At 41.7% G+C, this 144,179-nt stretch overlaps 5 protein-coding genes and 1 long non-coding RNA gene across 12 annotated transcripts; 1 reads left to right on the top strand and 5 right to left on the bottom strand.

Annotated features, from left to right (window-relative positions):
• Positions 1 to 24,813: 24,813 nt before the first annotated feature.
• rpz4 (rapunzel 4) lies at positions 24,814 to 37,376 on the bottom strand. 2 transcript variants are annotated; one of them, XM_062064084.1, is made up of 2 exons: positions 37,255 to 37,376; positions 24,814 to 26,210 (listed from the first exon to the last, which is right to left on the bottom strand). In XM_062064084.1, the coding sequence occupies exon 2, from the start codon at positions 26,193 to 26,195 to the stop codon at positions 25,026 to 25,028; it is 1,170 nt and encodes a 389-aa protein (XP_061920068.1). In that variant the 5' UTR covers positions 26,196 to 26,210; positions 37,255 to 37,376; the 3' UTR covers positions 24,814 to 25,025. The 2 variants fall into 2 exon arrangements, with proteins under 2 accessions (XP_061920068.1, XP_061920067.1); XM_062064083.1 differs by having other exon boundaries at positions 24,814 to 26,213; positions 37,255 to 37,373.
• Positions 37,377 to 51,451: 14,075 nt separating this feature from the next.
• Positions 51,452 to 59,680, bottom strand: LOC133660542 (protein rapunzel-like). The gene is made up of 3 exons (XM_062064082.1): positions 59,597 to 59,680; positions 56,413 to 56,909; positions 51,452 to 54,304 (listed from the first exon to the last, which is right to left on the bottom strand). The coding sequence occupies exons 2-3, from the start codon at positions 56,904 to 56,906 to the stop codon at positions 53,614 to 53,616; spliced, it is 1,185 nt and encodes a 394-aa protein (XP_061920066.1). The 5' UTR covers positions 56,907 to 56,909; positions 59,597 to 59,680; the 3' UTR covers positions 51,452 to 53,613.
• A 103-nt stretch (positions 59,681 to 59,783) lies between these two features.
• On the top strand, positions 59,784 to 81,365 carry LOC133659720 (uncharacterized). The gene is made up of 4 exons (XR_009827706.1): positions 59,784 to 59,878; positions 77,215 to 77,266; positions 78,898 to 79,089; positions 79,903 to 81,365. It is a non-coding gene; the product is annotated as an uncharacterized LOC133659720 (long non-coding RNA).
• On the bottom strand, positions 63,810 to 79,076 carry LOC133659719 (protein rapunzel-like). Its single transcript, XM_062062356.1, has 4 exons — positions 78,967 to 79,076; positions 75,895 to 75,953; positions 67,715 to 68,399; positions 63,810 to 64,533 (listed from the first exon to the last, which is right to left on the bottom strand). Exons 1-4 carry the CDS (start codon positions 79,068 to 79,070, stop codon positions 64,503 to 64,505), a joined length of 879 nt encoding a protein of 292 aa, XP_061918340.1. The 5' UTR covers positions 79,071 to 79,076; the 3' UTR covers positions 63,810 to 64,502.
• Positions 81,161 to 96,451, bottom strand: LOC133659716 (uncharacterized). 2 transcript variants are annotated; one of them, XM_062062346.1, is made up of 5 exons: positions 95,849 to 96,451; positions 90,627 to 90,893; positions 88,163 to 88,244; positions 87,725 to 87,793; positions 81,161 to 81,790 (listed from the first exon to the last, which is right to left on the bottom strand). In XM_062062346.1, exons 1-5 carry the CDS (start codon positions 96,228 to 96,230, stop codon positions 81,352 to 81,354), a joined length of 1,239 nt encoding a protein of 412 aa, XP_061918330.1. In that variant the 5' UTR covers positions 96,231 to 96,451; the 3' UTR covers positions 81,161 to 81,351. The 2 variants fall into 2 exon arrangements, with proteins under 2 accessions (XP_061918330.1, XP_061918331.1); XM_062062347.1 differs by lacking the exon at positions 87,725 to 87,793 and having other exon boundaries at positions 95,849 to 96,450.
• Positions 96,452 to 97,072: 621 nt separating this feature from the next.
• il21r.1 (interleukin 21 receptor, tandem duplicate 1) lies at positions 97,073 to 132,227 on the bottom strand. Of its 5 annotated transcripts, none has more exons than XM_062062344.1 (10): positions 132,112 to 132,227; positions 129,041 to 129,186; positions 127,037 to 127,121; positions 112,862 to 113,015; positions 112,509 to 112,699; positions 107,411 to 107,550; positions 107,142 to 107,349; positions 106,968 to 107,046; positions 101,654 to 101,747; positions 97,073 to 99,091 (listed from the first exon to the last, which is right to left on the bottom strand). In XM_062062344.1, exons 3-10 carry the CDS (start codon positions 127,089 to 127,091, stop codon positions 98,468 to 98,470), a joined length of 1,545 nt encoding a protein of 514 aa, XP_061918328.1. In that variant the 5' UTR covers positions 127,092 to 127,121; positions 129,041 to 129,186; positions 132,112 to 132,227; the 3' UTR covers positions 97,073 to 98,467. The 5 variants fall into 5 exon arrangements, with proteins under 5 accessions (XP_061918328.1, XP_061918325.1, XP_061918329.1 ...); XM_062062341.1 differs by having other exon boundaries at positions 129,041 to 129,321; positions 131,947 to 132,164; XM_062062345.1 differs by having other exon boundaries at positions 112,509 to 112,672; positions 129,041 to 129,321; positions 131,947 to 132,164.
• Between the last annotated feature and the right edge of the window lie 11,952 nt (positions 132,228 to 144,179).

The following is a 144,179-nucleotide window of genomic DNA, read 5'->3' as shown; positions in this document are numbered from 1 at the left end:
TCCATGCGCAGCTCCTATAGAAGTCTTCCTTATCTTTCTTCAGTTTTAAAAGTCTCGGGAGATATTCCTTTAAGTATTACCTCCTGCTTCGATTGAAAGTCCCGTTTAGAAAACTGTTTTATTTTAGATATGTAATCCTCCATGGTAAAAGTGCTGCTCACTCTTGCTGCGTGTCGTCTTCTTCTGCAGCACCGGTCTTCTGCAGTACCAGCAGTCGCAAGAAGGATCACTAGCGCCCTCTACCACCAGGAGGCGGAAGTCATTTAATGACTCATATTTGACCCGGCGGAAGTGCCAAGCATGCGCTAATTATTTTGCGAAACAAGTTTGACCCGGCTGTAATTCTAGGCAGGCGAATACTATATTCCCGGCGGCAATTCAAGGAAAAACGGTATGTCTGTCAGTAGACTTGATATGGAAGCGCTAAAAACGACAGCAAAGATGTCCAAGTGGAGGCACGTCAATAAGACCATCCCGAAGATGAAGACGAAGATGATGAGTAAAACATCATCTATGCCAAGAACCACCATTACATGTTATGTAGACCACAAGGAAGTCTGTAGAGGCAATGCATCCATGGACATGTCTCTCCTAATGATGGTGAAAGACCGGCTAAAGAAGTGCACTACCCCTTTAAAGACTGTACACATGAACTTGGATTGATTGTTAGTTTTGGAGCCAAATTTCCTTATTTGTTTACATTACCGTTCAAAAGTTTGGGGTCACATTGAAATGTCCTTATTTTTCAATGAAGATAACTTTAAACTAGTCTTAACTTGAAAGAAATACACGCTATACATTGCTAATGTGCTAAATGACTATTCTAGCTGCAAATGTCTGCTTTTTGGTGCAATATCTACATAGGCCCATTTCCAGCAACTATCACTCCAGTGTTCTAATGGTACAATGTGTTTGCTCATTGGCTCAGAAGGCTAATTGATGATTAGAAAACCCTTGTGCAATCATGTTCACACATCTGAAAACACTTTAGCTCGTTACAGAAGCTACAAAACTGACCTTCCTTTGAGCAGATTGAGTTTCTGGAGCATCACATTTGTGGGGTCAATGAAACGCTCAAAATGGCCAGAAAAAGAGAACTTTCATCTGAAACTCGACGGTCTGTTCTTGTTCTTAGAAATGAAGGCTCGAACACAAAATTGTTTGGGTGACCCCAAACTTTTAAACGGTAGTATATGTTGTTTTTATTTTATTTTATAATTGATTATTGGCCTCAGCTCATGTTGAATTTCCTTTTCAGCAGATTGGTCCGCCCACTTCCTGTTAAGAACCAGGAAGTGTTGACAGGGATGGGACTGTTGCTATGGTGCGGTTACCATGGTAGCCTCCTTAATTTGGGTTCAGGTGTGAGCACAGGCAAGGCGATTGGAGGACAAACTGTTTTCAGCCGTGTCGTGTCATGTGGTGTGGTGTGGTGTGGTGTCATGTGGTGTGGTGTGGTGTGGTGTCATGTGGTGTGGTGTGGTGTGGTGTCATGTGGTGTGGTGTGGTGTCATGTGGTGTGGTGTGGTGTCATGTGGTGTGGTGTGGTGTCATGTGGTGTGGTGTGGTGTCATGTGGTGTGGTGTGGTGTCATGTGGTGTGGTGTGGTGTCATGTGGTGTGGTGTGGTGTGGTGTGGTGTGGTGTCATGTGGTGTGGTGTGGTGTGGTGTCATGTGGTGTGGTGTGGTGTGGTGTCATGTGGTGTGGTGTCATGTGGTGTGGTGTGGTGTCATGTGGTGTGGTGTGGTGTGGTGTCATGTGGTGTGGTGTGGTGTCATGTGGTGTGGTGTCATGTGGTGTGGTGTGGTGTGGTGTCATGTGGTGTGGTGTGGTGTCATGTGGTGTGGTGTGGTGTCATGTGGTGTGGTGTGGTGTGGTGTCATGTGGTGTGGTGTCATGTGGTGTGGTGTGGTGTCATGTGGTGTGGTGTGGTGTGGTGTCATGTGGTGTGGTGTGGTGTGGTGTGGTGTGGTGTCATGTGGTGTGGTGTGGTGTGGTGACAAACAACATGATGGGAACATCTTTATCTCTCTAAACAACATGATGGGAACATCTTTATCTCTCTAAACAACATGATGGGAACATCTTTATCTCTCTAAACAACATGATGGGAACATCTTTATCTCTCTAAACAACATGATGGGAACATCTTTATCTCTCTAAACAACATGATGGGAACATCTTTATCTCTCTAAACAACATGATGGGAACATCTTTATCTCTCTAAACAACATGATGGGAACATCTTTATCTCTCTAAACAACATGATGGGAACATCTTTATCTCTCTAAACAACATGATGGGAACATCTTTATCTCTCTAAACAACATGATGGGAACATCTTTATCTCTCTAAACAACATGATGGGAACATCTTTATCTCTCTAAACAACATGATGGGAACATCTTTATCTCTCTAAACAACATGATGGGAACATCTTTATCTCTCTAAACAACACGATGGGAACATCTTTATCTCTCTAAACAACATGATGGGAACATCTTTATCTCTCTAAACAACATGATGGGAACATCTTTATCTCTCTAAACAACACGATGGGAACATCTTTATCTCTCTAAACAACACGATGGGAACATCTTTATCTCTCTAAACAACACGATGGGAACATCTTTATCTCTCTAAACAACACGATGGGAACATCTTTATCTCTCTAAACAACACGATGGGAACATCTTTATCTCTCTAAACAACACGATGGGAACATCTTTATCTCTCTAAACAACATGATGGGAACATCTTTATCTCTCTAAACAACACGATGGGAACATCTTTATCTCTCTAAACAACATGATGGGAACATCTTTATCTCTCTAAACAACATGATGGGAACATCTTTATCTCTCTAAACAACATGATGGGAACATCTTTATCTCTCTAAACAACATGATGGGAACATCTTTATCTCTCTAAACAACATGATGGGAACATCTTTATCTCTCTAAACAACAGGATGGGAACATCTTTATCTTTCTAAACAACATGATGGGAACATCTTTATCTCTCTAAACAACATGATGGGAACATCTTTATCTCTCTAAACAACATGATGGGAACATCTTTATCTCTCTAAACAACATGATGGGAACATCTTTATCTCTCTAAACAACATGATGGGAACATCTTTATCTCTCTAAACAACATGATGGGAACATCTTTATCTCTCTAAACAACATGATGGGAACATCTTTATCTCTCTAAACAACATGATGGGAACATCTTTATCTCTCTAAACAACATGATGGGAACATCTTTATCTCTCTAAACAACATGATGGGAACATCTTTATCTCTCTAAACAACATGATGGGAACATCTTTATCTCTCTAAACAACATGATGGGAACATCTTTATCTCTCTAAACAACACGATGGGAACATCTTTATCTCTCTAAACAACACGATGGGAACATCTTTATCTCTCTAAACAACATGATGGGAACATCTTTATCTCTCTAAACAACATGATGGGAACATCTTTATCTCTCTAAACAACATGATGGGAACATCTTTATCTCTCTAAACAACATGATGGGAACATCTTTATCTCTCTAAACAACATGATGGGAACATCTTTATCTCTCTAAACAACACGATGGGAACATCTTTATCTCTCTAAACAACATGATGGGAACATCTTTATCTCTCTAAACAACACGATGGGAACATCTTTATCTCTCTAAACAACATGATGGGAACATCTTTATCTCTCTAAACAACACGATGGGAACATCTTTATCTCTCTAAACAACATGATGGGAACATCTTTATCTCTCTAAACAACATGATGGGAACATCTTTATCTCTCTATAAACAACATGATGGGAACATCTTTATCTCTCTAAACAACATGATGGGAACATCTTTATCTCTCTAAACAACATGATGGGAACATCTTTATCTCTCTAAACAACATGATGGGAACATATTTATCTCTCTAAACAACATGATGGGAACATATTTATCTCTCTAAACAACATGATGGGAACATCTTTATCTCTCTAAACAACAGAATATGTGTCAATGTTTTTGGAATGAGCTTTTCAAAAATAAAGTGTAAGGTTTGTGAAAAGTGGAAAGGAACCTCAAAACATTCGTATTCAACTTTAACTGATTAATATTGATATGCTCCTTGAAAATTGCCCCATCAGAATAGTGTATTTTTGACCCTGCTTCTAGAAGGAATTGGAATCAAACATCCTTAGGAATCAGAATAAAAAAAGGAAATTGGAGCGGGAGTGGTTGAAATTCAACACAAACTATTTTAATGAGGTTCATGTTGAAATCAACTTCATCTTTAGCTTTTTTGCTGGTGCAATTACAGCATTTGGCCACAAGGCAGAATTTTTTTGAAACATTCCTGGTCTCACAGTGATGTGAAATGTCTGCCATTTCCCTTTTTTTTTTTTTTTTACATCAATCCATCATTTGTGGTCAGAATGTTGTGTCAATGACACATTTACTCTGCAGATGTTTCCACACAGCAGACACTTCCTCTGCTGCGTGTTGGATGGCCAACATAACATCAACACCACACTCAGCCTCACCTCTGACTGCAGTCCATCCGTCACTCTGGCCGCTCGATACTCAGCGAGATGTGAGGAAAGAGATAAAGGCTCGGAGGAAGTCTTATTGATCTTTGGCATCAAACCACCTCCAAGCTCTACCGCAGTACAACATCCAATTCTTCGTATTGTTGCTTTATTCCATTGGCTTGTTGTGAAGAGATGAGGAAACATGGCAGGATGAGTAGGAATAGCTTTTATTTTGAAATGACAAAAGTATAATAGATGTACAAAATAATAGTGGCAGACTTACGAGACTCATGAGAAAGGTCGTCATTTGAATGAAATAAGTTATGAATGAAATAAGTTTATTTCGGTCATATAATCAACCATTAAGCATTTTGTGTGAGCAGTTTAAGAGTACAGATTATACATATATAACAATCATACACATTTACACACAAAAAGAAAAGAAAAGAAAAAGCATGACCGAAAAAGGAATAGGCTGAAGCCAAGGCTGATATTTGCCTATCCTAAACCCTTCCATCCATCCATTTTCTACCGCTTATGCACCTATCCTAAACCTTCACTGAAAATAAGATTACCTGGAACATCAACGTTAAAAAAAAAAAATCAATGGGATAAAAGTAATTGTTACTATATTTGATCATTTTCAATTATTTCACCTTTCCATGTTTTCTTAAAGGTCTACTGAAAGCCACTACTAGCGACCACGCAGTCTGATAGTTTATATATCAATGATGAAATCTTAACATTGCAACACATGCCAATACGGCCGGGTTAACTTATAAAGTGACATTTTAAAACTTCCCGGGAAATATCCGGCTGAAACGTCGCGGTATGATGACGTATGCGCGTGACGAAGTCAGAGTAACGGAAGTTATGGTACCCCGTAGAATCCTATACAAAAAGCTCTGTTTTCATTTCATAATTCCACAGTATTCTGGACATCTTTTGCAATTTGTTTAATGAACAATGAAGGCTGCAAAGAAGACAGTTGTAGGTGGGATCGGTGTATTAGCAGCGGACTACAGCAACACAACCAGGAGGACTTTGTTGGAGCGCTAGCCGCGCTAGCCGCCGACCTCACCTTGACTTCCTACGTCTCCGGGCCGCCAAACGCATCGGGTGAAGTCCTTCGTCCTTCTGCCGATCGCTGGAACGCAGGTGAGCATGGGTGTTGATGAGTAGATGAGGGCTGGCTGGTGTAGGTGGAGAGCTAATGTTTTTAGCATAGCTCTGTGCAGTCTGGTTGCTAAGTTAGCTTCAATGGCGTCGTTAGCACAGCATTGTTAACCTTCGCCAGCCTGGAAAGCATTACCCGTGTATTTACATGTCCACGGTTTAATAGTATTGTTGATTTTCTATCTATCCTTCCAGTCAGGGGTTTATTTTTTTGTTTCTATATGCAGTTAAAGCAAGATGCTATCACGTTAGCTCGTAGCTAAAGCATTTCGCCGATGTATTGTCGTGGAGATAAAAGGCACTGAATGTCCATGTTGCGTTCTCGACTCTCATTTTCAAGAGGATATAGTATCCCAGGTGGTTTAAAATACAAATCTGTGATCTACAATAGAAAAAGGAGAGTGTGGAATCCAATGAGCCAGCTTGTACCTAAGTTACGGTCAGAGCGAAAAAAGATACGTCCATCACTGCCTCTCAAGTCCTTCACTGTAACGTTCCTCATCCACGAATCTTTCATCCTCGCTCAAATTAATGGGGTAATCATCACTTTCTCGGTCCGAATCTCTCTCGCTCCATTGTAAACAACGGGGAATTGTGAGGAATACTAGCTCCTGTGACGTCACGCTACTTCCGCTACAGGCAAGGCTTTTTTTTATCAGCGAGCAAAAGTTGCGAACTTTATCGTCGATTTTCTCTACTAAATCCTTTCAGCAAAAATATGGCAATATCGCGAAATGATCAAGTATGACACATAGAATGGATCTGCTATTCCCGTTTAAATAAAAAAAATAATTTCAGTAGGCCTTTAAAGCTCAACAAAGAAGTACAAGTCTTCAAGTCATCACTGAGCTTCTTCCACCATTTAACTCCTAAAACTGAAATACGTTTCACTAAAACAAAGTAGAAAAAAAACTGCTATTTCACAATAAAGTCATAACAGTAAGAGAAAAGATTGTCCAAATACCGTATTTTTCAGACTATAAGTGGCAGTTTTTTTCATAGTTTGGCCGGGGGTGCGACTTATACTCAGGAGCGACTTATGTGTGAAATGATGAACACATTAGCGTAAAATATCAAATAATATTATTTAGCTCATTCACGTAAGAGACTAGACGTTAGGGATGATGTTTGATAAGAAATTATCGAGTTCGAGCCTATTATCGAATCCTCTTATCGAACCGATTCCTTATCGATTCTCTTATGGAGTCCAGATAGGTTGTTGTATATGGAAAAAAACACACAATATTTGGTTTAAAAAAAGCTCACTTTTATTATATAAGAAAACAATTTAATCTAATAAATAAATAAATATTGACTGTTACCCCCCTAAAAAAATAAAATAAAATAAATAAATATTGACTGTTGTTACCCAAAGTATATTAAGTGGGATTTTTTCAGAGAAACAAATATATACAGTAACACAAAAACAAGCTGTCTCTGTGATCACTATAGGTGTATAAATAATAATATAGTGTTAAATAAAATCAGTCCCCTGGGCACAAAACTGAAAATAATACAGCTTTCCAAAAAGTGCACTTCTGCTGCTATTGGAACATAACTGTTTGTTATGATGCTTTGACATTTTTGCACTTTATTTCTTTATTGAAGGAAAATTCTATGAAGAGAAAAGTTCTTTGCAAATGTGGATACAATGCTAAAAAAAATGAAAAGTTAAAGCAAAAAAAAAGAAATACACTTTGAGTTAACATTATTTCCTTATATGGGGAAAGATGTTATGAGCTAGGGAATGTAACAACTACACTACCCAGCATGCAACGGGAGTGACGAGCATGCGCGGTAGCCCCGAAAAGTGTTGCATGTTGCCACGCTGTGAAAGTAAACGTCAAGAACTCAGCCAACACGCCTCGTCTGCATTATTTATAATTAGACCGACAACACATATACAGTGTGATTTTGTTTTGTTTACAAGGAAAGAAAAACGAAAGTTAAAAAAGGGAGATGTGTTGTATATATATGTATGTGCTGCGGTTGTTTTAAGAACGTTGCGACAGCTGCCGTAAAGGAGGTGCGTTGCTAGCCTGGTTGCTATGTTTCCGGTTGGTCGTAAAAGTGTTCGTCATGTGTTTTACCCTGCTAAAATCTCTCAGTAAAGTTATTCATTTGGATTATACCTTTTGTTTTGAACTTTATTACACCTTGGAGCACTTTTTCCCGTCCATTTTGTTCCTGCTTTCGCTATCTGCGCCTAATGACTGAGCTACGTGACGTCATTTATTGTGATGTCCCACGGAGCATTTCTGGTCGGGACGGGATTCGTTCCCAGGGATTCGAATAAAGAACCAACTCTTTTTCTTTACTATAGTGGTCTCGATAACGGGTACCGGTTCTCAAAAAGGGTTCTTTTCTTATCGAACAACCGAGAAAACGGGTTTCGAGTATCATCCCTACTAGACGTATAAGATTTCATGCGATTAGGAGTGACAGATTGTTTGGTAAACGTATAGCATGTTCTATATGTTATAGTTATTTGAATGACTCTTACCATAATATGTTACGTTAACATACCCGTTGGTTATTTATGCCTCATATAACGTACACTTATTCAGCCTGTTGTTCACTATTCTTTAGACATTTTAAATTGCCTTTCAAATGTCTATTCTTGCTGTTGGCTTTTATCAAATACATTTCCACAAAAAATGCGACTTATACTCCAGTGCGACTTATATATGTTTTTTTCCTTCTTTATTATGCATTTTCGGCCGGTGCGACTTATACTCCGGAAAATACGGTAGTTGAAATTCTACAACAATAAAGTTGTACATATGTGGTAAGTCGTTGATATGTTGTAAGTCATCCATTTACCAGAATGAAATCATACTAGAACCAGAAAAAGACTTAAGTCAGAATATCCTGTAAAAAAAAAACGTTTACATTTTAAGAGAAAAAAAATTGCAGTTTCAAAAAAATTAAAGTCAGAATATCGTCAGAAAAAAGACGTAATGTTACAAGAACTAAGTCGGAAAATCGTGTGACAAAACTTGTAATTTTACGAGAAAAAAGTCGTAATTTCCCGGGAATAAAGTCAATATATCACAATAAGAACCTTTTTTTCTTTTTCTACTCAGACAAATCATATAGTAGATGTAGAGCAGGGGTCACCAACGTGGTGCCCGCGGGCACCAGGTAGCCCGTAAGGACCAGATGAGTAGCCCGCTGGCCTGTTCTAAAAATAGCTCAAATAGCAGCACTTACCAGCGAGCTGCCTCTATTTTTTAAATTGTATTTATTTACTAGCAAGCTGGTCTCGCTTTGCTCGACATTTTTAATTCTAAGAGAGACAAAACTCAAATAGAATTTGAAAATCCAAGAAAATATTTTAAAGACTTGGTCTTCACTTGTTTAAATAAATTCATTATTTGTTTTACTTTGCTTCTTATAACTTTCAGAAAGACAATTTTAGAGAAAAAATACAACCTTAAAAATGATTTTAGGATTTTTAAACACATATACCTTTTTTACCTTTTAAATTCCTTCCCCTTGTTTCCTGACACTGTAAATCAATGTTCAAGTAAATTAATTTTTTTATTGTAAAGAATAATAAATAAATTTTGATTTAATTCTTCATTTTAGCTTCTGTTTTTTTCGACGAAGAATATTTGTGAAATATTTCTTCAAACTTATTATGATTAAAATTCTAAAAAAATATTCTGGCAAATTAGAAAATCTGTAGAATCAAATTTAAATCTTATTTCAAAGACTTTTTAATTTCTTTTAAAAATTTTGTTCTGGAAAATCTAGAAGAAATAATGATTTGTCTTTGTTAGAAATATAGCTTGGTCCAATTTGTTATATATTCTAACAAAGTGCAGATTGGATTTTAACCTATTTAAAACATGTCATCCAAATTCTAAAATTAATCTTAATCAGGAAAAATTACTAATGATGTTCCATAAATAATTTTTTTAATTTTTTCAAAAAGATTCAAATTAGTTAGTTTTTCTCTTCTTTTTTTCGGTTGAATTTTGAATTTTATAGAGTCGAAATTGAAGATAAACTATGTTTCAAAATGTAATTGGCATTTTTTTCGTGTTTTCTCCTCTTTTAAACCGTTCAATTAAGTGTAAATATCATTAATTATTAATAATAACATAGAGTTAAAGGTAAAATGAGCAAATTGGCTATTTCTGGCAATTTATTGAAGTGTGTATCAAACTGGTAGCCCTTCACATTAATCACTACCCAAGAAGTAGCTCTTGCTTTCAAAAAGGTTGGTGACCCCTGATCTAGATGATCATATAGTAGATGTAGATGATCATATAGTAGATGTAGATGATCATATAGTAGATATCATCATCTACTATATGATCATCTACTATATGATCATCTACATCTACTATATGATCATCTACATCTAATATATGATTTGACTGAGTAGAAAAAGAAAAAAAGGTTCTTATTGTGATATATTGACTTTATTCCCGGGAAATTACGACTTTTTTCTCGTAAAATTACAAGTTTTCTCACACGATTTTCCGACTTAGTTCTTGTAACATTACGTCTTTTTTCTGACGATATTCTGACTTTCATTTTTTTGAAATTGCAATTTTTTTTCTCTTAAAATGTAAACGTTTTTTTTACAGGATATTCTGACTTAAGTCTTTTTCTGGTTCTAGTATGATTTCATTCTGGTAAATGGATGACTTACAACATATCAACGACTTACCACATATGTACAACTTTATTGTTGTAGAATTTCAACTACCGTATTTTCCGGAGTATAAGTCGCACCGGCCGAAAATGCATAATAAAGAAGGAAAAAAAACATATATAAGTCGCACTGGAGTATAAGTCGCATTTTTTGTGGAAATGTATTTGATAAAAGCCAACAGCAAGAATAGACATTTGAAAGGCAATTTAAAATGTCTAAAGAATAGTGAACAACAGGCTGAATAAGTGTACGTTATATGAGGCATAAATAACCAACTGGTATGTTAACGTAACATATTATGGTAAGAGTCATTCAAATAACTATAACATATAGAACATGCTATACATTTACCAAACAATCTGTCACTCCCGATCGCTAAATCTTATACGTCTAGTAGGGATGATACCCGAAACCGGTTTTCTCGGTTGTTCGATAAGAAAAGAACCGAGTCCTCGGACTCCAATCCCTTTTTGAGAACCGGTACCCGTTATCGAGACCACTATAGTAAAGAAAAAGAGTTGGTTCTTTATTCGAATCCCTGGGAACGAATCCCGTCCCGACCAGAAATGCTCCGTGGGACATCACAATAAATGGCGTCACGTAGCTCAGTCATTAGGCGCAGATAGCCAAAGCAGGAACAAAATGGACGCTTGAAAATTTGTCCCACGGACCGGGGGGGTTGTATTATTTGTATTTTATTTATTTTTTTGTCATAAAAAAATACAATCATGTGTGCTTACGGACTGTATCCCTTGCAGACTGTATTGATATATATTGATATATAATGTAGGAAGCAGAATATTAATAACAGAAAGAAACAAGGGAGGTTTTTTGGGGTTGGTGCACTAATTGTAAGTCTATCTTGTGTTTTGTTTGTTGATTTAATTATTTTTATTTATTTATTTATTTTTTCATTTCTTGTGCGGCCCGGTACTAATCGATCCACGGACCGGTACCGTGATGTGGAGCAGCAGCCGGTGAACAAATGTTTCGAGGCTTTTTATCTGATTAGAAGACTGAAAGAGCTCGATGAGGTCTAATAACATCAGCCAGAGCTCAGGGACGCGCCTAGACGGGCTGCCAGAGCCATCGATCTGCTCCCGTCTTTCATTTATTCATCAAATATTGATACTGGACGCCATCTGAGCTGATTCTGTCACATCCAGGAGATGAGTTGTCATGTGGAGCCTTCATGTTGTCTGAAGAAGTTGACATTGTGGCTGCTGACCTCAAAATATCATGCAATAATAGTTTCAACATGGCGGCGCAAAGCAGAGTGGAGAGAGCAACTTCAAAATGTACGTACAGTAGTGATTGACAATATGGGGTGACAGTAGTGATTGACAATATGGGGTGACAGTAGTGATTGACAATATGGGGTGACAGTAGTGATTGACAATGTGGGGTGACAGTAGTGATTGACAACGTGGGGTGACAGTAGTGATTGACAATATGGGGTGACAGTAGTGATTGACAATATGGGGTGACAGTAGTGATTGACAATATGGGGTGACAGTAGTGATTGACAATATGGGGTGACAGTAGTGATTGACAATATGGGGTGACAGTAGTGATTGACAATGTGGGGTGACAGTAGTGATTGACAATGTGGGGTGACAGTAGTGATTGACAATATGGGGTGACAGCAGTGATTGACAATATGGGGTGACAGTAGTGATTGACAATGTGGGGTGACAGTAGTGATTGACAATATGGGGTGACAGTAGTGATTGACAATATGGGGTGACAGTAGTGATTGACAATATGGGGTGACAGTAGTGATTGACAATATGGGCTGACAGTAGTGATTGACAATATGGGGTGACAGTAGTGATTGACAATATGGGGTGACAGTAGTGATTGACAATGTGGGGTGACTAGTGATTGACAATATGGGGTGACAGTAGTGATTGACAATATGGGGTGACAGTAGTGATTGACAATATGGGGTGACAGTAGTGATTGACAATATGGGGTGACAGTAGTGATTGACAATATGGGGTGACAGTAGTGATTGACAATGTGGGGTGACAGTAGTGATTGACAATATGGGGTGACAGTAGTGATTGACAATGTGGGGTGACAGTAGTGATTGACAATATGGGGTGACAGTAGTGATTGACAATATGGGGTGACAGTAGTGATTGACAATATGGGGTGACAGTAGTGATTGACAATGTGGGGTGACAGTAGTGATTGACAATGTGGGGTGACAGTAGTAATTGACAATATGGGGTGACAGTAGTGATTGACAATATGGGGTGACAGTAGTGATTGACAATATGGGGTGACAGTAGTGATTGACAATATGGGGTGACAGTAGTGATTGACAATATGGGGTGACAGTAGTGATTGACAATGTGGGGTGACAGTAGTGATTGACAATATGGGGTGACAGTAGTGATTGACAATGTGGGGTGACAGTAGTGATTGACAATGTGGGGTGACAGTAGTGATTGACAATGTGGGGTGACAGCAGTGATTGACAATATGGGGTGACAGTAGTGATTGACAATGTGGGGTGACTAGTGATTGACAATATGGGGTGACAGTAGTGATTGACAATGTGGGGTGACAGTAGTGATTGACAATATGGGGTGACAGTAGTAATTGACAATATGGGGTGACAGTAGTGATTGACAATGTGGGGTGACAGTAGTGATTGACAATATGGGGTGACAGTAGTGATTGACAATATGGGGTGACAGTAGTGATTGACAATATGGGGTGACAGTAGTGATTGACAATATGGGGTGACAGTAGTGATTGACAATATGGGGTGACAGTAGTGATTGACAATGTGGGGTGACAGTAGTGATTGACAATATGGGGTGACAGTAGTGATTGACAATATGGGGTGACAGTAGTGATTGACAATGTGGGGTGACAGTAGTGATTGACAATGTGGGGTGACAGTAGTGATTGACAATATGGGGTGACAGTAGTGATTGACAATATGGGGTGACAGTAGTAATTGACAATATGGGGTGACAGTAGTGATTGACAATATGGGGTGACAGTAGTGATTGACAATATGGGGTGACAGTAGTGATTGACAATATGGGGTGACAGTAGTGATTGACAATATGGGGTGACAGTAGTGATTGACAATATGGGGTGACAGTAGTGATTGACAACGTGGGGTGACAGTAGTGATTGACAATATGGGGTGACAATAGTGATTGACAATGTGGGGTGACAGTAGTGATTGACAATGTGGGGTGACAGTAGTGATTGACAATATGGGGTGACAGTAGTGATTGACAATGTGGGGTGACAGTAGTGATTGACAATATGGGGTGACAGTAGTGATTGACAATATGGGGTGACAGTAGTGATTGACAATATGGGGTGACAGTAGTGATTGACAATATGGGGTGACAGTAGTGATTGACAATATGGGGTGACAGTAGTGATTGACAATATGGGGTGACGGTAGTGATTGACAATATGGGGTGACGGTAGTGATTGACAATATGGGGTGACAGTAGTGATTGACAATATGGGGTGACAGTAGTGATTGACAATGTGGGGTGACGGTAGTGATTGACAATGTGGGGTGACGGTAGTGATTGACAATATGGGGTGACAGTAGTGATTGACAATATGGGGTGACAGTAGTGATTGACAATATGGGGTGACAGTAGTGATTGACAATATGGGGTGACAGCAGTGATTGACAATATGGGGTGACAGTAGTGATTGACAATGTGGGGTGACAGTAGTGATTGACAATATGGGGTGACAGTAGTGATTGACAATATGGGGTGACAGTAGTGATTGACAATATGGGGTGACAGTAGTGATTGACAATATGGGGTGACAGTAGTGATTGACAATATGGGGTGACAGTAGTGATTGACAATGTGGGGTGACAGTAGTGATTGACAATATGGGGTGACAGTAGTGATTGACAATATGGGGTGACAGTAGTGATTGACAATATGGGGTGACAGTAGTGATTGACAATGTGGGGTGACAGTAGTGATTGACAATATGGGGTGACAGTAGTGATTGACAATGTGGGGTGACAGTAGTGATTGACAATATGGGGTGACAGTAGTGATTGACAATATGGGGTGACAGTAGTGATTGACAATATGGGGTGACAGTAGTGATTGACAATGTGGGGTGACAGTAGTGATTGACAATATGGGGTGACAGTAGTGATTGACAATGTGGGGTGACAGTAGTGATTGACAATATGGGGTGACAGTAGTGATTGACAATATGGGGTGACAGTAGTGATTGACAATGTGGGGTGACAGTAGTGATTGACAACGTGGGGTGACAGTAGTGATTGACAATATGGGGTGACAGTAGTGATTGACAATATGGGGTGACAGTAGTGATTGACAATATGGGGTGACAGTAGTGATTGACAATATGGGGTGACAGTAGTGATTGACAATATGGGCTGACAGTAGTGATTGACAATATGGGGTGACAGTAGTGATTGACAACGTGGGGTGACAGTAGTGATTGACAATATGGGGTGACAGTAGTGATTGACAATATGGGGTGACGGTAGTGATTGACAATATGGGGTGACAGTAGTGATTGACAATGTGGGGTGACAGTAGTGATTGACAATTTGGGGTGACGGTAGTGATTGACAATATGGGGTGACAGTAGTGATTGACAATATGGGGTGACAGTAGTGATTGACAATATGGGGTGACAGTAGTGATTGACAATGTGAGAGCTGGACTCTCCTGACCTCTGTGCTCTTCACCCTGAGAGATCTTCATTATCGGCCATTGCTGACACTTTCATGCATGACACAGTTTTCAAGTTTGGAAGTTTGGCCTTCCATCAAGGCTATTCAACTACATAACAAAGAGGAGAGGGCCGCAGTTTCAAAAGTCCAAGGGATCAAGGACCGGATATTGAAATGTGGAGGTCTGGTCAGGAAGTGTCCCCGCAGGTTATATTCCTTTGAGAGCCTCTTGACTTAATGACAAAGTAAACACTGCACTGTCAATAAATTCATTATTCTGCCTGGACTTCTCAATTCCAGCGTGTGCAGCTCCTTAACAGCATGAAGAAACAGAAGCTCCAGAAGTTTTGTTGTGGATTGAGGTTCCTTCTTTTGAATTATTTTCCTTCCTCAGTTTTATTTATTTACACTTTTTTACTTCATTTAGGATTGTGAGAATGAAACTATAAACACAAAATAAACATTACATAAGAATAGCGTCCATTGTGTATTTTATATCAATAACGTTCATTGTGTGAATAAAATAGAAGTTTTAGTGTTAATACATTCACACAACTGCATATAGAAATCCCACAACATTTCCAGTGCATCAAGCATTGCACACAATGCTGTGACTCATCACAATTAAACCTAAGATGTAGCATTATCGCCCTCTAATGGTCAAATTTAGCGCTACATGTATAAAACGAACTCTGATCGTCCAGACTTACTCTTAGACCAAAAAAACCCAACATGAGCACAAATACAAAAGACCTCACAAAACAAAGTAAATGTTTATGCACAATGTCTACGTACAAATGTTGGACCAAGTCTTGCAATAAAGTAGATTTCTATCGTGGTTGCTTCTTGTCCAGAACTCTGTGTCCGTCGCTACCAGCACCCATCAGGAGCAAGGGTGAAGTGTCTTGCCCAAGGACACAACGGACGTGACTTGGATGGTAGAAGGTGGGGATTGAACCCCAGTAACCAGCAACACTCCGATTGCTGGCACGGCCACTCTACCAACTTTGCCACGCCGCCCCTAAACATAATACCGTATTTCCTTGAATTAGCGCCGGGGCGGTAATTAATTTAAAACCCTCTTCTCACTCCGGCGCTTACCAAAGGCATGCGGTAAATTTAAGCATGCGCTTATAAATTTGAGTGTGATGTAAGGATACCATCGTGACATCGCTTAAAGGCCTACTGAAATGAATTTTTTTTATTTAAACGGGGATAGCAGATCTATTCTATGTGTCATACTTGATCATTTCGCGATATTGCCATATTTTTGCTGAAAGGATTTAGTATAGAACAACGATGATAAAGATTGCAACTTTTGGTATCTGATAAAAAAAAGGCCTGCCCCTACCGGAAGTAGCGTGACGTAGTCAGTTGAACATATACGCAAAGTTCCCTATTGTTTACAATGATGGCCGCATGAAGTGAGAGAGATTCGGACCGAGAAAGCGACAATTTCCCCATTAATTTGAGCGAGGAGGAAAGATTTGTGGATGAGGAAAGTGAGAGTGAAGGACTAGTGGGGAGTTGAAGCTATTCAGATAGGGAAGATGCTGTGAGAGGCGGGGGTGACCTGATATTCAGCTGGGAATGACTACAACAGTAAATAAACACAAGACATATATATACTCTATTAGCCACAACACAACCAGGCTTATATTTAATATGCCACAAATTAATCCTGCATAAAAACACCTGCGTGTTTGTTATGCTAGCTCCTAGCTCCTCTGCTAGCTCCTAGCTCCATAGAACACGCCAATACAATTCAAACACCTGATCAACACACACAATCACTCAGCCCAAAAGACCGTTCACCTAACCCAAGGTTCATAAAGCTTATATATTTTTAAAAAGTTACGTACATACGCAAAAAAAAGTTGCGCACATACGGTCAAGCGATCAAATGTTTAGAAGCCAAAGCTGCATACTCACAGTAGCACGTCTGCGTCTTTGTCATCCAAATCAAAGTAATCCTGGTAAGAGTCTGTGTTGTCCCAGTTCTCTACAGGCGTCTGTGTATCGAAGTCAAAAGTCCTCCTGGTTAGAGTCTCTGTTATCCGAGTTCTTCCATCTTGACTGCATCTTTCGGGAATGTAAACAAAGAAGCGCCGGCTGTGTACTGTTGTTGCTGACTACATTCGAAAAATACGTCCATTTCGCACCGACAACTTTCTTCTTTGCTTGCTCAGCTTCCTTCTCCATAATGCAATGAACATGATTGCAACAGATTCACGAACACAGATGTCCAGAATACTGTGGAATTATGAAATGAAAACAGAGCTTTTTCGTATTGGCTTCAATGTGGAAGGCATACCCGTGTTCGCCGGGCTACGTCACGCGCATACGTCATCCTCAGAGGCGTTTCGAACCGGAAGTTTAGCGGCAAATTTAAAATGTCACTTTATAAGTTAACCCGGCCGTATTGGCATGTTATAATGTTAAGATTTCATCGATATATAAACTATCAGACTGCGTGGTCGGTAGTAGTGGCTTTCAGTAGGCCTTTAATGCCGCAATAAAATTTAAAGCACAATGAATCATCCCGGTGTTGTGCCGGATAATGCACCCCCGCCGTAGAATGCACCCCCTGACGGGAGTGTTATATCAACTAAAGCCCACACTTAAAAGTTTCCATGTGCAAGATTGAATCTATTTAAAAAAGTTATTTAATAAGAAGCCAAAAAGTGTAAAAACTATAATGTTCGTGTTGGAGGAGTTGCAGACTGTAGACTCCATTTTGGAAATGATGACAGGTGAAGTGTCACTCGTGACGTGACGAGTTTGACCCGGCGGAAATTATAGGCATATGCTAATTATTTTGCGAAACGAGTTTGACCCGGCGGTAATTATAGACATGCGCTAATAAAAATAGTATTTTGCGAAACGAGTTTGACCCGGCGGTAATTCTGACCCGGCGGTAATTCCAAGCATGCGCTAATTGATTTGCGAAACGAGTTTGACCCGGCGGTAATTCTAGGCAGGCGCATACTATATACCCGGCGGCAATTCAAGGAAATACGGTATACATTTAAAAAAAGGAAAACATTTCAAGATGCTAAAAAATATTGATGTAATCATAGACTAGATACGCTCTTGTACTTGGTATCATTACAGTGGATGTCAGGTGTAGATCCACCCATGGCATTTGTTTACATTCAGGTGCGTTGAGTCATTCTGCTTAATATCTATAATGTTCAGCTCCTATTCAAGAAGAAAGCGGCTGCAGTCGATCAGGATGTCATCAAATATGTCAACGCTCTCTGAGTCAAGAGACAAGAATATGAAGTGGACAGCGCCCTCTGTCGGTAAAACTCTTGTGGCACATCTTCACATGAGGAGAATCCTGGAGTTGACCGCAGAAGAGGCAAAGTGTGTCTGCAGGCTGTGATGTGATGTCATGTCAGCATGTGGATGCTTCAAGTCTCCTGGTCATGGTGGTCTGCACCAGCCTTTTATGAGGGGGAGAGCTGGTGGTCTGCACCAGCCTTTTATGAGGGGGAGAGCTGGTGGTCTGCACCAGCCTTTTATGAGGGGGAGAGCTGGTGGTCTGCACCAGCCTTTAATGAGGGGGAGAGCTGGTGGTCTGCACCAGCCTTTTATGAGGGGGAGAGCTGGTGGTCTGCACCAGCCTTTTATGAGGGGGAGAGCTGGTGGTCTGCACCAGCCTTTAATGAGGGGGAGAGCTGGTGGTCTGCACCAGCCTTTAATGAGGGGGAGAGCTGGTGGTCTGCACCAGCCTTTTATGAGGGGGAGAGCTGGTGGTCTGCACCAGCCTTTTATGAGGGGGAGAGCTGGTGGTCTGCACCAGCCTTTTATGAGGGGGAGAGCTGGTGGTCTGCACCAGCCTTTTATGAGCTTCTGGGATCCACATTTGGTGAAGGCACAGCGATCTGTCCAGCTTCTATTGCTTGGGGAAGTTTTTGTCAGGGACTTGTGTCAGTCTTGAACGCCAAGATGCAGAGATGGCGGGCGTAGCGCAGGAAAACATGACTTTAATGTACAAAAAAACAACAAATAGTGCAACTGGTAAGCAGTGTTTTCCTAGCAGTGTTTCCTAGCTGTGTTTCCTATCACTGTTTCCTAGCACTGTTTCCTATCACTGTTTCCTAGCACTGTTTCCTATCACTGTTTCCTATCACTGTTTCTTAGCAGTGTTTCCTATCACTGTTTCCTATCACTGTTTCCTAGCAGTGTTTCCTATCACTGTTTCCTAGCAGTGTTTCTTAGCAGTGTTTCCTAGCAGTGTTTCCTATCACTGTTTCCTATCACTGTTTCTTAGCACTGTTTCCTAGCAGTGTTTCCTATCACTGTTTCTTAGCAGTGTTTCCTAGCAGTGTTTCCTATCACTGTTTCCTATCACTGTTTCTTAGCACTGTTTCCTAGCAGTGTTTCCTATCACTGTTTCTTAGCACTGTTTCCTATCACTGTTTCCTAGCAGTGTTTCCTATCAGCCCTCATTCTAGGAAGTCACTCTAGCTTATCGTCTGATTTTTGTCAACTTTTCCCCGCAAGGACCTTAATGACGCCACAGTCTCTTGAAATGTACAGCTTCTTCTGACACAGCGTGAAATGAGTCCGGGCAAGACTCAGTGAAGACTGACACCATTAAAGAACCTCATCTTTGACATCATCAGCTCCTCATGATGTTGGTGGATGTTGAACGTGAGCGATGAAGAAGGACAACGTGGGACATGCTGAACTAAAGTTGCGTGCGACCAGTCTTCCTCTCAGGGAATAAAACACACTGGTCAATCCCAAGTTCTTTTGGATGACACACTGTATATGTTGGGTAAAAAGGACCACCTAGACCAGTGGTTCTTAACCTTGTTGGAGGTACCGAACCCCACCAGTTTCATATGCGCATTCACCGAACCTGAACCGTAACCATAAAACGATGTTATTATATTAAATACATACTAATAAAGATATGTTTTACAAACAGAAAGTTACAGGAATGTACACATGATCCCATGTTTACATCTCATTGTGCAACATGTAGGGAGAAGTTTTTATTTACACGATGAGTCGGGTGTGTCTTGCCGAACCCCTGAGGCTGACACACCGAACCCCTAGGGTTCGATCGAAGAACCACTGACCTAGACAGAATAGTATTTGGCCAAGTTTTACTAAAGCTTTAGGAGACCAGCCCTTACAACACAACCATAGCCGAGAGAGGTCTAAAAGTAAGACAAAAAGAGTTAACTCTTCTAGTGAGAAGGCAGCCCACAGAGAGGGATGCACCTGCCGATAAGAAGAGGGACCGTGTCCTTCACGGAACGGAACTGAATCAAAGCTCCCTTTTGAGGAGTGATTCATCATGTTTGTGCAGACACTGGACGCTCTCGGACCAAATATGGAAATCAACAACAGACAATAAGGCAACGGAAGTATACCGGCCGCACAAACATCTCCAGAGTGGAAAAGTACCAGTAGCATGATCACACAATACAATGTTATACATCAAAGTATATCAAACATATATCCATTCTCCACACTAACAACACAGAATACTAACAACAGCTAACGGGCGTAGTAGTTACTGTCAGGATGACCAACTTTTGGCAGAACAACTTACAAGGGGCGGTATAGCTCGGTTGGTAGAGCGGCCGTGCCAGCAACTTGAGAGTTGCAGGTTCAATCCCCGCTTCCGCCATCCTAGTCACTGCCGTTGTGTCCTTGGGCAAGACACTTTACCCACCTGCTCCCAGTGCCACCCACACTGGTTTAAATGTAACTTAGATATTGGGTGTCACTATGTAAAGCGCTTTGAGTCACTAGAGAAAAGCGCTATATAAATATAATTCACTTCACTTCACTTCACACCCGTGGTTCTAGCACATGGAAGCCCAGTTGTAACTTAGCGGTATTCTCCAGGATGTGGCAAAGTATTTCCACGTAGTGACCAAGTTTTCCCCTTGTTAGCATTGAGGTATTGCATGGAAAGACCACTATCAGTGTTAGAATAATTGTTTCTAAGTTATCACAAAAACTTTGTGTTAACATTAAGTGCCCGGCAAGAAGACAAAAGCTGTCTTTGAAACCTACCAAGAGTAAGGCTCGTAAAACTCCACTGTGCAGGGGGGGGGGGGGGGGGGGGGTGGGGGGGGGGGGGGGAGCAAGATGAAGGTGTTCCTGTGTCTTTCATGTATTACAATCAAACAGAAATATATTGTCTTTCCCAAGGATTGTGGAACCGAGGTGGAGGCAGGACTGGAGTCCCCTCCAGGCGACCCCTTTTTCAACTGTTTTACGAACCTCTTTTTCAACTCGTTTACGACCTTTTCTTTTGAACTGTTCTGTAGGCAAAGGCAACGCTGTTTACGACCCACTTCCCTTCTGGAAGCATCTGTGGTCAGAGAAAGTTTAATAAAGGAGGAGTTGTACAATCTTTCGCCAGAGCATGCTGGAGATTGTACAAGAGTACAGTGTCCCGGCGTCTCTCCTCAATGTTGAGTCCAAATTGTATTCTGTCTCTGTTTGATTCTTTGCTTCTTGTCTTGTGTAATCAGTGTTTGAACCTGACAATCAGTGCAAAATCAGTTGGAATTACCCACGTTAGCGTTCCATTCAGTTGTAACAAATAGCACAAATATTTACCCCGCCTTCTGCCCCAATGCAGCCGGGTTAGGCTCCAGCCACCTCGAGAGGGACAAGTGGTAGAAAATAGATGGATGAATGCTTATGTGATGTAAGTCCCATCCCAACATTGCATCTCTTGTCCTCCTCACCTTTGACCAGAGGTGGGACCAAGTCATTGCTTTGCAAGTCCCAAGTAAGTCTCAAGTCTTTGCCCTCAAGTCTCGAGTCAAGTCCCGAGTCAAGACAGGCAAGACCCGAGTCAAGTCCAAAGTCAAGACTGGAAAGTCTCAAGTCGAGTCCCAAGTCCTGCATTTTGAGTTTTGAGTCCTTTCAAGTCCTTTTAACCACAGACTAATATTTTTACACCGATTGTGTATGCTTTTAAAACGCTGTATTTATTTATCAAAACAAGTGCATTTGAAATAGCAGGAAAAAAATAGTGCTGACATTGCAATTTATAATAGCACTATTAACAATAATTTTAATAGTTTAAACAATTTTAAACATTTAACTCATTCCTTTACAGAATAAACACATTTGCAAAAACAAACATTAACATACTATTGGTTGTATTTTATGAAAATAATATTACCACAGAGTTGAGAAGGAGCAAAGATCTTCAATATTTGTATGTGAGAATCACAAATAAATCTTCTGGGGGAGGATGACGCCCCTACAGGGGTTTGGTTTACAAACTTTCAGCCCCACCTAAAACAAAATTCACCAGCCGCCACTGATTATGATGCATTCTCATTTTAGGCAAAATATAAGACAATACTTTCTTAACAGTATAATTGTAACCAGGAATAAGTCTTCAAGTAACAATATTCAAATACTAACATTGTTGGGTAAAACAGCATTTGGTTTTATTCTGAATGTAGTGAAACAGATTGGTGGTTTTAGTAAATATAAAGACTTTCAGGTGTTTATATATGTTTAAGTATTTGGCAGACACTTTTATCCAAAGCGACATACATAAAAAATACATATAAAACAATGACTGTAAACATTATCATTTAAGGGAAGAATGTAATACAAAATATCAATACAAAGTGTCAAGACAGAATAAACTCTCTGCTGCTGCAGCAACAGAGATACAGTCTATAGGTCCCTAAGATATATAGATATCTAATGTATTCATACATTGTTTATGTAGGATATACGCATGTATATATAATCTAATCATATTGTTTCTTCAATTTAAAAATAGCTTACCGTTTTTCCCCTCTTCTCTGGGATTATATTCCCAGTTTTGATCTCGGACGTCTGGTCACTTATAGCGTATAAGAATATTATATTACTGTTAAGCAAACTATGAATAATAAAACTTGCCAAAACATGTGTCCGTTATCATAGCTACACGTATGACAAAAAAGCGCGTGAAAATCAGTGGTATTCAGTGAGGTAAAATGAATTAAATTTGCTGACAGTTCATTGCTCCTGACAAATGAATTGCACTGAGTGGAGCGGATCACCACTCCAAGATGGCGGCCCCGCGTCTCGTCTGCGCCAGTAGGCAGTAGCGCTCGATGCTGCGTCTACTTATAAGATGTCTATGGTTATGACGTTAGCAGTGAGTTTGCAGCCTCACTGATTTAACTACACAGCAAATAAAAGTCGTGTTACTTAGCCAATAAACGTTATCTTACATTCAAAACTTACCCTTCTTTGTGCAACTTCAAATGTCGAACGAAGTTGGAAGTTGTTGCGTCTCCGTCTGTAATATTCGAACTGCGTGATTTGCATACGCAATTCGTTTTTTGTTGACCAAGTCGTAGTTTTTATACCCGAACGAAACCAACTTTGGCGTAATTGTTTCTCTCTGCCGCATTGTTTGACAACTCTTGTTCATTGGTTGTCCTGCAATTTGATTGGATGAGAGCTGTGGGATGAAAACAACGTATAACTAATTTGATTGGCTGTTGTACTGACAGCACACCAGCTGACAGGAACAACATGCTGATAGACACACACGTATAAAATGAAAGATACGGAGCGCTCCCAAATAACTTTTTAAGCTTTGGGTTTTGGGGAAAGTAGCAAGTCATGTCAAGTCAAAAGGCTCAAGTCCAAGTGAAGTCACAAGTCATTGATGTTAAAGTCTAAGTCGAGTTGCAAGTCTCTTTACATTTTGTCAAGTCGAGTCTAAAGTCATCAAATTCATGACTCGAGTCCAAGTCATGTGACTCGAGTCCACACCTCTGCCTTTGACCTTTGCGAGATGCTCAGCAGTGATGTAAGTGACGGTCAGCGAGAGGACTGCAGTCCATCCGTCACTCTGACTGCAGTCCATCCGTCACTCTGGCCGCTCGATACTCAGCGAGATGTGAGGAAAGAGATAAAGGCTCGGAGGAAGTCTTATTGATCTTTGGCATCAAACCACCTTCAAGCTCCACCGCAGTACAACATCCAATTCTTCTTATCGGCTGACATGTTGGTCATTTGATTGTTCTTATTTACTTTACAGAGACAAGGAAGCCGTCAGCTCAATGTCACTGGAAGGGCGTAGCTTTTATTTTGAAATGACAAAGGATTAGGCCCAATAGATGTACAAAATAAGGGAAAATAGAATCCACACAATAACGAGACTGAAGCCACAATCACACCACATCGAGTGTGTGTGTGACAATCATTGGTACTTTAATCTTTAATCTTAATGAAAAAGGTTTTCATTTCACCAGAACAAGGTCAGAATATTACAAGAAAAAGTGGTTATTTTTTTCAAAATTGAGGCAAATTCCACGAGAAAAAAGTTGCACGTTGGAATATCACAGGAAAGAAGTCGTAACTTTATAAGATTCAATTTGAAATATCACAATTTTACCAGAACAAAGTCGGAATTTTACGAGAAAAAACTGGTATTTCACAACAAAGTTGTAACAGTAAGATTTAAAATTGTTCTAGAAAAAGATGTAAGTTGTACTGAGAGATGAAGTTGTCATTTTAGGCGGTTGAAGTCGTGTTACAAAATCATTCTTGATCTTCAGTGAAATCCAGTCCCGATATTGTGAGTCAACAATTTACAGGAATAACGTCATACTGTTACAAGAAAAAGTAATTTTTTTTAAAAAGAGTAGCAAATTTTACGGGGAAAAAAATTGCAAGTTGGAATATCGCAGGAAAAAAGTTGGAATTTTACGAGATTTAAGTTGGCGTATCACGGAAAAAAATCCACAATGTTATGAGAATAAAGTCGGAATATTACAAGAAAAAGTGGTTATTTTTTCAAAATTGAGGCAAATTCTACGAGAAAAAAGTGAGGGGGAGGTGAGGGGGAGCAGTGAGCAGCAGCAGGAATGTGAGGAAGGTGAAAAGTGCAGCAAGGTGTCTCAGGCCGAGTGGACGCAGACGTACAAGTTACTGTGCTGCCCCCAGTAGTGCAGCTCGTCTGAGAAGCTCCAAGTGCAGACCAGGTCCTTGCTGGCCTTTGCCGTGTGGATGGCACAGCCGGGCAGCTCCTCAAACAGCATCTCGGCCACGGCCGCCGCGCCGAGCTTCTTCTGGCTGTGGATCAGCTCCTGGATCTTGTGGTGGTCCACAGGTTCTGGGGATGAGCTGAAAGACACCACCACGATGGGTTTGTCGTTTGGCGTGGGCACCTGGAAGCGGTTATTCCCCGCGGGGCAGTGATAATTCTTCCTGGCAAACAGACCCGAGGGGGGCTTGAAGACACGCACCGACCAGCCGACCCAGTCGTACTTCTTCTTCAGCATGTCTATGATGGCGTCGGCCAGCTGCTGGTTGCTCCAGCCCGGGTTGTCCCTCACCAGCCGACGTGAATCCAGCTCTGCCTGTTTGGGGAAGCTGACGACGCAATCCTCGATGACGGCGTTCATTTTGCCCTGGACCTCCTTCATCTTGTCGCTCCAGTCTTTCAGGAGCGCATCCTCCTCGCCGTAGCCCTTCAGGGCGGCGTGGCCCAACAGTGCGATGATGCCCACGCAGAAGAGGTTCTTCAGCCTGGCACAGAAGTCCTCCGTCGGCCGCCGACTCTTCTCCTCGTAATTAAGGACAACTTCCAGCACGGGCTCCCCGGAGAAGGTGCTGCCCATCACGGCGTTGTAGAGAACGTGGAGGTTCTTGTCGCCGCCCGTCTTGTCAAAATGCTGCAGGAAGAGATTCTTCTTGACCTCCCGGAACTTGGCTTTGGCGTTGAGGATGTCCATGTACTTCCTGAACTGGTTGGTGATGTTCTCCTCTATAGAGAAGTAGGCGGCGTCCATGGCGCTCTTCTTGATCTCCTCGTGGATCCTCTGCATCTGCTCCGAGACCACCTCCAGGCGGTCGCGCACCTTCTGGAACTGCTCCTTCATGTAGACCGCCTCCTTGCACTCCACGTTGTCCAGCGCCAGCTTGACGATGGGCGCGGCGATGGAGAAGATGGGGAAGAGGTCGCCGGCGATGCTGGCCACCACCTCGGCGCCCTGCTCGAAGACCTCCATCACCGTCTCCACCAGGTCCTTCTTCTCCGATAGGACCCTCTGGAGCTGATCGGTCATCTTGGCGTCTCTCAGCTTCTAGACCGACATGAAGACAAAGTGAGTAAATCAATCATTTAATCAATCAATCAATGTTTATTTATATAGCCCTAAATCACAAGTGTCTCAATCAAGCTGCTTTTCTTGGACTTGGACTAGAAAAGCACTAAATGTCAACAAGAGGAATAATATCTTTATCTCCTTTCAATTCTAAAGAAGTCATTTTATGGTAACTTGAATCCTAACCGATGGGGATGGTCCAATATCAGCAGAATACAAGTATCGGAGGATATCAGCTTGCATCTAAAATGATATCAGCGCCGATACAAGCAGCGTGTTTACATCTAAATGTCCTCCAGTAAGCACACATGGTCGGTCTTTTCTTGTAGTTTAGGCTATTCGGCAGCTGCACAACAGCTAAGCACACAATAGCACACAAGCTAGACGCACTTAAGTATCTGTCATTGAATAATAAAACAGCACATTTGTCAATATAAACCAAATGATGATATTTGCATATTACTTACACATACAAAGAAAGACAGAAAGAATCCAGTAACAAACGTGTCTGCATCCTTTTAATGAATTATTATTGCTACTGGGTGTTGCCAAAACACATTTCTACTCCACTTCCACTTAAAGACAGCATAGATTCATCCTAACTACCATTGTATCGACTCATTTCACTTGATCAAGCCTTTTCTAATATTCCACACTACAAAAGAATCTATGTACTATGATTTTTGCCGAAACCGTATCGGATTAACAATTGTATCGGCCAATACTCTTTATGAATCCAGCAGAGGGCACTGTATCACAAGTCAATTCGCACAACATTTTTCAGCAGGAAGATGCTTTGAGAGGACGTGATGTTGTGTAACACTGCAATGTTTTCTTCATGCGTAAAACTACATTTAAAATGTGTAATAAATGCTAATCAGAGTAACAAAAAGAGGCATTTTGTGTGCGTGGGAGTTATGAATATGTTCATTATTTATTTTTTTGCTATTTGTTAAGTTGGAGTAACATAATCCCAGTGAATAACTGGGATCTACTGTCTTGGCAATGGTATGAATAATAATAAAAAATGGTAAAATAATATTCCACTTTTCAATGGTTTGTTTTTTAGTATTTTTAAAAATGTGCCACGGGCCGTTGGAAAATGAGCTGTGGGCTGCAAATGGCCCCGGGAGCCAACTTTGGACAGCCCTGCTTCAAACTGTCAACATCCTAACATAAAAGAATATATGACCTTAAGCACAGTACCGTTTGACCAATTATGCATCCAATTCATCTCATCCCCCGAGAGCGCTTCCCAGGTTGCCACGGCAACAAGGCCATGTCAAATACCCGCTTGCTCCATCTCCAGGGGATTTAGCAGCCCAATGCCAATTCTATACAATAACTTTCTATCTGAAAGTCAAATGGACATACAGAAACATACCAAATGACTCCATTGCCACAGAAGTGTACGTAGTAAAACTATTCCATTTGATTTTAGCCCGAATAATTGAGTATTGTAAAACTTTATTTTGAAAAAAAAAACAAAAAAAACCCCAGCATTTCCTGTAATTTCTCAGTAATAACATTAAAAAAATCAAAGATTACGGTCATTATACACACTATACAAAAAGACTATTGAGGGTAATTATAGTTTAAAAACCTTAAAATACGTTACCTAATATTAATTGCAGCACATTTTATTCTGCTTTTCAGTACAAAATAAATGTATATTATAGTTGGGAATAATGTATTCTCCATTCATCCATTTTCTACCGCTTGTCCCACTCAGGGTCACGGGTTAGTGTTGCCAGTCAACCTATCCCCAGGTGCATGTCTTTGGAGGTGGGAGGGGCCTATCCCCAGGTGCATGTCTTTGGAGGTGGGAGGGGCCTAACCCCAGGTGCATGTCTTTGGAGGTGGGAGGAAGCCGGAGTAGAACCCACACAGTCACAGGGAGAAGATGCAAACTCCACACAGAAAGACTGTTATCAACACATTATAATTTAATAATTCATATTAGGCATATTTGTTTGATTTACTGACGAGCTGCAAATGTTCCACTTCAATATTTTGTGTTAAAAATGCAAAAATGATAGAGTTATATGCCCATTTAAAGACAAAACTTTGTTATTATTACGATTTACACATTTCAGCTTTTATATGGTGCCTTTTTGCTCTATTTTCCCATTTTTCATTGATGTAAAGTTGTTTTGAACTTATGGTAGAGGACGCTTTTTAAACTCAACTCCAGCAGGTTTTGTTTCACACCTCAACTATTTAGAAAAGTTTAGTTACAAACCTTCAATCAAAGAGAAATAAAATATAGCATCCAATTATCACTCAGTCTAAATATGGTCCAAAGCTTGGTGAATAATCGGTGTTTTGTCAAGCAAGGGTGATTACATAGCAGCTTTCTCCGCTCTTACAAACATTTTGTTTTCCACTAAATGCACGACTACCTTTGTCGTATGCTTGTCACAAAGATGTCAAAAATGTGACGTAGCATCAAAGTTTTTGAAGGAAGTGTGATAATAATAGTATCCTTTGATGATGATAAGTGCTGCCTTGCGTTTACAATTTGAGGTAAGTCCATTTAGACCAGGAATGTCCAAACCTTTTCCACTGAGGGCCGCACACGAGAACATTTAAAAGGTGCGGAGGCCATTTTGATATTTTAATTTCTAAAACCAATACCATATTGAGATGTTGTTAAAGAAAGAAAAGAAAGAGCCTGCAGCAGGATTAATTGACATGGAGTTGTCATGGTGAGAGCTGCAAGTCAGGCGTGGTCAGCCCCATGGAAGTCTAGAAACCAATCAAGTCAGCCCCTTGGAAGTCTAGAAGCCAATCAAGTCAGCCCCATGGAAGTCTAGAAACCAATCAAGTCAGCCCCTTGGAAGTCTAGAAGCCAATCAAGTCAGCCCAATGGAAGTCTAGAAACCAATCAAGTCAGCCCCTTGGAAGTCTAGAAACCAATCAAGTCAGCCCAATGGAAGTCTAGAAACCAATCAAGTCAGCCCCTTGGAAGTCTAGAAGCCAATCAAGTCAGCCCCATGGAAGTCTAGAAACCAATCAAGTCAGCCCAATGGAAGTCTAGAAGCCAATCAAGTCAGCCCCTTGGAAGTCTAGAAGCCAATCAAGTCAGCCCCATGGAAGTCTAGAAACCAATCAAGTCAGCCCCATGGAAGTCTAGAAACCAATCAAGTCAGCCCCATGGAAGTCTAGAAACCAATCAAGTCAGCCCCATGGAAGTCTAGAAACCAATCAAGTCAGCCCCATGGAAGTCTAGAAACCAATCAAGTCAGCCCCATGGAAGTCTAGAAACCAATCAAGTCAGCCCCATGGAAATCTAGAAACCAATCAAGTCAGCCCCATGGAAGTCTAGAAACCAATCAAGTCAGCCCCATTGAAGTCTAGAAACCAATCAAGTCAGCCCCTTGGAAGTCTAGAAGCCAATCAAGTCAGCGCCATGGAAGTCTAGAAACCAATCAAGTCAGCCCCATGGAAGTCTAGAAACCAATCAAGTCAGCCCCATGGAAGTCTAGAAACCAATCAAGTCAGCCCCATGGAAGTCTAGAAACCAATCAAGTCAGCCCCATGGAAGTCTAGAAACCAATCAAGTCAGCCCCATGGAAGTCTAGAAGCCAATCAAGTCAGCCCAATGGAAGTCTAGAAACCAATCAAGTCAGCCCCATGGAAGTCTAGAAGCCAATCAAGTCAGCCCCATGGAAATCTAGAAACCAATCAAGTCAGCCCCATGGAAGTCTAGAAACCAATCAAGTCAGCCCAGAAACCAATCAAGTCAGCCCCATGGAAGTCTAGAACCCAATCAAGTCAGCCCCATGGAAGTCTAGAAACCAATCAAGTCAGCCCAGAAACCAATCAAGTCAGCCCCATGGAAGTCTAGAAACCAATCAAGTCAGCCCCATGGAAGTCTAGAAACCAATCAAGTCAGCCCCATGGAAGTCTAGAAACCAATCAAGTCAGCCCCATGGAAGTCTAGAAGCCAATCAAGTCAGCCCAATGGAAGTCTAGAAACCAAGCCAATCAAGTCAGCCCAATGGAAGTCTAGAAACCAATCAAGTCAGCCCCATGGAAGTCTAGAAGCCAATCAAGTCAGCCCCATGGAAGTCTAGAAACCAATCAAGTCAGCCCCATGGAAGTCTAGAAACCAATCAAGTCAGCCCAGAAACCAATCAAGTCAGCCCCATGGAAGTCTAGAAACCAATCAAGACGCCCTCAGAGGGAGCAACATTCTTTGGCAGTGACATCACTTCTTTGAATTTTCCATCACCTACGAAAATGTTTAGCATTTTAACAATATAGAAAAAATATTAAAAACAAAACAAAAAATGCATTAAAAGATATAAAAAAGTAAAATAAAACTTCAATAAAAATTAGGACATAAAAATGTGAGTACAAAACTGTACTACCATAGCCGGTCCGGTGTGTGTACACTTGTAAACTACAACCCATTAGGATAACAAACCCCAAAAGTGAATAAAAATAAATACAATTAAAAATAATAGTTTTCAAAAATATATACGAATTCCTCTATTTTGATAAGTAAAACTATATTTTGTTTAATTTAATGAAAAAAAGCTGCCAAGTTTCCTTTAAAGGAGAACTGCACTTTCTTGGAATTTACACGATGACAATGAAAGACATGATGACGGATGTATTAAAACAATAAATATATATATATATCTATTCTATCTCGTAAATAAATGTGAATAAAAGTCCCGCTACAATTGGAGGTTGTCTATTCCGCCCATAAAACCCAATAAATAACCATCCAAAAAGCGCCAACAATACTCCATTTACATTTCATGACTTGAATATTAACAAGTATTAGTGATATTGTTATTATAAGTGCTAACGCAGACAAACTATTTATAGTTTAATCCCCAGCAAACTGTCAATGTTTACATCATCGACTGATTAGCTGCTTCCTTGTTTCCTTGCTCGTCAAACTTTACTCTAGATCATGCCTCTCACCTGGATAGTGGAAGGACGAGGACGTACCCGACAAGTTGGTAGACTTTGACAACCAATTTAGACCCGGGAATGGCGAGGACGACACGAAAAGACGCTTGATTCCATCCCCCTTTTCTTCGTGAGGATTACGAGTCATTCTTCATCTAAATGGGAATATATGAACATCCTAGCAGTCGGCATCCTAATGACAGCAGACATTGTAAGGTAAGTGATGTTTTATTATGTTTGTTGGCGCTCATGAAGTCTGCAGCGATGTTAAAAAAAAGCAAATTTCATGATGCATTTTTTAAATGAATACATTAATCATCAAGTGTGAGTTTGTGGAGAGGGTCCACACCTTCTGGTTTCTTGGGTCCTTATCTCTGACAACATCTCCTGGTCAGAGAACACTACTGCCACTTCCTAAGAGTCCTCAAGAAGTACAACCTGGACTCCAACCTGCTGCTGACCTTCTACCACTCATCCATTGAGAGAACTGCTGACATACTGCATCACAGCATGGTACGGCAGCTGCACCGCTGCAGACAGGGAGAGGCTCCAGAGAGTGGTAAAGGCAGCAGAGCGGATCATCGGCTGCCCTCTCCCCTCCCTGGTAGACATTTACACCTCAGCAGATCTACCAACATCATCAAGGAGAGCTTTGACCTGTTCGACCTGCTGCCCTCAGAAAGGTGCTACAGGGTCATCAGGTCTAAGACAAACAGACTCAAGAACAGTTTTTTCCCCCTAGAGCCATAACCACGGTGAACTCCCATAGGCACTGATTTTATAGTTTAGCACCTCTCTATGTGCAATTTTTACTTTCCACCCACAATCTGAATGCTTCTGTATATAGCAGGGGTCCCCAAACTTTTTGACTCGGGGGCCGCATTGGGTTAAAACAATTTGGCCGGGGGCCAGGCTGTGTGTGTGTATGTATGTATGTATATATATATATTATATATATATATATTATATATACACTACCGTTCAAAAGTTTGGGGTCACCCAAACAATTTTGTGTTCGAGCCTTCATTTCTAAGAACAAGAATAGACTTGTCGAGTTTCAGATGAAAGTTCTCTTTTTCTGGCCATTTTGAGCGTTTCATTGACCCCACAAATGTGATGCTCCAGAAACTCAATCTGCTCAAAGGAAGGTCAGTTTTGTAGCTTCTGTAACGAGCTAAAGTGTTTTCAGATGTGTGAACATGATTGCACAAGGGTTTTCTAATCATCAATTAGCCTTCTGAGCCAATGAGCAAACACATTGTACCATTAGAACACTGGAGTGATAGTTGCTGGAAACGGGCCTCTATACACCTATGTAGATATTGCACCAAAAACCAGACATTTGCAGCTAGAATAGTCATTTACCACATTAGCAATGTATAGAGTGTATTTTTTTAAAGTTAAGACTAGTTTAAAGTTATCTTCATTGAAAAGTACAGTGCTTTTCCTTCAAAAATAAGGACATTTCAATGTGACCCCAAACTTTTGAACGGTAGTGTATATATATATATATATATATATATATATAGATTTTTTTTTATTAGATACAAATATATATATATATATATATATATATATATATATATATATATATATATATATATATATATATATATATATATATATATATATATATATATATATATATATATATATATATATATATATATATATATATATATATATATATATATATATATAGCGCAATTTCCGTGCGCGTGATGTCACGTTATCGATGAGAAAATGCATTTTTAGACAATATGATTTGCCTGAGCGGCTAGGAGACACTGTGAGTAGCAAGCGGTACAAAGTGGATAAGAAAAGACAGAGAAAAAAATTTAAAAAACTTTTTTTTTTTTTATACTTGGGACTTCCCGCTGGCCTGATTTTGGACGCTGGCGGGCCGGACCTGGCCCGCGGGCTGTAGTTTGGGGACCCCTGGTATATAGTATAATATTTATTCCTGTAAACAACACATTCTGAACATTCGTTCTCAGGACTGGACTGTGCACCTTACCTCCTTTTGCACTATTTGTCTTTCTTTTCTTCCTATGTTTTGCATATTTGTAGACTGTCGCACTGATACTGGAGTTGCTTTTTAATCTCATTGTACCTGTGTATAGTGACAATAAAAGGCCTTCTATTCTATGCTTAAAATGAGCAACATATGTAAATATTACCGTATTTTCCGCACCTAAAAACCTCCAATTTTCTCAAAAGCTGACAGTGCGCCTTATAATCCGGTGCGCCTTATATATGGACCAATGTTGAGCCACAACAAAACTAAACTTCATTTTCATAAAGTTTAGGTCTTGCAACTACAGTAAACGGCCACCAACTTCATTTTCCCCCGTAGAAGAAGAAGCGCTTCTAACCCCAAAATGGCTCCTATTAAGAGACACGCTTACGACGCAGAGTTTAAACTTAAGCCGATCAGTCACGCAGTAAAACACGGGAACAGAGCAGCAGCGAGATAATTTAACAAACCAATCAATGGTGTTTAATTTGGACACTGAAGAAGAAGAATTTGAGGGATTCGTGGATGAGGAATAACTTCATAAAGTGAGCTTTACATGTTTATTTGTGTGACATTAACGTTTGAGCAACGTTGAGTTATTGATATATTGTTATTGCTTTGCAGTATTACTATATTGTGATTACACTAACGTTTGATTTACCGTAACAGCATCACTGTTTTTTACCTGTTTATTGAATGAGGGAAACGTTCCCCTCCACTATGTGATATAAATGTTGCACTACATGTTATACCTTGCTGTTGTTAAAAGATAAACAAAACACCATGTCACTGACTTTACCTCGGGGAAAATAATAAAACAGCTGCTTATTCATTTTGGACGTGAACAGAGTTGTCAGAACGCTGGTTTGGAAACTATTAATAAAGTTTGACTGACCTATCTGACTGTTTTGTTGACATTCCCTTTAGCGCAGCTCCATCTAATGGATGCATAGGTGCGCCTTATAATCCGGTGTGCCTTATATATGAACAACGTTTTGAAATACACTACCGTTCAAAAGTTTGGGGTCAGCCAAACAATTTTGTGGAATAGCCTTCATTTCTAAGAACAAGAATAGACTTGTCGAGTTTCAGATGAAAGTTCTCTTTTTCTGGCCATTTTGAGCGTTTAATTGACCCCACAAATGTGATGCTCCAGAAACTCAATCTGCTCAAAGGAAGGTCAGTTTTGTAGCTTCTGCAACGAGCTAAACTGTTTTCAGATGTGTGAACATGATTGCACGAGGGTTTTCTAATCATCAATTAGCCTTCTTTTTTTTCTTCTTTCAATTAGCCTTCTGAGCAAACACATTGTACCATTAGAACACTGGAGTGATAGTTGCTGGAAATGGGCCTATGTAGATATTGCACCAAAAAGCAGACATTTGCAGCTAGAATAGTCATTTACCACATTAGCAATGTATAGAGCAGGGGTCAGCAACCCGCGGCTCTAGAGCCGCATGCGGCTCTTTAGCGCCGCCCTAGTGGCTCTCAGGAGCTTTTTTAAAAATGTATGAAAAATGGAAAAAAGATGAGGAAAAAAAAAAAGTTTTTGTTTTAATATGGTTTCCGTAGGAGGACAAACATGACACAAACCTCCCTAATTGTTATAAAGCACACTGTTTATATTAAACATGCTTCACTGATTCGAGTATTTGGCGAGCGCCGTTTTGTCCTACTAATTTTGGCGGTCCTTGAACTCACCGTAGTTTGTTTACAAGTATAACTTTCTCCGACTTTCTAGGACGGGTTTTATGCCACTTCTTTTTCTGTCTCATTCTGTCCACCAAACTTTTAACGTTGTGCATGAGTGCACAAAGGTGAGTTTTGTTGATGTTATTGACTTGTGTGGAGTGCTAGTCAGACATATTTGGTCAGTGCATGACTGCAAGCTAATCGATGCTAACATGCTATTTAGGCTAGCTATATGTACACATTGCAGCATTATGCCTCATTTGTAGCTATATTTGAGGTCATTAAGTCCTCTTAATTCAATTTATATCTCATGACACACTATCTGTATGTAATATGGCTTTTAATTTTTTGCGGCTCCAGACAGATTTGTTTTTGTATTTTTGGTCCAATATGGCTCTTTCAACATTTTGGGTTGCCGACCCCTGGTATAGAGTGTATTTCTTTAAAGTTAAGACTAGTTTAAAGTTATCTTCATTGAAAAGTACAGTGCTTTTCCTTCCAAAATAAGGACATTTCAATGTGACGGAAAATACGGTACATGTTATTATGAATGTGCCCTACATTAGTTTATAACAAAATACATACCTACCAACCTACCTAGGTTCCATTCTAGAGGCTAACCTTTCCTGTGACAAAATGGCAACCAAGGTAATCAAAAAGGTTAACCAACGAACGAGATTTCTCTACAGAATTTCCTCTCTGGTCAACAAAAGCACCTCGAGGATTCTGGCGGGAACTCTCGTTCAACCCTTTTTCGATTACGCATGCACCTCCTGGTACCCTAGCACCTCCAAAACCCTCAAATCTAAACTCCAAACATCCCAGAACAAGCTAGTCAGGTTACTTCTAGACCTCCACCCCAGATCACACCTCACTCCTACCCACTTCTCTAAAGTGGGCTGGCTCAAGGTGGAGGACAGAGTTAAACAACTTGCACTGAGCCTAGTCTATAAAATCCGCTACACCTCCCTGATACCGAAGTACACGTCAAACTACTTCCTTAACGTAAATGACCGCCATAACCACAACACCAGGGGGTGCTCCACTAACCACGTTAAACCCAAATTCCGAACTAACAAAGGTCTTAACTCATTCTCTTTCTATGCCACATCAATGTGGAATGCACTCCCAACAGGTATAAAAGAAAAGGGCATCTCTATCCTCCTTCAAAACCGCAATAAAAGTTCACCTCCAGGCAGCTACAACCCTAAACTAACACCCTCCCCGGATTGCTAATAATCAAATGTAAACAATCAAATGCAGATACTTTTTCTTTTTCTTATGCCTTCTGATCTCTCTCTCTCTCTCTCTCTCTCTCTCTCTCTCTCTCTCTCTCTCTCTCTCTCTCTCATCTCTCTCTCTCTCTCTCTCTCTATGTCCACTACTTGATGTCCATACCCCCCCCCCCCCACCCCCCTGATTGTAAATAATGTAAATAATTCAATGTGATTATCTTGTGTGATGACTGTATTATGATGATAGTATATATGATAGTATATATCTGTATCATGAATCAATTTAAGTGGACCCCGACTTAAACAAGTTGAAAAACTTATTCGGGGTGTTACCATTTAGTGGTCAATTGTACGGAATATGTACTTCACTGTGCAACCTACTAATAAAAGTCTCAATCAATCAATCAAAAAAAACATTGGTTGTCATTGTAAGCAGACTTTTGATGGCATGTATTTAATATTTAGAAAGCACAAACAAAATTCCATCCGTCGTCATGTCTTTCATAATGACTGTGAAGGCAACAATACAGAAAAAGTGCAGAACTCTGACTCATTTTAGAATCCAGTTGTCGGCGGCACGCATGCGCAGAGTGGGCAATTGCCCACGCCAAATGTGCATAATAAACGGCTCCCAAACGAATCGTTCACTTAAAAGAGCCGTTCGAAAGAGTCGACTCGTTCGCGCACGTCACATCTCTATTCGAGTCTAGTCTCGCCGCTGAAAGCTAACAAACTGTTCATGGCAAATGTATCCATCGTTACAAATGAATCGATCCTTCTCGTAGACCGGCTCTTAGCTCCAGAGAGTCAACACGCAGATGAAAGATGCTAGATGAAAGATGTTCGATGTACAACGTCAAAGAAGCACCCGGAAGAAGACCAGTTCAAGCAGGCAGGCAACCAACGCCCAGAAAAGTTGGCCTTAATAAATAGTTTGCTTGTTTTACAGTAAATATGTCTTTGTTGGAACAAAGTACACGTCGTATGACCACGTGACGACACTTGACAACGTAAAGGACATTTTAGACTTTAAACACTTGACATCGATTATTTAGCAAGAGACGAAAACAAAAGTCGGTTAAAAGTGTTTGATCGTATCAGAGAACATTCTTAGCGATAAGTTTGAAGCCAAGATAGCAGAACTCACCTCTTTAAAATCAACAGAAAAAAAAGTTGCGGAGGAAAAGTTGGCAACAAAAATGTTTTTATCGACTCGGCCTTTTCGTTTTTCTGGTCACGTGATCGTGACGTCACAGCGGCGCACCCAACATGGACGGGGGCACTCAACGAGTGACTTTTCTCGCCGCTCTGCCACTACTAACTTAACTGAAAAGTACTCAAAAGTAGTTGTTTATGATAACGGCGTTGTTTTATTACAAATACTGAAAGGGGTGTGTATTTGATTGTCAGTCACAAAGGAAGCGCGCCCCCTTCACTGGAATACAGATGGTACAGTCCTGCCCGTGTTAGCGTTACTTGACACTACGTCATCCTCCATCAACCCGGAAGTAGGCTGCCAATACATATAATAGTGGGCGTGGCTCAACCTTTTATTGCAGCATTCTTCTCACTTTGATGGAAGACTTTAAAGTCTTTAAAACATTTATGTAGTAAAAAAAAAAAACACCTCAACATGTTACATTGTATTGAAAGAAAAATACATAAATAAAGGATGCTGACAAAATCAACACATAATGATCTTTGGTCTTAAACATCAACAGGGGTCTTGCTCTGACACACAACACCATATTTGGGGCATTTTGAATGGAAAAATGGTACAATTGGAAGTTCAAACACAAAGTTATGGGGAAAAAAATGCAGCAAAAGCCCAACAAAACTTGAAATTCAAATGAGTTTTGTAAGTTATGGCACTTAAAATGTCCATCCATCCATTTTCTTCCGCTTATCCAAGGTGGGGTCGCGGGGGCAGCAGCCTAAGCAGAGAAGCCCAGACTTCCCTCTCCCCAGCCACTTGGTCCAGCTCCTCCCGGGGGCGTTCCCAGGCCAGCCGGGAGACATAGTCTTCCCAACGTGTCCTGGGTCTTCCCCGTAGCCTCCTACCGGTCGGACGTGCCCTAAACACCTCCCTAGGGAGGCTTTCTGGTGGCATCCTGACCAGATGCCCGAACCACCTCATCTGGCTCCTCTCCATGTGGAGGAGCAGCGGCTTTACTTTGAGTTCCTCCTGGATGACAGAGCTTCTCACCCTATCTCTAAGGGAGAGACCCGCCACCCGGCGGAGGAAACTCATTTGGGCCGCTTGTACCCGTGATCTTGTCCTTTTGCTCATAACCCAAAACTCATGACCATAGGTGAGGATGGGAACGTAGATCGACCGCTAAATTGAGAGCTTTGCCTTCCGGCTCAGCTCCTTCTTCACCACAACGGTTCAATACAGCGTCCGCATTACTGAAGACGCCGCACCGATCCGCCTGTCCATCTCACCATCCACTCTTCCCTCACTCGTGAACAAGACTCCCAGGTACTTGAACTCCTCCACTTAGAATGTGTGTAACAATTTTTGTTGCCATTACCGTTGCTACTGTAACTACAGTCAGTTATGTTATTGTTGTTAGGTTATGGTTGTTTTTGATTGATTGATTGAGACTTGTATTAGTAGGTTGCACAGTGAAGTACATATTCCGTACAATTGACCACTAAATGGTAACACCCGAATACGTTTTTCAACTTGTTTAAGTCGGGGTCCACTTAAATTGATTCATGATACAGATATATACTATCAGATATACTATCATCATAATACAGTCATCACACAAGATAATCACATTGAATTATTTACATTATTTACAATCAGGGGTGTGGAGGGGGGGGGGGGTATGGACATCAAGTAGTGGACATAGAGAGAGAGAGAGAGAGAGAGAGAGAGAGAGAGAGAGAGAGAGAGAGAGAGAGAGAGAGAGAGAGAGAGAGAGAGAGATCAGAAGGCATAAGAAAAAGAAAAAGTATCTGCATTTGATTGTTTACATTTGATTATTAGCAATCCGGGGAGGGTGTTAGTTTAGGGTTGTAGCTGCCTGGAGGTGAACTTTTATTGCGGTTTTGAAGGAGGATAGAGATGCCCTTTCTTTTATACCTGTTGGGAGTGCATTCCACATTGATGTGGCATAGAAAGAGAATGAGTTAAGACCTTTGTTAGTTCGGAATCTGGGTTTAACGTGGTTAGTGGAGCTCCCCCTGGTGTTGTGGTTATGGCGGTCATTTACGTTAAGGAAGTAGTTTGACATGTACTTTGGTATCAGGGAGGTGTAGCGGATTTTATAGACCAGGCTCAGTGCAAGTTGTTTAACTCTGTCCTCCACCTTGAGCCAGCCCACTTTGGAGAAGTGGGTAGGAGTGAGGTGTGATCTGGGGTGGAGGTCTAGAAGTAACCTGACTAGCTTGTTCTGAGATGTTTGGAGTTTAGATTTGAGGGTTTTGGAGGTGCTAGGGTACCAGGAAGTGCATGCGTAATCGAAAAAGGGTTGAACGAGAGTTCCCGCCAGAATCCTCATGGTGCTTTTATTGACCAGAGAGGAGATTCTGTAGAGAAATCTGGTTCGTTGGTTGACCTTTTTGATTACCTTGGTTGCCATTTTATCACAGGAAAGGTTAGCCTCTAGAATGGAACCTAGGTAGGTGACCTCATCTTTCCTGGTGATAACAATGTCACCCACTTTTATGGTGAAGTCATTGACTTTATTATTATTATTATTATGATTATTGTCGTCATGTTACTGCTGTTGCGTAACGGTTACCTTTAATCACCATCATCATCATCAATCTTTATTGCAGACCTTAAGATCCATTACACACAATAAAAAAGACAATACAAAACATTAAAAACAAAAGCCTTTGTTTTTGTTACCATTGCTCCATTTATTGTTGTCTCCAATGTTACGTCACCGTTGTTACTCTTACCAATTTTACGCTACCCCTGATACATTACGTTTGTTGTTACAGTTATGAGCGAAGTTATGTTACCGGCATTGTTGTTGGTGTTACATTGCCAGTGTTGTACCATTGCTATGGTAGCGTGACGTTGTTGTCCAATAAGTCCTACTTCCAAGCCTTCTATGGAAGAGTGTTCTTGAAGTGGTGATCTGTAACCAGCAGTCGGTACACACACGTGTCAAGGCTTTTTATACAATTAGAACACTGGAAGAGCAGGCGGGCTGCTCGTTGAGGCCTAATAACATTAACCTGAGCTCAGGGATGCGCCTAGACGGGCTGCCAGAGCGACCCTGGCATCGATCCGCTCAACCCTGCGAGGCCACTCTGACGCTCTTGCTTCCATCCGCTCTTTCGTTTGTTCATGAAATATTGATATTGGACGCTAGATTCCGTCAGGAGATTCTTTGTTCATCATATTTGCATGCTTTATAATAAGTTGACATCCTCCAGCACCTACATCTTTATCTACGAAACCTGGCCTGGACACAACATCATCAGCTGGCTGCTACAGTGAGTCAATGAATATTACAAGTGGACAGCGCCCTCTGTCTGTAAACACCTTCTTACTGAATAAATCCTCTAGTTGACCGCAGTGTGATGGTAGATCTTCTCAGTATATGGATGCTCTTCCCATCATGGCGGTCTGCACCAACCTTTTAGGAGAGGCGGGCTTCTGGATCAATATTTGCTACCTTGGCGAAGGCCGCATGACCACTAATGAATCCACTGGCTTTCAGAGCGGCGTGCCTCCACTCTGCTCGGACACAAAATGTGAGGATGCATCTCCTCCACCGCTAATAAGCTACTTCAATGCTGGCCAAACTTTCCCCACATTACAAAATCAAAGCATTTTGATATCCATTTTCAAAAGAAATACCATATTCATATTGTTTTAAGGAAAGAAGCATGTCTGCTGTGTGTTGTGAGCATCAACATTTAAAGGCCTACTGAAAGCCACTACTAGCGACCACGCAGTCTGATAGTTTATATATCAATGATGAAATCTTAACATTGCAACACATGCCAATACGGCCGGGTTAACTTATAAAGTGACATTTAAAATTTCCCGGGAAATATCCGGCTGAAACGTCGCGGTATGATGACGTATGTGCGTGACGAAGTCCGAGTAACGGAAGTTATGGTACCCCGTAGAATCCTATACAAAAAGCTCTGTTTTCATTTCATAATTCCACAGTATTCTGGACATCTTTTGCAATTTGTTTAATGAACAATGAAGGCTGCAAAGAAGACAGTTGTAGGTGGGATCGGTGTATTAGCAGCGGACTACAGCAACACAACCAGGAGGACTTTGTTGGAGCGCTAGTGTTGCGTCGATCAGCTCTTCCTCCCAAGGAAGTCAAAGTCTGCTGTCCACTCCCAAGTTCTTTTAATGGCAAATAAGCTGATGTTAAATTGACCACCAAAAGCAGTAGTTGGTATTTCGTTGTTTATTGTCAAAGCTTTGGCAATAATGAGACCAATCCAGCACCCAAGCGTTCCCTAGCCCGGTCCAGATCGGTCTGCCTTCCTCTCACTCTTCCTGTGTCTTCCACCCTCTTGTTTTGTCTACCGCTTGCATTCCAGAAGCTCCAAGGCCTCAAACACACAGTCAACCTTTTACTAACCAGACAATTTGGAAAAGCACTAGCTGTTTTGTAATATGACTACGGAAGTAAAAAATAACACAAAATATAGATATATGGAAAATATCTCGTTCCATCACTAGCCGCGCTAGCCGCGCCAGCCGCTGACCTCACCTTGACTTCCTACGTCTCCGGGCCGCCAAACGCATCGGGTGAAGTCCTTCGTCCTTCTGCCGATCGCTGGAACGCAGGTGAGCACGGGTGTTGATGAGCAGACGAGGGCTGGCTGGCGTAGGTGGAGAGCTAATGTTTTTAGCATAGCTCTGTGCGGTCCGGTTGCTAAGTTGCTAAGTTAGCTTCAATGGCGTCGTTAGCACAGCATTGTTAACCTTCGCCAGCCTGGAAAGCATTAACCGTGTATTTACATGTCCACGGTTTAATAGTATTGTTGATTTTCTATCTATACTTGCAGTCAGGGGTTTATTTTTTTGTTTCTATATGCAGTTAAAGCACGATGCTATCGCGTTAGCTCGTAGCTAAAGCATTTCGCCGATGTATTGTCGTGGAGATAAAAGGCACTGAATGTCCATTTCGCGTTCTCGACTCTCGTTTTCAAGAGGATATAGTATCCCAAGTGGTTTAAAATACAAATCCGTGATCCACAATAGAAAAAGGAGAGAGTGTGGAATCCAATGAGCCAGCTTGTACCTAAGTTACGGTCAGAGCGAAAAAAGATACGTCCATCACTGCCTCTCAAGTCCTTCACTGTAACGTTCCTCATCCACGAATCTTTCATCCTCGCTCAAATTAATGGGGTAATCGTCACTTTCTCGGTCCGAATCTCTCTCGCTCCATTGTAAACAACGGGGAATTGTGAGGAATACTAGCTCCTGTGACGTCACGCTACTTCCGCTACAGGCAAGGCTTTTTTTTTATCAGCGAGCAAAAGTTGCGAACTTTATCGTCGATTTTCTCTACTAAATCCTTCCAGCAAAAATATGGCAATATCGCGAAATGATCAAGTATGACACATAGAATGGATCTGCTATTCCCGTTTAAATTAAAAAAAATCTTTTCAGTAGGCCTTTAAACCTTTTCTTGTCATATCACTCATCTTTTATGTATTCATTTATCATCAAGAGAGGTGAATCCTCTCCGACAGATCAACAATTGCACATGTTGGATCTAATTCAACGTCAACATGCCAATCAAAACGGACCAAAAAGTGTTTGAAACCCTCTTTAGTCTGCTAGAAGAGTGAGCTGTCGGTGTGTTATCCCCCAACATCGAGCCTTAAACACCTGGATCAGACAAAGGGACCTGCGGTCTCATGTATTAAAACTTATGTGGATTTCTTACTAAGAAATTGTGTACGCTCAAATCCAGAAAACCAACAGATGTATTAAAGGCCTACTGAAATGATTTTTTTAAATTTAAACGGGGATAGCAGATCCATTCTATGTGTCATACTTGATCATTTCGCGATATTGCCATATTTTTGCTGAAAGGATTTAGTATAGAACAACGACGATAAAGATTGCTACTTTTGGTATCTGATAAAAAAAAGGCTTGCCCCTACCGGAAGTAGCGTGACGTAGTTAATTGAACATATACGCAAAGTTCCCTATTGTTTACAATGATGGCCGCATGAAGTGAGAGAGATTCGGACCGAGAAAGCGACAATTTCCCCATTAATTTGAGCGAGGATGAAAGATTTGTGGATGAGTAAAGTGCAAGTGAAGGACTAGTGGGGAGTTGAAGCTATTCAGATAGGGAAGATGCTGTGAGAGGCGGGGGTGACCTGATATTCAGCTGGGAATGACTACAACAGTAAATAAACACAAGACATATATATACTCTATTAGCCACAACACAACCAGGCTTATATTTAATATGCCACAAATTAATCCTGCATAAAAACACCTGCGTGTTTGTTATGCTAGCTCCTAGCTCCTCTGCTAGCTCCTAGCTCCATAGAACACGCCAATACAATTCAAACACCTGATCAACACACACAATCACTCAGCCCAAAAGACCGTTCACCTAACCCAAGGTTCATAAAGCTTATATATTTTTAAAAAGTTACGTACATACGCAAAAAAAAGTTGCGCACATACGGTCAAGCGATCAAATGTTTAGAAGCCAAAGCTGCATACTCACAGTAGCACGTCTGCGTCTTTGTCATCCAAATCAAAGTAATCCTGGTAAGAGTCTGTGTTGTCCCAGTTCTCTACAGGCGTCTGTGTATCGAAGTCAAAAGTCCTCCTGGTTAGAGTCTCTGTTATCCAAGTTCTTCCATCTTGACTGCATCTTTCGGGAATGTAAACAAAGAAGCGCCGGCTGTGTACTGTTGTTGCTGACTACGTTCGAAAAATACGTCCATTTCGCACCGACAACTTTCTTCTTTGCTTGCTCAGCTTCCTTCTCCATAATGCAATGAACATAATTGCAACAGATTCACGAACACAGATGTCCAGAATACTGTGGAATTATGAAATGAAAACAGAGCTTTTTCGTATCGGCTTCAATGTGGAAGGCATACCCGTGTTCCCCGGTCTACGTCACGCGCATACGTCATCCTCAGAGGCGTTTCGAACCGGAAGTTTAGCGGCAAATTTAAAATGTCACTTTATAAGTTAACCCGGCCGTATTGGCATGTGTTATAATGTTAAGATTTCATCATTGATATATAAACTATCAGACTGCGTGGTCGGTAGTAGTGGCTTTCAGTAGGCTTTTAAAGCTCCACTAACCACGTTAAACCCAGATTCCGATCTAACAAAGGTCTTAACTCATTCTCTTTCTATGCCACATCAATGTGGAATGCGCTCCCAACAGGTATAAAAGAAAGGGCATCTCTATCCTCCTTCAAAACCGCAATAAAAGTTCCCCTTCAGGCAGCTACAACCCTTAACTAACACCCTCCCCGGATTGCTAATAATCAAATGTAAACAATCAAATGCAGATACTTTTTCTTATGCCTTCTGATCTCTCTCTCTCTCTCTCTCTCTCTCTCTCTCTCTCTCTCTCGCTCTCTCTATGTCCACTACTTGATGTCCATATCCTACCAAGTCAGACCTACACTGTTCCAATATCCATTTCTCTGTTCTCAATTGTTGATGACTGATGATAACAACCAAACCTACCCCCCCCCCTCCACACCCCGCATTGTAAATAATATAAATAATTCAATGTGATTATCTTGTGTGATGACTGTATTATGATGATAGTATATATCTGATAGTATATATCCGTATCATGAATCAATTTAAGTGGACCCCGACTTAAACAACTTATTGGGGTGTTACCATTTAGTGGTCGATTGTACGGAATATGTACTTCACGGTGCAACCTACTAATAAAAGTCTCAATCAATCAATCAATCAAAAGCTTGTGCATTTCTTTGGTACATTGCAATCAACGGGGAATTGAGCGCACGTGTTGGTGTGCCTCCATTTAAATACGCAAATCATATCTAAATGAGCTCTGAGCCTAATATGTGCCACTACGACGCACAGTCACAACACACAAAGACAACGAGCAAGATGTCATTGCTCATGCAAACACACTGTCACTAGCACTGTGGCGCACTCACCTTTGAAATCACAAAACTCCTTAACGTGAACAGCCAGGTCACAAAAAATGATTAGGAACGGAAAATTCAATCCACTTCACCTTGTTGGTTAATCTTCTTGACGTCAAGTGGAACCGAGGGGAAGGAGTGTCGACAACTCTGTGGAGACTTCCTGAAGGTTCAAACCCCAAATCGCTGGTCCGTTGCTTCCTTTGGACTCATTATGTTCGGGTCGGGTTCTTTTGCGGTGGTCATTTCGGAAGGGGCGTCAGGTAGCAGCGTGCAGGTAAGAAGATGATTTATTTCAATGACAAAGGCAAAAAAAATACAAAAAGGAAAAGGTGCCCATGGCAACAAAGGACTAGCACAAGGGTCGAAGCAAGAAGCTAGTAAACATGAAATAATCTACTTAGCCTGAATGATGGCGACGCAGCTATAAATAGCTCTCTGATTAGTGATCAGGAGCATGTGAGTGTCTCGACCACTAATCAAAGGCAGGTGTAGGGAACCAGCAGCCATGGCAACGCACAAAACTAAAGAGGGTGCTGAAAACAGAAATGGACAATAAACTAAGGATAGTATAAAGTACACATAACATGACTCATGTGGAGTTGGAAAAACTTGAAAAATGGCGTAAAAATGCTAAAAAAAACAAAAACACTTAAAAGCACACAAAGCAGCAATTAGCCCAGTAGCTAACGACAGCACTGCTCTGCTGATGGGAGATGGATAAGCAATGGATGTGTACAAAGGTTGGATGAGACAAGGTTCGTACAACTAAACATATTTTCATTCAGTCTGTGGTTCGTAAATGGACAAGTTTGTATAAAGTGGGGTTTGTAAATGGAGAGTCCAGTATCTATCCAGCAGTTGCAAAGCAGCCAAAGTGAATCAGTGTACCGCCCTTATGAAAGACTGTTAACATGTCTATCTTAGTTAGTTAACATACCTCCCTTATGAAAGACTGTTAACATGTCTATCTTAGTTAGTTAACATACCGCCCTTATGAAAGACTGTTAACATGTCTATCTTAGTTAGTTAACATACCGCCCTTATGAAAGACTGTTAACATGTCTATCTTAGTTAGTTAACATACCGCCCTTATGAAAGACTGTTAACATGTCTATCTTAGTTAGTTAACATACCGCCCTTATGAAAGACTGTTAACATGTCTATCTTAGTTAGTTAACATACCGCCCTTATGAAAGACTGTTATCATATCTTAGTTAGTTAACATACCGCCCTTATGAAAGACTGTTAACATGTCTATCTTAGTTAGTTAACATACCTCCCTTATGAAAGACTGTTAACATGTCTATCTTAGTTAGTTAACATACCTCCCTTATGAAAGACTGTTAACATATCTATCTTAGCTAGTTAACATACCTCCCTTATGAAAGACTGTTAACATGTCTATCTTAGTTAGTTAACATACCGCCCTTATGAAAGACTGTTAACATGTCTATCTTAGTTAGTTAACATACCGCCCTTATGAAAGACTGTTAACATGTCTATCTTAGTTAGTTAACATACCGCCCTTATGAAAGACTGTTAACATGTCTATCTTAGTTAGTTAACATACCGCCCTTATGAAAGACTGTTATCATATCTTAGTTAGTTAACATACCGCCCTTATGAAAGACTGTTAACATGTCTATCTTAGTTAGTTAACATACCTCCCTTATGAAAGACTGTTAACATGTCTATCTTAGTTAGTTAACATACCTCCCTTATGAAAGACTGTTAACATATCTATCTTAGCTAGTTAACATACCTCCCTTATGAAAGACTGTTAACATGTCTATCTTAGTTAGTTAACATACCTCCCTTATGAAAGACTGTTAACATGTCTATCTTAGTTAGTTAACATACCTCCCTTATGAAAGACTGTTAACATGTCTATCTTAGTTAGTTAACATACCGCCCTTATGAAAGACTGTTAACATATCTATCTTAGTTAGTTAACATACCTCCCTTATGAAAGACTGTTAACATGTCTATCTTAGTTAGTTAACATACCTCCCTTATGAAAGACTGTTAACATATCTATCTTAGTTAGTTAACATACCTCCCTTATGAAAGACTGTTAACATATCTATCTTAGTTAGTTAACATACCGCCCTTATGAAAGACTGTTAACATATCTATCTTAGTTAGTTAACATACCTCCCTTATGAAAGACTGTTAACATGTCTATCTTAGTTAGTTAACATACCTCCCTTATGAAAGACTGTTAACATATCTATCTTAGTTAGTTAACATACCGCCCTTATGAAAGACTGTTAACATATCTATCTTAGTTAGTTAACATACCGCCCTTTTGAAAGACTGTTAACATATCTATCTTAGTTAGTTAACATACCTCCCTTTTGAAAGACTGTTAACATATCTTAGTTAGTTAACATACCTCCCTTTTGAAAGACTGTTAACATATCTTAGTTAGTTAACATACCGCCCTTATGAAAGACTGTTAACATATCTATCTTAGTTAGTTAACATACCGCCCTTATGAAAGACTGTTAACATATCTATCTTAGTTAGTTAACATACCGCCCTTATGAAAGACTGTTAACATATCTATCTTAGTTAGTTAACATACCGCCCTTTTGAAAGACTGTTAACATATCTATCTTAGTTAGTTAACATACCTCCCTTATGAAAGACTGTTAACATATCTATCTTAGTTAGTTAACATACCTCCCTTTTGAAAGACTGTTAACATATCTATCTTAGTTAGTTAACATACCTCCCTTTTGAAAGACCGTCTTGCAAGACTACCTTTTCTTGCGTCTGGATCCCCCCCAGCACATTAGCCTGCCAGAGTCAGACCTTTGGCAGACTAAAAAGTGGTTCCGTTGTGGATGGCATAATAACACTTAAGTCATACATGTCAACGAGATTTTGTTTGAGCTTTGTCCAGCGGCATAGAAACTGCATTAAAGTGCAGGTTGACCATAGTTCACAGTTTAGCATTGTCAGGAAGATGGCGAATAAAGGGGGTGTGGGGGTGGGAACAGTCAGATGTCTGATGGGTGTTACGTTGATGTTGCAGTAATGCAGTGTCCAGAGCACAATTATTGAGGTGGTGAAGAGTGAGGTAATGAGATGGTCCGGGGCAGCAAAGGGGCAGGCTGTTCATTTAGCAGTCTCACAGCCTGGGGATACAGACTGTGAGACATTCTGCTGGTCCTGGCGCGAATCCATCTATACCAGGGGTCACCAACGCGGTGCCCGCGGGCACCAGGTAGCCCGTAAGGACCAGATGAGTAGCCCGCCGGCCTGTTCTAAAAATAGCTCAAATAGCAGCACTTACCAGTGAGCTGCCTCTATTTTTTAAATTGTATTTATTTACTAGCAAGCTGGTCTCGCTTTGCCCTACATTTTTAATTCTAAGAGAGACAAAACTCAAATAGAATTTGAAAATCCAAGAAAATATTTTAAAGACTTGGTCTTCACTTGTTTAAATAAATTCATTAATTGTTTTACTTTGCTCCTTATAACTTTCAGAAAGACAATTTTAGAGAAAAAATAAAACCTTAAAAATGATTTTAGGATTTTTAAACACATATACCTTTTTTACCTTTTAAATTCCTTCCTCTTCTTTCCGGACAATTTAAATCAATGTTCAAGTAAAAAAACATTTTTTATTGTAAAGAATAATAAATACATTTTAATTTAATTCTTCATTTTAGCTTCTGTTTTTTCGACGAAGAATATTTGTGAAATATTTCTTCAAACTTATTATGATTAAAATTCAAAAAAATTATTCTGGCAAATCTAGAAAATCTGTAGAATCAAATTTAAATCTTATTTCAAAGTCTTTTGATTTTCTTTTAAAATTTTTGTTCTGGAAAATCTAGAAGAAATAATGATTTGTCTTTGTTAGAAATATAACTTTGTTTGTTATATATTGTTTGTTATATATTCTAACAAAGTGTAGATTGGATTTTAACCTATATAAAACATTTCATCAAAATTCTAAAATTAATCTTAATCAGGAAAAATTACTAATGATGTTCCATAAATTCTTTTTTTAAGTTTTTCTCTTCTTTTTTTCGGTTGAATTTTGAATTTTAAAGAGTCGAAATTGAAGATAAACTATGTTTCAAAATGTAATTGTCATTTTTTTCGTGTTTTCTCCTCTTTTAAACCGTTCAATTAAGTGTAAATATCATTAATTATTAATAATAACATAGAGTTAAAGGTAAATTGAGCAAATTGGCTATTTCTGGCAATTTTTTTAAGTGTGTATCAAACTGGTAGCCCTTCGCATTAATCACTACCCAAGAAGTAGCTCTTGCTTTCAAAAAGGTTGGTGACCCCTGCTCTATACCTTCTTCCAGAGGGTAACAGGTTGAAGAGGCCATGTGCTGGGTGGTATCTGTCTTTCAGGATGTTGTGTACTCGCTTTAGGCAGCGAGTTGTGTACATGGCACTCATCTCTGGGAGTATCGTCCTTGTAATTTTCCCCGCCGCTTCAACCACTCGCTGGAGGGCCTGTTGGTTCGCTTTAGTGCGGCTAGCAAACCGCACTAAAAAGCCGTAAGTGAGGACACTGCTGATGGCACAGTTGTAAAAGTTAACCATTGAAAATGAAAAATGAATTAGACTTAAGGTTAGTGTTGGTCACCAGGTTTGAGGTTGGTTGTTAGTTAAGGGGTTAAAAGCCTTGTAACAAAACATAATACACGGGTGTGTTATTAATCACAGGTCACAATCTTTGCGGTTGGCCTCCACTCGCAGTCCAGCTGCTAAAGAGAGTCCCGATGTGCCGAGATATGAAACGCCTCAACAATGATGAACGCTCCCAAACTGCAGAGCTCAGCACTTTGCAGCTGGTCTGCGGGGTAATAACCCCAACTCTGCGGGCAGGAAATGCTGACTCGGGTGCAAACGGGGAAATGAAATTAGACGTCGCGGCGCAGCCTCGTTAAATCACATTTGTGCTGAGAAAAGACAAAGCACATTAGATTAGCCTGGCCTTTACATCCATAAACAAGTGGTTGCTACTGGCAGGAAGCAAAACTATCCCAGAGTATTTAACATGCACACACTTTATTTCATCACATCTCAACACACAATTATGGAAATAAGACCTTTCTTCCTCACCTCATCCAGTCTGGGGTGAAGTCGTCTGTGGCGTATTTGAAGCGAGTGATGGTGGATTTAGAAGTGAATACAAATCTTTTATGATTTCAAGGATGTTTTGTTCAGGTTTCATGGTTTCCTGTATGTAGTTGTTCAAGTGTGAGACTTTAAAGGCCTACTGAAATGATTTTTTTTAATTTAAACGGGGATAGCAGATCTATTCTATGTGTCATACTTGATCATTTCGCGATATTGCCATATTTTTGCTGAAAGGATTTAGTAGAGAACAACGACGATAAAGATTGCAACTTTTGGTATCTGATTAAAAAAAGGCTTGCCCCTACCGGAAGTAGCGTGACGTTGTCAGTTGAACATATACGCAAAGTTCCCTATTGGTAACAATGATGGCCGCATGAAGTGAGAGAGATTCGGACCGAGAAAGCGACAATTTCCCCATTAATTTGAGCGAGGATGAAAGATTTGTGGATGAGTAAAGTGCAAGTGAAGGACTAGTGGGGAGTTGAAGCTATTCAGATAGGGAAGATGCTGTGAGAGCCGGGGGTGACCTGATATTCAGCTGGGAATGACTACAACAGTAAATAAACACAAGACATATATATACTCTATTAGCCACAACACAACCAGGCTTATATTTAATATGCCACAAATTAATCCTGCATAAAAACACCTGCGTGTTTGTTATGCTAGCTCCTAGCTCCTATGCTAGCTCCTAGCTCCATAGAACACGCCAATACAATTCAAACACCTGATCAACACACACAATCACTCAGCCCAAAAGACCGTTCACCTAACCCAAGGTTCATAAAGCTTATATATTTTTAAAAAGTTACGTACATACGCAAAAAAAAGTTGCGCACATACGGTCAAGCGATCAAATGTTTAGAAGCCAAAGCTGCATACTCACAGTAGCACGTCTGCGTCTTTGTCATCCAAATCAAAGTAATCCTGGTAAGAGTCTGTGTTGTCCCAGTTCCCTACAGACGTCTGTGTATCGAAGTCAAAAGTCCTCCTGGTTAGAGTCTCTGTTATCCGAGTTCTTCCATCTTGACTGCATCTTTCGGGAATGTAAACAAAGAAGCGCCGGCTGTGTACTGTTGTGGCTGACTACTTTCGAAAAATACGTCCATTTCGCACCGACAACTTTCTTCTTTGCTTGCTCAGCTTCTTTCTCCATAATGCAATGAACATGATTGCAACAGATTCACGAACACAGATGTCCAGAATACTGTGGAATTATGAAATGAAAACAGAGCTTTTTCGTATTGGCTTCAATGTGGAAGGCATACCCGTGTTCCCCGGTCTACGTCACGCGCATACGTCATCCTCAGAGGCGTTTCGAACCGGAAGTTTAGCGGCAAATTTAAAATGTCACTTTATAAGTTAACCCGGCCGTATTGGCATGTGTTATAATGTTAAGATTTCATCATTGATATATAAACTATCAGACTGCGTGGTCGGTAGTAGTGGCTTTCAGTAGGCCTTTAAACTGCAGGTGTTGGACAAGGTAAGAAATACAAATCATTTTTGACCAACTAAAACGTTTTTTTCCCTAAAATATGTTGGAAAAATTGGCTTATTTTCAGCAATATGACCTGAGATAAACTTGCTAACAAAACAAGCTGGAAAGAATTCAAATAGAATATATTTCATATATATTTTGGTTTACCCATGTTTTGTTTTTTTTAATACTTTGCTTATTTGAAATGATTTAGTCATATAACTAAACAGGTCTGGACGTAGGTAATATATACTTTTATACTTTTTAATAGTTTTTTTTTACTTTGATTGAGAAGATTTCATCTGGCATAGATGTACATGTTTGCCTTGTGAAGTAAGTTTGAATTTATTTTGATCAAGCTGCACATGTCACACTTTTTCAAACCAAAGCAAACTTACTTGACTCTCCAAGTACACTTGACTCTCCAAGTACCAGCATAATGGCCGACATTATAATACAGTAGCGTAGTAAGCCTAAGTATTTACTAAAAACAAGGCAGAGGTTTTATTTCACAAGTATATTTCATATTTGTGTCCACTGTGACATTACACACAGTTTGAACAGTAACACTGTGTTTGAATGTTTAATAAAGTAATCCTTTGGCGTACCACTACATGGACCCCGTGTACCACTAGGGGTATGCGTACTACAGTTTGAGAATCCCTTTTTTTTCAAAGTATACATATTATATATTTACTATACATGTCATCACTGAAAAAACAAGTGTTGATACTGTTCTACCCCCGACCTGTAGGTGGCAGTAATGCGCATAGAAAATGTGGTGGGGCACCACCCCTCTTAGCTCCAGTGCAAATGGACTGTAACGACTAAAAGCGAATAAGTAAACAAAAATCCTACATTGACATGTTTTTTTCCGGAATGAGCACGTTAGTAACCTCCAGTGTGATTCCCATTGGGCATAAAAGGTAAAAAACAAAACAATAGTCATATATTTATGGAGCAAACATGAAACAATACATACTGTTCTGTGGCAGGGGGCACTTCCGGTGGTTTCAACATGCTGGGAACTTCTACCCCATCAGAACTGGCGGCGCCGCCCATTTTTCTTGGTAAAGCCTTGGCGGCCAGTGAGGGCCTCAGCCTCCGGGGTTAGTCAATACGTAACTACACAAGTGGCCTTAAAAGTCTAGGAGACTTAGAGATTTTCTGAAGCACTACATGTTTTATTTTAAGATGTGTAGCGAAGCCTGTTTTGGGGGTGGTTTTTTTTGCATGGTAATAATTTTGGTTTCTGGGTTCATAATGTGGGAATAAGATATTTTTAAGTGTTTTTTCTTAATCCATAATCATGTTAATTTAGGGGCTTGTCCGGGATACAATATGGACACAAGAGTTTGGTGCCTACTAGGGTCAGTGTGGTCTAATCAGAGCACAAAGCTGACTCTAATGTACAATCTGTGTTCTCCACAATACCAAAACAAGTCAGCCCGTGCCCAAGGGCTTATTTTTCAGGGTTAGACCAGGAAGGGTTAATGTCACCAAATTGTTGGGGGACGTAGATGGGCCGGTGAAATAGGAACACGTGTAATTCAACTTTTGGGCTACAAAGGGAAGAAGTCGGGTGTCAACAGGAGGGCAGAAGTCTGAAAGCAACAGGGCCAGTCCTTTAAGATCGTTTAAAATTGTAATTTTTGATCATTAAATGTAAAATAAGTATAATGTAATCAAATAATGAATACTAATTCAACTTCAATTCTAGCCTATTAATAAGCTATTTACTTTGGAAAACAGGGGGTTCAATCTGGATGGTTTGCAGTATTCCGTGAGGGTTTAGTCGGAGTGGACGCACACGACCACGTTCTTGTGCCTCTCCCAGTAGTGGCAGTCTTCAGGGAAGCTCCACGCTGCCGCCGACTCCTTGTGGCGACTGACGGCGTGCACCACGAAGCCGCTCAGCTGCTTCTCCAGGACGTCGACCACGGCGGAGGCGTTGCCCTTCCGAGCCTGGCCCTCCATCAGCTGAAGGACCGAGTCCCGCGGCACCGGCTGCGGCCCGGTGCTGAAGGACACCACCAGGTTGATGTTGTTCACCTGCAGCACCTCGAACCAGTTGTGTCCCGCCACGTGGTGAAAGTGCTCGCCGGCCCGCCAGTTCCGGTAGGTGCTCCCCGAGTGGTTGATGAGGCGCACCGACCAGCTGACCCAGTCATACTTCTTGACCAGGAAGTCGAGGAGCTGCTGGGTGGTTTCTTGGAGGTTCTCTGCTTGCTTCTCCTGCAGGAGTTGCTGAGCGTCCAGTTTGGCCTGCTCGGGGAAGGCAGCGATGCAGGACTGGATGGTTCTCTTCATGCGGGACTCCATTTCGTCCATCTTGCGGCTCCACTCCCGGATCTTGTCCTCTTCTTCCTCCTGGTTGCAGGTCAGGGCAGAGTGGCCCAGCAGAGCTATCAGGCCCAAGCAGAGGAGCTCCTTCAGCCGGACGCAGAAGTCCTCCAGAAGGCGACGGTTCCTCGACACATACCTGCATCCAACACAGGACAACATTCCGCATTAGGGGAAGAAAAGTAATCAGGACCACTGTGTTGGTGTTGTTCAAAATAATGCCTTTTTAATGACCTTTGTGCCTCATAAATGAAATGAACCTACACCATGTTGATGTTGGTCTTCAGTAAATCCTTTTCTGTCACGACGCGGGCTCAAACCCGCTTTTCCCCGGCAGCTGGGTCTGCCAGCACCTCCACTGGCAGAGCGCCGAGACACGCCCCTGCTCGCGCTGGCTGCGTCACGCCAACATGCCGGCAAGGCAATCGGCGCACCTGGGACTGATGAGGGCGAGCGGTATAAGGACCAGTGGACCAAAGAATCCTTGCGGGAACTTAATATTCTATCTTGTACCGTAAGCCGACTCCAGCTTTATGCTCTCTCTCTCTCTCTCTCTCTCTCTCTCTGCGTTTCCCCTCCGTGTCTGATGTCCGTGTTGTCCTCCCGCAGCGCTTTTCCTGAGTTCTCCTGTGATCCCCTGTTGTTCCCCTCTGGATTCTGGACTGGCTCCCTTGGATCTCGACCTCTCGCATGGACACTGACCTTCTTCGCCCCGCTTAGCCCCTGACTATCTGCCTGACCACGGACTGCCTTCTTGCTTTGTCCCTCCTCTTGCCCAACACAACACTAGGTAACACACACTATAGCTAATCACACACATACCCTCACACACACACTCTTGGATTTTGTCACACACCATTCTATAGTTTATTTATTAGTATGGTTGATTATTGTATATATTTATTATATATATACTGTATATATAATAAATCACAGAGCTTTACTGCCCCCTTTTGTCTGTGCCGTCACAACTCCCTCCTGTATACATAACATGTTCTCGCTCGGTCAACCTAAAAACTCTACAGCCAAGTTCCAGCTGGTGTCAATGTTGCTGTTGTCTTCTGCCTGTCCCCTCTTAAATTAAGCTATGACATGTGTAGGCGGTTATTTCTACTGCATTTACTCTGTTTCTAATTGTTGTCTTTTGTCATGGTGTTCCCTCATCTCTGTCCCCTCTTAACTTGGGCTGAACCAGGCACTATCAAATGAAGTGGTGTTTTGTTACTGCTTTTCTCTGTCCGTCTTGAAACCAGGTCCAAGCAGGTGTCATTGTTGTGCTATCATTGTGTTCCCTATTTTGTCTCCGATTGATCCTTCTTAAATCGGGCTAAACCCAGCACTAGCTGGTGATGATGTTTTATTGTCACACCTTTTTTTAAGTTCTGTCTGTCCACATCTTGTCCCAACAGTTTACAGTAGATTTTATTGTTGATGTCTGTTATTTTGCTCTGTCTGTCCCTTGTTAAATATAGCTAAGTCTAACACTAGCAGTTGTTTGGTGTAATAGTTTCCCTTCTCTGCCTATGCCCAGTTTCCCTAACAATGTCCAGCAAGTTATTGTTGCAGTGATTTTGTTGCCTTGTTTCTCTTTGTCAGTCCCCTCTTAAAATAGGCCAGGGGTCGGCAACCCGCGGCTCCGGAGCCGCATGCGGCTCTTTGACCACTCTGATGCGGCTCAGCTGCATACTTGCCGGCTCTTTGAGTGGTAAAGGTTGCCGACCCCTGAACTAGGCGAAAGCAAGCACTGGCAGATGATAGTTTTCTGGTCTATTATACAGTTTTATATTAAACCAAACCGAGCACTAACTGGTGTTGTTTTTATATCACTGCTTTTGTCTTTGTCTTTCCACAGGTTGAAGTGGATGTTATTGTTGCTGTTGTCTGTCCTTTGGTTGCCACTTCTGTCTGTCCCTTTTTAAAAGTAGCCACGTCAAGCACGAGCAAATGCAGATCTTGTTGTCTTTTGTATTCACCTTTTCTCTCCCTCTGACGATGCCTAGGTTCTCTAACGAGGTACAGCAATGTTCTTTTGTTCCCTGGTTTCTCTCTTTCAGTCCCCTCTGAAATTAAGCTAAAGCCAGCACTAGCTTTTGTATTTTTTTCTCTTGTCTCTGGTTCTGCAACAAAGTACCAGATTGTGTGTTCCTAATTCCAACTCTGTCCGTCCCCTCTTAGGTGAATCTAGCTCAAGAACTAGCAGATAATGTGGTTTAGTGTTGAGGTGTGGTACGGTCAGTATTTACCAACCTTTCCACCACCTCCAAGATGGTCTCTGCAAAGCTGTTGTTCCCCATCAGAGCCTCGTAGAGCACAAACAGATTCTTCTCCCCTCCGCTTCTGGAAAAATGCTCCAGGAAAAGTTTAGTCTTCACCTCCCGGAACTGCTCCTTGGCCTCCAGGATGTCCATGTACTTCCTGAACTGGTTCCTGATGTTCTCCTCCACGCTGAAATACTGCGAGTCCAGCCATCCTTTCTTGATCTCGCAGTCGATGTCCTCCAGCTGGCTGGAGAGCACGTCCAGGCTGTTTCTCACCGTCAGGAACTGCTCTTTCACGTAGAACACCTCCTTGCTCTGCGTCTGGTCCAAGGCCAGACGTAGAATGGGGGCGGCGGCCTCGCAGAGGGGGAAGAGCTCACCCACGGCGCTGGCCAACACTTCGGCGCCCCTTTCCAACATGTCCATGGCGGCCTCGATGGACTGCTTATGCTGGGCCACCACCTTCTCCAGTGGACTGCTCATGGTCTGGGACACAGGAGGACACCTTTACTGGGGAATATTTACCACTTGAAGTAGAAAAGTAGCATTTAGACATCCATACATCCACTTTCTACCACTTGTCCTTCTTGTCCTTACTTATATGTGCCTTCATCTTGTCCTTACTTATATGTGCCTTCATCTTGTCCCTACTTGTATGTGCCTTCATCTTGTCTTTAATTATATGTGCCTTCATCTTGTCCTTACTTATATGTGCCTTCATCTTGTCTTTAATTATATGTGCCTTCATCTTGTCCTTACTTATATGTGCCTTCATCTTGTCTTTACTTATATGTGCCTTCATCTTGTCTTTACTTATATGTGCCTTCATCTTGTCTTTAATTATATGTGCCTTCATCTTGTCCTTACTTATATGTGCCTTCATCTTGTCTTTAATTATATGTGCCTTCATCTTGTCCTTACTTATGTGCCTTCATCTTGTCCTTACTTATATGTGCCTTCATCTTGTCCTTACTTATATGTGCCTTCATCTTGTCTTTAATTATATGTGCCTTTATCTTGTCCTTACTTGTATGTGCCTTCATCTTGTCTCTAATTACATGTGCTTTCATCTTGTCTTTAATTATATGTGCCTTCATCTTGTCCTTACTTATATGTGCCTTCATCTTGTCCTTACTTATGTGCCTTCATCTTGTCCTTACTTATATGTGCCTTCATCTTGTCCTTACTTATATGTGCCTTCATCTTGTCTTTAATTATATGTGCCTTCATCTTGTCCTTACTTATATGTGCCTTCATCTTGTCTTTAATTATATGTGCCTTCATCTTGTCCTTACTTATGTGCCTTCATCTTGTCCTTACTTATATGTGCCTTCATCTTGTCCTTACTTATATGTGCCTTCATCTTGTCTTTAATTATATGTGCCTTTATCTTGTCCTTACTTGTATGTGCCTTCATCTTGTCTTTAATTATATGTGCTTTCATCTTGTCTTTAATTATATGTGCCTTCATCTTGTCCTTACTTATATGTGCCTTCATCTTGTCTTTAATTACATGTGCCTTCATCTTGTCCTTACTTATATGTGCCTTCATCTTGTCTTTAATTATATGTGCCTTCATCTTGTCCTTACTTATGTGCCTTCATCTTGTCCTTACTTATATGTGCCTTCATCTTGTCTTTAATTATATGTGCCTTCATCTTGTCCTTACTTATATGTGCCTTCATCTTGTCTTTAATTATATGTGCCTTCATCTTGTCCTTACTTATATGTGCCTTCATCTTGTACTTACTTATATGTGCCTTCATCTTGTCTTTAATTATATGTGCCTTCATCTTGTCCTTACTTATATGTGCCTTCATCTTGTCTTTAATTATATGTGCCTTCATCTTGTCCTTACTTATATGTGCCTTCATCTTGTCCTTACTTATATGTGCCTTCATCTTGTCTTTAATTATATGTGCCTTCATCTTGTCCTTACTTATATGTGCCTTCATCTTGTCTTTAATTATATGTGCCTTCATCTTGTCCTTACTTATATGTGCCTTCATCTTGTCTTTAATTATATGTGCCTTCATCTTGTCCTTACTTATGTGCCTTCATCTTGTCCTTACTTATATGTGCCTTCATCTTGTCCTTACTTATATGTGCCTTCATCTTGTCCTTACTTATATGTGCCTTCATCTTGTCTTTAATTATATGTGCCTTCATCTTGTCCTTACTTATATGTGCCTTCATCTTGTCTTTAATTATATGTGCCTTCATCTTGTCCTTACTTATGTGCCTTCATCTTGTCCTTACTTATATGTGCCTTCATCTTTTCTTCATAAGTCTATACTTGAAGAGCTTCTCTTTCTGCAGAGTTCTCCCAAGTCTAAACATGGTGGCTATCATGTTTGTTTTCCTGGCCCCAAACTGAACCCCCATAGGCGCCTCGTCTGGGATGGAACATTTTTTATTTGACTCATCCTCCTCGCCGCCTTCTACGGCACACCGCCTTGTAGCGATCGACCCATCAGCCTTGCCATTCTGTCACCCTGACAACCTGAACGGGTCTGTGCTGAAAATGTCATTTTGAAGTGCAATGACAACAAAGTGCTGTCCTGCAAGACGCCCTTTAGCTTTCTGCTAACTTCATTGTAGACTCATCCACTTTATCATGGAAGGAGATCTTATACCAGAAATAGATTTATGCACTAAATCCACTTGAAGTCATTCCATAAAAACATTTGTGTGGGTTTTATGGCCACTTGCTGACGTCATTCCACGTATCTCTCTCTTGTAGAAAAAAGGGGGCAATACACAAACTCTTGTTTCTTTTCCATCTCTCTACATACATCTATTATTCTCACATACATCTATTATTCATGCAAACATTCTTCCACAAACACAATCAGTCGCTGACACTGTTGGAGGCAGAGTTGCAGGAAAAGGTAATGATGTCATGTGTGGACAAAATGGAGGCAGGGATGTCGTCCTTGGATGGATGACGTATGACAACAAGCACCCAAATGCTCAACAAATGCATCCAAAACCTCCTGGACGTCCTCGGTGTTGGGATGAGACCACCACTCATGTCAGTCTGAGCCCACACCACTGATGAGGGGCTCACAGTCACGTGCGCAAAAATGGAAAGAAATGCGCTTTTACGCACGCACCTTCCCCCCTCTCCCCCCCCTGCCCCCCTTTCTTGTGCGAGATAAGAACATTCTTACCTGGATGGATGTTTTCTCTGCGTTGCTGACAAGTTTATGCTTCTTTTGGAGAATATTCCTGCTGTGAAGGCGGGGAGGGGTCCCAAACAACTGGGGGGGGAGAGAAAGAGAGAGAGAGAGAGAGAGAGAGAGAGAGAGAGAGAGAGAGAGAGAGAGAGAGAGAGAGAGAGAGATGCGCAAAAGCCCAGGAAGGAGGGGAGAAAAGGTCGACACACAAAGATGATCAAATATGCCTTTTTCTTCTTCATCCTCATGACCAACCACATTAAATGATCCCAGAAGGTAAGATATATATTTCATATTATTTTATGTGTCATGCTGCGTGCGTTCAACCCCAAATATGAAAGTACAATCCGCATCGCAGCTATTAGGTGCGCTGATGGTAATTATTCCCTGACAATCCTTCAGCTGATATTAATTATTCCCTGACAATCCTTCATCTGATATTAATTATTCCCTAGCAATCCTTCAGCAACAAAACATAAAAAAATATGTTGTTTTGGATGTTGACTAGAAGAGGAATGAAGATAATTGCTGGTACACCTCCTCCCCCTTTCTTCGTCTAACCAGCAGCAAAACTAAAGCATGACGCACATGTTGCCAGGTAAAGAGCACCTCTGGGAGATTTTCTCACACTCAAATGTTGACATAAACAAGTTGGATGTGCGCATGGATGATAAGGAGATGTGTTTGCAGGTTTGTGCAGGTGAAAAAAACCATGGGGGGGAGTGGGGTTTGGGGGGGGGGGGTGCAGGACATGCATTCTGCAGTCAGATCAGCAAAATCAGCATTTTCCAGTTTAGATTGAGTGGAACCAGTTAGACTCGTCTCCCGCCTTAAAGGATCCTGTCGTGTTGTACTTTAATGATTGACAATATCAATGTGTCAACATATCAATAGATCAATGTATCAATAGACCAAGGTGGCTGTGACGCGTCGCGGGCCTCAAGGAAACAAGTTGGACCGTGGAAGACAATGATGAGTTGTGTCGCCCTCTAGTGGACACAAATGCTAACTGCACCCCAGGCTCCGTATGGCCTCCATTCTGAAAGAAACATGTGACAACCGAATATAAAAAAGCTGCAATATTAAAGAGTAAAAGATGTTAGGCATCGTTTTTGTTTTTTTTAAACAAATATTTTTATGTCTGCATCAACAACGACATTGTTCATAAAGCGGAAAATGGCCACAATGTTTCTATTTTTCTATACAAAATCTGCCAACGCTCATAACTTCACATTTTTACCACAATCAATAGATTCCTTTTTAAATGAAGTCACACATTAGAAGCACAAGCGATAGTCAGAGATCTTCTATGCGACAGGAGCGATCTGATTGATGTCCTTAAGAACTTACTGCAAAATGCTATTCAAAGATGATCTATTTAAGAAGATCACACGGCTGTTTTAGGAGCCGCTTTGCAAACAATTCAAGTCAAAGATCTTCTACTGGATACGATCACTCTGCTGTTTCTAAGAACCTACTACAAAACAATGCTAAGTCAAAGATCCTCTAAATGACAGTTTCACTCTGTTATTTTAAAGAGTATTGCTCATCAAAGATCGTACCATGAGAGGGAGTAGTACTCTGCTGTTTTTAAGAATATACCGCAAACAACGCAGATTCAAAGATCCTCTAAATGACAGGATCACTCTGCTGTTTTCAAGGCTCGTCAAAATCCTACCTGATAGGTGCACACTGCTCTTTTATAGAACGTATACTGCAAATAACGTTAAGTCAAAGATCCTGTAAATGTGAACTTTGCTGTTTTTAAGAACCCTTTGCAAAACTTGCTAGTCAAAGATCCTCCACCATGAACATGCTGCTGTTCTAAAGAAGCCTTTGCAAAAACTGCTGGTCAAAGATCATCTACTTCATATGATCGCTGTGCTGTTTTTTTTTTTTTAAAGAACCTACTGCAAACAAAAAGCTAAGTCAAAGATCCTCTAAATAACCAAGAACACTCAGCTGTTCTTAAGGATCGACTGTTAGTCAAAGATCTCCTGCATAACATGAACTCTGCTGTTTTTAGGAACCTGTTGAAACAAATTGCTAGTCAAAGATCCTTTAGTTAATCGGAGCACAGCCGTTTCAAAGATCCTGTTTTTAAGAAGCTACTGCATGTAACGATAAGTCAAAGACCTTCAGTCTACTTAATAAGAGTACTTTGCTGTCTTTATGAAACCACAAAGATCGTCTATATGACAAAAGCGCCGCCGACAAAGACACTAGTCAAAGATCCTCTATGTGACGACTGTACTGTGCTGAGGAATCTCATTACAAAAGTAGCTTTGTGGTATCGTATATATCATCTTTTATTAGCCTAATTATGTATGTTTACATCATTGTTAGGTTGGCTCCTTGAGAGAAGGACACTATCAGAGAGAGGCCACTAGAGGGCGCACTCATTGTTAGGTTGGCTCTTTGAGAGAATGACACTATGAGAGGCCACTAGAGGGCGCACTCATTGTTAGGTTGGCTCCTTGAGAGAATGACACTATCAGAGAGAGGCCACTAGAGGGCGCACTGGTGGTTAGGTTGGCTCTTTGAGAGAATGACACTATGAGAGGCCACTAGAGGGCGCACTCATTGTTAGGTTGGCTCCTTGAGAGAATGACACTATAAGAGAGAGGCCACTAGAGGGCGCACTCGTGGTTAGGTTGGCTCCTTGAGAGAATGACACTATAAGAGAGAGGCCACTAGATGGCACACTCATTGCTAGGTTGGCTCCTTGAGAGAATGACACTATAAGAGAGAGGCCACTAGAGGGCGCACTCATTGTTAGGTTGGCTCCTTGAGAGAATGACACTATAAGAGAGAGGCCACTAGAGGGCACACTAGTGGTTAGGTTGGCTCCTTGAGAGAAGGACACAATAAGAGAGAGGCCACTAGAGAGCGCACTGGTAGTTAGGTTGGCTCCTTGAGAGAATGACACTATAAGAGAGAGGCCACTAGAGGGCGCACTCATTGTTAGGTTGGCTCCTTGAGAGAATAACACTATAAGAGAGGCCACTAGACGGCGCACTGGTGGTTAGGTTGGCTCCTTGAGAGAATGACACTATGAGAGGCCACTAGAGGGCGCACTCGTGGTTAGGTTGGCTCCTTGAGAGAATGACACTATAAGAGAGAGGCCACTAGAGGGCGCACTCATTGTTAGGTTGGCTCCTTGAGAGAATGACACCATGAGAGGCCACTAGAGGGCGCACTCGTGGTTAGGTTGGCTCCTTGAGAGAATGACACTATAAGAGAGAGGCCACTAGAGGGCGCACTCGTGGTTAGGTTGGCTCCTTGAGAGAATGACACTATAAGAGAGAGGCCACTAGATGGCGCACTCGTGGTTAGGTTGGCTCCTTGAGAGAATGACACTATGAGAGGCCACTAGAGGGTGCACTCGTGGTTAGGTTGGCTCCTTGAGAGAATGACACTATAAGAGAGAGGCCACTAGAGGGCGCACTCATTGTTAGGTTGGCTCCTTGAGAGAATGACACTATGAGAGGCCACTAGAGGGCGCACTCGTGGTTAGGTTGGCTCCTTGAGAGAATGACACTATAAGAGAGAGGCCACTAGATGGCGCACTCGTGGTTAGGTTGGCTCCTTGAGAGAATGACACTATGAGAGGCCACTAGAGGGCACACTCGTGGTTAGGTTGGCTCCTTGAGAGAATGACACTATAAGAGAGAGGCCACTAGAGGGCGCACTCGTGGTTAGGTTGGCTCCTTGAGAGAATGACACTATGAGAGGCCACTAGAGGGCGCACTCGTGGTTAGGTTGGCTCCTTGAGAGAATGACACTATAAGAGAGAGGCCACTAGAGGGCGCACTCATTGTTAGGTTGGCTCCTTGAGAGAATGACACCACGAGAGGCCACTAGAGGGCACACTCGTGGTTAGGTTGGCTCCTTGAGAGAATGACACTATAAGAGAGAGGCCACTAGAGGGCGCACTCATTGTTAGGTTGGCTCCTTGAGAGAATGACACCATGAGAGGCCACTAGAGGGCACACTCGTGGTTAGGTTGGCTCCTGCCTACGTCACTTGGCATGAGAAGAAGAGTTGAACTAAGAAGAATTCCTGTGCAGTGCATTCATTATGAAGATAGAACTAGTTTGTAACTTTCAAGTTTTGAGGCAAACTTGCTGTGTTGTGCAGTAGAAATAAAGTATGTAAGACTTGTTTGGTGATGCATTCAGGGACTGAGAGGACCAATCAATCAGTAGCGTTGGTATTTATTTCAAGCAGCACTTCAAAACAAGCATAAAGAATAAGAAGACATAATGAACCTTTTTGAGCAAGCATCAAGAGCCCAAACAGAACCTGACACGATACAAATGTTGGAAGGTCACCTTTACCATGGCAACATGAAGTAAAAATCTAATGAATATAAACCCAAAATGCTAAAAAAAATGTAGTGCATGTGTAAAATAAGTGCACATAGAAAAAAAGACTGTCATATTTAAGTCCCCCATGAGATCAAATGCTGATTCATCAAGAAAACATGTAAAAAAAAAAAAAAAAAAGCAACATGATTGTGCAGAAAGTGCTGATGTGGTGTTTGACCAACACAAAGATGGTGGAAAGTAGTGTAACTCTGTTTAGTGTTAATGTGTCGCTGCAGACATTTAGCGACTTTGTATGAAAACATCCTCATGTTTGTCTGGATGACATGACGCCCTCTAGTGGTCACGTGCTTGTTGACTTCAATCAATCAATTGTCTGGATGGCATGACGCCCTCTAGTGGTCACGTGCTTGTTGACTTCAATCAATCAATTGTCTGGATGGCATGACACCCTCTAGTGGTCACGTGCTTGTTGACTTCAATCAATCAATTGTCTGGATGACATGACGCCCTCTAGTGGCCACGTGCTTGTTGACTTCAATCAATCAATTGTCTGGATGGCATGACGCCCTCTAGTGCTTGTTGACTTGCATTAGCGCCACACTGAAAGGAACAAAGGAGTAAAACTACAGTAACGAGATTACATCATCACTTGTTACCGTAATTGAAAGCTTGTTTTCTGCCTCATTCCTGTGAGAATCCTGCGTGTGACTGAAGCATTAAGGCAGGGGTGTCAAACTTGTTTTCATTGCGTTATGACAGCAAATAATGCCTCTGCATTTCATTATTACCACTTTCAAAAACAATGTGCAGATGTACAACAAGGCAGTCCTGGACTATTACTGTAGGACAGTCCTGGAATATTACTGTGGGGCAGTCCTGGACTATTACTGTAGGGCAGTCCTGGAATATTACTGTAGGGCAGTCCTGGAATATTACTGTAGGGCAGTCCTGGAATATTACTGTGGGGCAGCCCTGGACTATTACTGTGGGGCAGCCCTGGACTATTACTGTGGGGCAGTCCTGGACTATTACTGTAGGACAGTCCTGGAATATTACTGTGGGGCAGTCCTGGACTATTACTGTGGGGCAGTCCTGGAATATTACTGTGGGGCAGCCCTGGAATATTACTGTGGGGCAGCCCTGGAATATTACTGTGGGGCAGCCCTGGACTATTACTGTGGGGCAGTCCTGGAATATTACTGCGGGGCAGTCCTGGACTATTACTGTAGGACAGTCCTGGAATATTACTGTAGGGCAGTCCTGGACTATTACTGTGGGGCAGTCCTGGACTATTACTGTGGGGCAGTCCTAGAATATTACTGTAGGGCAGTCCTGGACTATTACTGTGGGGCAGTCCTGGACTATTACTGTGGGGCAGTCCTGGAATATTACTGTAGGGCAGTCCTGGAATATTACTGTGGGGCAGTCCTGGACTATTACTGTGGGGCAGTCCTGGACTATTACTGTGGGGCAGTCCTGGAATATTACTGTGGGGCAGTCCTGGACTATTACTGTGGGGCAGTCCTGGACTATTACTGTGGGGCAGTCCTGGAATATTACTGTGGGGCAGTCCTGGACTATTAGTGTGGGGCAGTCCTGGACTATTACTGTGGGGCAGTCCTGGACTATTACTGTGGGGCAGTCCTGGAATATTACTGTAGGGCAGTCCTGGAATATTACTGTGGGGCAGTCCTGGAATATTACTGTAGGGCAGTCCTGGACTATTACTGTAGGGCAGTCCTGGAATATTACTGTAGGGCAGTCCTGGAATATTACTGTAGGGCAGTCCTGGACTATTACTGTAGGGCAGTCCTGGACTATTACTGTAGGGCAGTCCTGGAATATTACTGTAGGGCAGTCCTGGAATATTACTGTAGGGCAGTCCTGGACTATTACTGTAGGGCAGTCCTGGAATATTACTGTAGGGCAGTCCTGGAATATTACTGTGGGGCAGTCCTGGAATATTACTGTAGGGCAGTCCTGGACTATTACTGTCTTTGTGCATTCTTCAGGTGAGGCATGAGGCAAAAAGTCAATTACATTGACATCAAATCATGATTTTGTTCCGACTTAATCATTTGATATTTTTTCTTTTCAGTGCGGGTGTAATACTGGACTTTGTAGTGCACAGTGAATAATAAGCGTAAATAACTTTGGATGATATCCCCATCAGAAGCTAACAGGTGTTTTCTTCTAGCTTAGTGGTGTCCAAACTTCTTGACTTGGGGGCCACATTGGGATAAAACAATTTAGCCAGGGGCCAAAAGGGTGTAAAGTGCCTCATGTAAATATTTGTACACACACATCTTTGCATATACATGTAATGGATATATAATACATATAAATGGACATTAAGAGTATGTGAAAGTTTGACTTCTACCCGACGACCTTAAAGATGTGTAATCATTTAGAAATATCAAGCAGCTAAAATGCGGAGAGTGTTTTGCATTTTTCCCATCATGCATTGCGGGGGATTTAAATGGGTGTAATTTTTAATTATGCATTGTACTTTGACAATTGTCATCATATCCACAAAGTTCAGTGTTACGTGTGACCATGTGTTTACTTTTTGTCTCAGTATGTGGACCAGGACTGGGAAAGGCGGTTTGGATTGGGTCATATATTCAAATACTGTGCGCGCACAATTCATGGTCATTAACCAGGGGCCGTACTTATCAAGCTTCTTAGAGTGCCATTTTACACTTAAGTCCTGAGAATTTGCGAAATTTAGTCCTACTCTCAAACTTAAGAATAAAAGCTTTTTATCAACGTTCTTAAGTCTAAGAATCACTCCTACTCTCCACGATATTTAAGAGACCTTCAGAGGTGTCTTAAGTGGTTAGGAGTTGCCAGCAGGGGATGGCACTGAGGCGAGAGAGACGTGCGCGAACGTTCAGGGAACGGAACAATGTTTTTTTTTTTTTTGATGACGAGCAGCTGATCAAACGGTATCGTTTAGACAGAGCGGATATTATTTTTGTCACAGATTTAATACTTTTCGATTCCTTGTTGATTTCTGCATGTGTCTGCAGTGGGCTAGTATATATAGAGCCACCCACACCAGTTTCAAATTAGTTGCCTAATTAATGAATTGGAAAGAAAATGTTATGACAGTAGCGTATGTGTGTGGCCGTGAGGTGAGTGACGTCAGTGAGTGTGTGGGCGAGAGAAGAGAGGGAGCGGTAGCGTGAGTGCCGGCGGGGACTAGTTTGTTTTGTATTATTTTGTAGTTTATTGTCAAAATATACACTCCCATTGTCCACTTAAATATTTCCAAGATATTTCTTTATTCTTAGACAACGGATTCCCTTCCGTGATTGGTCATTTCTATGGACACAGAAATGACGTCACCTAAAATTGCGTTTACGGCACATAGTAATGTCGTAATTCAGCTCTGAGTGTGACACTTAAGATTCAGTCCTACACTTCGCTGAAAGTGTGAGTAAGACGCTTGATAACTAACTTTTAAGTGCAGCTTTCAGCGAAGAATTTATTTACTCTTAAGTCAACTCTTAGCAGACTTCTTAGGAGTCATTCTAAGAAGCTTGATAAGTACGGCCCCTGATTTGCAAGATGGCGACAACATTGTAGCAGTTATATTTCAATTGAAGTTAGGGCCAGATTCCTTAATGAACTGGTGACATGTCAAAAGGACACGCCCACAAGCTGTTTGGACACGCCTGTTCTAGGACGTGATTGGCTTCCATTATCATGACTTATTTGAATGGGACAAAGGCCAAGTTGTAACAGAGGCCTGATGGTGGAATGTGGTCAGTGGCACCTGCTGAGCGCCTCTTTCATCTTCTCCTCGACACGCTGCATGTTGTCCACCCACTCCTCGCTCAGGCTGACGTCGTCGTCGCCGATGACGGCGGTGTAGCCCATGAGGGCGATGAGGCCGATGCAGAAGAGGTATGTGAGGCGTGTGCACAGTTGCTCCATGATGAGGCGGTTGTATCCAGAGTGCTTCAGGTAGACCTCCAGGATGGGCTTGCTGAAGAGCTTGCGCTTGCCCACCACGCCGTCGTAGAGCGTGTGCAGGTTCTGGTCGCCCATGTCGTTGGCGTAGCTCTCTATAAAGTCCTCCTTCTTGCGCTCGCTGTGCTGCGGCCGCGCCTCCAGGAGCTCCATGTACTTCCTGAACTGGTTCTTCAGGTTCTCCTCCACGGGGCTGAACTGCCCGTCCAGCGTCTTCTTCTGGATCTCCACCAGCGCCCTGAAGCTGTTCTGCGAGAGCGTGTCCAGCTTCCGGTTGACCGAGCCGAACTCGCGCTTGAGCGTGCGGATGTCCTCGTCGTCGATGTGGTGCAGCACCACGCGGACCAGCGAGCCCGCCACGCCGAATATGGGGTTGACCACGGCGGCGGCCGAGGAGATGGTGGCCACGCAATGCAGCACTCTGACCAGGCCCTGCTTCAGCTTGGCCTGGTCCTCCACGATCTCCTCTTCCATCATGGCTGGCACCGCTGGAGAGGGAGGGAGGAAGGAGGACGTTTACTAGAAACAAATCAACCTTCATTCATCACAATCACCTTCTGACCCGGGATGGCCATCCCATTTTGGATTCTGCTCAACCATGCGCTTCTTTTTAGATTCTCATTTGATGAGTAGAGCTGGACTTCACTATTTACACCTTAATACTCAACATAGATACAACTATATCAATATATGTACAAACCCCGTTTCCATATGAGTTGGGAAATGGTGTTAGATGTAAATATAAACGGAATACAAGGATTTGCAAATCCTTTTCAAGCCATATTCAGTTGAATATGCTACAAAGACAACATATTTGATGTTCAAACTCATAAACTTTGTTTTTTTTTGGCAAATAATCATTAACTTAGAATGTCATGGCTGCAACACGTGCCAAAGTAGTTGGGAAAGGGCATGTCCACCACTGTGTTACATGGCCTTTCCTTTTAACAACACTCAGTAAAGGTTTGGGAAGTGAGGAGACACATTTTGGAAGTGGAATTCTTTCCCATTCCTGCTTGATGTACAGCTTAAGTTGTTCAACAGTCCGGGGGTCTCCCTTGTGCTATTTTAGGTGCCACACATTTTCAATGTCTGGACTACAGGCAGGCCAGTCTAGTACCCGCACTCTTTTACTATGAAGCCACGTTGATGTAACACGTGGCTTGGCATTGTCTTGCTGAAATAAGCAGGGGCGTCCATGGTAACTTTGCTTGGATGGCAACATATGTTGCTCCAAAAGCTGTATGTACCTTTCAGCATTAATGGTGCCTTCACAGATGTGTAAGTTACCCATGTCTTGGCCACTAATACACCCCCATACCATCACACATGCTGCCTTTTACACTTTCACCCTAGAACAGTCCGGCTGGTTCTTTTCCTCTTTGGTCCGGAGGACACGACGTCCACAGTTTCCAAAAACAATTTGAAATGTGGACTCGTCAGACCACAGAACACTTTTCCACTTTGCATCAGTCCATCTTAGATGAGCTCAGGCCCAGCCAAGCCGACGGCGTTTCTGGGTGTTGTTGATAAACGGTTTTCGCCTTGCATAGGAGAGTTTTAACTTGCACTCACAGATGTAGCGACCAACTGTAGTTACTGACAGTGGGGTTCTGAAGTGTTCCTGAGCCCATGTGGTGATATCCTTTACACACTGATGTGGCTTGTTGATGCAGTACAGCCTGAGGGATGGAAGGTCACGGGCTTAGCTGCTTACGTGCAGTGATTTCTCCACATTCTCTGAACCCTTTGATGATATTACGGAGCGTAGATGGTGAAATCCCTAAATTCCTTGCAATAGCTGCTTGAGAAAGGTTTTTCTTAAACTGTTCAACAATTTGCTCAGGCATTTGTTGACAAAGTGGTGACCCTCGCCCCATCCTTGTTTGTGAATGACTGAGCATTTCATGGAATCTACTTTTATACCCAATCATGGCACCCACCTGTTCCCAATTAGCCTGCACACCTGTGGGATGTTCCAACCACACCTAGTGTGTGTGTGACAATCATTGGTACTTTAACTTAAATAAGTGTTTGATGAGCATTCCTCAACTTTATCAGTATTTATTGCCACCTTTCCCAACTTCGTTGTCACGTGTTGCTGCCATCAAATTCTAAAGTTAATGATTATTAGCAAAAAAAAACAAAGTTTATGAGTTTGAACATCAAATATGTTGTCTTTGTAGCATATTCAACTGAATATGGCTTGAAGAGGATTTGCAAATCATTGTATTCTGTTTATATTTACATCCAACACAATTTCCCAACTCATATGGAAACGGGGTTTGTACAATCTTAACCAGCCTGGTTACCTACTGGTCAGCAGGTACCTGTGTGGGCTTGACCACTGGGGCCAAAGTGTGTGAACATTCTGAAGACTCCAACATTAAAGCAAGGATGTCAGTGTTTCCCATAAACTGACAAGATACCTGTGGCGGTGGGGGCGTGGCTATGGGCGTGGTCACCATGACATCATCGAGTAATTTGCATAATTTACTACAACGATATGAATTTCTCTAAAAAGGCTCAAAAAATGTATATTTACTAATTAATAATAACAGTTTTGTTTTAAACGTCCATCCATTTTACAATATAATTACAACACTTTATGTACATATTTATATACAGATTTGAACAATAAGTTATTCACTGAAATATATTTAATTGTGGTTCTTACAAAAATATAAAAGCTAAAATGTCTCTTAAAGCTCTGCCCCTTTAATTAGTGCATACTAAATAATTTAACTTTAGCCTACTACTACAACCATATTATTTACCAGCAACATAAAGTGAAACAGAGGCAGAGGTGTCCTGCCACAGTCAGTAACAAATAAACAGAAAACAGTAGTGGTGGTAGATAGACACAAAGCTTCATCAAACATCTGATCCACTGAACAAAGAGCTCCAAAAATCTTCATCCTACACTTCTCTTTTGTAAAGTAAATGTGAACAGCCGATATGGGCATCTACATCAACTGTATGATTTTCCTGAGAAGCTTGACAGGACACACAAAAAAATACAAAAAAAACCCTTTTTTTTTTTTTTGTGGCGGCCTTAATTCTTTCGTGGCGGGCCGCCACAAATAAATGAATGTGTGGGAAACACTGGATGTAGGCGATTTGATTTATTTTCCTCAGTTGTCAGGCTCCAACAGGCCTGCATGATTATGGCAAAAAAATAAAAAATGACCATTATTTTGATGGATTTTGCAATCACGATTAATCATTAACTTGAAAACATATTTTTGTACCAGCAAAACTCAACTTTAAACGTAGTTTTAAAACATGAATATACATTAGTAATGACTAGACTACAACAAGTAAAATAATATTCGTAGTAACACATTTAAATAACAATACCAATATAAAAAACAAAATCAGTTTTTTCTTTGTAATTGATTTGAATTATTACCATAATTGTTTTTTTTTACCTTTTACTTATTTGACCACCAAAAAGTGTGTGCTTTTGTGTCAAATAAAACTGAATCAAATGTTAATTAAATGCAAAAATCCTCACATTCCTTGGTGCAATTTGGACCATTATATAAGGTCAAATTATAATAATTATAAAATGTATCAATACGTGCTTTAAGTACATTATGCTTGTGTAAGGTACTTTTTTGAAAACTTTATTTTGTTAGCGCAATCAAAGCGGACGTGGCGCACAGCGCTATTATTGTGAAGGGAGGAAGTGTGCTGTGCTGTTCTCAGCTTGACAAGTAAGGAGACAATTGGCTGTGAAGACGAGAAAAAAGGGAGCCTCTCAAGTTGTGACTGCTGTTTGTACATGGATGATGTCGTTCACAACCACACAAGCAGATGAGATGTGTTGTGAAGAGTATGGATTGTTCTTGCCAGCTTTAGCTTGCTAGTTTAGTCGCGTCTCCACATTGTTTAGTTGAGTGTTGGGGATGAATGAGTGTTATTAAACACTTTCTTCAAATGTTCCTTCTCCTCATTTCACCAACATTTACATCAATTTCCCTGATATTCTGCTTTTAACCGCAAAGTTTGTTTTATTGGCCATTTATGTGACCCCATTCAGATTAATCATGATTAATCCCAGGTGATTACTTGCCTGCATTATTACAATTTGCCGAGGAAAAGACCCAAATATTTGTCCACAAATGCAATTTCATTGTCCAAATGTCATCCACTTCAGGGTGTATTTGAAGTGAAAGGTGCCAGCGAGCGTACGTATTGATGACACATGCATTGATCTGGGGCCGTACTTATCAAGCTTCTTAGAGTGCCATTTTACACTTAAGTCCTGAGAATTTGCGAAATTTAGTCCTACTCTCAAACTTAAGAATAAAAGCTTTTTATCAACGTTCTTAAGTCTAAGAATCACTCCTACTCTCCACGATATTTAAGAGACCTTCAGAGGTGTCTTAAGTGGTTAGGAGTTGCCAGCAGGGGATGGCACTGAGGCGAGAGAGACGTGCGCCAACGTTCAGGGAACGGAACAATGTTTTGTTTTTTTTGATGACGAGCAGCTGATCAAACGGTATCGTTTAGACAGAGCGGATATTATTTTTGTCACAGATTTAATACTTTTCGATTCCTTGTTGATTTCTGCATGTGTCTGCAGTGGGCTAGTATATATAGAGCCACCCACACCAGTTTCAAATTAGTTGCCTAATTAATGAATTGGAAAGAAAATGTTACGACAGTAGCGTGTGTGTGGCCGTGAGGTGAGTGACGTCAGTGAGTGTGTGGGCGATAGAAGAGAGGGAGCGGTAGCGTGAGTGCCGGCGGGGACTAGTTTGTTTTGTATTATTTTGTAGTTTATTGTCAAAATATACACTCCCATTGTCCACTTAAATATTTCCAAGATATTTCTTTATTCTTAGACAACGGATTCCATTCCGTGATTGGTCATTTCTATGGACACAGAAATGACGTCACCTAAAATTCCGTTTACGGCACATAGTAATGTCGTAATTCAGCTCTGAGTGTGACACTTAAGATTCAGTCCTACACTTCGCTAAACGTGTGAGTAAGACGCTTGATAACTAACTTTTAAGTGCAGCTTTCAGCGAAGAATTTATTTACTCTTAAGTCAACTCTTAGCAGACTTCTTAGGAGTCATTCTAAGAAGCTTGATAAGTACGGCCCCTGATCAGCAGATCTCTCTGCATCTTTGCTGAGAAGGCCAGGATCAGGTGTGCAGCATCTAAACCAGACTTTGCTGAGAAGGCCAGGATCAGAGGCCGTACTTATCAAGCTTCTTAGAATGACTCCTAAGAAGTCTGCTAAGAGTTGACTTAAGTGTAAATAAATTCTTCGCTGAAAGCTGCACTTAAAAGTTAGTTATCAAGCGTCTTACTCACACTTTCAGCGAAGTGTAGGACTGAATCTTAAGTGTCACACTCAGAGCTGAATTACGACATTACTATGTGCCGTAAACGCAATTTTAGGTGACGTCATTTCTGTGTCCATAGAAATGACCAATCACGGAAGGGAATCCGTTGTCTAAGAATAAAGAAATATCTTGGAAATATTTAAGTGGACAATGGGAGTGTATATTTTGACCATAAACTACAAAATAATACAAAACAAACTAGTCCCCGCCGGCACTCACGCTACCGCTCCCTCTCTTCTCTCGCCCACACACTCACTGACGTCACTCACCTCACGGCCACACACATACGCTACTGTCATAACATTTTCTTTCCAATTCATTAATGAGGCAACTAATTTGAAACTGGTGTGGGTGGCTCTATATATACTAGCCCACTGCAGACACATGCAGAAATCAACAAAGAATCGAAAAGTATTAAATCTGTGACAAAAATAATATCCGCTCTGTCTAAACGATACCGTTTGATCAGCTGCTCGTCATCAAAAAACAAACAAACATTGTTCCGTTCCCTAAACGTTCGCGCACGTCTCTCTCGCCTCAGTGCCATCCCCTGCTGGCAACTCCTAACCACTTAAGACACCTCTGAAGGTCTCTTAAATATCGTGGAGAGTAGGAGTGATTCTTAGACTTAAGAACGTTGATAAAAAGCTTTTATTCTTAAGTTTGAGAGTAGGACTAAATTTCGCAAATTCTCAGGACTTAAGTGTAAAATGGCACTCTAAGAAGCTTGATAAGTACGGCCCCAGGTGTGCAGCATCTAAAGCAGTCTGGCCATGTAATGCAAGACAAACATGAAATTCATGTTTACATTTGAATAATGGCTGCTTTTACATGTCACTTAGTTATTAACAGGCTGAGGGTGGAGATTCTCTTCCGGCTCAGAGGGGATGGAAAATGAGTCATTGATTGAAAGTGATCACATGTGCTTTGTTTCTGTGGTGTGTATCCACTTAGCTAGTATTCGACGCCAAGCGTTGTGACGTCAACAATAGAAAACATGCTAATTGTTTCCCAGGTATCAAAAAGAACCGGTTTTCAATTGCCATCCCTAAGTGTGACTCATGCAGACAATGGCTTACACAGGAAATGTAAAAATGGATTTTAATGTGATTTCAGATGGCAGTCAATGAAGCCACACCAGGCATTTAAATATATGATCATATTACTGTATTCCACTGTGAGCTGATACTTTTTTACCTTTTGAACCGTGCGGCTTATAACACCGTGCGGCTAATTTAGGAATTTTTCTTCTCCAACGGTCATAATGTTTTGAATCCAGCAAATGGTTTCTTTAGGACGAGTTTGCTCACTGCAGATGCTGCAGTTTGACAATGTACTTCCTGTTTCATGCCAAAGTATATCCGCCCATAGCGTTTCTGCTTGAAAGGATTCTTCATTCATCGCTCCAAGCAACGATTGTAAGTTTTACAATATAACTAAAACTACTCATACTTACTAAAGCGTCCCATGTGTGATGTCTGTAGGAGTGTTTTCATGCATATTTGTACATGCTATTGTAATGTAATCAAGCTAGCTTCGTTAGCTTTCGCAAATATGCCAACACGTCTACAAGTGTCCGTGTTAGTATTATTCACTTACAATGGCATTCTTTTTGTATTGTTCCACTTTAAAAAATTGTCAGCGTGGAGTTATTGAGTCTGTTTAGCTTCCACAGCTAGTGGGTCCATGACCGTGACTTCTGTTTTGTTTGATCTGCCGGTTTACTGCCGTGTTACAGACACCACTTGGAAACAATAAACGTATAAACATTTACAAAACATTTCATATTGGTGCAAAATGAAATATTTTTGTCTTCATAAAATGTGGTGGGTGCGGCTTAAATACCGGTGTGCTTAATAGCCCTGAAAATATATATGTATACATAAATAGTATTTATAATCTCATAGCAGTTTCTGCATGTTAAGAGTCTCTGTGGTGTCTTCGGCTGCAATCAATTAAGTTTGTTTGTTCACAGCTTGTTTTTTATTGAAATGTATATATATTAAAAATAATACATGATTCCGAACATTATAGAAGAATAATTACACAACTATTGGACTTGACTGTAATATTCAAAAATAATCCATGAAACATAGATAGCCAAACATGTTATTTTATTAAACTGTAACCTAGAAAACTATTTTAAAAAGTAATTCATCCTCTATTATATTCGACTTTTTCCCCAAAATATGTATCTTTTATGATATTTATATCACATTGGAATAATCAGGAAATGTATTGATATGATTTAATAATAAATGAGATTGAATGTTGTTTAACTCCTCAGCATCATTTATCAAGACAATGAAGAATATCAAAGTGACCTCCACATATTTCATTTTTCAACATGAGGCTAATGGTGGACCAACTTTGACTTGCAAGGTCATTTATCTTGACTGTCATTAGTACCAAACTCTGTGCCACCTCCACGACGTCAGCGCCTGAACTTTTAAAGCACAAAGCGTCAGGACGGCTTCTCCGCAGTAGCTGAGCGTTGCTAACCGATAGCATCGGCCCGTCACGTCGCTAAAGCCTCTGACAGGCGCGGAGAAAAAAACACTTGAACGCACACTTTCACGGATGCTTGGCCCGCACGTGACGACTGATCAAGCGCTTACGTCTTTTCCTGGAGAGCTCCCCACGGGAATTGAAAAGGTGTCCTGGATGGCTCGTAGGGCTGCAAAGACACACAAAAGCGTTTGTTAGACGATGAAAGCAATCACCACTGCCAATCGAGCGGAAGGGCGGCCATTTAGGCTGCCGTCTGCGGCAAGGAAGGAGTTAACAGTTTCCAGCACCAAGCTGCTGTCAGCGTGTCTGTGCTGCTCGCTGCTTGGGAGGGTGTGGAGCTAGCAGCTAGCTAGCGAGCAGCAGCTAACAGGCGAAGAAGGACTTAGTAAGCAAACGCAGCCTGAACTTGTTTTGTTATGCAACCTCTCCTCAACATTACCAGTCTTAGCAGCCATGTCCACTAGAGGGGGCACAAGCGACTCTCTGATTTCAGCACCACATCTGTGGACTGAAAGCACTTCAACTTAACCCTTTAGTTGCTGATCTACCTCAAATTGTGCTTTAAATTGCACACATGAGAACACAACCGCTACGTTTGCAACTTTGTCTCAAAGGCCGTCTGTTTTCTTGCTTTTGTAACGCTCATTATCAAGCTAAAACTGTGCAGTAGTAATGTACTTTGTGTGTTTGTTTACACAACTGTGCAGTGGTAATGTACTTTGTGTTTTTGTTTACACAACTGTGCCGTAGCAATGTACTTTGTGTGTTTGTTTACACTACTGTGCAGTAGTATTGTACTTTGTGTGTTTGTTTACACTACTGTGCAGTAGTAATGTACTTTGTGTTTTTGTTTACACAACTGTGCCGTAGTAATGTACTTTGTGTTTTTGTTTACACTACTGTGCAGTAGTAATGTACTTTGTGTTTTTGTTTACACTACTGTGCAGTAGTAATGTACTTTGTGTTTTTGTTTACACAACTGTGCCGTAGTAATGTACTTTGTGTTTTTGTTTACACAACTGTGCCGTAGTAATGTACTTTGTGTTTTTGTTTACACTACTGTGCCGTAGTAATGTACTTTGTGTGTTTGTTTACACTACTGTGCAGTAGTAATGTACTTTGTGTTTTTGTTTACACAACTGTGCCGTAGTAATGTACTTTGTGTGTTTGTTTACACAACTGTGCCGTAGTAATGTACTTTGTGTGTTTGTTTACACTACTGTGCCGTAGTAATGTACTTTGTGTGTTTGTTTACACTACTGTGCAGTAGTAATGTACTTTGTGTTTTTGTTTACACAACTGTGCCGTAGTAATGTACTTTGTGTTTTTGTTTACACAACTATTTATCATTTATTTAGTAATGTACTTTGTGTTTTTGTTTACACAACTGTGCAGTAGTAATGTACTTTGTGTGTTTGTTTCCACAGGAGAGGAGGATGTGCCCCAGTGCTGCATAATTCAAGATGACTGGTATTTAAGGTCAGCTTATTAAATGGGATTTTGTATGACATGTGTAGTCTTAGCTGTGTAATTTAGAACGGTGATTGTCAAACTATAATACGCAGGCTCCCTCTAGTGGTACGCCAAGGAATCACGTAATCAAATATTGTAATGACATGACTGAGCAGTTATCAGTGTTACTGTTCAAACCGTGTGTAATGTTACAGTGGGCAAAAATGTCAAATATACCTTGTCGAATAAAACTTCTGCCTTGATTTTAACAAATACTTGGGCCTACTCCGCTACTGTATCATAATGATGGTCGTACTTGGAGAGCCAGGTGGTTTCTGAGGTGGTACTTGACAACCACTGGTTTAGAAGCTAGATTTGTTCATTTAACATCTACCTGCAAGTTTTTTGCACCACATTCATTGACATTAAATGTGTATTAGTGCCTCCTTCACACAAAAAACAGGCTGTGGGAGTTTCCCCCCCCCCCCCCCCCCCCACACTTATTTACTATAAATATGTTTGAGAGCATTCTTCACAGGTCACTTCTATGTCAGACCAAGACAAAGCAGCAGCTTAGTGTCCAAGCAGGAAGTGAGGAGCTGCTTTATTTATGAAGTCCACCAATAGTACTAGCAACATTTGCATTTATTTATCTGTCCATTCTATAATAAGGCCAGCCATCCATCCATTTTCTACCGCTTATCCCTTTTGGGGTCGCGGGGGGTGCCTCAGCCTATCGCAGCTACAATCGGGTGGAAGGCGGTTTACACCCTGGACAAGTCACCACCTCATCGCAGCTACAAACCCATTTGGTTTAAAAGCCAAAGCAGCCAACCAGGAAGTGAGGAGCTGCTTTATTTATGAAATCCACCAATAGTACTAACAACATTTTATTTTTTGCATTCATTTAAATGTCTATTGTATAAAAAGGCCAGCTACAAACTTATTTAGTTTAAAAGCCAAAGCAGCCAACCAGGAAGTGAGGAGCTGCTTTCTTAATGACATCAAGTGTCAATCAAGCAAGAAGTCAAGAGCTGCTTTATTCATGAAATCCAGCGATAGTACCAGCAACATGTGCACGTATTGAAGTGTATATTGTGTGAAAAGGCTAGTTGTGCATGTATTTCAGTGTATATCGTGTAAAAAGGCTAGTAGTTTCAGGAAGTGAGGATCTGCTCTCACCTGCCCCAAAGAAGCCGGCAGCCATCTTGGAAGTTGTCTCCACAGCACAGCCCGGCTAAGCTAATTAAAACAATAACCGTGTAATCTCATCAAGTTTGCCTTCAAAGAGACCCTTTAACACCTGTATTGACTTTTTAACGCTATGTGAGTGTTTTAGTTGGGCGTGGGCGTCAACTGGGATGAGAAGGCGGGAGTCAGACAAACACACGCTGGGGGCGAACTAACTGCGACAAACGTTGACATTCAACAATAAAAAAAGATATATTCCGCTTGAATTGAATGTTTGCGGATGTTTTCAAGCAGCCAAACATCCGCTATGGTGCCAGTGAGGCCCGTGAGGCGCCTTCCTGCCCCGCTATGGCTCCCTCTAGCCGCCCTGCGTGTGTGCGCAGCGGCCTGGCCTGCCTGCTTCAACACCCACTAAAGTCACCAAATGACACCTGAAAACTTCCCTTTGTCGCCCCCACGCCGACTAGGTCGTCTGGACTTGGGATTCCAAGCCATTTTGGGCAGAATTGGGGTGAGAAGAAGCCATGAAGTCCTACCTTAGCTGCTTGATTCCACCCAAGGAAGTCTTCTCTCCAATGGCCAACCTCGACTGTCTCACGGCCTCCTTCTTCCCAGCAAGCCCTGCAGAGGACACGTCCATGTTGCTTCAACGTGTGGGGGTGAGCATATTACAATTAAGCTTTATTTAAAGGCCCACAGATGCCCCCCAAACCCTTCAAATCAATATATTGCTTCAAATGGACCCAATGTCCAAAATGCCATGTCAAAAAAGCAGGTCATAGGCCTAAATATGAGCACATTTCTCCTCAAATTTACACGAATCTCCCCCTTTGGTTTGAATTTATTCTGCTCCATCCTGCAGTCCAACACTTGGAACCAAGACTCTATTGTGAGCTGAGCTCCAAGAAGACTTTCAAACAGCCACTAAACCCCTGCAGCCTCCTTTAAAACGCAACAGACACTCTATTCATGACATTTCTGAGCCAAATAGACGTCTTTTCTGTTAGTTTGAACATTTAAATTCGCATTTCAAGCGAGAAAAAAAGGGCCAAGCAAAGGATGCTTAACGCGGCCTCTCCAGCAGGCGCAAGTGCACGGCGAGGCAAGTGCAGCCGCGCAGCAGCCCGCACTGTGTCCAACAACACATTTACAGCACGACATTGTTACATTTGGTCAAATCCCGCTGGAAGATTAAACGTCAGGCTTCAGAACGTGACGTCACGTCTCAGCCGGCTGCGCGCCACCGCTGCGCAAATGGCGCCGCGCAGCTCTCCAACAGTTGCCCTCACACTCGCTACGCGCTCAGACTGTGTGGATAATACGTGAAATGCAACTGCTCGGGGGATCTTTGAACATGCACAAGAGCCGTGAATAATGAGACATAAAGGAGCCTTTCAGCGCACACGGCCAGCGAAGGAGCTGTCCATTTTGTCCGCGCGCCAAATGACGTCAATCTTGTGCTTCCGTGACAGACCCTCAGCCCGGCCAGTGACAGACCCTCAGCCCGGCCAGGGAGTAGATCCTCCGCCGGAGAGAAGAGTATCCAGCGGCGGTTGCATGGTGGTAAATACTACTAAAAGAAGCCAAATAACGCAGCTGTGCTTCTCCCCCTGCAGCAAAGTGGCGCAGAAGTTCTCACCTCGAGCAGGAGGGAAAAAAAAGAAAAAAAAAGGTCTATCTCGCCTCGTCCACGCGTGGGCAGACCCGACGAGTGCGATCGTGGTCTAAAAAGCCCCCCCAGCATGGCAGCGTCTCTCCTCCGAGCGCAGGTTGCACCAGCAGGGCGCCCCCTGTCGGCGCAGTACACCCTTCAGCCAGAGAGGAGACGCGATAAAAGAACTCCAATCCTTGTCTTCTTTGTTAAAAATGGAGACTTGATGCTGCCTATAACCTGCTAGCCAAGAATATACAACAATTTTTCTCAAAAAAAAAGAGGAGAAATATAATCTTAGAGAAAAATGTAATTTAAAACATTTGTACGCACGTACAACACTTAAGACCTTCGGTATATCAGTATGTGGAATTAAATGATGGAATGGATTAAGCAAAGCAATCAAACAATGTACTAATATGATCCACTTCAAGAAACTCTTCAAACTCAAAGTGTTTACAAAGTACAAAGAAGAAGAACCATGACAAACATTTTCAATTTATTTCATCCACTCATTCTTAAAGTAATCTTACTTATCTCATCATATGAAATATGACTTTCTTCACCAATTATTATTATTAAATTCTTATTATTATTTATTTATTTTTATTGTGATTACCTATGGAGTTTATTGTGAATAAATTGAGAACAGGAAGTGCATAAAAAAGTTTCAGCAACTGTTATGTAAAGAAAAGGGGTAGGATTAAATAAGCTCTGCTTCTTCCTACTCCTTTTCAAACATGTTGAAAAGAGAAACTGGAAATTGTGATGTATCATGTTGTATGCTTGCATGTTCGAAATAAACTCAAACTCTAACTCTAATGCTCGTCATATTGTGGCGTGCAGCTGTCGACTGGATTTTATTACACGTCTGATGCACACTAACCTGCAGCTGTCACCGTGCATGAGACATTTTAAACCCAATGTGTGTGTGTGTGCTTCAAACTGTCTCTGGAGTCCATGGTCCACCATGAATGTTTTATATATTTAATGCATATATCATTGACAAATAAATGTTTCCATGTTACAAATGTTGTCAGTTTGAATGCACAATGCAATAAAAGACACCACAATAGCACTGTATGTGCTTGTTTTATTTCAACGCCATTTATAGCAGGACCAAAAGAAAGACGAGCTCAGAAGGCTGTAATGCGGCTGCTGGACGCTAGGGGCGCTGTAGTGCGAGTAAGGAAACGAAGGAGAAGCAAGGCTCCTTGTTAGTGCAAGTGAGGAGGAAACATCACCAATAAATAAGTCTTAATGTACAAAATCAACTACACAGAATCCCCCCCAGTCCTTCGGTGTCGGCGTACAAGTCCCCGCCGTCGTGTGCGTCTCCCGAGGGCTCCGTGTTCTGGAGAGGGTAGTGCGAGGGCGCCGTCTGGTGCAGGGCCGTTTTGCGTGAGTGGTAGTAGCGCCTGGAGGACGCTCGCCACGCCTCCCTCTGCTGGGCCTGCGACTCCTGAGGTAGCATGGAAATGGGCGCTCGCTTCCTTTTGCTCCCGAAAGCGAGACAATGCAGGTTGGGCGGGGAGGCGGAGTAGTGAGGCTCCATCTGGTGGTGGAAGGGCCCCGGGCGGGCCAGGGCCGACTGCTGGCGGGCCACCTTGCGGGCGTAGTATCGCCTGGAGGCCGCTCGCCACGCCGCCCTCTTCAGCCTCTGGGCCTCCTCGGGTAGATCCGCCATGGACACTCGCTTCTTCCTGCTCCTGAGGGGTATGACAAAGTTAGCACTGAACTAACAAGTAACACCTGTGAGTATACAAGTAACACCTGTGAGTATACAAGTAACACCTGTGAGTACACGAGCAACACCTGTGAGTACACGAGTAACACTTGAGTACACAAGTAACACCTGTGAGTATACAAGTAACACCTGTGAGTACACGAGTAACACCTGTGAGTACACGAGTAACACCTGTGAGTATACGAGTAACACCTGTGTGTATACGAGTAACACCTGTGAGTACACGAGTAACACCTGTGAGTACACGAGTAACACCTGTGAGTACACGAGTAACACCTGTGAGTATACGAGTAACACCTGTGTGTATACGAGTAACACCTGTGAGTACACGAGTAACACCTGTGAGTACACGAGTAACACCTGTGAGTACACGAGTAACACCTGTGAGTATACGAGTAACACCTGTGAGTACACGAGTAACACCTGTGAGTACACGAGTAACACCTGTGAGTATACGAGTAACACCTGTGGGTATACGAGTAACACCTGTGAGTACACGAGTAACACCTGTGAGTACACGAGTAACACCTGTGAGTATACGAGTAACACCTGTGAGTAGACGAGTAACACCTGTGAGTACACGAGTAACACCTCTGAGTATACGAGTAACACCTGTGAGTACACAAGTAACACCTGTGAGTATACGAGTAACACTTGTGAGTACACAAATAACACCTGTGAGTACACAAGTAACACCTGTGAGTACACGAGTAACACCTGTGAGTACACGAGTAACACCTGTGAGTATACGAGTAACACCTGTGAGTACACAAGTAACACCTGTGAGTACACGAGTAACACCTGTGAGTACACGAGTAACACCTGTGAGTACACGAGTAACACCTGTGAGTATACGAGTAACACCTGTGAGTACCCGAGTAACACATGTGAGTACACGAGTAGCACCTGTGTGTACACGAGTAACACCTGTGAGTAGACGAGTAACACCTGTGAGTAGACGAGTAACACCTGTGTGTACACGAGTAACACCTGTGAGTACACGAGTAACACCTGTGGGTATACGAGTAACACCAGTGAGTATACGAGTAACACCAGTGAGTATACGAGTAACACCTGTGAGTACACGAGTAACACCTGTGAGTACACGAGTAACACCTGTGAGTACACGAGTAACACCTGTGAGTACACGAGTAACACCTGTGAGTACACGAGTAACACCTGTGAGTATACGAGTAACACCTGTGAGTACACGAGTAACACCTGTGAGTACACGAGTAACACCTGTGAGTATACGAGTAACACCTGTGGGTATACGAGTAACACCTGTGAGTACACGAGTAACACCTGTGAGTACACGAGTAACACCTGTGAGTATACGAGTAACACCTGTGAGTAGACGAGTAACACCTGTGAGTACACGAGTAACACCTCTGAGTATACGAGTAACACCTGTGAGTACACAAGTAACACCTGTGAGTATACGAGTAACACTTGTGAGTACACAAATAACACCTGTGAGTACACAAGTAACACCTGTGAGTACACGAGTAACACCTGTGAGTACACGAGTAACACCTGTGAGTATACGAGTAACACCTGTGAGTACACAAGTAACACCTGTGAGTACACGAGTAACACCTGTGAGTACACGAGTAACACCTGTGAGTACACGAGTAACACCTGTGAGTATACGAGTAACACCTGTGAGTACCCGAGTAACACATGTGAGTACACGAGTAGCACCTGTGTGTACACGAGTAACACCTGTGAGTAGACGAGTAACACCTGTGAGTAGACGAGTAACACCTGTGTGTACACGAGTAACACCTGTGAGTACACGAGTAACACCTGTGGGTATACGAGTAACACCAGTGAGTATACGAGTAACACCAGTGAGTATACGAGTAACACCTGTGAGTACACGAGTAACACCTGTGAGTACACGAGTAACACCTGTGAGTACACGTGTAACACCTGTGAGTATACGAGTAACACCTGTGATTATACGAGTAACACCAGTGAGTACACGAGTAACACCTGTGAGTACACGAGTAACACCTGTGAGTACACGAGTAACACCTGTGAGTACACGAGTAACACCTGTGAGTACACGTGTAACACCTGCGAGTACACGAGTAACACCTGCGAGTACACGAGTAACACCTGCGAGTACACGAGTAACACCTGCGAGTACACGAGTAACACCTGCGAGTATACGAGTAACACCTGCGAGTACACGAGTAACACCTGTGAGTCTACGAGTAACACCTGTGAGTACACGAGTAACACCTGTGAGTCTACGAGTAACACCTGTGAGTACACGAGTAACACCTGTGAGTACACGAGTAACACCTGTGAGTACACGAGTAACACCTGTGAGTACACGAGTAACACCTGTGAGTACACGAGTAACACATGTGAGTACACGAGTAACACCTGTGAGTACACGAGTAACACCTGTGGGTACACGAGTAACACCTGTGAGTACACGAGTAACACCTGTGAGTACACGAGTAACACCTGTGAGTACACGAGTAACACCTGTGAGTACACGAGCAACACCTGTGAGTACACGAGCAACACCTGTGAGTACACGAGCAACACCTGTGAGTATACGAGTAACACCTGCGAGTATACGAGTAACACCTGCGAGTACACGAGTAACACCTGCGAGTACACGAGTAACACCTGCGAGTACACGAGTAACACCTGCGAGTACACGAGTAACACCTGCGAGTACACGAGTAACACCTGCGAGTACACGAGCAACACCTGCGAGTACACGAGCAACACCTGTGACTATACGAGTAACACCAGTGAGTATACGAGTAACACCAGTGAGTACACAAGTAACACCTGTGAGTATACGAGTAACACCTGTGAGTACACGAGTAACACCTGTGAGTACACGAGTAACACCTGTGAGTACACGTGTAACACCTGCGAGTACACGAGTAACACCTGCGAGTACACGAGTAACACCTGCGAGTACACGAGTAACACCTGCGAGTACACGAGTAACACCTGCGAGTACACGAGTAACACCTGCGAGTATACGAGTAACACCTGCGAGTACACGAGTAACACCTGCGAGTCTACGAGTAACACCTGTGAGTACACGAGTAACACCTGTGAGTCTACGAGTAACACCTGTGAGTACACGAGTAACACCTGTGAGTACACGAGTAACACCTGTGAGTACACGAGTAACACCTGTGAGTACACGAGTAACACCTGTGAGTACACGAGTAACACATGTGAGTACACGAGTAACACCTGTGAGTACACGAGTAACACCTGTGGGTACACGAGTAACACCTGTGAGTACACGAGTAACACCTGTGAGTACACGAGTAACACCTGTGAGTACACGAGTAACACCTGTGAGTACACGAGCAACACCTGTGAGTACACGAGCAACACCTGTGAGTACACGAGCAACACCTGTGAGTACACGAGTAACACCTGCGAGTATACGAGTAACACCTGCGAGTATACGAGTAACACCTGCGAGTACACGAGTAACACCTGCGAGTACACGAGTAACACCTGCGAGTACACGAGTAACACCTGCGAGTACACGAGTAACACCTGCGAGTACACGAGTAACACCTGCGAGTACACGAGCAACACCTGCGAGTACACGAGCAACACCTGTGACTATACGAGTAACACCAGTGAGTATACGAGTAACACCAGTGAGTACACAAGTAACACCTGTGAGTATACGAGTAACACCTGTGAGTACACGAGTAACACCTGTGAGTACACGAGTAACACCTGTGAGTATACGAGTAACACCTGTGGGTACACGAGTAACACCTGTGGGTACACGAGTAACACCTGTGAGTACACGAGTAACACCTGTGAGTATACGAGTAAAACCTGTGAGTACACGAGTAACACCTGTGAGTACACGAGTAACACCTGTGAGTACACGAGTAACACCTGTGAGTATACGAGTAACACCTGTGAGTACACGAGTAACACCTGTGAGTACACGAGTAACACCTGTGAGTATACGAGTAAAACCTGTGAGTATACGAGTAAAACCTGTGAGTACACGAGTAACACCTGTGAGTACACGAGTAACACCTGTGAGTACACGAGTAACACCTGTGAGTACACGAGTAACACCTGTGAGTACACGAGTAACACCTGTGAGTACACGTGTAACACCTGTGAGTACACGAGTAACACCTGTGAGTACACGAGTAACACCTGTGAGTATACGAGTAACACCAGTGAGTATACGAGTAACACATGTGAGTACACGAGTAACACCTGTGAGTACACGAGTAACACCTGTGAGTACACGTGTAACACCTGTGAGTATACGAGTAACACCTGTGATTATACGAGTAACACCAGTGAGTACACGAGTAACACCTGTGAGTACACGAGTAACACCTGTGAGTACACGAGTAACACCTGTGAGTACACGTGTAACACCTGTGAGTACACGAGTAACACCTGTGAGTACACGAGTAACACCTGTGAGTATACGAGTAACACCTGTGAGTATACGAGTAACACCTGTGAGTACACGAGTAACACCTGTGAGTATACGAGCAACACCTGTGAGTACACGAGCAACACCTGTGAGTATACGAGTAACACCTGTGAGTACACGAGTAACACCTGTGAGTCTACGAGTAACACCTGTGAGTACACGAGTAACAAATGTGAGTACACGAGTAACACCTGTGAGTACACGAGTAACACCTTTGACTACACGAGCAACACCTGTGGGTACACGAGTAACAAATGTGAGTACACGAGTAACACCTGTGAGTACACGAGTAACACCTTTGACTACACGAGTAACACCTGTGAGTACACGAGTAACACCTGTGAGTAGACGAGTAACACCTGTGAGTAGACGAGTAACACCTGTGAGTAGACGAGTAACACCTGTGAGTACACGAGTAACACCTGTGACTACACGAGTAACACCTGTGAGTATACGAGTAACACCTGTGAGTACACAAGTAACACCTGTGAGTATACGAGTAACACCTGTGAGTACACGAGTAACACCTGTGAGCATACGAGTAACACCTGTGAGTACACGAGTAACACCTGTGAGTACACGAGTAACACCTGTGAGTACACGAGTAACACCTGTGAGTACACGAGTAACACCTGTGAGTACACGAGTAACACCTGTGAGCATACGAGTAACACCTGTGAGTACACGAGTAACACCTGTGAGTACACAAGTAACACCTGTGGCTACACGAGTAACACCTGTGAGTACACAAGTAACACCTGTGAGTACACAAGTAACACCTGTGAGTATACGAGTAACACCTGTGAGTACACGAGTAACACCTGTGAGTATACGAGTAACACCTGTGAGTACACAAGTAACACCTGTGACTACACGAGTAACACCTGTGAGTACACAAGTAACACCTGTGAGTACACAAGTAACACCTGTGAGTACACAAGTAACACCTGTGAGTACACAAGTAACACCTGTGACTACACGAGTAACACCTGTGAGTACACAAGTAACACCTGTGAGTACACAAGTAACACCTGTGAGTATACGAGTAACACCTGTGAGTACACGAGTAACACCTGTGAGTACACGAGTAACACCTGTGAGTATACAAGTAACACCTGGGAGTATACAAGTAACACCTGTGAGTACACGAGTAACACCTGTGAGTACACAAGTAACACCTGGGAGTATACAAGTAACACCTGGCTGTAACCCGCTTATGTTGACCAACCGCCTGTGTCGACCAGCATGTTCTTTTCACTAAAAAGATGTCAACATACATGGTTGACCACTTAGGAATCAATCCTGTCAAAAATGGGTCCATTTATGTAAACATGCACAGAGACTTCCTGTTCGGTGCATATTAATCTTCAAAATAAAAGCATGGCAGTATTAACCAGGATTCAACTGACAAAATGCATCCACCTCATTTCTTCCCCCAGATTGGTAGCCACCGGATGACAGAATTGCACACGTCCAAAAACGTTGATGTCACTGCAGAGACGCCAAACAACGGAAAAGAGGAGAAAAAGGGGAAAAAAAAAAAAAAGGATTATGTTGACAACCGCTTGTGTCAACGTCAGTCTAAGGGGGGTTGGTATGAACAGGCTCTAATGTGCTCATGCCTACAATCTACAATCTCACATGCAACAAATGAGAAAATAAGCCGGTAATGTTGGTTGACAACTGCTTATGTCGACGTCAGTCAGCTTGTCTGAGGCGCGTCAACATAAACACACTGTATATCACGCTTCCACGTGTTCATACATTTGATTGTTGCTGTAGTGAAAACATGCAATTAAAAACAGAAGAAAAAGAAACAACAGTTGTTGTCAAAGTGTTGATCATTCTTACGAGTCTCACCTCAGCTGCTGTGCTTCTGTCATCCGCTGAGCGACTGCATCTGCATCCCCGTAGTTCATGCCCTCCATGTCCTCCAGTTGTTCTGCAACAAACATGTCTTCTTCATCATGCACAAACATGAAACAAACATGTCTTCTTCATCATGCACAAACATGAAACATGAAACAAACATGTCTTCTTCATGCACAAACATGTCTTCTTCATGCACAAACATGAAACAAACATGTCTTCTTCTTCATGCACAAACATGAAACATGAAACAAACATGTCTTCTTCATGCACAAACATGTCTTCTTCATGCACAAACATGAAACATGAAACAAACATGTCTTCTTCATGCACAAACATGAAACATGAAACAAACATGTCTTCTTCATGCACAAACATGTCTTCTTCATGCACAAACATGAAACAAACATGTCTTCTTCATCATGCACAAACATGAAACATGTCTTCATCATGCACAAACATGAAACATGAAACAAACATGTCTTCTTCATGCACAAACATGAAACAAACATGTCTTCTTCATGCACAAACATGAAACAAATGAAACAAACATGTCTTCATCATGCACAAACATGAAACAAACATGTCTTCTTCATGCACAAACATGAAACAACATGAAACAAACATGTCTTCTTCATCATGCACAAACATGAAACATGAAACAAACATGTCTTCATCATGCACAAACATGAAACAAACATGTCTTCTTCATGCAGAAACATGAAACAAACATGTCTTCTTCATGCACAAACATGAAACAAACATGTCTTCTTCATGCACAAACATGAAACAAACATGTCTTCTTCATGCACAAACATGAAACAAATGAAACAAACATGTCTTCATCATGCACAAACATGAAACAAACATGTCTTCTTCATGCACAAACATGAAACAACATGAAACAAACATGTCTTCTTCATCATGCACAAACATGAAACATGAAACAAACATGTCTTCATCATGCACAAACATGAAACAAACATGTCTTCTTCATGCAGAAACATGAAACAAACATGTCTTCTTCATGCACAAACATGAAACAAACATGTCTTCTTCATGCACAAACATGAAACAAACATGTCTTCTTCATGCACAAACATGAAACAAACATGTCTTCTTCATGCACAAACATGACACAAACATGTCTTCTTCATGCACAAACATGAAACAAACATGTCTTCTTCATGCACAAACATGAAACAAACATGTCTTCTTCATGCACAAACATGAAACAACATGAAACATGAAACAAAAATGTCTTCCTCATGCACAAACATGAAACAACATGAAACATGAAACAAACATGTCTTCTTCATGCACAAACATGAAACATGAAACAAACATGTCTTCTTCATGCACAAACATGAAACAACATGAAACATGAAACAAACATGTCTTCTTCATCATGCACAAACATGAAACATGAAACATGTCTTCATCATGCACAAACATGAAACAAACATGTCTTCTTCATGCACAAACATGAAACAAACATGTCTTCTTCATGCACAAACATGAAACAAACATGTCTTCTTCATGCACAAACATGAAACAAACATGTCTTCTTCATGCACAAACATGAAACAAACATGTCTTCTTCATGCACAAACATGAAACAACATGAAACATGAAACAAAAATGTCTTCCTCATGCACAAACATGAAACATGAAACAAACATGTCTTCTTCATGCACAAACATGAAACATGAAACAAACATGTCTTCTTCATGCACAAACATGAAACAACATGAAACATGAAACAAACATGTCTTCTTCATCATGCACAAACATGAAACATGAAACATGTCTTCATCATGCACAAACATGAAACAAACATGTCTTCTTCATGCACAAACATGAAACAAACATGTCTTCTTCATGCACAAACATGAAACAACATGAAACATGAAACAAAAATGTCTTCCTCATGCACAAACATGAAACAACATGAAACATGAAACAAACATGTCTTCTTCATGCACAAACATGAAACATGAAACAAACATGTCTTCTTCATCATGCACAAACATGAAACATGAAACATGTCTTCATCATGCACAAACATGAAACAAACATGTCTTCTTCATGCACAAACATGAAACAAGATGAAACATGAAACAAACATGTCTTCTTCATGCACAAACACCAATGCTGACACACGTTACAAACATACAACAGATGTTTGCCAACAATAACAAAATACTGCCTGCATGCCCAACATTTATGCATTAAAATGCACACACTCCTCATTCTGTAATAAACAGGAAGTTGCAAAGCAAGGTTGGTTGCATAAACAGGAAGTTGCAAAGCAAGGTTGGTTGCATAAACAAAGGCACTCGCTAACCAAACAAGGCAGGAAGTGATCAGTGGGCGGGACACACTAAAAGACAATCAGGTAATTAAAGACTTCTAAGGTGATCCAGGTGTCAGGCCTGTCACTCAGTGATGTTACCTTCGTCCCAACAAAGACCTCCATCTCGCTCCTGCTGCTCCCTAAATCTCTCCTCGCTCATTTCCCACTTGATGAGCACGGCGTCGATGTCGCATGGCTCCTCTTTGACGGCGAGGCCGCTGGAAGAAGGCGAGGGGGACTTCCCGGAGGCTTCAAACGTGCCCGAGGGGTCTGCCGAGTCTGGGTGTGGACCTGCTCGGCTGATGGGAGGTAAGGGGAGAGCTGCTGGTGCCTCCTGCCTGACGGAGGGGCTGGCAAACAGTCCCACTGTGGATGGAGGAGTTCAAATACCTTCTCTTTATTCTTGTTCTACAACACTGGACCTCATCATGATTATTATTGCTTATCAGAAGACTTAGATATAACTGGCTGAACTATAGACAATCCCACATCTAACATTATGATTATTATTGCTTATCAGAAGACTTAGATATAACTGGCTGATTATAGACAATCCCACATCCAACATTATGATTATTATTGCTTATCAGAAGACTTAGATATAACTGGCTGATTATAGACAATCCCACATCTAACATTATGATTATTATTGCTTATCAGAAGACTTAGATATAACTGGCTGAACTATAGACAATCCCACATCTAACATTATGATTATTATTGCTTATCAGAAGACTTAGATATAATTGGCTGAACTATACACAATCCCACATCTAACATTATGATTATTATTGCTTATCAGAAGACTTAGATATAACTGGCTGAACTATAGACAATCCCACATCTAACATTATGATTATTATTGTTTATCAGAAGACTTAGATATAACTGGCTGAACTATAGACAATCCCACATCTAACATTATGATTATTATTGCTTATCAGAAGACTTAGATATAACTGGCTGAACTATAGACAATCCCACATCTAACATTCACTTTCTGCTGCTATTTTCAGGTGTGTCCACTTACAACAATAAAGATTTGTATGTGTACTTATCGATGGCCAATTACAACAAGAAACATGTGTAAGTATACTTGACCATGTCCACTTACAACAATAAAGATTTGTATGTGTACTTATCGATGCCCAATTACAACAAGAAACATGTGTAAGTATACTTGACAATGTCCACTTACAACAATAAAGATTTGTATGTGTACTTATTGATGGCCAATTACAACAAGAAACATGTGTAAGTATACTTGACCATGTCCACTTACAACAATAACGATTTGTATGTATACTTATGGATGGCCAATTACAACAAGAAACATGTGTAAGTATACTTGACCATGTCCACTTACAACAATAAAGATTTGTATGTGTACTTATCGATGGCCAATTACAACAAGAAACATGTGTAAGTATACTTGACCATGTCCACTTACAACAATAAAGATTTGTATGTGTACTTATCGATGCCCAATTACAACAAGAAACATGTGTAAGTATACTTGACCATGTCCACTTACAACAATAAAGATTTGTATGTGTACTTATTGATGGCCAACTACAACAAGAAACATGTGTAAGTATACTTTACCATGTCCACTTACAACAAAAAAGATTTGTATGTGTACTTATCGATGGCCAATTACAACAAGAAACATGTGCAAGTATACTTGACCATGTCCACTTACAACAATAAAGATTTGTATGTGTACTTATCGATGCCCAATTACAACAAGAAACATGTATAAGTATACTTGACCATGTCCACTTACAACAATAAAGATTTGTATGTCTACTTATCGATGGCCAATTACAACAAGAAACATGTGTAAGTATACTTTACCATGTCCACTTACAACAATAAAGATTTGTATGTGTACTTATCTATGGCCAATTACAACAAGAAACATGTGTAAGTATAATTGACCATGTCCACTTACAACAATAAAGATTTGTATGTGTACTTATCGATGGCCAATTACAACAAGAAACATGTGTAAGTATACTTGACCATGTCCACTTACAACAATAAAGATTTGTATGTGTACTTATCGATGGCCAATTACAACAAGAAACATGTGTAAGTATACTTGACCATGTCCACTTACAACAATAAAGATGTGTATGTGTACTTATTGATGGCCAATTACAACAAGAAACATGTGTAAGTATACTTGACCATGTCCACTTACAACAATAAAGATTTGTATGTGTACTTATCGATGCCCAATTACAACAAGATACATGTGTAAGTATACTTGACCATGTCCACTTACAACAATAAAGATTTGTATGTGTACTTATTGATGGCCAATTACAACAAGAAACATGTGTAAGTATACTTGACCATGTCTACTTACAACAATAACAATTTGTTTGTGTACTTATTGATGGCCAATTACAACAAGAAACATGTGTAAGTATACTTGACCATGTCCACTTACAACAATAACGATTTGTATGTGTACTTATTGATGGCCAATTACAACAAGAAACATGTGTAAGTATACTTGACCATGTCCACTTACAACAATAAAGATTTGTATGTGTACTTATTGATGGCCAATTACAACAAGAAACATGTGTAAGTATACTTGACCATGTCCACTTACAACAATAAAGATTTGTATGTGTACTTATTGATGGCCAATTACAACAAGAAACATGTGTAAGTATACTTGACCATGTCCACTTACAACAATAAAGATTTGTATGTGTACTTATTGATGGCCAATTACAACAAGAAACATGTTTAAGTATACTTGACCATGTCCACTTACAACAATAACGATGTGTATGTGTACTTATTGATGGCCAATTACAACAAGAAACATGTGTAAGTATACTTGACCATGTCCACTTACAACAATAAAGATTTGTATGTGTACTTATTGATGGCCAATTACAACAAGAAACATGTGTAAGTATACTTGACCATGTCCACTTACAACAATAACGATTTGTATGTATACTTATGGATGGCCAATTACAACAAGAAACATGTGTAAGTATACTTGACCATGTCCACTTACAACAATAAAGATTTGTATGTGTACTTATTGATGGCCAATTACAACAAGAAACATGTGTAAGTATACTTGACCATGTCCACTTACAACAATAAAGATTTGTATGTGTACTTATTGATGGCCAATTACAACAAGAAACATGTGTAAGTATACTTGACCATGTCCACTTACAACAATAACGATTTGTATGTGTACTTATTGATGGCCAATTACAACAAGAAACATGTGTAAGTATACTTGACCATGTCCACTTACAACAATAGCGATTTGTATGTGTACTTATTGATGGCCAATTACAACAAGAAACATGTGTAAGTATACTTGACCATGTCCACTTACAACAATAAAGATTTGTATGTGTACTTATTGATGGCCAATTACAACAAGAAACATGTGTAAGTATACTTGACCATGTCCACTTACAACAATAAAGATTTGTATGTGTACTTATCAATGGCCAATTACAACAAGAAACATGTGTAAGTATACTTGACCATGTCCACTTACAACAATAAAGATTTGTATGTGTACTTATTGATGGCCAATTACAACAAGAAACATGTGTAAGTATACTTGACCATGTCCACTTACAACAATAACGATTTGTATGTGTACTTATTGATGGCCAATTACAACAAGAAACATGTGTAAGTATACTTGACCATGTCCACTTACAACAATAAAGATTTGTATGTGTACTTATCGATGGCCAATTACAACAAGAAACATGTGTAAGTATACTTGACCATGTCCACTTACCACAATAAAGATTTGTATGTGTACTTATCGATGGCCAATTACAACAAGAAACATGTGTAAGTATACTTGACCATGTCCACTTACAACAATAAAGATTTGTATGTGTACTTATCGATGGCCAATTACAACAAGAAACATGTGTAAGTATACTTGACCATGTCCACTTACAACAATAAAGATTTGTATGTGTACTTATCGATGCCCAATTACAACAAGAAACATGCGTAAGTGTACTTAGTGATGTCTTAATACAAGGAGAAACATGCATAAGTGTACTTAATGATGTCTTAATACAAGAAACATGTGTAAGTGTACTTAGTGATGTCTTAGTACAAGGAGAAACATGCGTAAGTGTACTTAGTGATGTCTTAGTACAAGAAGAAACATGCATAAATGTACTTAGTGATGTCTTAATACAAGGAAAACATGCATAAGTGTACTTAATGATGTCTTAATACAAGAAGAAACATGCGTAAGTGTACTTAGTGATGTCTTAATACAAGGAGAAACATGCATAAGTGTACTTAATGATGTCTTAATACAAGAAGAAACATGTGTAAGTGTACTTAGTGATGTCTTAGTACAAGGAGAAACATGCGTAAGTGTACTTAATGATGTCTTAATACAAGAAGAAACATGTGTAAGTGTACTTAGTGATGTCTTAATACAAGAAGAAACATGCATAAATGTACTTAGTGATGTCTTAATACAAGGAGAAACATGCGTAAGTGTACTTAATGTCTTAATACAAGAAGAAACATGCGTAAGTGTACTTAATGATGTCTTAATACAAGAAGAAACATGCGTAAGTGTACTTAGTGATGTCTTAATACAAGGAGAAACATGCATAAGTGTACTTAATGATGTCTTAATACAAGAAGAAACATGTGTAAGTGTACTTAGTGATGTCTTAGTACAAGGAGAAACATGCGTAAGTGTACTTAATGATGTCTTAATACAAGAAGAAACATGTGTAAGTGTACTTAGTGATGTCTTAGTACAAGGAGAAACATGCGTAAGTGCACTTAATGATGTCTTAATACAAGAAGAAACATGTGTAAGTGTACTTAGTGATGTCTTAGTACAAGAAGAAACATGCATAAATGTACTTAGTGATGTCTTAATACAAGGAGAAACATGCGTAAGTGTACTTAATGATGTCTTAATACAAGAAGAAACATGCGTAAGTGTACTTAGTGATGTCTTAATACAAGGAGAAACATGCATAAGTGTACTTAATGATGTCTTAATACAAGAAGAAACATGTGTAAGTGTACTTAGTGATGTCTTAGTACAAGGAGAAACATGCGGAAGTGTACTTAATGATGTCTTAATACAAGAAGAAACATGTGTAAGTGTACTTAGTGATGTCTTAATACAAGGAGAAACATGCATAAGTGTACTTAATGATGTCTTAATACAAGAAGAAACATGTGTAAGTGTACTTAGTGATGTCTTAGTACAAGAAGAAACATGCTTAAGTGTACTTAACAATAACTCAAAGGAGCAACTTACTTACAAGAGAAACTTAGTTCCTGCTGCCCAACTTCCGGCTCCGTGTCCCCGCCATCGGCTCTCTCCTCCCCGGCCTGCAGCTCACCTGAGCGCGGCGAGGTCACCTGGTCACGCGCGCTCCCGGAGGCCATCGCACACGCGCAGCCGTTGCAGCAGCGGCGCCGCGCGTGCACGTCGGCCTCCATGGCGCGCATCCGGTCCTCCAGCCGCTGGATCTCTTTGTCCCTGTCGGCCACCATCCTCTGGTACTCGCGGCTGCGGCCGCTGTTGACGCCGTACAGCACGTTTAAGATGGAGTCCACCGCCAGTCGGATGGCGTTCTCCACCACCTGCACCTCGTCATCGCGCAGGTGCGCGTGCACGCTGCTGTTTGGCGCTAAAGTCATCCTCGTCAGTCTTTGTTGTCTTGGCGGCTAGCAGCTAGCACTAGCATACAGCGTCGTGCTCGCTGAAGTCACATTTAACTCACGGATCTCGAGCTTGTCGTCGACACTAAACTTTACAATGAGACTATTTGGAAGCAGAACCTTTGTAAATGTTTAAAAGCATTACCCTTCTGTCCACTTAGGATGCTGCCAGCTTGCTTCTTTGCCACTTTTCCTCTCATGGCCGTCACTAAACGCTGCTTGGGCGCCACAGTGCCCTCTGCTGGACCGGAAGTGGAAGCATCACTTCAATAGACATGTTCGAGCGCTACTGCCTACTGGCGCTGACGAGACGCGGGGCCGCCATCTTGGAGTGGTGATCCGCTCCACTCAGTGCAATTCATTTGGCAGGAGCAATGAACTGTCAGCGCATTTAATTCATCTTAGCTCACTGAATACCACTGATTTTCACCCGCTTTTTTGTCATACGTGTAGCTATGATAAAGGACACATGTTTTATTATTCACAGTTTGCTTAACAGTAATAGAATATTCTTATATGCTATAAGTGACCAGACGTCCTAGATCAAAACTGGGAATATAATCCCAGAGAAGGGTCAGCTATTTTTAAATTGAAGAAACAATACATGCGTGTATCCTACATAAACAATGTATGAAGACATTAGATATCTATATATCTTATAGACTGTATCTCTGTTGCTTGTTGTGTAAATGCTAAATAAAAAGAGAATACAACAAATCCTTTTTGAATTTATATTCAATTGAATAGACTGCAAAGACAAGATATTTCATGTTCACACTGAGAAACTTTGTTATTTTTTTGAAAAAAATCATGAACTTAGAATTTAATGGCAGCAACACTTTGCAAAAAAGGTACATTTACCAGTGTGTTACATGGCCTTTCCTTTGAACAACACTCAGTAAAGGTTTGGGAACTGAGGAGACACATTTTTGAAGTGGAATTCTTTCCCATTCTTGCTTGATGTACAGCTTAAGTTGTTCAACAGTCTCCCTTCTCATATTTTAGCCTTCATATTGGAGACAGGTCTGGACTACAGGAAAACCAGTCTAGTACCCGCACTCTTTTACTATGAAGCCACACTGTTGTAACACCTGGCTTGGCATTGTCTTGCAGAAATAAGCAGGGGCGTCCATTGTAACGTTGCTTGGATGGTAACATATGTGGCTCCAAAAGCTGTATGTACCTTTCAGCATTAATGGCGCCTTCACAGATGTGTAAGTTACCCATGCCTTGGCCACTAATACACCCCCATACCACCACACATGCAGGCTTTTACACTTTCACCCTAGAACAATCCGGGTGGTTCTTTTCCTCTTTGAACCGGAGGACACGACATCCACAGTTTCCAAAAACAATTTGAAATGTAGACTCGTCAGAGCACAGAACACTTTTCCACTTTGTATCAGTCCATCTTAGATGAGCTCGGGCCCAGTGAAGCGTTTCTGGGTGTTGTTGATCAATGGCTGTGGGTTTGCATAGTTTTAACTTGCACTTACAGATGTAGCGACCAACTGTAGTTACTGAAAGTGTTTTTTATTGAAGTATTTCTGAGTCCATGTGGTGATATCCTTTACACACTGATGTTGCTTTTTCATGCGGTACCGCCTGAGGGATCCAAGGTGTGTAATATCATGGCTTGCGTGCAGTGATTTCTCCACATTCTCTGAACCTTTTGATGATATCACGGAGCGTAGAAGGTGAAATCCCTCAATTCCTTGCAATAGCTGCTTGAGAAATGTTGTTCTTAAAACAATTTGCTCAGGCATTTGTTGACAAAGTGGTGACCCTCGCCCCGTCCTTGTTTGTGAACGACTGAGCATTTCATGGAAGCTGCTTTTATACCCAATCATGGCACCCACCTGTTCCCAATTAGCCTGCTCACCTGTGGGATGTTCCAAATAAGTCTTTGATGAGCATTCCTCAACTTTCTCACTCTTTTTTGCCACTTGCGCCAGCTTTTTTGAAACCTGTCGCAGGCATCAAATTCCTAAATGAGCTGATATTTGCAAAAATAAAGTTTCTCAGTGTGAACATGAAATATCTTGTCTTTGCAGTCTATTCAATTGAATATAAGTTGAAAAGGATTCGCAAATCATTGTTTTTATTTACCATTTACACAAGGTGACAACTTCACTGCTTTTGGGGTTTGTGGTATGAACTGTCTCTTCACTCTTTATGATGTCAACTAGGAACATACACTCCATGAATAAAGACATTCAATGCAGATGTTCTGCTGCGGCGGTGCGACACATCATCCACTGTTTCATGTAGTTGGATCGTGATGTTTGCTGCCCGTGTACAAAATGTTGAGGTTCTCCCGAGTTGGAGTCTGAGGGGCTTCCACACTCTACGTAACCACTGTCCACGGTGTCCAGGTCCACACAAGGGTGGCCGTCCTCTGACTTCTGGTCGGAGGCCAGTGAGATCCTCTCGGGTTCTCTGAGCCAAGCGTTGTTCCCTCGGTCATCTTGCAACGACCCGCTGAGTCCGTCCACCTGGAACACGTGATGGCAGCCCAGCAGCTCTCTGTAGTTCGAAGACCCGCCGTCACTTCCTAGCGAGCTCCGTGACGTGTCTTTGTCAAAGTCTTCCTCCCCAGACAGAGTGACCGTGTGGATGGACACATGTCCTACGGAAAGCCCGCTACTCTGCGCGCTGCCGCCGTCCGCTAAATCCAGCAGTGGCGTGCGGTTTTGAGCGAGGACGTGAGAAAGGAGACGTCCTCCAGATTCTACCTCATTTGGGCTTTGGTGGCAGTGGAGCTGCTGCTTGGTGGTCGTATCCACGTGTGACTTACTGCCCAAGAAGTCCTGTTCACTAAACCCCGGCTTCACCCACTCCTGCAAACGGAAGACATTGGCTGTTTCATTGCATTCCGACAAGAACAAGCTGAATGAACATGATCGTTTGCATGAACAGGGTATTTCTTCCACTGAGCGAGAACACAAACATCTAATCCAGGGGTCACCAACGCGGTGCCCGCGGGCACCAGGTAGCCCGTAAGGACCAGATGAGTAGCCCGCTGGCCTGTTCTAAAAATAGCTCAAATAGCAGCACTTACCAGTGAGCTGCCTCTATTTTTTAAATTGTATTTATTTACTAGCAAGCTGGTCTCGCTTTGCCCGACATTTTTAATTCTAAGAGAGACAAAACTCAAATAGAATTTGAAAATCCAAGGAAATATTTTAAAGACTTGGTCTTCACTTGTTTAAATAAATTCATTATTTTTTTTAACTTTGCCTCTTATAACTTTCAGAAAGACAATTTTAGAGAAAAAATACAACCCTAAAAATTATTTTAGGATTTTTAAACACATATACCTTTTTACCTTTTAATTTCCTTCCTCTTCTTTCCGGACAATTTAAATCAATGTTCAAGTAAATTTATTTTTTTTATTGTAAAGAATAATAATTATATTTTGATTTAATTCTTCATTTTAGCTTCTGTTTTTTCGACGAAGAATATTTGTGAAATATTTCTTCAAACTTATTATGATTAAAATTCAAAAAAATTATTCTGGCAAATCTAGAAAATCTGTAGAATCAAATTTAAATCTTATTTCAAAGTCTTTTGAATTACTTTTAAAATTTTTGTTCTGGAAAATCTAGAAGAAATAATGATTTGTCTTTGTTAGAAATGTAGCTTGGTCCAATTTGTTATATATTCTAACAAAGTGCAGATTGGATTTTAACCTATTTAAAACATGTCATCAAAATTCTAAAATTAATCTTAATCAGGAAAAATTACTAATGATGTTCCATAAATTCTTTTTTTAATTTTTTCAAAAAGATTCGAATTAGCTAGTTTTTCTCTTCTTTTTTTCGGTTGAATTTTGAATTTTAGAGAGTCGAAATTGAAGATAAACTATGTTTCAAAATTTAAATGTCATTTTTTGTGTGTTTTCTCCTCTTTTAAACCGTTCAATTAAATGTAAATATCATTAATTATTAATAATAACAGAGTTAAAGGTAAATTGAGCAAATTGGCTATTTCTGGCAATTTATTGAAGTGTGTATCAAACTGGTAGCCCTTCGCATTAATCACTACCCAAGAAGTAGCTCTTGCTTTCAAAAAGGTTGGTGACCCCTGATCTAATCATTGAGTGTCAGGAAAGGCCCATCTAAGTAGTGTGGAGAATGCATATATGTTTGATATACTTTGATGTATGACATTGTATTGTGTGATCATGCTACTGGTACTTTTCCACTCTGGAGATGTTTGTACGGCCGGTATACTTCCGTTGCTTTATTGTCTGTTGTTGATTTCCATATTTGGTCCGAGAGCGTCCAGTGTCTGCACAAACATGATGAATCACTCCTCAAAAGGGAGCTTTGATTCAGTTCCGTTCCGTGAAGGACACGGTCCCTCTTCTTATCGGCGGGTGCATCCCTCTCTGTCTCGACTCGTTCAGACTACTGCAATGCCCTGTATGTAGGCATTAGCCAGGCCTGCAGCTCGTGCAGAACTCTGCTGCTCGTCTGCTAACACAGACCCGCAGACGTGAGCACATCACCCCTGTATTAGCGTCCCTTCACTGGCTCCCTGTGCGTTACAGAATCCATTTTAAACTCCTTTTATTTGTTTTTAAATGTCTAAACAACCTCGCGCCGACATATCTCTCCGACCTCCTTCAGCCTTACTGCCCCACCCGATCCCTAAGATCAGCCGATCAGCTGCTACTGACGGTCCCGGACACAAGGCTGAAGCTTAGAGGTGACAGAGCTTTCGCCGCTGCTGCTCCCAAGCTATGGAACGACCTACCTCTGAGTGTTAGACAAGCCTCCTCTCTTCCTGTTTTTAAATCTCTCTTAAAAACATACTTTTATTCCATGGCTTTTAACACTGAGTGATACCCATCCTGCAATGGCGCCCCATAATACACCTGCTCTGAACCTGTTTTTATGTTTTTATATTTTATTTATTTATTTTTTATCGTGTTCTGTTTGTGTTGTGTTGTGTTTGCTAGGTTCTCGTATTACTTTTAACCTGCCCATTGTACAGCACTTTGGCAATTTTAAATGTGCTTTATAAATAAAGTTGATTTGATTTGATTTGATCTCTGTAAGGGGTGGGCTGCCTACTCACTAGAAGAGTTAACTTCTTTTGTCTTACTTTTAGACCTCTCTTGGCGATGCTATGTAAGGGCTGGTCTCCTAAAGCTTTAGTAAAACTTGGCCAAATACTATTCTGTCCAGGTGGTCCTTTTTACCCAACAGATATGTCATCCAAAAGAACTTGGGATTGACCAGTGTGTTTTATTCCCTGAGAGGAAGACTGGTCGCGTGCAACAGTATCTAAGTATTCACACCCCCTGATGTCACTTTATACCGAAATGTCCCAACAGAGCAGCTCCAAATGTTGCGCAGCGCCTGCTGGCCACACCAGTAAATACACCCTCTCACCTTGAAGTCGCCCCCGTGGTTGAGGTAGAGGGGCTTGAAAAAGTCATGCGGCTTGGACACGTACGTACTCAGCTGGAGTTTTTTCAGCAACAAGCTGAGAAAAATGAAATTATTGGCAAGGATTAGACGAGTTTTGTTTGCAGTGGTGTGCAAATGTTTGTCATACACAAGAACAGGAAGTGAGCTTTCTAATCCTAGTAAAGGGAGATTGTTTGTATTGGAGGCCACTGAACTGCAGCTTGATCTACAATTCATGTTTGCAGAAAATGCTCCTTCTCTTGAGGCAAGCGAGCGCGGGTGACCACGGTACGCCTGACTTCCTGTGAAGTCATGTGCAGCGCTGGCGGTTTCTCACTATCTGAGAGGTGATGCCTGGAAAGGTCTGCCGCCACATACGGGAAGTGCGCAGTGCGCTGATCATCCAGTCCTGATTAGCTTTCAATTTGATCTTGTCACACATGACAACTCAAAATGGAACTATTACGTGTTTATTGTCACGTAGATAATATTATACCTTTCAACTTCATGTGGCCCACGTTTATTAATGGCAATTTACACTTGTATTTATGTATACATTTATATTTACGTATATATTTATATTTATTATTGACTATTTTTCTTGAACCAAACCAAAAATGTAAAAAAAAAAAAAAATCAGTAGTAAAAGACAAAATAAATGACAAACTTAGATGCATTTTGAGTGTTGCTTGATACTTTATGGGCAGGGCCGCCTTTGGCTAAACTGGGGCCTGAAGCAAATTGTATTTGGAAGGCCCCCACTATTCATGTGAATCTATTTTTAGACTTTTTAAATTTTACTTGAATGTAATTTGATGCATGTTTTTAATTATATATATATATATATATATATATATATATATATATATATATATATATATATATATATATATATATATATATATATATATATATATATATATATATATATATATATATATATATATATATATATATATATATATGTATGTGTGGGAAAAAAATCACAAGACTATTTCATCTCTACAGGCCTGTTTCATGAGGGGTTTTCCTCAATCCTCAGGAGATTGAGGAAAAATCTCCTGATGATTGAGGAAAACCCCTCATGAAACAGGCCTGTAGAGATGAAATAGTCTTGTGATTTTTTTCCCACACATACATATTACGCTCTACCACGGTATCGAGCACTATTTTTTGGATAATCTAATTAAGACGTATATACAGGTAAAAGCCAGTAAATTAGAATATTTTGAAAAACTTGATTTATTTCAGTAATTGCATTCAAAAGGTGTAACTTGTACATTATATTTATTCATTGCACACAGACTGATGCATTCAAATGTTTATTTCATTTAATTTTGATGATTTGAAGTGGCAACAAATGAAAATCCAAAATTCCGTGTGTCACAAAATTAGAATATTACTTAAGGCTAATACAAAAAAGGGATTTTTAGAAATGTTGGCCAACTGAAAAGTATGAAAATGAAAAATATGAGCATGTACAATACTCAATACTTGGTTGGAGCTCCTTTTGCCTCAATTACTGCGTTAATGCGGCGTGGCATGGAGTCCATGAGTTTCTGGCACTGCTCAGGTGTTATGAGAGCCCAGGTTGCTCTGATAGTGGCCTTCAACTCTTCTGCGTTTTTGGGTCTGGCATTCTGCATCTTCCTTTTCACAATACCCCACAGATTTTCTATGGGGCTAAGGTCAGGGGAGTTGGCGGGCCAATTTAGAACAGAAATACCATGGTCCGTAAACCAGGCACGGGTAGATTTTGCGCTGTGTGCAGGCGCCAAGTCCTGTTGGAACTTGAAATCTCCATCTCCATAGAGCAGGTCAGCAGCAGGAAGCATGAAGTGCTCTAAAACTTGCTGGTAGACGGCTGCGTTGGCTCATATTTTTCATTTTCATACTTTTCAGTTGGCCAACATTTCTAAAAATCCCTTTTTTGTATTAGCCTTAAGTAATATTCTAATTTTGTGACACACGGAATTTTGGATTTTCATTTGTTGCCACTTCAAATCATCAAAATTAAATGAAATAAACATTTGAATGCATCAGTCTGTGTGCAATGAATAAATATAATGTACAAGTTACACCTTTTGAATGCAATTACTGAAATAAATCAAGTTTTTCAAAATATTCTAATTTACTGGCTTTTACCTGTGTATATATATATATGTATATATATATATATATATATATATATATATATATATATATATATATATATATATATATATATATATATATATATATATATATATATATACATATATATATATATATATATATACATACATACAGTGGTGGTCAAAAGTGTACATACACGTGTAAAGAACATCATGTCATGGCTGTCTTGAGTTTCCAATCATTTCTACAACTCTTATTTTGTTGTGATGTAGTGATTGGAGCACATACTTGTTGGTCACAAAAAACATTCATGAAGTTTGCTTCTTTTATGAATTTATTATGGGTTTACTGAAAATGTGAGGGTCAAAAGTATACATACAGCAATGTTAATATTTGCTTACATGTCCCTTGGCAAGTCTCACTGCAATAAGGCACTTTTGGTAGCCATCCACAAGCTTCTGCTTGAATTTTTCACCACAAAATTGGTGCAGTTCAGCTAAATGTGTTGCTTTTCTGACATGGACTTGTTCCTTCAGCATTGTCCACACATGTAAGTCAGGACTTTGGGAAGGCCATTCGAAAACCTTTATTGTCACCTGATTTAGCCATTCCTTTACCACTTTTGAGGTGTGTTTGGGGGTCATTGTCCTGTTGGAACACCCGACTGCGCCCAAGACCCAACCTCCGGGCTGATGATTTTAGCTTGTCCTGAACAATTTTGGAGCTAATCCTCCTTTTTCATTGTCCCATTTAAAGCAGCAGTTCCATTGGCAGCAAAACAGGCCCAGAGCATAATACTACTACCACCATGCTTGACTGTAGGTATGGTGTTCCTGGGATTAAAGGCCTCACCTTTTCTCCTCCAAACATATTGCTGGCTATTGTGGCCAAACAGCTCCATTTTTGTTTCATCTGACCACAGAACTTTCCTCCAGAAGGTCTTATCTTTGTCCATGTGATCAGCAGCAAACCTTAGACAAGCCGTAAGGTGTGGCTTCTGGAGCAAGAGCTTCCTTCTTGCATGGTAGCCTCTCAGTCCATGGCGATGCTTGACTGTGGACACTGACACCTGTGTTCCAGCAGCTTCCAATTCATTGCAGACCTGCTTTTTGCTGGTTCTCAATAGACTCTTGATCATCCTGACCAATTTTCTCTCAGCAGCAGGTGATAGCTTGGGTTTTCTTCCTGATCGTGGCAGTGACAAAACTGCGCCATGCACTTAATACTTATGAACGATAGTCCTGCACAGTTGCTCTTGGGACCTCAAGTTGCTTTGAAATGGCTCCAAGTGACTTTCCTGACTTGTTCAAGTCAATGATTCGTTTTTTTTCAGATCCGTGCTGAGTTCCTTTGACTTTCCCATCGTGGCGTTTGTAAGCGAGTCTAATGAGTGTTGCTGTACGTATACTTTTGACCCAGCACTTTTGCTCACATTTTCAGTAGAGCCATAATAAATTCATAAAAGAAGCAAACTTCATGAATGTTTTTCGTGACCAACAAGTATGTGCTCCAATCACTACATCACAAAAAGAGTTGTAGAAATGATTGGAAAACTCAAGACATGATGTTATTTACAAGTGTATGTACACTTTTGACCACCACTATATATATATATATATATATATATATATATATATATATATATATATATATATATATATATATATATATATATATATCTGCGATTAAACCTGAATATTATTTGAGGTAACTATGGACAAAATGCCATTAATCGACATTTAGTGTTGTTATGAGCACCCAGAACCCAGGTGCTGTTTAGTGAACTTACTGTAAATAAATGCTTGAGTGTCCATGTAAAGTACAGTAAAGTACACTCAAAGACCAGGGGCCGTACTTATCAAGCTTCTTAGAATGACTCCTAAGAAGTCTGCTAAGAGTTGACTTAAGAGTAAATAAATTCTTCGCTGAAAGCTGCACTTAAAAGTTAGTTATCAAGCGTCTTACTCACACTTTCAGCGAAGTGTAGGACTGAATCTTAAGTGTCACACTCAGAGCTGAATTACGACATTACTATGTGCCGTAAACGCAATTTTAGGTGACGTCATTTCTGTGTCCATAGAAATGACCAATCACGGAAGGGAATCCGTTGTCTAAGAATAAAGAAATATCTTGGAAATATTTAAGTGGACAATGGGAGTGTATATTTTGACAATAAACTACAAAATAATACAAAACAAACTAGTCCCCGCCGGCACTCACGCTACCGCTCCCTCTCTTCTCTCGCCCACACACTCACTGACGTCACTCACCTCACGGTCACACACATACGCTACTGTCATAACATTTTCTTTCCAATTCATTAATTAGGCAACTAATTTGAAACTGGTGTGGGTGGCTCTATATATACCAGCCCACTGCAGCCACATGCAGAAATCAACAAGGAATCGAAAAGTATTAAATCTGTGACAAAAATAATATCCGCTCTGTCTAAACGATACCGTTTGATCAGCTGCTCGTCATTAAAAAAAAACAAACATTGTTCCGTTCCCTGAACGTTGGCGCACGTCTCTCTCGCCTCAGTGCCATCCCCTGCTGGCAACTCCTAACCACTTAAGACACTTCTGAAGGTCTCTTAAATATCGTGGAGAGTAGGAGTGATTCTTACACTTAAGAACGTTGATAAAAAGCTTTTATTCTTAAGTTTGAGAGTAGGACTACATTTCGCAAATTCTCAGGACTTAAGTGTAAAATGGCACTCTAAGAAGCTTGATAAGTACGGCCCCAGATTTAGTTTTTAGTACATTTGTAGTGTAATAATGTTCATTTTAATACACTGTATTATTATTTATTTCACTAACTCCTTCTTTGCTATCAATTTTACCATCATATTTGTACATATCCTATTTGTTGATGTTGTTCTATTGTTGTTGTTGTTATTGTTGTCTCTCTGTCTTATCCCCCTCTTGTCCCCACAATTTCCCCCTCTGTCTTCCTTTTTTTCTCTTTCTATCCCCTCCTGCTCCGGCCCGGCTGCGCCAAATAATAACAGAAAAACATTTAATAAAGTCAAATACAAATAAGACAACAAGAGAAGTATCCTACACTTCTCTTGTGTAAAGTAAATGTGCATAGTAGATATAGATCATCTACATCAACAATATGAGAAGCTAGACAGGACAAAAAAAATACAAATCAAATCAAATACGTTTGTAGTACTCACGGTTTCTGGGAGAGCCCCAAGAAGAGCGCAGCAGTGAGGAGGAGGACGGGCAGGATGACGTACAGCCAGGATCTTTTCTCTTTCAAGCACAGGAGACAACATCAACGTGACCAACCATGTTTGGAGGTTCTAGCTTTAACGGTGCCGTAGTCAAGACCCCTTTCCGGCGCTTACTTTCAGTATCCAAAACATTTTGGCCTGCAGCGTCTGAGGGAGTTGTTGTCCACTCAGTCCTGGAGCTCCACTCGCTCCACGGACCCTGAGAGGGGCTACCTGGGGCCATTTTGGCCTGAACCTCCACACTCAACCTCGCATTGAGGGGCAGCTCCCTGCGTTCCAACAGGAGGAACTTTTCATCCACCGGGAAGGAACGTTCTGGAAGCTTTGAAAAGAGCAAACATCTCACCGTGGGAAACACAATTGAAAGAAAAGGTGTTGTTTACCTGTGAGAGGCCTCGGTTTGCTCGGATGCGCAGCCTGTAGACCAGGCTTGTGTCCGTTCTGTTGATGCCTTCATCCCACGTGATGTTGTAGAATTCCCCGGCGCTCAGCACTCGCACGTTGGAAGGTGCTCGAGGTTTGACTGGTTTCAATGAATATTTTAAGTAAGAAGTTGGTGAATATTTTCTCATCTTAAAGGCCTACTGAAAGCCACTACTGCCAACCACGCAGTCCGATAGTTTATACATCAATGATGAAATCTTAACATTGCAACACATGCCAATACGGCCGGGTTAACTTATAAAGTGACATTTTAAATTTCCCGGGAAATATCCGGCTGAAACGTCGCGGTATGATGACGTATGCGCGTGACGAAGTCAGTATAACGGAAGTTATGGTACCCCGTAGAATCCTATACAAAAAGCTCTGTTTTCATTTCATAATTCCACAGTATTCTGGACATCTTTTGCAATTTGTCTAATGAACAATGAAGGCTGCAAAGAAGACAGTTGTAGGTGGGATCGGTGTATTAGCAGCGGACTACAGCAACACAACCAGGAGGACTTTGTTGGAGCGCTAGCCGCGCTAGCCGCGCTAGCCGCGCTAGCCGCGCTAGCCGCGCTAGCCGCCGACCTCACCTTGACTTCCTACGTCTCCGGGCCGCCAAACGCATCGGGTGAAGTCCTTCGTCCTTCTGCCGATCGCTGGAACGCAGGTGAGCACGGGTGTTGATAAAGCAAATGAGGGCTGGCTGGCGTAGGTGGAGAGCTAATGTTTTTAGCATAGCTCTGTGCGGTCCGGTTGCTAAGTTAGCTTCAATGGCGTCGTTAGCACAGCATTGTTAACCTTCGCCAGCCTGGAAAGCATTAACCGTGTATTTACATGTCCACGGTTTAATAGCATTGTTGATTTTCTATCTATCCTTCCAGTCAGGGGTTTATTTTTTTTGTTTCTATATGCAGTTAAAGCACGATGCTATCACGTTAGCTCGTAGCTAAAGCGTTTCGCCGATGTATTGTCGTGGAGATAAAAGGCACTGAATGTCCATTTCGCGTTCTCGACTCTCATTTTCAAGAGGATATAGTATCCCAGGTGGTTTAAAATACAAATCTGTGATCCACAATAGAAAAAGGAGAGTGTGGAATCCAATGAGCCAGCTTGTACCTAAGTTACGGTCAGAGCGAAAAAAGATACGTCCTGCACTGCCTCTCAAGTCCTTCACTGTAACGTTCCTCATCTACGAATCTTTCATCCTCGCTCAAATTAATGGGGTAATCGTCACTTTCTCGGTCCGAATCTCTCTCGCTCCATTGTAAACAACGGGGAATTGTGAGGAATACTAGCTCCTGTGACGTCACGCTGCTTCCGGTACAGGCAAGGCTTTTTTTTTATCAGCGAGCAAAAGTTGCGAACTTCATCGTCGATTTTCTCTATTAAATCCTTTCAGCAAAAATATGGCAATATCGCGAAATGATCAAGTATGACACATAGAATGGATCTGCTATTCCCGTTTAAATAAAAAAAAAAATCATTTCAGTAGGCCTTTAATAACCCAAATGGCAGTAAGAAGACTCACAGGACTAAAATGATCTATATCAATCTTTTTGAATGAATTGACTTCATTTGGCCCCTCAAATGACCTCCACCAAGGAGGTTATACATTTTACTCGTATTAAACATGGGTTTTAGTGTTTCCCACAAGATTAGGGATGGGTATTGTTTACATTTGAACCAATACTAGTCCCAAATCGGTACTTGAAGACTAAATGGAAAACTTTAAAAACACCAAAAAATAAGCCATTTTCCACCTTATGGAATGAAGTTGAAGAGACTAGTAATTCAAACATTGTTTTTCAACCTTTTTTGAGCCAAGGCGCATTGTTTCCATTGAACAAATGCGGAGGCACACCACCAGCAGACATCATTCAAAAACAAAACTCAGTTGACAGTAAAAAGTCGTTGTTGGTTATGCTTTAAAGTCATATCCATTTCAATTTCAAAGCATAACCAAGCATGCATCAATATAGATCTTGTCTCAAAGTAGGTGTACTGTCACCACCTGTCACATCACACCCTGACTTATTTGGACTTTTTGGGCGTTTTCCCGTGCGTGGTGTTTTACTTCTTGTCTTGCGCTCCTATTTTGGTGGTATTTTCCTGTAGCAGTTTCATGTCTTCCTTTGAGTGATATTCCCCGCATCTACTTTGTTTTAGCAATCAAGAATATTGAACTTGTTGCTATCTTTTTTTGTGTGGACATCGTTGATTGTCATGTCATGTCATGTACGGGTGTACTTTGTGGACGCTCCGCTCCACACCCTGTAAGTCTTTGCTGTCGTCCAGCATTCTGTTTTTGTTTACTTTGTAGCCAGTTCAGTTTTAGTTTGGTTCCGCATAGCCTTCCCTAAGCTTCAATGCATTTTCTTAGCGGCACTCACCTTTTGTTTATTTTTGGTTTAAGCATTAGACACCTTTTTACCGGCACACTGTCGTCTTCATATTGTGATCACGACAAACCATCGTTGTTTCACACGACGGGTTTCCGACAGCTACAAAGCAATTATCTACCTGCTGCCACCTACTGATATGGAAGAGTATTACACGGTTACTCCATACTTGCCAACCCTCCCGTTTTTAGCGGGAGAATCCGATATTCAGCGCCTCTTCCGACAACCTCCCGGCAGAGATTTTCTCCCGACAAACTCCCGGTATTCAGCCGGAGCTGGAGGCCACGCCCCCTCCAGCTCAATGCGGACCTGAGACTGAGTGGGGACAGCCTGTTCTCACGTCCGCTTTCCCACAATATAAACAGCTTGCCTGCCCAAAGACATCATAACATCTAGGGCTTTTATAGAGTGCACAACTGCGCACACAACAAGGAGACGAAGCAGAAGAACGAGGAAATTACAGACATGGCGGCCGAAATGATATACTCATCATGAACGGAGAAGTTAAACAGGACAATGCTGCCATCTAATGGATAGCCACTGGAACACTGAAATTCAAGTTTTTGTTTTTTTTTCTATGTAAATAAAATAAAATTTAAAAAAAAAAATTAATAGCTAGAATTCACTGAAAGTCAAGTATTTAATACATATATATATACATATATATATATATATATATATATATATATATATATATATATATATATATATATATATATATATATATTATATATATATATATATATATATATATGAAATACTCGAGTTGGTGAATTCTAGCTGTAAATAACCAACGGCACACCAGACTGTATCCCACGGCACAGTGGTTGAAAAACACTGCCTTAAAATATATAAATTAAATGATAACTGAGTAATACATTAAGAAATAATAATGATCCCAGCAGGCACAAGACATTTATACAACGTTGATTACACGTACACGTCCTTTAAAACTGACTTTGAAACAACCTTGCAAAATATAATTAGTAAATTGAGACAAGGTTGATGTCCAACACTGGATCCACTTTGATGGTTGGCAAAATGACCACATTTCAATGGTCAAATCAACGTCTCAAGCTGACATTGACTAAACGTTGTCAAAAAGCATGTTGCTTCAACCTTGTATCTGTGTTGTAGAATATTGGTTGAGAAAGGACCTAAATTCAATGTCAAATCAACATCAGAAGCCAACATTGATTAAAGGCCTACTGAAATGATTTTTTTTTATTTAAACGGGAATAGCAGATCCATTCTATGTGTCATACTTGATCATTTTGCGATATTGCCATATTTTTGCTGAAAGGATTTAGTAGAGAAAATCGACGATAAAGTTCGCAACGTTTGCTCGCTGATAAAAAAAAGCCTTGCCTGTAGCGGAAGTAGCGTGACGTCACAGGAGCTAGTATTCCTCACAATTCCCCGTTGATTACAATGGAGCGAGAGATTCGGACCGAGAAATTGATGATTACCCCATTAATTTGAACGAGGATGAAAGATTCGTCGATGAGGAACGTTACAGTGAAGGACTTGAGAGGCAGTGATGGACGTATCTTTTTTCGCTCTGACCGTAACTTAGGTACAAGCTGGCTCATTGGATTCCACACTCTCTCCTTTTTCTATTGTAGATCACAGATTTGTATTTTAAACCACCTGGGATACTATATCTTCTTGAAAATGAGAGTCGAGAACGCGAAATGGACATTCACAGTGACTTTTATCTCCACGACAATACATCGGCGAAATGCTTTAGCTACGAGCTAACGTGATAGCATCGTGCTTTAACTGCATATAGAAACAACAAAAATAAAACCCCTGACTGGAAGTATAGATAGAACATCAACAATACTATTAAACCGTGGACATGTAAATACACGGTTAATGCTTTCCAGGCTGGCGAAGGTTAACAATGCTGTGCTAACGACGCCATTGAAGCTAACTTAGCAACCGGACCGCACAGAGCTATGCTAAAAACATTAGCTCTCCACCTACGCCAGCCAGCCCTCATTTGCTCATCAACACCCGTGCTCACCTGCGTTCCAGCGATCGGCAGAAGGACGAAGGACTTCACCCGATGCGTTTGGCGGCCCGGAGACGTAGGAAGTCAAGGTGAGGTCGGCGGCTAGCACGGCTAGCGCGGCTAGCGCTCTAACAAAGTCCTCCTGGTTGTGTTGCTGTAGTCCGCTGCTAATACACCGATCCCACCTACAACTGTCTTCTTTGCAGCCTTCATTGTTCATTAAACAAATTGCAAAAGATGTCCAGAATATTGTGGAATTATGAAATGAAAACAGAGCTTTTTGTATAGGATTCTACGGGGTACCATAACTTCCGTTATACTGACTTCGTCACGCGCATACGTCATCATACCGCGACGTTTCAGCCGGATATTTCCCGGGAAGTTTTAAATGTCACTTTATAAGTTAACCCGGCCGTATTGGCATGTGTTGCAATGTTAAGATTTCATCATTGATGTATAAACTATCAGACTGCGTGGTCGGTAGTAGTGGCTTTCAGTAGGCCTTTAAACGCACATTGTTTCAACGTTATGTTTGAGGTGCTTAACGCCAGGTCCTGATTTAACAAGTTGTCAACGTTGTGGGCATCAACTGAACACGAGGGCAAGACTTGGCCCACAGCCCTGATCTCCACTCACCCACGTCACTCAGCGCCCAGCTGGATGATTGACAGGCAGTGACGTCGTCTGCCGGTCCTCCCCGACGCTTGACGCTCGCCGTGCACTCGGTCCCGACGGCGGCGACGTCATAGAGAGCTTCCGTGTACATGACGCACCAGGACTGAGGCGGCCTGACCTGACAGCTGACCACGAGGAGAAGTTCTCCGTCACTACCGCGGCAAAAGGTATGATGAGTTGGTGGCCTACACCTTCACAGCAGGTGTATTGTTCATCTCAACATTGCATCTTTATGTTCACTAATGTATCATTACGTAAGAGCAGGTCTGAATAGAGAACATCTGAATAGAAGAAAGTCGCATCATGTGATCTACCTGCAGTTGACCTGGAGGCGGAGCTCCTGTGACGGCACAGAAGCACACGAGCAGTTGAGCAGAACATCGTAGTCGGTGTAGCAGGTGACATTGCAGTCGGTGTGGCAGGTGACATTGCAGTCGGTGTAGCAGGTGACGCCGCACAAGGAGGCCGCTGCGGTCATGAGGAGCACACATTTAAACTCAACATTTCACTGCTCAACTTCAACGTTTACACCTCAAACAAAGCAGCAATGTAGACTAGTCTTAACCATAGGGGCGGGGTCCATTGTTGAAGCGCCAACAAATATCTGCTTCTCAGCTGTGGTCAGTATGAACCTCAGCGACACCTTCTCACCACTTGTGGCAGAAATGACAATCTCAAACCAGAGCCGTGTAGAAGTTTCAGAGTTGGTCCCAAACATGGCGCCCTGTGGTCCCAAGTGGGGCTTTTGACCAATCATTTAGGAGGTCCTGTGGCCATAGTCCCTCCCATTGGTCAAAAGCCCCTCACGTGACTACAGGGCGCCATGTTTTGGGACCAACTCTGACACCGGGTTGTCCATCTCAAACAAACAGAAGAAGTCTGGAGCTAGTCATTGAAAAGTTTCTTCAGCGCAAAAACTATGACTAAAGCGGAGACGCTATATTTTCATTTGCAACTAACCGCTCTCCCACCATGTTCTAATTTCAAGACAGATCATTAACACTGATTCCATCACCTACCTAGGTTCCATTCTAGAGGCTAACCTTTCCTGTGGCAAAATGGCAACCAAGGTAATCAAAAAGGTCAACCAACGAACGAGATTTCTCTACAGAATTTCCTCTCTGGTCAACAAAAGCACCTTGAGGATTCTGGCGGGAACTCTCGTTCAACCCTTTTTCGATTATGCATGCACCTCCTGGTACCCTAGCACCTCCAAAACCCTCAAATCTAAACTCCAAACATCTCAGAACAAGCTAGTCAGGTTACTTCTAGACCTCCACCCCAGATCACACCTCACTCCTACCCACTTCTCTAAAGTGGGCTGGCTCAAGGTGGAGGACAGAGTTAAACAACTTGCACTGAGCCTAGTCTATAAAATCCGCTACACCTCCCTGATACCGAAGTACATGTCAAACTACTTCCTTAACGTAAATGACCGCCATAACCACAACACCAGGGGGTGCTCCACTAACCACGTTAAACCCAGATTCCGAACTAACAAAGGTCTTAACTCATTCTCTTTCTATGCCACATCAATGTGGAATGCGCTCCCAACAGGTATAAAAGAAAGGGCATCTCTATCCTCCTTCAAAACCGCAATAAAAGTTCACCTCCAGGCAGCTACAACCCTAAACTAACACCCTCCCCGGATTGCTAATAATCAAATGTAAACAATCAAATGCAGATACTTTTTCTTTTTCTTATGCCTTCTGATCTCTCTCTCTCTCTCTCTCTCTCTCTCTCTCTCTCTCTATGTCCACTACTTGATGTCCATACCCCCCCCCCACCCCCCCACCCCTGATTGTAAATAATGTAAATAATTCAATGTGCTTATCTTGTGTGATGACTGTATTATGATGATAGTATATATGATAGTATATATCTGTATCATGAATCAATTTAAGTGGACCCCGACTTAAACAAGTTGAAAAACTTATTGGGGTGTTACCATTTAGTGGTCAATTGTACGGAATATGTACTTCACTGTGCAACCTACTAATAAAAGTCTCAATCAATCAATCAATTGTTGCATGCGGTACAAAAAAAGTGCCTTTTTTTTTTAAAACACATTTCCAGGTTTTCACAGGACGCATGAATAGATTTGGCGGTCCAAATGGGGCCGTCAAGCTTTGAGTTTGACATTGTCAAGTTTGATGGTCTTCTCGGCGCTCCGCCAGAGCTGACAATTCACTAAACCTTCCAATCCCTACCGCAGGGGTCACCAACCTTTTTGAAACCAAGGGCTACTTCTTGGGTACTGATTAATGCGAAGGGCTACCAGTTAGATACACACTTAAATAAATTGCCAGAAGTAGCCAATTTGCTCAATTTACCTTTAACTCTGTTATTATTAACAATTAATGATATTTATCTTTGTGGAAACACTGATCATCTTAATGATTTCTCACAATAAATATATATAGAAACAGATAAATATCAATATGCAACACTTTATTTTTACATTTTCTCTAAGTGCACATTTTTCAAATTGAACATTTTCAAATGATCACTTCTAAGACAGTCTCGTGAAATCACAATATCCCATTTTAACTAGCTAGCCACTAACATTTTTGAACAAATCATGAATTACTTTGCACCATGTTTGTACAAATAATAACTCATGTAAAATACAAAAGTAAACTCTCAAATTTTTAAATCATGTCACACTTTGAACTGGACACCAAATCTGTTATCTGTTTCTTTGTCAGTTAGTGGGAAGCCTGGCATTGCATGCTGTTAACTAGTGTGTTGTACTCTGGTGTGTAACTTGACACTGCAACTCTGAGTGAGTCTTGCAGATGTGCATCAGTGAGGCGTGTTCTGTGTTTGTTCTTGATGAAGTTCATGTCAGAAAAGGCTGATTCACAAAGATAAGATTTTTCCTCATTGTTTGCGGAACCTTCTTAATCTTTTGGACATATTTTCACAGCAATCTGGCCTTAAGCTTAATTATGATAAATGTAAAATGTTAAGGATCGGAAATCTAAAGGGAACGTCCTTTCGAATGGAATGCAAAGTGTTTTGTTTATAAATGATATGCAATCTGTTGTGTTCCCTAATTTTTTTCTGTGTACATGAATGAAGGTGTGTGTTGCTGAGTCCGACTTGGACATTATCTGGACTGGGCCTGGTTTAAAAAACCCTTTAAAAAAATCTAATTTCATTGACAACCTGGTCTGTTGAAGATAAGGCCCTTTTTTTTAAAAAATAAAATAAAATAAGATAAATAAATAAAAAACATTTTCTTTGATAAAAAAGAAAGTAAAACAATATAAAAATAATTACATAAAAAATAGTAATTAATGAAAATGTTAGTGGACCAGCAGCCTATACAATCATGTGTGCTTCAGGGACTGTGGCCCTTGCAGATGTGTTGTCTATGTTGTGGGAACCAGAATATTGGTAGCAGAAAGAAATAACCCCTTTTGTGTGGATGAGTGTGCATGGGGGAGGTTGTTTGGGTTGATGCACTGATTGAAAGTGTATCTTGTGTTTTTTCTATGTAGATTTAATTTTAAAAAAAAAAAATATATATATATATATATATTTTTTTTTTTAACATTTTTTTTTTTTACATTTTTTTTACATTTTTTTTTAGAACAGGCCCGCGGGCGACTCATCTGGTCCTTACGGGCGACCTGGTGCCCGCGGGCACCGCGTTGGTGACCCCTGCCCTACCGCCTTTAGCTTAGCGTTTAGCATTTTTTTTTAGGTGGAAAAAGTCGCAAATGAGATCTTTGTTTTGTAAGACTGAATTCCTTTTATACATTTCTGTTATTAAGTTAGGGAGTCACATGACCATCCAGATCCTACTTCTCCTCCTCCCTGTAAGGAGACGAGTACATCCATTAATTACAGTCTGGCCAACTAAACAACAGGCGCCATTTTTGCTACCAATGACACGTGCAGCTGTGCAATTGTTGTGGTTTTCACGTTAGTTTTCCTGGCAAAATAACTTGTCTATACATAGATCTTCAAATACTCATAAATGTACAATAAAACATGCTTTTATTTGGTGAAAGTATCATATTTGACGCACTTTGCTATGTTTGGTGACCAGCAGGCACTCCAACATGCACGCAATAAACATCAAATAATTGATTGATTGATTGATCGATTGAGACTTTTATTAGTAGGTTGCACAGTGAAGTACATATTCCGTACAATTGACCACTAAATGGTAACACCCCAATAAGTTTTTCAACTTGTTTAAGTCGGGGTCCACTTAAATTGATTCATGATACAGATATATACTATCATATATACTATCATCATAATACAGTCATCACACAAGATAATCACAATGAATTATTTACATTATTTACAATCAGGGGTGTGGAGGGGGGGGAGGATATGGACATCAAGTAGTGGACATACAGAGAGAGAGAGAGAGAGAGAGAGAGAGAGAGAGAGAGAGAGATCAGAAGGCATAAGAAAAAGTATCTGCATTTGATTGTTTACATTTGATTATTAGCAATCCGGGGAGGGTGTTAGTTTAGGGTTGTAGCTGCCTGGAGGTGAACTTTTATTGCGGTTTTGAAGGAGGATAGAGATGCCCTTTCTTTTACACCTGTTGGGAGCGCATTCCACATTGATGTGGCATAGAAAGAGAATGAGTTAAGACCTTTGTTAGATGGGAATCTGGGTTTAACGTGGTTAGTGGAGCTCCCCCTGGTGTTGTGGTTATGGCGGTCATTTACGTTAAGGAAGTAGTTTGACATGTACTTCGGTATCAGGGAGGTGTAGCGGATTTTATAGACCAGGCTCAGTGCAAGTTGTTTTACTCTGTCCTCCACCCTGAGCCAAGTGGGTAGGAGTGAGGTGGGATCTGGGGTGGAGGTCTAGAAGTAACCTGACTAGCTTGTTCTGAGATGTTTGGAGTTTAGATTTGAGGGTTTTGGAGGTGCTAGGGTACCAGGAGGTGCATGCGTAATGGAAAAAGGGTTGAACGAGAGTTCCCGCTAGAATCTTCATGGTGCTTTTGTTGACCAGAGAGGAGATTCTGTGGAGAAATCTCGTTCGTTGGTTAACCTTTTTGATTACCTTGGTTGCCATTTTATCACAGGAAAGGTTAGCCTCTAGAATGGAACCTAGGTAGGTGACCTCATCTTTCCTGGTGATAACAATGTCACCCACTTTTATGGTGAAGTCATTGACTTTCTTAAGGTTGATGTGGGCCCCAAACAGGATGGATTCTGTTTTACCCAAGTGGATGGATAGCTTGTTGTCAGCGAGCCAGGTGCAAGTTCTACACAGTTCAGCACTGAGGATTTTCTCCACCTGTGACTTGTCCTTGCCGGATACCAGCAAGGCAGAGTCATCCGCAAACAAGAACAATTCACAGTCGCATGCCGATGACAAGTCGTTTATGTATATTAGGAACAGTAAAGGTCCCAATATACTGCCTTGGGGGACTCCACAGGGGGGGGGGGGGGACACGGTGCCGTTCACCTCTACCACCTGCTCCCTCCCCTCCAAGTAAGATTGCATCCAGCTCCAAGAGGTTTTGTTAAATCCGATTGCTCTGAGCTTATCCAACAGTATAGCGTGGTTAACGGTGTCAAAGGCCTTCTGAAGGTCCAGCATGACCATGCCGCAGTATTTGCCCGCGTCCACCTCATGTTTGATGTGGTCGCTCAGATAGAGAAGGCATGTGTCAGTGGAGTGGTTAGTTCTGAAGTCAGATAGAGAAGGCATGTGTCAGTGGAGTGGTTAGTTCTGAAGTCAGATAGAGAAGGCATGTGTCAGTGGAGTGGTTAGTTCTGAAGTCAGATAGAGAAGGCATGTGTCAGTGGAGTGGTTAGTTCTGAAGCCGGATTGGAATTTGTACATGAGTTTATTAGTGGCAAGGTAACTATCGACCTGTTCATAAACTATTTTCTCCATTACTTTCGAGACGGAACTGAGAATAGAAACAGGTCGGTAGTTGCCAGGTTCCAATTTGCTTCCTTTTTTAAAGAGGGGAGTTACTCTTGCTATCTTAAAATCTTTTGGTACTTGGCCTTGTGTAATTGATAAGTTTATTATGTGCGTGATGATCGGGGCAATGATGGAGGCAGAGTCCCTGAGGAATCTGGAGGGAATACTATCAAGGCCGGTGGCCTTGTTAGGGTGGAGCGCGCTCAATTTTTTAAGCCCCTCATCAGCTGTGACCATTTCTAATTTGAAATCATCGTTGGATACTCCTAGCTTTCTGTAGAAGGCTTTAATGTGTTCTACACCAAAGCGACCAGAGTGGTGGGACAGCTTGTTGACGAGAGTTGCGGCTATGCTGGTGAAAAAGATGTTAAGTCTGCTAGCTACCTCCATTTTGTCTGTAATGAGGGAGTCACCCTCCTTGATGCTGATGTTATACAGATAATACACAGAACCACCAAATAAATAACTTATTACCCTCATTTTGCCAAAAATCTTCATTAGCTTTGGACCAACACTCACAGAGAAAGCTTTGTGTGAAGTATCCAACTTATTTGTAACCACTGTATTTATCACTCATGATGTATTATTATAACCCATCTCTCCTTTTGTAACATGCTAAGTAAATAAGTGCACTTTTGTACTTATTTCTGCACAATAACTCAGATATGCTAACATTGGCGAGCAGTAAAGAATAAGGAATGATTTTTGGTCCACAACATATTTTGCTTTTTCTGTTATTGATGTATTTCGTACCACTTTATTTTGAATATTTTTTAATGGGATTTCCAGTTCATCTAACATTACACCCAAATTCGGTTTCTTTGACTCTTTCAACGTCCGTGTATTTGTCTCCATGTGATGTTACTGACACCTACTGACCAATATGTAGTACTACATATTACAATCTGGGGGAATCCATCACCATTATCTGAAACACCGCCATTGATCAAGCGGTACTGCATCAAAAAGTGTAAAGGATATCACCACATGGGCTCAGGAACACTTAAGAAAACCACTGTCAGTAACTACAGTTGGTCGCTACATCTGTAAGTGCAAGTTAAAACTCTACTATGCAAAGCCAAAGCCATCTATCAACAACACCCAGAAATGCTTCACATCTAAGATGGACTGATGCAAAGTGGAAAATTGTTTTTGGAAACTGTGGACGTCGTGTCCTCCGGACCAAAGAGGAAAAGAACCATCCGGATTGTTCTAGGGTGAAAGTGTAAAAGGCAGCATGTGTGATGGTATGGGGGTGTATTAGTGGCCAAGACATGGGTAACTTACACATCTGTGAAGGCACCATTAATGCTGAAAGGTACATACAGCTTTTGGAGCAACATATGTTGCCATCCAAGCAACGTTACCGCGGATGATGACTTGTATTTCCTGCACTATGGCTATCAGTGCACCTTTCCTTTGACGTCACAACAGCACGTACCGAAACCCCGACAGAAAAAACAAACCACACTTCTGGAGATTAATTTACAGTCGATAGTCACTGAGCGGTAATCTGGAAATGATCAAACATGTTGCGTGAAATTGCGCTGATAATGGTTTGAACTCCAAGTTCTGTTTGACTTTTGAGGCGTCCACTTTGGTTGAACGCTAGAAATGGTAGCACCATTGTTACGCTTGGCTGACTGCCATGACTTTCATGTGCACTCACTCTGCAATAACTCTGCATTCAATATAAAGTACCCAGCGGGCACAAGACATGAAAACAACTTGTTGAATGAGGTCCTGATGTTGAGCAACTCTAACATGACGTTGAAACAACATGCTTTTTGACAACCTTGAATCAATATTGGCTTGTGACGTTGATTTGACATTGAAATGTGCTCAACGGTCACAAAGATTCGTGGATTCAAAAAAGTCTGCGGGCTATAGAGCGTTTTCTATTCGGGCTCCAGTACTCTGGAATGCCCTCCCGGTAACAGTTAGAGATGCTACCTCAGTAGAAGCATTTAAGTCCCATCTTAAAACTCATTTGTATAATCGAGCCTTTAAATAGACCCCCCTTTTTTAGACCAGTTGATCTGCCGTTTCTTTTCTTCTCTCCTCTTCTCCCCTGTCCCTTCCGAGGGGGAGTTGCATAGGTCCGGTGGCCATGGATGAAGTGCTGGCTGTCCAGAGTCGGGACCCCGGGTGGACCACTAGCCTGTGCATCGGTTGGGGACATCTCTGCGCTGCTGACCCGTCTCCGCTCGGGATGGTTTCCTGTTGGCCCCGCTGTGGACTGGACTCCCGCTGATGTGTTGGATCCACTGTGGACTGGACTTTCACAATGTTATGTCAGACCCACTCCACATCCATTGCTTTCGGTCTCCCCTAGAGGGGGGGGTTGGGGGGGGGGGGGGGTTGGGGGGGGGGGGGGTTGGGGGGGGGGGGGGGGGGGTTACCCACATATGCGGTCCTCTCCAAGGTTTCTCATAGTCATTCACCCACGTCCCACTGGGGTGAGTTTTTCCTTGCCCGTATGTGGGCTCTGTACCGAGGATGTCGTTGTGGCTTGTACAGCCCTTTGAGACACTTGTGATTTAGGGCTATATAAATAAACATTGATTGATTGATTGATTTTCCAACCAACAACGTTGTTGGACATCAACATTGTCTCAATTTACAAATACAACTATTTTGCAACGTTGTTTCAAAGTGACTTTTACAGTATAATCAATGTTGTATCAATGTCTGGGTACAGTACAGGAAAGCTCGGAAAAACTGGAGCATGTGCGGGGAGGACTGCTCCTACTGTAGACTGGACTTCAGATCCACTTAGATATTTCTCATTTTGACGTATACCCATTTTAATTTTTTGAATTCCATCTGGATTGTATTTTTTTTATTACAACTACAACAGAAGTGCATCAGCAGACACAATTGTTAGAATAATTGTATATAAGTTATCACACAACTCTTATGCTTAAAGGCCTACTGAAATGAAATTGTTTTATTTAAACGGGGCTAGCAGATCCATTCTGTGTGTCGTACTTGATCATTTCGCGATATTGCCATATTTTTGCTGAAAGGATTTAGTAGAGAACAACGACGATAAAGTTCGCAACTTTTGGTCGCTGATAAAAAAAAAAGCCTTGCCTGTAGCGGAAGTAGCGTGACGTCACAGGAGCTAGTATTCCTCACAATTCCCCGTTGTTTACAATGGAGCGAGAGAGATTCGGACCGAGAAAGCGACGATTACCCCATTAATTTGAGCGAGGATGAAAGATTCGTGGATGAGGATCGTTAGAGTGAAGAACTTGAGAGGCAGCGATGGACGTATCTTTTTTCGCTCTGACCGTAACTTAGGTACAAGCTGGCTCATTGGATTCCACACTTTCTCCTTTTTCTATTGTGGATCACGGATTTGTATTTCAAACCACCTCGGATACTATATCCTCTTGAAAATGAGAGTCGAGAACGCGAAATGGACATTCAGTGCCTTTTATCTCCACGACAATACATCAGCAAAGCTCTTTAGCTACTGAGCTAACGTGATAGCATCTGTCTCAAATGCAGATAGAAACAAAATAAATAAATCCCTGACTGGAAGGATAGACAGAAGATCAACAATACTATTAAACCATGGACATGTAACTACACGGTTAATAATTCTCAGCCTGGTAAAGCTTAACAATGCTGTTGCTAACGACGCTGAAGCTAACTTAGCAACCGGACCTCACAGAGCTATGCTAAAAACATTAGCGCTCCACCTACGCCAGCCAGCCCTCATCTGCTCATCAACACCCGTGCTCACCCGCGTTCCAGCGATCAACGGCGCGACGAAGGACTACACCCAACACAGATGTGGTTGGCGGCTAGCATCGGCTAGCGCGTCTGCTATCCAGGTAAGTCCTCCTGGTTGTGTTGCTACAGCCAGCCGCTAATACACCGATCCCACCTACAACTTTCTTCTTTGCAGTCTCCATTGTTCATTAAACAAATTGCAAAAGATTCACCAACACAGATGTCCAGAATACTGTGGAATTATGAAATGAAAACAGAGATTTTTTGTATTGGATTCAAAGGTGTACCAATACTTCCGTTTATCTAGTGACGTCACGCGCATACGTCATCATACATAGACGTTTTCAACCGGAAGTTTAGCGGGAAATTTAAAATGTCACTTTATAAGTTAACCCGGCCGTATTGGCATGTGTGGCAATGTTAAGATTTCATCATTGATATATAAACTATCAGACTGCGTGGTCGCTAGTAGTGGCTTTCAGTAAGCCTTTAAAGGCCGTTGCTCTAGTTATTATCTATTGTGCTCAAGCTGTGCTTTTCTTTTCGTGCGAAGGCACACAACTTGTTATCTTCCACTGCAAGTTAGGAGTTGCCTCGCTGCAGATGTTTTCTGTCTTTCCGCCTGCTAACAGCCAAGGACGAACCAGGACCTCAAGGAAGATAAGGCATAACAGCAAGCAGACAAAGCAGAGACAGGGCGCCATCACCAGCCCCCCCAGCACATTCCATTCTGAATAATCACGTATTGTGCGTACTGAGCTGCTGGCATGATGTGTGACCCCTCCCTTTAGAAGCAGCCTCAGCCATGTAGCTAGGGAACACCCAAACTGAATACATAGAGGAGCGCTTGGGCTGTTCCTCAGAGCGTAGAGTGAGACTGTAACTGAGTGTGCAGCTCCATGCGGTCTCCTCATGAGCAAAATTGAACTCTGTTTCTGCCTGATTCCTTGCTTCTTGTTCCGTCTAATAGATACTTCCGTGCTTAAACCTGACACAATATGTACCAACAATAATTAGTGAAGTAGATAGTAATGACCACCAGCTGGTTTGCCCTGCATGAGAAAAGTTCCCGTTTTTCTCTCCCTCTGGCAGTGCTGGTAGCTTGTGCAGTACGTCTCCCCTCCCCTTACCCGTGCCGGGAGATCCAGTTTGTGTCCTTCTTTACCGGCGTCTTCTTGGTTCCGTTTTGTTTGTTTTCGCTACGCAGTCTGCTTGACAAGCCTCTGCAACGCTCAGAGGGTGGGCTCATTAAAAGGAGCGCGCAGAGTTTTACGTTCAGGTCAAATAGCGCGACAGAAGGGACAAGCGGTAGCAAATGGATGGATTGATGGATGGAGATGGATGGACACGAAGACGACAGAGAAGGCATATATGCCAAAAATCCAAATTTTGTGCAAATATCAAGACAAATAGAAGACTTAAGTAAAAGTAAGTAAAAAAAAAAAATAGAGAGCAAGCAGCAGCTCAAACATTCTCATACTTTCTGTAACATCAAGGAAAAATGTTTGAAATATGTTCCAACTATAATCTACGTGACGGAGCCCACAAATGTTTTATTTAAATGTTGGCAATTTTACATTCATATAAACTGCTATTAAATGAAGTCCTTGGCCAGTTTTTCTGATGAAGACAACTTCCATATTTTGACCATTTTTCCCAGATTTGCCATATATTGAAATGCAAATGTGGATGTTGCTCTTAAACACACGTAATGAAGGTGTTGGTGAAATCCTCTGATATTCTTTGCTGCTAAATGAACCACGACATCATCGCTACTGGTCCCACCTTTCCCCAAAAATACATGTTAAAACAACTACTTTATGCAGCTGTTTAATGACCTATAATATTCATGTTTAAATCACTTTTACTGCAAATTAATATTGGCCACAAATATCAGATATTGTCCTCTTTGATTACTAATAATCTGTATCGGCTAGAGCAGGGGTCACCAACATGGTGCCCGCGGGCACCAGGTAGCCTGTAAGGACCAGATGAGTAGCCCGCTGGCCTGTTCTAAAAATAGCTCAACTCAAATAGCAGCACTTACCAGTGAGCTGCCTCTATTTTTAAAATTGTTTTCATTTACTAGCAAGCTGGTCTCGCTTTGCGTGACATTTTTAATTCTAAGAGAGACAAAACTCAAATAGAATTTGAAAATCCAAGAAAATATTTTAAAGACTTGGTCTTCACTTGTTTAAATAAATTCATTAATTTTTTTACTTTGCTTCTTATAACTTTCAGAAAGACAATTTTAGAAAAAAAAATTCAACCTTAAAAATGATTTTAGCATTTTTAAACACATATACCTTTTTACCTTTTAAATTCCTTCCTCTTCTTTCCTGACAATTTAAATTAAAGATTAAAAGATTAAAGTACCAATGATTGTCACACACACACTAGATGTGGTGAAATTTGTCCTCTGCATTTGACCCATCCCCTTGGGGAGCAGTGGGCAGCAGCGGTGCCGCGCCCGGGAATCATTTTGGTGATTTAACCCCCAACTCCAACCCTTGATGCTGAGTGCCAAGCAGGGAGGTTATGGGTCCCATTTTTATAGTCTTTGGTATGACTCGGCTGGGACTTGAACTCCAACCTACCGATCTCAGGGCGGACACTCATCAATGTGCAAGTAAATTTATTGTTTTTATTGTAAAGAATAATCAATACATTTGAATTTAATTCTTCATTTTAGCTTCTGTTTTTTCGACGAAGAATATTTGTGAAATATTTCTTCAAACTTATTATGATTAAAATTCAAAAAAATTATGCTGGCAAATCTAGAAAATCTGTAGAATCACATTTAAATCTTATTTCAAAGTCTTTTGAACTTCTTTTAAAATTTTTGTTTTGTAAAATCTAGAAGAAATAATGATTTGTCTTTGTTAGAAATATAGCTTGGTCCAATTTGTTATATATTCTAACAAAGTGCAGATTGGATTTTAACCTATTTAAAACATGTCATCAAAATTCTAAAATTAATCTTAGTCAGGAAAAATTACTAATGATGTTCCATAAATTATTTTTTTTAATTTTTTCAAAAAGATTTGAATTAGCTCGTTTTTCTCTTCTTTTTTTCGGTTGAATTTTGAATTTTAAAGAGTCGAAATTGAAGATAAACTGTTTCAAAATTTAATTGTCATTTTTTTTCGTGTTTTCTCCTCTTTTAAACCGTTCAATTAAGTGTAAATATCATTAATGATTAATAATAACATAGAGTTAAAGGTAAATTGAGCAAATTGGCTATTTCTGGCAATTTATTGAAGTGTGTATCAAACTGGTAGCCCTTCGCATTAATCACTACCCAAGAAGTAGCTCTTGCTTTCAAAAAGGTTGGTGACCCCTGGGCTAGAGGTTGGGAAAACAATAGATTTTTAGATGCATGGCAATTTGGACATGGACGTATATAAAATCGATTAGTAAACGTCAATAATCGATGTATTTCTTGTAAATAAAGTCATGCAGACAGTTGTAAAATGTGTCTGACTGCAGTGATCCACCTCACTGAGGTCTGACCAGATCCTTTATTATTGGGCACTTATGTTCAGTTGTGCACACATTTCCATTCATTTAATAAATGTGGGAATTAATTGATAAACGCTTATTGAGGGAAATGAAAACATTTTTAAAACTGGCATCAATAAGTTAAATTAAATGACAGATGCATCAATAATCGATTTTTAATCCATTCGTATCTCCTGAATTGTAATCCAACTGTGAGGTGGCCAAAGATTCCCACCTCTAGTATCGGCCCTAGAAAACCATATCAGTGCATCTGAAGAGTGGACAGATTAGGAGATGAATAGAAACATGTAACGTGCCTGCTTGAAGCAGCAGGAGATGAATAGAAACATGTAACGTGCCTGCTTGAAGCAGCAGAAGATGAATAGAAACATGTAACGTGCCTACTTGAAGCAGCAGGAGATGAATAGAAACATGTAACGTGCCTACTTGAAGCAGCAGGAGATGAATAGAAACATGTAACGTACCTGCTTGAAGCAGCAGGAGATGAATAGAAACATGTAACGTGCCTACTTGAAGCAGCAGGAGATGAATAGAAACATGTAACGTACCTGCTTGAAGCAGCAGAAGATGAATAGAAACATGTAACGTACCTGCTTGAAGCAGCAGAAGATGAATAGAAACATGTAACGTGCCTACTTGAAGCAGCAGGAGATGAATAGAAACATGTAACGTACCTGCTTGAAGCAGCAGAAGATGAATAGAAACATGTAACGTACCTGCTTGAAGCAGCAGGAGATGAATAGAAACATGTAACGTACCTGCTTGAAGCAGCAGAAGATGAATAGAAACATGTAACGTGCCTGCTTGAAGCAGCAGGAGATGAATAGAAACATGTAACGTGCCTGCTTGAAGCAGCAGGAGATGAATAGAAACATGTAACGTGCCTGCTTGAAGCAGCAGAAGATGAATAGAAACATGTAACGTACCTGCTTGAAGCAGCAGAAGATGAATAGAAACATGTAACGTACCTGCTTGAAGCAGCAGAAGATGAATAGAAACATGTAACGTACCTGCTTGAAGCAGCAGAAGATGAATAGAAACATGTAACGTGCCTGCTTGAAGCAGCAGGAGATGAATAGAAACATGTAACGTGCCTGCTTGAAGCAGCAGGAGATGAATAGAAACATGTAACGTGCCTGCTTGAAGCAGCAGGAGATGAATAGAAACATGTAACGTACCTGCTTGAAGCAGCAGAAGATGAATAGAAACATGTAACGTACCTGCTTGAAGCAGCAGAAGATGAATAGAAACATGTAACGTACCTGCTTGAAGCAGCAGGAGATGAATAGAAACATGTAACGTACCTGCTTGAAGCAGCAGAGTGAGGCTCCAGACTGTCAACAAAAAGACAGCAGCCATGACGATAAGGCGATCTTTTTCAGCCGCTGCCTGGAAAACAGTGAGAAAAGTCGAACTAAATATGGCAACAAAAATGAATCAAAAAGACAGTTTAACCACAATTTAACAGGTGGCAAACATTATTTTAAACTTACCGTATTTCCTTGAATTGCCGCCGGGAATATAGTATTCGCCGGCCTAGAATTACAGCCGGGTCAAACTCGTTTCGCAAAATAATTAGCGCATGCTTGGCACTTCCGCCGGGTCAAATATGAGTCATTAAATGACTCCCGCCTCCTGGTGATAGAGGGTGCTAGTGATCCTTCTTACGACTACCAGTACTGCAGAAGACCGGTGCTGCAGAAGAAGACAACACGCAGCAAGCATGACCAGCGATCGTTTGCTTGCACTTTTACCATGGAGGATTACATATCTAAAATAAAACAATTTTTTAAACTGGACTTTCAATCGAAGCAGGAGGTAATAATTACAGGAAGATCTCCAGAGACTTTTAAAACTGAAGAAAGATAAGGAAGACTGCCTGTACAGCCCTTACCTTTGGGCTGGTACAGAGGGCGACTGTGTTGACCAGTTTGACGCGTGTAAATGATAGAATGTCCAGTACTGTAGAACTGTGTTTGGATATGACAATCCGTTTATTCCAGCTATCTAAATTAAATCAAATGTAAGTTATATAACATAGAGTATGCTAACCTTAATGGCACATTGTCACAGCAATGTCACGGCAAGACACGACACGTCACGTTACAAACACGAACACGACCACGGTCGAAAACTGTTTGTCCTCCAATCGCCCTGCCCATGCTCACACCTGAACCCAATTTAAAGGAGGCTACCATGGCAACAGTCCCCTCCCTGTCAACACTTCCTGGTTCTTAACAGGAAGTGGGCGTAGCAATCTGCCGCAAAGGAAATTCATCATGCTGAACCCAACAATCAATTAGAGAAAATAAAAACAAAAACAATATAAACAAATAAGGAATTTTGGCTCCAACACTGCCTTTGATCAGAAGCAGCTGCACATGGACTCATTTACAAGTAAAGGTAAGACCATAATAACGTCTTTTTTTTATTGAATGTGATTTTCATTATAAGGTAAGCGCTGGAGTGAGAAGAGGTTTTAAAATAATTAGCGCATGCTTGCCCATCCCGCATGCTTTTGGTAAGCGCAGGAGTGAGAAGAGGTTTTAAATTAATTAGCGCCCCTGCGGCTATTCAAGGAAATACGATTTGTTGAAGAATACATTTATTCATCACTTCCTGAGAAATTCAACGCAATTATTTTTACTATTTATATTTTTGGGGTGGTTTTCTATGATCTTTCTTATTTGGTTGACAATAAAATGACAAAATGATGCTCAAAGCAAACTCGAACCTGCTACCCCAAAACAATTATTAAGAGGAGTAGTACAATCCCTGAGAAAAGTTATACTTCAAACATTTGTATGCACGTACAACACTTCAAACCTTCAGTATGTCAGTCTGTGGGATTCAATGATGGAAGTGAAACAATGTATTAACATGATCCACTTTAACAAACTGTTCAAACTCAAAAGTGCAAAGAAGAAGAATCGTGATAAACATCCTGAATTTATTGATAATCTTAGTTATCTCACAATATAAAATATAACTCACTTCACTGCTATTTATTCATTTCTATCAAAAAAAAAGATCATTTATGGGGTAAATTGTGTACAAATTGAGAACAGGAAGTGGACAAAAGTGGGAGCAATTGCTATGAATTAAAGAAGGGTTCGAATTAAATAAGCCCGGCTTCTTCCTACTCTTTTTTGAACATGTTGAAGAAAGAAACTTTAAATTGTGATGCATCATGTTGTATGCACGCATGTGTGATGTATCATGTTGTATGCACGCATGTGTGATGCATCATGTTGTATTCACGCATGTTCCACAGAAACTTAAACCATAAACAATCAAAATACGCTTACCTTCTTTATTCTGGCCTGTGAGAAGCTGCAAGACAGCAGCAAAAGAGTGGAGGTGCAGACAAGAACACTCGCTGGGACAATGTTCAATTGTGGCGTCTGCTGCTGCGATGTCACATGTGGTTTATCGCCTCCGCACCGCACGCACGCTGCAAACACAATACGGCATCCGTTCTTTTCCTTGTCACTTTGAGCAGGCTGCAGAACAACCCACTGAACAGGAGGCACGGTGTAGCAAGGACAGAGAGTTGGTGACACTTTCTCACACACTTTGACATCGTGACCTTTAACATAAAACCACAAAATGTTTCAGTACTGAGATGATCATACAGGGTAAACATGTATGCATTTTGCGGGGCTTTACAGTGTGTTTGTGCTGAAATGAGTCCCCCTCGCCCTGTAAAGACCCTCACTGAGCATCGCTTTGAATTATCTATGCAAAACAATGCAGACTTGCTGCACAAATTCCCTGATTAAGTGCAATTTAATCCGTCTAATGCAGGGGTCACCAACGTGGTGCCCGCGGGCACCAGGTAGCCCGTAAGGACCAGGGGCCGTACTTATCAAGCTTCTTAGAATGACTCCTAAGAAGTCTGCTAAGAGTTGACTTAAGAGTAAATAAATTCTTCGCTGAAAGCTGCACTTAAAAGTTAGTTATCAAGCGTCTTACTCACACTTTCAGCGAAGTGTAGGACTGAATCTTAAGTGTCACACTCAGAGCTGAATTACGACATTACTATGTGCCGTAAACGCAATTTTAGGTGACGTCATTTCTGTGTCCATAGAAATGACCAATCACGGAAGGGAATCCCTTGTCTAAGAATAAAGAAATATCTTGGAAATATTTAAGTGGACAATGGGAGTGTATATTTTGACAATAAACTACAAAATAATACAAAACAAACTAGTCCCCGCCGGCACTCACGCTACCGCTCCCTCTCTTCTCTCGCCCACACACTCACTGACGTCACTCACCTCACGGCCACACACATACGCTACTGTCATAACATTTTCTTTCCAATTCATTAATTAGGCAACTAATTTGAAACTGGTGTGGGTGGCTCTATATATACTAGCCCACTGCAGCCACATGCAGAAATCAACATGGAATCGAAAAGTATTAAATCTGTGACAAAAATAATACCCGCTCTGTCTAAACGATACCGTTTGATCAGCTGCTCGTCATCAAACAATTCCAGAACATCGTTCCGCTCCCTGAATGTTCGCGCACGTCTCTCTCGCCTCAGTGCCATCCCCTGCTGGCAACTCCTAACCACTTAAGACACCTCTGAAGGTCTCTTAAATATCGTGGAGAGTAGGAGTGATTCTTAGACTTAAGAACGTTGATAAAAAGCTTTTATTCTTAAGTTTGAGAGTAGGACTAAATTTCGCAAATTCTCAGGACTTAAGTGTAAAATGGCACTCTAAGAAGCTTGATAAGTACGGCCCCAGATGAGTAGCCCGCTGTCCTGTTCTAAAAATAGCTCATATAGCAGCACTTACCAGTGAGCTGCCTCTATTTTTTAAATTTTATTTATTTACTAGCAAGCTGGTCTCGCTGTGCTCGACATTTTTAATTCTAAGAGAGACAAAACTCAAATAGACTTTGAAAATCCAAGAAAATATTTTAAGACTTGGTCTTCACTTGTTTGAATAAATTCTTTTTTTTTTTTTTACTTTGCTTCTTATAACTTTCAGAAAGACAATTTTAGAGAAAAAATACAACCTTAAAAATGATTTTAGGATTTTTAAACACATATACCTTTTTACCTTTTAAATTCCTTCCTCTTATTTCCTGACAATTTAAATCAATGTTGAAGTAAATATATTTTTTTTTATTGTAAAGAATAATAAATACATTTTAATTTAATTCTTCATTTTAGCTTCTGTTTTTTCGACGAAGAATATTTGTGAAATATTTCTTCAAACTTATCATGATTAAAATGCAAAAAAATTATTCTGGCAAATCTAGAAAATCTGTAGAATCAGATTTAAATCTTATTTCAAAGTCTTTTGAATTTCTTTTACATTTTTTGTTCTGGAAAATCTAGAAGAAATAATGATTTGTCTTTGTTAGAAATATAGCTTGGTCCAATTTGTTATATATTCTAACAAAGTGCAGATTGGATTTTAACCTATTTAAAACATGTCATCCAAATTCTAAAATTAATCTTAATCAGGAAAAATTACTAATGATGTTCCATAAATTATTTTAAAAATTTTTTTCAAAAAGATTCGAATTAGCTAGTTTTTCTTTTCTTTTTTTTCGGTTGAATTTTGAATTTTAAAGAGTCGAAATTGAAGATAAACTATGTTTCAAAATTTAATTGTCATTTTTTTCGTGTTTTCTCCTCTTTTAAACCGTTCAATTTAAGTGTAAATATCATTAATTATTAATAATAACATAGAGTTAAAGGTAAATTGAGCAAATTGGCTATTTCTGGCAATTTATTTAAGTGTGTATCAAACTGGTAGCCCTTCACATTAATCAGTACCCAAGAAGTAGCTCTTGCTTTCAAAAAGGTTGGTGACCCCTGATCTAATGCATGCTCAACCTGTAACTGCTCTAATTTTACTTTTAAGATGGGGCGCAAAAAAGTAGTTGGGTATCAGTTTAGAGTTGTTAAATAACAAAAAGGAGTAAACGTCATAGTTGAGCTGGCTTGTAGTTCTACTTTCCTGCCGCTAGATGTCGCTGCATCATCATCATCATTGGCTTGTAGTTCTACTTTCCTGCCGCTAGATGTCGCTGCATCATCATTAAACGCCGTCATAGCTGGCTATCATTTGTCTAGAATATTTGCCAACATTTCACATAAATATGAAGCAACATTTCACATAAAGAATGCAACCCTCATCTTAATCACGACTCTTCTTCCTAGTGTGAATAACTTGAATACTAAACTTACCTTTGAACAGGAGCCGCCATGTGTCTTTACACTAATATGAAGACTTCCCCCAACAACTACTGGCAACCCTCGGACAAACCCCACGTCTGCACTTGAGCTGACAACATCTTCACGTATTTTAATCAAACGCTGAGGGAAATAAATGTCGTTTTACGGGATATTTACCAGCGCCGTAAGTTCAATAAGAATCGTTTCAATTTCTTCTTCTACAGCTCACTTAGCCGTCAATAAAGCGCTGTTATGGTACAGCGCCATCTGGTGGTGGCATGCGGTATCACACCGACACGCTTGCTCATAGATCTAGTTTCTTTGTAAAGACAACCATTTTCATACAATATTCTAACTTGATGCTTTTTTTCTCGCACCAAAAATCACTTCATATCCTCTACTGCTCACTAGTGTTACATAACTGAGTTATTGTGTAGAAATATGGGAAATAACTACAAAAAGTATGCTTCATTCACTAACTGTGTTACAAAAAAGATGAGTTATTATAATAAATAAATGGGTTATACTTGTATAGCCCTTTTCTACCTTCAAGGTACCCAAAGCGCTTTGACACTATTTCCACATTCACACACTGATGGCGGGAGCTGCCATGCAAGGCGCTAACCAGCAGCCATCAGGAGCAAGGGTGAAGTGTCTTGCCCAAGGACACAACGGACGTGACTAGGATGGTAGAAGGATGGGATTGAACCCCAGTAACCAGCAACCCTCCGATCGCTGGCACGGCCACTCTACCAACTTCGCCACGCCGTCCCTATACATAATACATATAGAGAACATACAAACCCTTTATTTATTAAATCACAAATATTGAAATTCAACAATTTGGTGCATTTGCAAACATGTAAAATGATGCAAACTATAACCTGCTAGCCAAGAATGTACAACAATTCTTCTCAACAAAAGAGGAGAAATATAACCTTAGAGGAAAATGTAATTTAAAACATTTGTATGCTCGTACAACACTTAAAACCTTTAGCACAGGGGTCTCAAACTCGCGGCCCGCGGGCCAAATGCGGCCCGCCGGACGCTAGTTTGAGGCCCCCGCCTTGATATGAAAGTTTAATGTTAGTGCGGCCCGCGCGAGTTTGACATGGATGCTGTATGGTATCATGTACCCAGAAATGACAGCTTAAAGCTGTGTGCACACCGGACACAATTGACACGATTTTGTCCCGCCCATACGCGAGCGAGCCCGCCTGTTTTGCTTTTTCTCTCATCATCCATGACTGAGATCACCACCATCACTGCGCTGTACTGCTCTGAAAGTCCGAAGCTCCGCTGTCATTTCTGGGTACATGATACCCTCTGGAGGCGTCACATTCTCCCTAGTTCTCCCTATAAACGTGCATTTTTTTCACACTGACAGGCTCAGATAGTTACAATAAGTGTCCGACAACATACTAGAAAGGAGAAATGAACGTATGTCTACCTTTAGCTTGAGATCGCTGTTTGTTGTTGTTCTGCTGCTGTGTGGACTAAAGGGGTGTTCACAGCAAAAGCGACAAAAATAATCGCAAAATACTCAAAAATACTCCCATGGTCAGTAAACGGCCGCCGGTAAACTGTGGGTTTTCCCCCCAGTTCTCTCCTTCAGTGCTGCTGCTCTGAGCCGGCTGCCTGCCAGCTAGCAGTGGTTCAGTCCTCCGGTCCAGTCCCGCGAAAAAAATAAACAACCTCCGGTCTGCATTGACTTTGTATGTAATCTCGTCGGTTTTCCCCCGGTTCTCTCCCTCCGAAACTCCCGGTCAGGTAAACCGCCAGCGAACTCCGGTCCAGTCCCATTCCCCCGGTCAGGGGAAGTTCACAGGGGATTCACCGGCTCTCTCCTCCCGGTCAGTAAACAGGGGATTCACCGGCTCTCTCCCTCCAGAGCCGGCTGCGAAACATAAACTCTCCTGGTCGTTAAACGGTTGTCGGTAAACTCTGTCTTCCATAAACTGCAGCGGGCACAGCAGCCTGCAGGACACCGCACAGGACCTGTGTGCAGTAACGTTATGAGACTCTCCACACTGATTGGCTCTCGCAACAAACAGCGATCTCAAGCTAAAGGTAGACATACGTTCATTTCTCCTTTCTAGTATGTTGTCGGACACTTATTGTAACTATCTGAGCCTGTCAGTGTGAAAAAAATGCACGTTTATAGGGAGAACTTATAATATAAATATTAAACGGCCACCACAAACACTTTGTGTTTCCATGGTTTCTGACGTTCAACCAATCACTAACTGTGCCGTGCTCGACGTCATATGCAGGCGCAGGACCCTGAGCCAATCTGGTACCAGCGGAAATTACGTTCTTTGTACGTCAGCTAAACACTAAAACTTAAACTTCAACACAACAGCGATACCTAGTGAAATTATATATTACACAGCCCCAAACATGTCTTTCTCAAAGCCTGCAGTGAAGAGAAAGGTTGGTGATGAGCACAGACAATTTCAGGAAAAGTGGGAAATTCAGTATTTCTTTGTGGAGCACAGGGGCACTCCGACGTGTCTTATTTGCACAGAGAAAGTTGCGGTGCATAAGGAATACAATTTGAAACGTCATTACACAACTAGACATGCTGAGGACTATGCAAAATACCAGGGAGATGAGAGAGCCAACCGAGTTGCCAATCTTAAAACATGTCTACTGAAGCAACAAGATTTTTTTAAGAAAGTAACCAAAGAGAATAACGCAGCAGTCGAAGCTAGCTATGTGGTTAGTGAGATGATTGCTAAAGCAGGAAAGCCATTTACAGAAGGTGAATTTGTCAAAAAGTGCCTGTTACAGGCTGCAAGTATTGTCTGTCCAGAAAAGAAAGGTCAGTTCAGCAACATCAGCCTTTCTGCCAACACCGTGGCAGAGCGCATTTGTGACATGTCAAGTGACATTTATGATCAACTGTGTGAGAAAGCAAAATGTTTCAGTGTATACTCAGTCGCTCTTGATGAGACCACAGACATCACTGACACTGCCCAGCTCGCAATATATGTCCGTGGTGTTGATGACAATTTTGAAGTGACAGAGGAGTTGCTCACAGTAATGCCAATGCATGGCCAGACCACCGCTCAGGAGATATTTCACCAGCTGTGTGATGCCATTGAGAATGCCGGTTTTTCATGGAAGAGATTTGTTGGGATAACAACTGATGGAGCGCCATCAATGACAGGGAGGAAAAATGGACTGGTGGCACTTGTTAAAAAAAAACTGGAAGAGGAGGGTGTGGAGGAAGCCATAGCTCTGCACTGCATTATCCATCAGCAGGCCCTTTGCAGCAAATGCCTGAAATTTGACAACGTGATGTCTGTTGTTGTGCAATGCATCAACCACATCAGATCCAGGGGCTTAAAACACAGAAGGTTCCGTGCTTTTTTAGAAGAAATGGAGTCAGAATATGGGGACGTGCTTTACTTCACCGAGGTACGTTGGCTCAGCAGGGGAAACATGTTGAAGAGATTTTTTGAGTTGAGAGCAGAAGTGAAAGTCTTCATGGAGAAGAATGGGGTGGCTGTTCCTGTGTTAAGTGATCCTATATGGCTCATGGACTTAGCTTTTCTTGTTGATGTCACGCATGAGCTTAATGTACTGAACAAGAGGTTACAAGGCCAGGGGCAACTTGTCAGTGCTGCCTATGACAATGTGAGAGCATTCTCCACAAAACTTATGCTATGGAAAGTTCAGCTATCTCAGACAAACCTTTGCCATTTCCCAGCATGCAAGGCACTTGTGGATGCAGGCACACCATTCAGTGGTGAGAAGTATGCTGATGCCATTTTGAAGCTACAGGAGGAATTTGACCACAGATTTGCAGACTTCAAGACGCACAGAGCCACATTTCAAATTTTTGCGGACCCCTTCTCCTTTGATGTGCAAGATGCCCCTCCTGTGCTTCAAATGGAGCTCATTGACCTGCAGTGCAACTCTGAACTCAAAGCCAAGTTCAGGGAGGTGAGTGGAAGAGCAGACAAGCTTGGGCAATTTTTGAGAGAATTGACTCCCAGCTTCCCTGAGCTTTCCAGAATGTTCAAGCGGACCATGTGCCTTTTTGGGAGCACGTACTTGTGTGAAAAGCTCTTCTCCACCTTGAACTTCAATAAGTCCAAGTACAGGACCAGACTTACTGATGAGCATCTTCAAAGTCTACTGAGGGTCTCAATTGCTTCCTCCCTCAAGCCAAATGTGGCTCGGCTATGCGAGAGGAAGCGCTGCCAGACCTCTAGCCAAAAGTAGGCAAGAGAAGCCATGTTCAGAACAGTTCATGTTGAAAGTTTCATTAATGTTCATGTTAAAGGTTAAATAACTGTTAATACTGTTAATTTGAATCTGAAAAAAAATAATTTCTCTACCCACCAACTATATGTGGTTTCTTAAGTTTTTCTTATTTGCTGTTTTATTATTATTTTATTTATTTATTACTGATTGATTGATTTATTTTCTTTATTCTTTATTTGTTTATTTATTTTTTCATCTTATTTTGTGTAGAAAATTAAAAATTAAGATATTTGAGAACAGTGGAATGTTTTATCAGAGCTTTTCTTGTGGAAAACCGGAACCAAAGCACTGAAAAAGTGTAGGGTATAGCAGAAGCAAAAGCATTGAAGACAGTTTTTTTTTTCTTTTTTTTTCTGTTTTTAATAAATGCGTTTTTTTTGTTGAAAACCTGATGCGGCCCAGCCTCACCCAGACCCTAGCTCCAGTGGCCCCCAGGTAAATTGAGTTTGAGATTTGGAAGAGATTTGTTGGGATAACAACTGATGGAGCGCCATCAATGACAGGGAGGAAAAATGGACTGGTGGCACTTGTTCAAAAAAAACTGGAAGAGGAGGGTGTGGAGGAAGCCATAGCTCTGCACTGCATTATCCATCAGCAGGCCCTTTGCAGCAAATGCCTGAAATTTGACAACGTGATGTCTGTTGTTGTGCAATGCATCAACCACATCAGATGGTTGATGCATTGCATCCAGGGGCGGATTAAGAAATTTTTGCCCCCTGGGCCTGACATGGTCTTGGCCCCTCAACCCCCCGCGCGTGTGGGCGCACACACACGCACGCACTATGCAAGAAATACTGTATACTGTGAACAGACATGCACACTGTACTGTACAGAAGAGTGCACATACTGCACACACACTATTAGGTATACCACACAGACACTGACAAGCACAGGTTTCACACAGACACAGGGGGAGGGGATAAATGGCCTAAAAATAAACATTTTTGAAAATGATTACGCCCACTTCAGTGATGGTGCATTGGGTCATTTGAGAGATATTATGTATTGGAAGTTGGTAGCTATCATGAAATAAACCCCCCAACCCACCCAAAAAACTAAATCGGACATGATTTTTGCCCCCTTTTCCTCCCTTCTATCATTAAAAATAAAATAATATCTTAGGAAAACACATTGGCATAACGGCAGCTGTGCAGCAAATTGAGGCTCAAAGTCTGTATCTATTTGTGGTTAAGCTTGAGGAGAAGGAGAAAGGTAAAATGATAACATGCATCGGAGAGCACCACAAAGAAAGGTGTAGGCCAGTTCATGGTACAAGGGCTGCATGCAGGTCAAGATAGCCCATTTCCAAGAATGCTATAGTGGCTGGACAGGCACTGGACATGTCCTGAACTCAGTGTCAGACGTGGCTGCCGAATACTTGGATGAAGTGAAGCAGCTGACAGATCTCATGCTGCCCCATCTGAAGACTGTCCTGGCCAGGCAGAGGATGGATGAGGAGACCTTCCCAATGGACCCTGTCAGTGAACAGGCTAGTAACATTGATGGCACCCCTGTGCACAACATTGGGATGGAGAGACAATGTGGCAAGGTGGACTACAAACTGAAGAAGTTGGGCACACTGAACGCAGTCAATAGGTCAATAATTTTACAGAAGAGCCAGGAGCTTCAGAGGTTTCAAGGCAGCAGCACAAGCAAAAAGGGAGGTTGAACTCAACTGGAGTAAATTCATGAAGGCAAAATTCGAGAGTAGGGCAGATGAGAAACAAGAGATGGCTCAAAGAAAGGAGAGTAAGAGACTAGACATGCTGGACACACTGAAATCTTTTGATGGCCCCTTCACGATAGTGGGGAAGTTGAAAAGTTCCTTGTGGATGAAAGTCTGCACAAGAATGCAAAGCTGCAGAGAATGAAGCTTGAGGTTCAGTTTGCCAGAGAAAGCACCAAGCTTCTGCCTAAAGTCAATCCTATCTTCACAATCCAGGTGACACTTCCCAGAAATGGCAAAAGTGCAATTCTCCAAGTCATAATGGATACTTAGAATTTTATGGTGGTGGTAAGTATTCATGAAAACAGGTAGCCTAACATTAGTGAATGGGTGAATTCTGGAAATAACCTAAAAATCTTACACAGTGCACCTTTAAGCAAGGGGTTTCTTTCGTGCTTTCAATTTTGCAAAATCATCCACCACATCATTGAAGTCCAACTCTCTTGTCAGCTCACTCTCAATTGCCATTAGAGATAACGCATTTAATCTTTTCTGAGTCATTCTTGTGCGGAGCTCATTTTTTACTCTTGACAAAAGAGAGAATGAGCGTTCTCCCTCACAGTTACTGACCGGTAGAGTGAGAAAAATCTGTAGCGCAATGTATGTATTAGGAAACGTAGGCTGTAGTCCAAAATGTATTATTGTTTTGAGCAGTCCTGAAGGGGTCCTCTCCTCATCAGTGTTGTTGAGCTGTATAAAAGATTTGAACTGTATAAGCTCCTGTCCAAGACTTTCATTGAGGTCAGATGGGTATGATTCAGTGAGAATCTTGGCCTTGTGAAGGACTGAAGCATTGGACTCTGTATCCAAAGAGAAAAGGACACTGAACAAATTGTTCAGATGTTTGTAGGCCTCCAGACGGTGATTAAGGCTTGAACTCAGTTGATCAATAGAGGCAATAAATGTCTCTATTTGAAACAGTTGCCTTCCCTCAAGCACAACATCTGGGGATGCTGATTCATCAGCAAACTTTTTACGTTTCCTCGTCCGTTCAGCCCTGTAAGATGGGGTGCCACCCAACATGTTTAAGGCTTTCTGCTCAAAATGATCAAATAGATCTCTTTGGGAGAGAACAAAGGTGCGCAGAGATTCCAGCAATCTAACTGCTGTACCAAGGTCCATGTCTGCTTTTTGAAGTTGCAGACTTGTGGCCTGAAATCTGGACAGAACAGTGTCCCAAAAGCCTGCCATGAAGGCCATCTCAAGTGAATCCAGCTTCCGCACTAGACTGTCAGCTTCAGTTCGTGTGTCTCGTTTCTCTGTGTCATCAGTGGAAATAACCTGTAGTGCTGCTTTTATTTTACTGTAGTTCTGCCACAGTGCTTTGGTAGATTCTGCACGGCAACTCCAACGCGTGTTGGATAAAGCTTTAAGTGTGAGATCTATGTTGGAATTGCCAAATACCCTGTCCCATCGGTGTGTGGATGCAGTTGTGAAGTTGTAAATAGACTGAATCAAGTCAAAATACTTAGAGACTTCATTTCCACATCTGTCAATGCTGTTGACTCCCACCAAATTCAAAGAGTGAGCTGCACATGGAATATAGTGTATTAATGGGTTGCTTTTCTTTAAGTGAGCCTGCAACCCATTATACCTCCCTGACATGTTGCTGGCATTATCATAAGCCTGCCCCCTGCAATTTGACAGCTCTAACCCTAGATTTTCCAACACAGACATGACACAGTTAGCCAAACTTTCACCTGTATGGCTAGTAATGGGCTCAAAACCCACAAAGCGTTCAACAACACTGCCCTCTTTGCTAACAAAACGGAATATGAATGTCAATTGGTCCACATGAGATAAATCTGGGGTTGAATCCACAATGATAGAGTAGTATTTGCTTGCTTGCAGTTCATCTGCTATAGCCTGTTTGGTTTTTGCACCCATCAATTCAATGAATTCCTCACAAATGGTGGAGGACAGATATGAGGTATTACCTCGACCCATCTGCCCAAACTTTCTGATGTGATCCTTTAGAAAGGGATCAAATTCAGCCAGGACCTCCAGAATACCAAGGTAGTTCCCATTGAGAGGAGACCCTAACGATTCATTTTTACCCCTAAATGCAAGGCCCCTTTCTGCAAGGAATTTAATGACTGCAACAACTCTTTGTAACACCTGCCTCCAATAGCTGCTCTCTGCCTGAAACTGTTTGAACAGGTCTGTCATGATCCATGGTCCGGATCATGTTTTTGTGTTTTCTGTTAATTTTGGACTCCTTTTGTTATTTGTTGTGCTCCTGTGAGTTTGTTTTGGTTGTCATGGTCACTCTTTGTGTGCACCTGTCTCTGATTAGTGCTCGCCCGCTCACCTGCTTCCCGAGCGCTAATCAGAGGCATTATTTAAGTTGCCTTTGCCAGTCACTCGTCCTGCTCTCATTGTGTTTGCTCCATGCACTTGTCACGTGAGTTTTTGAGTTCTAGTGTTCCTTGTCTTTTGCCTGTGCTAAGTAATAGTTCCTTAACTTCCCGTGCGCTCTGCACGCATCCCTGTTGTTTTTGTTTATTGGATGATTTATGATAAATAAATCACTTCCTACCTTACGCCTTCGTCCGGAGCCGTTCCTTTGCATTGGGAGAACAACCGCGCAGCAAGCTGCGACCCCCGCGTTCGTGACAGAATGAGAGCAGCAACCGTTCTCCCGCAAATGGACCAGGGGGAGATGGATGAAGGTACGCGCATGGTGTTGCGAGCGATGGAAGTGGAGACGCTTCACTATTCGACGGAGGAGAGGTCGAACCTTATGTGGGGACCTGGAGGCTCCCTTATCCCCATCGACTCCCTCTGGTCCGAAGACATCGCCGCTACACAGCAGTACCGGACGCGCAGGCAAAGGCGGAAGCCGTCCAGAAGGGCTTCGCCTCGCCGTCAGAACGCGTCACTCCCGCAAGCTCCTCCCCCGGACCGAAGCAAGTTGCAGGCAGCCCAGTATCCTTCCCCCGATGACGTCACTCCGTCCACGGCTGATGACGTCATGGCCCAGAATTTTTTTTTCTGAATTCTGTCTCCTTGCGTCAACAACCTCCTAAAGACTTTAATTCTAAAATTATACCTTGTCAGGACATTCTTTTGAAATTTAGATGTCAGCCACAGTCTCCTTCTGAGTGCCAAGCTCCGCCCCCTAGGACTCTAGCCCCGCCCACGTCAGTGACTTTTTCCTCTCATCCTCCCAAAAGACCTCAGGTGGGGGGTGGGAAAAGACATTTTGGACAATTTAGAGGGGAGGATTTTGCCCCCCTCCTGTCTTCCCGCCACCCACCCGTAAAGACTGTTCCAGACCGCAAGCAGCGCGTCTGGTATCCGCCCCTTGAGGGGGGGGCTGGGGCCGGGAGCTGTGCTGGTGGGGCTGCTCGGCTGCGCCCAGCCAGGCCGCAACCTCCAGCCCGTCCTCCACCACCAGTCCGTCGGCATGCCAAGCCGCAACCCCCAGCGAGACCACCTCTGCCATGCTCATGGCTAACCTCAGCCCGGGTGGGCCTGCAGACGCCACCAGCATCTCCGGTGGGCCTGCAGACGCCACCAGCATCTCCGGTGGGCCTGCAGAAGCCGCCAGCATCTCCGGTGGGCCTGCAGACGCCACCATCTCCAGTTCCTGTACCTGCTCCTCGGCAGACGCCTGCACCTGCTCCTCGGCAGACGCCTGCACCTGCTCCTCGGCAGACGCCTGCACCTGCTCCTCGGCAGACGCCTGCACCTGCTCCTCGGCAGACGCCTGCACCTGCTCCTCGGCAGACGCCTGCACCTGCTCCTCGGCAGACGCCTGCACCTGCTCCTCGGCAGACGCCTGCACCTCCTCCTCGGCAGACGCCTGCACCTCCTCCTCGGCAGACGCCTGCACCTGCTCCTCGGCAGACGCCTGCACCTGCTCCTCGGCAGACGCCTGCACCTGCTCCTCGGCAGACGCCTGCACCTGCTCCTCGGCAGACGCCTGCACCTGCTCCTCGGCAGACGCCTGCACCTGCTCCTCGGCAGACGCCTGCACCTGCTCCTCGGCAGACGCCTGCACCTCCTCCTCGGCAGACGCCTGCACCTCCTCCTCGGCAGACGCCTGCACCTCCTCCTCGGCAGACGCCTGCACCTCCTCCTCGGCAGACGCCTGCACCTGCTCCTCGGCAGACGCCTGCACCTGCTCCTCGGCAGACGCCTGCACCTGCTCCTCGGCAGACGCCTGCACCTGCTCCTCGGCAGACGCCTGCACCTGCTCCTCGGCAGACGCCTGCACCTGCTCCTCGGCAGACGCCTGCACCTGCTCCTCGGCAGACGCCTGCACCTGCTCCTCGGCAGACGCCTGCACCTGCTCCTCGGCAGACGCCTGCACCTGCTCCTCGGCAGACGCCTGCACCTGCTCCTCGGCTGACGCCTGCACCTGCTCCTCGGCAGACGCCTGCACCTGCTCCTCGGCAGACGCCTGCTCCTCGCCAGACGCCTGCACCTGCTCCTCGCCAGACGCCTGCACCTGCTCCTCGCCAGACGCCTGCACCTGCTCCTCGCCAGACGCCTGCACCTCGGCAGACGCCTGCACCTCGGCAGACGCCTGCGCCTGCACCTCGGCAGACGCCTGCACCTGCACCACGCCAGACGCCTGCACCTGCACCACGCCAGACGCCGGTGGTACCTGCAAGCACGCCAGACTCGCCGGTGGTACCTGCAACCACGCCAAACTCGCCGGTGGTACCTGCAACCACACCAGACTCGCCGGTGGTGCCTGCTGCCACGCCTGCCATGACGGCGCCGGTGCCTGCTGCCCCGCCTGCCATGACGGCGCCGACACGCCCACCTCCTCGTCGACCACGGATGTGGCCGCTCCCTGGTCGTCCGCCTCGCCAAGTGCGCCCACCTCCCCGTCGGCCACGAATGTGGCCATTCCCTGGTCGCCCGCCTCGCTTGCTGCAGCGGCGTTCCACTCGCCGCCGCCACTTGACTTTGCCTCGGTGGATTCGGGGACACTTGGCCTGGCGACCCACCTCCAAGTCCTCCCTCCGCCCGCCCGTGACTTTTGACCCTGCTTGTTTTTTGTTTTTGTTTTCATATGGACATCTGGTATCTGTCCTTGAGGAGGGGGTACTGTCATGATCCATGGTCCGGATCATGTTTTTGTGTTTTCTGTTAATTTTGGACTCCTTTTGTTATTTGTTGTGCTCCTGTGAGTTTGTTTTGGTTGTCATGGTCACTCTTTGTGTGCACCTGTCTCTGATTAGTGCTCGCCCGCTCACCTGCTTCCCGAGCGCTAATCAGAGGCATTATTTAAGTTGCCTTTGCCAGTCACTCGTCCTGCTCTCATTGTGTTTGCTCCATGCACTTGTCACGTGAGTTTTTGAGTTCTAGTGTTCCTTGTCTTTTGCCTGTGCTAAGTAATAGTTCCTTAACTTCCCGTGCGCTCTGCACGCATCCCTGTTGTTTTTGTTTATTGGATGATTTATGATAAATAAATCACTTCCTACCTTACGCCTTCGTCCGGAGCCGTTCCTTTGCATTGGGAGAACAACCGCGCAGCAAGCTGCGACCCCCGCGTTCGTGACAAGGTCTGCATCAACTGTGGCACCTTTGGCGCGGTTCAAGACTGCTTGCATGCAGGTTATGTGCTCAGCACTTCGCTCATGTTCACCAAATATTTCTGAGTGTTTCCAATCACAATAGCCTGTCACAAAAGAATGCGTTTTTGGGGAAAACAGTTTGCATGCAAAGCAGTAAACATTACCAGTAGAGGGAGAGTACATCAGCCACTCTCTTTGTACTCGTTGTCCATTGGGCAAGTGTGAAGTAAAATGTTCATTGTTTAGGCATCGGGTTTTGCCTCCTAGCCCACTGTTCCTCACAGAAGCTGGATAATGGCTGTGACGGTTGTGAAATGATTTTGCACCTCTTTGAATAAGAACTTCCTTCATTGACTCAGTGAGGGTCTCAGCCCATTTAGCGGGATCACTAGGTAGAGTTGTCCCTGTAGATGGTGTTGAAGAAAGATTCAGCTCATTTTCTATGCTGTCCAGAGGTGCAGTGACCTCACATTCATCCGAGCAACTGGCTACTGCTGAATTGGTTGAATCATAAGCATCAGAAGCATTTGGTTCAGTGTCTACACTTGTAGTGGTCTCAGGATCTTGGGAGCTACATGCTAGCTCAGGTGCATTGCTAACCTTAGCTGAATTTGCAGTAGCATTTATAGAATTGCTTTCAGCAGATGTCTTTGTACTGAAGAAGCTGGAGATATTTGGAACACTCTCAAGTAAAACTGATTCCTTTTTTT

The sequence above is a fragment of the Entelurus aequoreus genome, linkage group LG11, assembly GCF_033978785.1.
Source record: "Entelurus aequoreus isolate RoL-2023_Sb linkage group LG11, RoL_Eaeq_v1.1, whole genome shotgun sequence".
In the NCBI taxonomy this organism is placed as follows: Eukaryota; Metazoa; Chordata; class Actinopteri; order Syngnathiformes; family Syngnathidae; genus Entelurus; species Entelurus aequoreus.
Note: the sequence above shows the minus strand (reverse complement) of the source record. Positions and strands in the feature narration are given on the sequence as shown.

Excerpts from the sequence above, each read along its gene's own strand:
- rpz4 (XM_062064084.1), bottom strand. The coding sequence starts at position 26,195 with ATGACCGATCAGCTCCAGAGGGTCCTATCGGAGAAGAAGGACCTGGTG.
- LOC133660542 (XM_062064082.1), bottom strand. The coding sequence starts at position 56,906 with ATGAGCAGTCCACTGGAGAAGGTGGTGGCCCAGCATAAGCAGTCCATC. Across the intron at positions 54,305-56,412 it reads ATCTTGGAGGTGGTGGAAAG|GTATGTGTCGAGGAACCGTC; the intron begins GTTGGTAAATAC and ends TGTTGGATGCAG.
- LOC133659719 (XM_062062356.1), bottom strand. The coding sequence starts at position 79,070 with ATGGACGTGTCCTCTGCAGGGCTTGCTGGGAAGAAGGAGGCCGTGAGA. Across the intron at positions 75,954-78,966 it reads GGTGGAATCAAGCAGCTAAG|CCCTACGAGCCATCCAGGAC; the intron begins GTAGGACTTCAT and ends GTGTCTTTGCAG. Across the intron at positions 64,534-67,714 it reads ATGAAAGAGGCGCTCAGCAG|TGTGGCGCTAATGCAAGTCA; the intron begins GTGCCACTGACC and ends TGTTCCTTTCAG.
- LOC133659716 (XM_062062346.1), bottom strand. The coding sequence starts at position 96,230 with ATGACTTTAGCGCCAAACAGCAGCGTGCACGCGCACCTGCGCGATGAC. Across the intron at positions 90,894-95,848 it reads GCAGGAACTAAGTTTCTCTT|TGGGACTGTTTGCCAGCCCC; the intron begins GTAAGTAAGTTG and ends CTCCATCCACAG. Across the intron at positions 88,245-90,626 it reads AGGTCTTTGTTGGGACGAAG|AACAACTGGAGGACATGGAG; the intron begins GTAACATCACTG and ends TGTTTGTTGCAG.
- il21r.1 (XM_062062344.1), bottom strand. The coding sequence starts at position 127,091 with ATGGCTGCTGTCTTTTTGTTGACAGTCTGGAGCCTCACTCTGCTGCTT. Across the intron at positions 112,700-112,861 it reads CGCCTCCAGGTCAACTGCAG|TGACGGAGAACTTCTCCTCG; the intron begins GTAGATCACATG and ends TTGCCGCGGTAG. Across the intron at positions 101,748-106,967 it reads TTGGGGCTCTCCCAGAAACC|CTTGTTGCTGAAAAAACTCC; the intron begins GTGAGTACTACA and ends CATTTTTCTCAG.